Below are 132,971 nucleotides of genomic sequence, written 5' to 3'. Positions count from 1 at the left end.
TGGAGACTCACTGATTTCAGCAGAGTTTAATTATAATTAATGGGGAATTCAGAGAAGGGGTGGAGGACACACACACACACACAGAAAGAGAATATTGTGTTGGGGGCGGGTGGGCTGCCAAGCCAGAAAAACAAGAGTCGATTAGCATTTCTAATTATAACTGTTGCACCCAGCAACATCAGCCCTGTCAAGCAGTCAGAGACAGCTGATGGCATTGTGTACGGCCAGCTGTGAATTAGATGCTGGAAGTATGGATGATCTGCCTCAAACACTTAAAGGATGAACAGAAAATAACATTACAATAGGGGTCTGTCGTCTACTGAGCAAAGCGGGGGGTGCTGGGAATCCCAGGTTGGGCGATGGGTCCAAACCTGCGGCCATGTGGGGCCCCCAGCTCCCACCTCACTAGTCAGAAGGGGAATTCCTGAATGTGATGTTTCCTCTTTAATGCTAACAGGGGGCAGTGCGAGCTGCTTCATGCTGATTGAGTTCTTGGGGGTTCAGGGCGTTATCCCCTTTTTCAAAGACCTGCCTGAGTTCATCACAACTAGCCCCCTTCTTGGTTGATAAAGGTAATGGCACACATATGAGAGACTTCTATACGGCATTTGACTTGGTAACACACAACATTTTGATGCAGAAACTAGAATGATACAACAGCAACATGGCACACACTAAATGGACTGAAAAATGTCTAACGGAATGTAATTGTAACTGGGGAATCTCCATGAAGGGAATATGTTTCTAGCGGGGCCCCGCTGGGATTGGTTCTTTCTTGGCCCTATGCTACTTAACATTTCTATCAATGATCTGGAAGTAAACATGAAATCATCACTGATCAAATTTGGAGATGACACAAAGATTGGAGGAGGGTTAAATAATGAAGAGAACTGGTCACTGATACATAGCTTGGTAAGCTGGGTTGCAAGCAAAAATATACCTTTTAATAAGACCAAATGTAAATGTATACATCTAGGAACAAAGGATGTCAGCCATACTTAGAGGATGGGGGACTCTACCCTGGGAAGCAGCGACTCTGAAAAACCTTGCGGGTCTTGGTGGATAATCAGCTGAACATGAGATTCCAGTGCAATGCTGTGGTGTAAAGGGTTAATATGATCCTTAGATGTATGAACAGGGCAATACTGAAGAGGAGTGGGGTTATATTTTGTATTTGGCACTAGTGCGACTGCTACTGGAATATTGTGTCCAGCGCATGAGTCCACAAATCAAGATGGATGTTGAAAAATTGGAGCGGGTTCAGAGATGAAGCATGAGAGAACAATTAAAGGGTTGGAAAACGTGTTTCATTGTGATAGATTCAAGGAGCTCAATCTATTTATCTTAACAAAGAGAAGATTAAGGGTTGGCTTGATCACAGTCTATAAGTACCTACACAGGGAACAGGAATTTGGTAATAAATGACTCTTCAATCTAGCAAATTGAGGTATAACAAGAGCCAATGGTTGGAAGAAGCTAAACAGATTCAGACATTTTTAACAGGGAGGGTGGTTAACCATTGGAATAATTTACAAAGGGCTGTGATGGATTCTCCATCTTTGGACATTTTGAAATCAAGAGTGGATGTTTTTCTACAAGAAACACACTAGTTCACATGGGAATTCAAGGAAGTCCCATTGTCTGTGCTATACAGGGTGTCAGGTAAGATGGTTGCAGTGGTCCCTTCTGGTTTTATAATCCATGAATCTATCAGCCTGCTACATCCGCGGGTAACAGGGCAGGCTCTTTCAGCTGAGGCTGTAGAATGCTGTTAGAACCAGACGTCCAAGGTTCAATCCCTGCTGATGATAACCTACCCAAGGGCGCAGTGTTACAAGTGGTGGCTCCAAACTCCCTGGGGACCACCGTCCTGATGCTGAACTTAGTGCAGATGCCTAGCTGGCATAGCTCACTGCAGCCCAGAACTCCTGAGCTCAAGTGATCCACCAGCCTCCTGCTAGAACAGGTAGGGGCAGATGGGGAGAAGGCTTCTAAATCTTGGGCTTTACAACAAAGGGGGTAGCTGACTGGCTTGGTAGAGGGCCCTGGATTAGCTTGACCCAGCCTGGAAACCTTGACCTGAGGGTTCCAGGTAGCTGGAGTTCTTACACTGTTTGACCACATGCAGTAAGCACTGTGCCAGCTGCCTCCCCTCCCCTCGAATAACAGGGGAGAGAGTGGGTGGGTGGAAGAGAAAGACTCATTTTCAGCTCCGCATTTCGTGGCGCTGGCTCATCTCAGGCTCTTTGCAGTAGCTTAGTGTGGATTTAAATCTCTTTTTAAATGCGTGTCTGTGAGCGAGAGATTGAGATCCCGCGTGGAAGGGAATAAGAACTGACATACCAGACTAGCTCACTGGCAAACCCAGTGACGGGAGTTTACTTGGCGGAATATCCTTGCTTTTGGGATTTCTGTCCATGGACCACTCAGTCCTAGGACTCTCTACTGAGGCTGCCAGCTGGCCCTGATGGGTTCTGGGACCTGTCCTGTTAGGAAATGAATGTAGAGAAACACCTTGCTAGGCAGAAGCTCCACCGTCAGAAACCTCGGGCATTTGAGAGGCGACAGAAACACTGGGTTTCAGAATAATAACGTCTAACCCTTATACAGAGCTGTAGAGCTCAGTGCACTGGCAAAGGAAGGAAGCATCCTCCGCCCCCGTTTTATAGACAGGCTCAGACAGAGGAAGTGGATTACCCAAAGTCACCCAGTGGGGGGTCAGGAATAGAACCCAAACTCTCCTAAGTCTTAGGTCTGTGTCCTATCCACTAGAGCACACTGCCTCAGATACCGGATCATGGTTTAATCTGGATGCCTCCTAAGAGTGGGCAAGTGCTCAGTGACACGTCATCGATTTCCAGTCAGAATGACTGGGCTGTCAACAGGAGCGGCGCCAGGGTTTTTGCCGCCCTAGGCGGCAGCGCTCCTCTGAGCATTCGGCAGCAGGGGGTCCTTCTGCTCCACGGCTTCGGGACACTTCGGCAGCGGGTCCCAGAGCGAGTGAAGGACCCGCCGCTGAATTTCCGCCAAAGACCCGGAGCGGAAGGACCCCCCGCTGCCGAATTGCCGCCGAGGACGGCAAAATGCCGCCCCCCAAATCCTGCCACCCTAGACGACCGCCTAGGGTCGCCTAGTGGAAGCACCAGCCTTGGCTGTCACCAACGGGAACTGTTTGGTCTCATGCAAAGCCAACATCCACCTTCCTGCCTTCTCGTCTGGTCTGATGAGCCCTGAAGACTGGGGCAGCTCAGGGGGATTTTTCAGAGAGACAGTCAGCAGGGCCGGTTTACTGCAGGGAGCTGGGAAAGCAAAACTTCCTCTTTTCAAATCAAGCAGAAAGATCTGATCTGTGTGAGAGGTGTGGCCTTGTCATCCCTCCCAGAGCCCTGCTGGCTGGGCCACATGCCTTTGACAAGATCAAATTGGTAGCTAAATGTGATGAGGGCAAGTCTCTGCACAAGGAGTCAGTCAATTACCAATCCCAGGGGATCCAACCCGCCCTAATATTGCATAGCAATGATCTAACGATTCCTCTTCAGGACCCTGCCTCGCCTCTGTCATTTGCAGAACAGCTCCCAAGAGATGGCAGCTGGGAGCGAACGCATATGTTCTGCAATGTGACTGAATCATTTTAAATGCAGCGTGCAAGAGGGACACACGCCTCCTGGTGAGCTCATCTCCTTATTCATGTGTGTGAGAGTCTACACGCGTGTGGCTGTGAGTTGGTGTGCGAGAGTGTCTGTGTCTCCGTGCGGTAGTGTGTGTCTGGGTGTTCATGACCGTGTGCGTGTCCTTTGGAAGTCCCCGTCCCCTGCTTCGCTAGCCACTCCCATTGCCTGGCTGTTCTCTGAGTGGATCCCTCGGGCAGTGAGAGCTGTTCCTTTCCCCTCCCCCCCAGGGGCTGATCCTGTAGTGGTTCGAGCACCCTCAAGTTCCCGAAACTCATCCCTGCATGTGCAGGAGGCAATCAGCACCTTGCAGGATTGGGTCCCTAATCTTTCTTGTAACCGATTGCAGGCCTGATCCTGAGAGGTGCTGAACACCTGCCCCGAGATCCTGTAGGATAGGACCCGAGAAAGCAGGGAGGCTGCTGTGCTGCTCTCCATTTTTGCATGAACTGTTTCCATGGGGATGACAGGAGAGGCTGGGGTCCGGATTCTGCTTGTATTTCCACCAGACTCACCCCCCGGGATGTTAATTTACACCAGCGCAACTCAGAGCAGACTCTGACTCCTCGTGTTTCCTGTAGCGCTAGCAGCATAATCAGTCCCACTAGGGAGAATTCAAACAATCCCATTTAATTCTACTTGACGCTCTGTCTCGGATTCCTTTCCCTTTGCTGTGTCTGGAAGGGAGAGCTGCCATCCTTCCACCCTGGAGGTTTCCCTCCCTGGGACACCTGGCGTCAGCAGCACCCGAGAGCTACCCACCTGCTTTTCACATCCACTCTGTGCAGATAAAATCCCTGAGGCCGGAATCTGGAATGATGCTGGGTGGTGAGCGAGTGCGGGATGGGAAGGCAGAATGGTCTCCAGCGATGTGCCAGTTCCCTCCACCAAGCAGCTACCGGAGAAGGTACCATCGGTCTTGTGGTAGGACAATGTGGCCCGAATGTAGTCACCCTGATAGGTAGGCTGCCATGGCAGCAGTGTGCCGGGGCAGGGCCCACACACAAAGGCTGTTGGTAGACACGATCCAGGCACTCAGCACTTGGAGAGATTTTGCTCAGAATTACAGGTGCAAAGAGGAGAGGGAAGGAGGCCTTGTTATGAAGGGGCTGGGGTGACTCTGGGGAGTCTGTGTGACCTTGGGCAAGTCACCTAACCACTCAGTGCCTCCGTTTCCCTTCTGGGGATAATAATACTCCCTTTCTCCCACCTTTAAGCTCTTCAGGGACAGGGATTGGCTCTTACTTTGTGTTTGTACAGTGCCGAGCACAATGGAGCCTACTGTCCATGAGGGCCTCTCGGTGCTACTGTAATACAAACAGTAGGGGTGACTGGCACTTGGGCAGGGCTTGGTACCCCCTGGGGACAATCATCACTATCCGCATTTGGTGGTGGCTAATAATGGGGCATCACCAGGGAAAATCAAGCACATGCCCCATTGTCTGTCCATCCATCCATCCCAGGAACCAGAGGCACAAAAGGACAACGAGGGTGTTGCTGTCGGTCCTCTCACTCCATACAGGATCGCTCCTTGCACTTCATCCATTCTACTCCTAAATGACCCAAGGGCAGAGCCATCACGTCCCTTCAGAGACTCCACCACAGTCTAGCGTCATAGGCTGCAAGGCCATATCCACCCAGCCTGACCTGCCTAACACAGGCCATGAATTGTACCCAGTCTAATAAAGCTTGCAGACAGGAATGGCTTCCTGATATTCAGGATTTGTTCATTCCTCTCTGCCCCCCCCCCACTACTAGTAAAGATGCCACTCCCATATCCTGGGTCTAGACAACCTAGTACACCTTCCTCTGAAGCATCTGGTCCTGGACATTGTCAGAGACAGGAGATCAGACCCAAAGACTAAGCTTGATAAGTTTATGGCAGGGATGGTATGATGGGATAGCCTAATTTTGGCAATTAATTCATCATTGATTATTAGCAGGTAAATATGCCTGTGACAGGGTCAGTAGCTCACCGCTGCGGCACCTCCTCCTGGTCGTCTCGGGGAATTAGTTTTAGCCAGAAGAGCGTCCTCTTTAGGTGGTGTCCCGCCTGTCGTCTCGCCTTCGTTGGGTGCGCGGGTTCGCGCTGCTCTCCACGTACGGCATCCGCTTCCGGAGCACTGCCCTTCAACAGTGTTCCCTGGTCCATTCACACCCCCTTCCGGGGGGGGTGGTTAAACAACAGCCCCACCCCTCGAGTCCGATCCTCAGAGTCCAGGACCCGGTGTGGTTCTGACCGGCCGCTCCCTGGGGCCCGTGGCTGTGCGTGGGACAGCACAGCAAACAAAGGGGGAAAAAAGGGCGGGGGGGACTCAGGCCCGCCCACTACTCTGAGTCCCGGTCCAGAGGCCCTCGGGTGACAGTCTCACTGTCTTCCTTCTCCTTCCTCCTCTGATTATCCCTCTGGACCGCTTCCCCAACAGCCCTTCGCTACGCTAGGCCTCCTCCTCCCAGGCCTGCCGCCTAGCAGGCTATGAAGTAGGGCCTTCTCCCACTCTCTCAGGCAGGCCTGCACTGCGCTGTCCGTGGTGTTGGCCTCCCAGCTCTGGAGACAGACCTTCCCCTCTGAAGGCCTGGGACAGACTGACTGTTCCCGCTCTGGGCAGTCTTTTATATGGCTGAGGCGGGCCCTGATTGGCCGGCCCCAATCTGCCTTCTGATTGGCCCTCTGTAAGCCCTTCCCTGATTGGTTGGGCAGCTGCGCAGGCGCCTAGGCCTGCTGCAGCCCACCCTCTCTGAGTGTGGGGTAATCGCCCCACCACAATGCCCAATGGCCGGTGATGGGATGTTAGATGGGGTGGGATCTGAGTTACTACAGAGAATTCTTTCCTGGGTGTCTGGCTGGTGAGTCTTGCGCACATGCTCAGGGTTTAACTGATCGCTATATTTGGGGTCAGGAAGGAATTTTCCTCCAGGGCAGATTGGCAGAGTCCCTGGAGGTTTTTCGCCTTCCTCTGCAGCGTGGGGCACGGGTCACTTGCTGGAGGATTCTCTGCACTTTGAGGTCTTTAAACCATGATTTGAGGACTTCAATAACTCAGACATAGGTTAGGGGTTTGTTACAGGAGTGGGTGGGTGAGATTCTGTGGCCTGCGTTGTGCAGGAGGTCAGACTAGACGATCATAATGGTCCCTTCTGACCTTAAAGTCTATGAGTCTATGAGACATTGGTCTGATGTGTTATCACAATTGTGTCTACCACATCTGTTTGGAAGGGAAATCGCCTGGCACACTGGTAAATGTTTTACCAAATGATGGAGGGGTTGGAAGTGTCATTCATAAATAAGGGCTATTTATTATTCGGAGATGCTTATTACACTATTCTAAGGATTATATATTATACTATTTGCATGTATGTGTCAGAAAGAGACAGATATCTGAGTGCTGCCACTTGAGAACTTCTGGAGATGTAATTGGAATGCATGAGGTCTCAACAGCACTTCAAAACAAAATAACATATTCCTATCCTACTCTGATTATACACAGAAACGTTCCCATGGCTCTACATTTATTGAGAGGACACTTTGGGTGTTTTTAGAAGAGAATGTATTGATTCAATGCAAGGACACACATCCAGTAAGAGTGAAACGGTTGCCAAAGATGCACCATGGCTGAGAAGTGATCACAGGACTGTGGCGCTCTAGGAAGCCGATTTATTGGAGATTATCAGGGCTTTTGTGATCTAAATTACTGGAGAGAAGCTGAAACAAGTTAATCAAAGGGCTTTAGTGGTAGATTTCTCTGAGGCCCATATGGCCAGAGTAGTGTGGGCCATATAGGCCACAGAGAAAAGTTTCTCCATTGGAAACAAGGGGCAAAAATCCTGGCTCCATTTGAAGTCCACGGCACAATTCCTATGATCTCAACGGAGCCGGGATGGCACCTAAGGCCTTTAATGAATTTTTTTATATTTTTTATATTTTTTTAACCAGATTTCCTGCCACCCCACCCCATCCTACCTCTTCTCTCCTTCGTTTGCCTGGCCTCTCTGGGTCTGACAGTCTAACAGAGATGAGGTGTTTTAATGAGCTCTTTCTAGAGCTGGTCAAAAACTTTCCATTGAAACTCTTGGATGGGGAATGGCTTTTTTGACGTTTCATGAAAAATGTCCATTTCTGTTGAAAAATTTGGGTATCTTGTAAACAAGAAATGCCAAAGCCCGAAAAGAAATTTATGAATATTTTTGACAAAAACAACGTTATTTTTGTTCAAAATTTCCATGGGGAACTATATAATTTCCCAACCAGCCACTAATCCTTTGTTGGATTTCAGCTCTTCCTGGAACAAAAGGATAATCTAAAAAATCCCCACACCCCTGATGGGAAGGCAGAGAGTCAGAGCAATGCAGTTTGGGCACCAAGGCCTTTTTGTGTAGGTTGATCTGAATGCAAGAGCCATAGGGCCTGATTCTGATCTCACTCCAGTTTTACACTGGTGTAACTCCAATTACTTCAGTGGAGTTACTCCAGATTTACCCTGGCGTAAGGATCTGATCTTACTCCCATTAATTTCAGTGGTGCAGGATCAGATCCTTAGAACAGAATCGGCAGTCCTGATTTACGCCAGTGTTCAGTGTCAGATACTCTGTGTGCGCACAGGATGTAAATACATGTAGCTAGATATCAGAATCAGACAGAGATGCAGAGAGATTCCTCTACCCATGCTCAGTATGGGTATAATCACACCTGCAGAATTTTTATTACTCTCATTATTGGATTAATTAATCATTCAGTGATAACAGATCTTTAAGCATGTCAACAATCAATACTAATCACTTAATTACTTGGCAGGATGCTGCTGTAGAAGATCTGCTAATGCCTAATTAGATGCTCCGGACAGTCCACCCCTGAATATTACACAGCCTCTATGGGAATCTGTGGCATTTCAACCCCCTCTGAGACCTTCTCACAAATGTGTCATTTCTCATCTTGCTCCTTATTCCGCCAGGCCTCCACACATGGTACGATTGTGCCTATCTGAATGGAGCTGTGCCCCAGCTCTTGGGCTTTTAAAATGCATAAATCTCCAGCAGAAGAATGACAATTAATAGCGAGCACAGGGCGTAGGAGCGAAAGATCAAGAGCCGTACATCCGCCAGGGCTATGTCAGCGAAAGCAGGGTGCTGCCGGAGTCAAAGGCAGAGCCATATACTAGCGCTGGATGCTTTATTAGGTAGCATGGGCTCCATTACACAAAGTGGCCAGGGTGGTGGTTTTTTGCAAGTAGGTCAAATAGGTCACCTGTCAATAAAATACAAAACAAGGATCGCTGCATAATCTTATTAGAAGGACTCTGGCTGTAGAGAGCCGGGGTGGAGGTGGGACCGGCAGGGGGAGAGGGCGTGGGAAAGAGGAATATTATGCTTACCATTTGTGATACAAAAGCCTCAAAAGAACATATATATCTATATCTATACACACACACACGTATAATGGCATGGAGACTGCTTCATGGATCTCCAAGCCAATGAGGATCAGGCAAGTGTGAAAATAATGATCCGAAGAGTCAAAGCAAAATAATGAATTATTGCTTAGTAACACGGCTGGTTCCTGCCTTTATGACCCTAGTCTATGATGAGGAAGAGCGGGTGAACAGGGGGAGTGGGAGAACCATGCCATGTTCTGTTATGAAATGAAATGCTAGGTGGATGAGAGGACAGAGTGCGTGCGTGTGTGTGTGTGTGTGTGTGTGTGTGTGTACACGTGTGAGTGAGCGAACACACCACGGATCCCTCTTATTCCAAACAGATGTTTCCCTACAACTAAAATGGCAATCGGCACATTGCAATGTGCTGGGCCCGTTTGGGATTTTCATTCTATTTCACTCAGAGGATCTTGTCTGTACACCAAATCTGGATCTAAATAACTTTCCTTATACTGGTAGCAACTGCTGTGTGTTCATGCACACATGTCCTCCTGGGGGAGTTCTCCGGACTTCCATCGATACAAATTAATCTGGCTTGCAACGAAAGCAACCCTGTACTAGTGGGAGTTAAACTGGTTTAGTAGCAGCTGCAATGCATCCCATTTCCAATTTAACTAAACTTGTGCAAGTAGGTGCAGGGCTGCCCAGGGCTGCCAAGTGGGGCAATTTGCCCCAGGCCCCGGGCCCCACAGGGGCCCCCATGAGAATATAGTATTCTATAGATTTGCAACTTTTTTTATGGAAGGGCCCCCCGAAATTGCTTTGCCCCAGGCCCCCTGAATCCTCTGGGTGGCCCTGAGTAGGTGTCCAACTGCTGTCCAACACTGCCCTGCGGAATTGGCCTGTCTGGTCACCTTTCTTTACTCCGCTGCTCCTGGAGCATCTGGTCCAGATCAGATGTCAATCACCTGTTTTAATTGCTCTGGCAAATGCATGGATCCCATTAAGCTAGGCATACGCTCGGCTGTGTTCCAGGTTTCTGAGGGCCTCCTGAAGCAAAACACTTGAGTCTCAGCAGTGAGGGTAAGTGAACTACAGAGCCTTGGCACCCACTGTGCACTGACTAAACTCTTAAAAGTCCTGTCCTCCGTGAACTTGCAGTAAAACCTGGGATGGATTCTCTAACGGTGGTTCCAAAGTCCTGAAGAGGAATCATGATGTTGCCAGGGCATTACAGGCTTGACTCAAAACCCTGCATCTAAACATCCCTGAAATATGGGATTGTCTGAACTCTGAATCCAGGAGCCAATCCCCTTTTTGCAGTTGCCTCCTTATCTTTATAATGCTTTGAACTGAAAATCCAGAGCTGAACTCCCATGAATGTTGAAGTGTTTAGAATCTGAGTCCAGCCTTGGACTTATGGACTATAGCAGCATTTGTAGTGATGCAGGCGAAGGGACTGATCCTGCAAGGTGCTGAATACCTCCTGAGTGAGGCTGAGTGCTCTCAACTCTCACTGTAGTCAATAGGTGAATCATAGATTTTAAGACTAGAAGGGCCCATTACGATCGTCTAGTCTAACCTCTTCTAGCTCAGTACCTCCAGGGTCAGGTCCTAAAATAAGGGTGGGAAAGTCTTGTGCTTAAGGATATAATAATCTGATTGGCAGATGTGCTTTTTGGGGTGGGGGAGAATGGTGGAGTGCTGGTTTCCTCCGAAACATGAGAGGCTGGAAGCAGATCACTGAGTGTAATGAGCGCACGAACTGATCCGGTATGACGTCCTATTTTCCCAGACTGCAAGTGACATTGGCAACGTGCTTTTCAAACATGCATTCACTCACCGGGCTGACTTTAGATAAACAAGACTACTGGCCCAGTGGAATATGTTTACATCCCACTGTGGTGGTCTATGCCAGAGGTCTCCCAGCTGATCTCTTTTTGTGTTAAGAGATACACCTGTTGCCTGGGACATTTGACACTTTCCCTACTTGTACTAGGGGTTTCTGTACATGTCCCTCACAACCTTCTTTTTGCCTTCTATGTTTTCCATGAAAATGGTTTCTTAAAAGAAAGTTCAAGGGACTTATCTGTTTTCCTGGGCCAATTAAAACTAAAAATAAGATGGGCAACTTCATCAGACCATAGAAAACTGAGTAAATTAGACCTCCAGACATCGTAGTTGGGTGTTAATCCAGTCTTGTTATGAAAGGGATGCTGTTAACTAGTAGGTTAAAACTCCAAGGGCAGATGTAATAAAATCTTTCTAGGGGGTTTCATATGAATAGAATATTTTTTTATATTAAAAGCAAAATTAAATAAACAGGGTGTTTTATTTATTTGTTAATTTAAGCACATCCCTAGAGGGTTATGAACTTAAACAACAGCAGCTTTGTGCTAATAGATAAGAACCAGAAAGAAAAACTGAATAGAAACCAATGGGAAACTAAAGTGAAAGTGACCACATTCTGGTTTCAAAGTCCACTTTGAGTGAAGTGCAAAAGTAAACAAATAGCTCACACAGTGAAAAGGGAAGTAGATTCAAACCAAACCAAACCAACGACAAATCTATCTGTGCAGGTTTAATAATCTAAAGTGCTGTTAATAACACAGGCAAGCAATTATTTTAAAAATATGAGTTTTAACTTTTATGTGTGACCTTACCCGTGTCATTTCCCCTCTCTGTGCTGCTGGTTTTCTTCCTTGTCTATTTCTATTGCAAACTCCTTGGGGCAGGAACTGTCTTTTTCTATCCGTTCGTACCAGGCCTACCACAATGGGGCCTCTATGTAATACAAATAACAATAATTAATATTGTTATCAGTGTACTGTTAAATTAATAAGATGAAAGAAAGAAACTTGGAATTTGTTTTCTCACTACAGGGAAGGAATTTTCTCCTAGGTCAGATTGGCAGAGACCCTGGATTTTTGTTGTTGTTTTGCTTCTTCTGCTGCGTGTGACACAGGTCACTTGCTGATTTGAACTGGTGTAAATGGTGTAAATGGTGGATCCTCTGCAACTTGAAGTCTTTAGCTCAAGATTTGAGGACTTCAGTAACTCAGCCAGAGGCTATGGGCCTATTACAGGAGGGGTGGGCGAGGTGCTGTGGCCTGGTGTGCAGGTTGGACTGGGTGATCATGATGGTCCCGTCTGGCTATGAGAATAGCTCTGTGGAGTTTCTATTATAAGCCTCACCTACTGGAACATAAAACAAAAGGGAAATGTGTAGCACTGGGAACGCTCTCACAGGTTAGTTACTGTAAACAGGTCAGGGCGCTTTTGTGCGCGTGTGTAAATTATTGGTCAGAAAAAACAGTGTCTTTATTGAAATGCTTTTGTCAGCTAAACACATTATTTCCAGTTGAACATCTTGCAGGAAAAGGATACATTTTCTGGGCATACTCTCTGAAGTTGAATGAGACTTCAGATGAGGTATTCAGACATTATAATGATAAGGGCCATATAGGTACCTACAATAGATAGATAGATAGATAGATAGATAGATAGATGGGGTGGACGGGGATAGATAGATAGACAGATAGATAGATAGCTCGAGGTTTATTAGAAGGGACAGGTATGCAACAAGATTTTTGTCACCCCCACCGCAATCTTGCAATGGGACCTGCTCGTGTGGGCTCCGCGTGGGCCAGGGCTAGCAGATGTAGTTGCAAGATGAGAGCCCCGGGGGGTAATTTCATGGGCTAAAGTCCTTGCATTTTATCTGGCAGCAAAGAGCCAGGCGCACTTTGGGGACACTCTGCAAATAAATGGTCTCCTGCACTGAAATGAGAGGGGGGAATCTCATTCAGCAACCAGTGCCTCTATCTAGGGGCCAGAGCAGCCTTGTTCGCTGAGGGCCTTTAATGGGGTCTGGAAACCCTCAAGAGGGCTGCTGGATTGAAAAGAAACTGGGGACCTGTCTCTCTATTTCCCCGCCTGCGGTGCACGACGGGGCCCCCCAGATCTCACCAGGGTTCATCTCCCCCAAAGGGCTCCCCCCAAACACTGACTCAAGCACCAGCGGGCGGGGGGCGATGGAGGCTGGGGGGGGGGGCGCTCAGCGCAGCAGGGGATGGGGGGGAGGAGTGGAAAGCAACCCCCCCTCCCCTTCCCTATCGGCCGTCAGAAAGCCTCCCTTCGCCTTCCCCTTTAATTCGGGCTCTGCGCTGCGCTAGGAGCCAGACGGCATCGCGGCTGCAGCTCCCGCCGCTCGCCCCGCAGCCGCGGGAGGAGGTGTCCGCCCGGCGCCGGGGTCCCCATGCACCGGCCCGGGGAAGGCGCCTGGGGGGTCCCCGGGGCCCGGGCAGGCGTGGGGCTGAGCGGGGCCGGAGCGAGCTGGGCTTGATCCCGTGCAGCCTCCGGGCCGGGGGGATGCCCCAGCCGCGGGGAGAGCGGCTGCCCTCGCCCCCCGCTGCCCGCGCCCCCGTGCCCGATGCAGCCGCCGAGCAGCCGGGCTCGGTAGCCAGCCCGCCCCCGGGGGGGAGCAGAGCCGCGGACCCCGCCGCGCCCGAGGATTGTCTTGGCGGCGGGGGCTGAGCTGCGCGCCCGGGAGGGGGCTTGCTCCCCCGGCACCCCGCTCCCGCCCCCGGGGCTGCAGCCGGACCCCCCGGCGCCGGAGCGGACTCGATTCCCCGTGCGGCTCGGCCAGCCCCAGCTGGGGCGGCGGGGGAGCCCGCAGCATGCGGCGGCTCCGGAGACTGGTGCATCTGGTGCTCTTCTGCCCGCTCTCCAAGGGCTTGCAGGTGAGGACCGGGGTGGGGATGGGGGTGGTGAGGGGGCGGCTGCCCTGGTGGGGGTACATCCTGCGTCGCCGGAGGCTGGAGGTCGGGGGGGGGAGGGGGCGCTGCCTTTGATCCCAAGTTGGAAATAAATAGATACCTACAAAGTTAATTCCATGTCCGGCCTCTCGGATTGATCCTGAACAACCGAGTGCAATTTGGAGAAAGAAATTAAAAAAAAAAAGGAGGGGGGGTGGATTTAACCCCCTCCTCCCCCATCATTCCCTAAGGGATTCGCATGAGGGGGAAACTTACAGATGGTTAATTTCACCGCACCTTTGCTTTTCTATTGTCAGGGTCCTTGTAGGTCAGGGTGCTGGAGACATAGAGAGAGATGAAAATTGTGGCCGTTTAGTTTTATGTGCATATGACAGATGGATGGACGGGAAGAGTCCAACAAAACCATTCCCTGGGACCAAACGCATTTTCTTCTCCTGCAGAATGCTGGTTTCCTATACCAAACATTAGCCCTGTGAACTGTGAGTCATGGTGGTGGCTTCTTTTTCCATTTCCCCGGAGGATTTTTTATTTTATTTTAATTTGATAAGAGTGACCGGTTCCCTGTAGTTGCTGGACAGGGTCAGTGTGGATGCCACATTTGTAAATCTGTTTCTGACCCTGCTATGAATGAAATCGCAGGTGTGCATGTGATGAAAAAAGCAAATAGATGGATATTCAGCTTCAGCGCCACTGTATTTAGGGTTTGAGCCAAAGCTCATTGAAATCAGCAGGAGTCTTTCCATTGACTCCAAGGGGCATTGGATCAAGCCCTTAATCCACTGGTTTGCAGTGAGATATTTCAACCACTAATGCTCCCCCCCCCACTCTCTAGCTTGATTTTGAAAAGTGATCCTGGATTATTCTACATGGAGTAAATATGGACCAGCACGGCACACCAATTGCATAACGGGAAGTTTAACTGTGAACCTCCTGTTGGGAAGAACCCACATTGCCTCTACATAGCATGAAAGAGCCAGTTAATCAATCAGTCCTTACATAAATAATGGACCGAGCCAATGCAGCAATGTACCAGTCTAGAACGATTACTTTTTTTCTCTGGCATGCCGACCTAACTGGATTCAAAGTCTGGTTCATAGAAGTAGGACTAGGAATGATTATCTCCCAGGAGGTCTTTGGAGTGGCAGGGAATAGAACCTAGCAACAGAACCTGAGGTTCTTACTTAAGGCAAAACTCCCAGGGAATTTCAAGGAAAACGAGCAGGATTTGGGGCTCACTGATTTTTTTTTTTTTTTTTGGGTGGGGGCAGATCTGACTCTGGAGAGCAGAAGTTCCTCATCCATGAATGTTCTGCCAGAAAAAGTCACACTGAAGCCACAAGCCAGCAATGATGCTTGTCTTTTCAGGTGGCCATTAGAGCTGAAGGAACAATCTCAGCTGCTCTTACATGTTTGATTAGATGGAAAATGGGCTAATGTGAGGAGGAGATTTCCTATGATCCATTAGGGCTAGTGCTGGGGGAGAAATGGAAAGAATGGCAGAGGAAATGAGAGGAGAATGGCAAGGGGAAAAAAAAGAGAGAGAAATCCAGCAAACCCCAAAAGGTCCAGGGAGCAGTTAAAGAGCAAAGTTCTCAGCTATGGCAGATCTGTTCCTGCAGAATGATGTATTTCCTACTGCCCTCTCTGACTGGCGTGACCACAGTCCTGGCAGCAGAGATCTAATTTGCAGTCCTAGCTCGGCCCTGTGCCAAAGCATGTGGGACAGTCACAATGAGATGGGGACCGCTGCCCAGGAAGGAGCTGAGCTGAAAGCATTCTGGTAGCTCCTTTTAGTCCTGATCTCAGAGGTGAAGGGCCTCTGAGCTGGCCAAGCTCTCTGCGTTCCTTATAATGCTCAATCATGGCATTGACATGGGCAGTGGGGGTGCTGCTGTCCATGAGGAGCAGCGTGGGCTTTACACGCAGGACTTGAAATCAGTCCCTGGCATGGAAAATGGAGTGTCAAACAGCGAGCCCCCACCGACGCGGAACAGAAACAGCCGAGCATGTTAGCCATCCATTTTGGCATCTCTTTACTGCGCTCTGTTCCTCTTGTGCCAACTGTGCAGCTCTGGCAACACTTAGCAGCCTTTTGCACTTGCATTAGGATTAGTGCCGTAGTTCTTTTTCCGAGTACTCGCTGTGTTAACCCTGCAAGGCAAGGTCAGGAGACCAGCCGAGCTGTTTAAGGACCAAATCCAGCTCGACTTCTTTGCATAAGAAGTCTCACTGAAGCCATAAAGGCTTGATTCTCTGTGCTGTGCACCTTGTGTCATCATTTATACTTGGGCAAAGTGAGGGCCAGGCCTCAACCTATCTGCAAGTATCCCCCATCTATCTATCTATCTATCAATCTATCTATCTCCATACACTCCCATATATCTATCTATCTCCATACACACCCTTCTCTCTCTCTCTCTCTCTCTTCACAACCCTCTATCAAGCCCTGTAAATGTAAACTGCAGTGGTGCTGATTTGCACCAGCTGAGGATTTGGCCCAGGGAGGGCAAAGTGGGGAGTAAAATGCCAGCACCAGCGTGAGTGTCGGATTCTGATTTGATAGCATTTCACGCTCCCTTTGCCCAGGTGCACATGCTGCCGTAAGGTGCCAGGCAGTGGAGAATCCGCCTCTGGGTGTCTGTGTGAAATCAGTGCATTTGGCAGCTGATATGTGCACATTTGATTTTGATCTGCTTCATCAAATTACGAAATCAGAAATGCGATGCCGACAGAAAGGAACTTGATATTCATTGGCTAGAGAACCTCGGTCGGTGAGAGCCTGGTGTGCGCTGAGAATGGTCCTGAACCCAGTGTGTTTGTGAGGCTGTATTTTGCTTTTTAAAAAATTTGCCTGTTATACAGTTTACTCCTTTAATCTAAGAGTCGTGGGAAATCTGATTGACAAGCCCTGAGTTTCTCTCTCTGTTAGCAAGGCCTGGCAGTTGGCAGTAGTAAAGAATCACAGAAAGCCTTTTTCCTCCAACACTGAACTCCATTAGAATAAGGGGAAAACCAGCATTATCCCTAAAGCTACTCTCTGTGTCTCCAGGCTTCAATGGGGAGCTTTTGCTGAGAACCCAGGGCCCATCTTGTCTAGCTTCCTGCAACCGATTTAAAGAAACAGTACACATATACAGGCCATGGGGCAAATTGTTTTGAAGAGAGCCAGAATGACATGGGTGATGAAACCGAGGTTACTCTGGAAGGAGGCGGGTTCGAAAGGCACTGATGCTCTCTGTAGTGAAATAACAGTCAAGCTGCTAGTAAAGCCCAGCGGAGAAGAGAACGGATGTTGCGCATTTTTGCCCCAGTCCCACATCTATCCCGAAAGAGCATCGCCAGAGGGGCGGCTAGGTAGGCATGAGCATGGCTGGCAGGGCATGGAGAGCTGTGGCAAAAGAAAGGAGACAGAGCAGGCTTTGAGCGCTCTGTCTGTTTCGCCTTTGAGGTTAACTCCCGCCAAGTATCTGTGGCACTTCAAACGGGAGGCACTGAAGACCCCTGCTGGCCAGCTGACAGCTTGTTATTCAGCCTACCCACTGTGCCCTGGCCAAAGGAAGGGCAGACGCTAGCTGCTGATGAGATGTAGTTGAACTTAACGAGAGGGTCCGGTGTTACGGTAAAACCCCGTCCGATATTGAGAATAGATTTTTGTGAACTATACATGAAACATACCCCGAATGTATCCGTCCTCCCTGGGATGAAAACTGCCTGCAGAGGGAGCCAGTGGGAGCAGGAAATCTGTCACGCGTTCTCAGGGTTTCAGAGGGGATTGGAACACACCTGTCTGCAGTTCTCTTGTCCTCCCAGCCCCACTCCCTCCCTTTCGTCTGTTCATTCACCTGCAGCGCACTGTGAGCTCCTGGGGCAGGGAAGTGTCTTTGCGTTAGTTGGTAGGGGGCCCTGATCCCTGCCTTTAGGGGTTACCTAATAATTAGTCAAGGAAAGTGACCTTTTAAACACCAGTACAAATTCCTTCTGATTTCCCGGAAAGTGGCCCATAGTTTGCCGAAAACTAAATACCTACAAACAAGCGAACAAACAGATCCCTTCTGGGGCCTAATTCTGTTCTGATTTACACCATAGGAACCTAGAATCACTCAGGGTTTTTCGCTTGGTGGGTGGAGTTACTCATAAAACCAGAAAAAATTAAACCCGAAGGGCCAGATTCTCAGCTGGTGTAAACTGGCAGAATTCAGGGGAGTTATGCTGATTTATGCAAAGTGAAGATCCAGCTCTAAATAACTCTAGACAAATGGGTCCTGTTATTATTTATAGAGAGGGGCCAGTCGCATTGTGGCTGATGCGGTACAAACAGCTCTGGGGTAAATCCAGAGTAACGCCGAGATTTTTAGCTCAGTGGATTTATTCTGGATCCCACTGGTTTAACTGAGAGCAGAAGTAACCCTGACGTTGGAAACTCTAATACCGATCGTCTCAGCTCTGACGTGCACCACTTGGAGGAGGATTTCCTCTTGCAATTCACTGGGAAGGCAAAAAAGTGAAATAAAAGGAGCAGGAGACCATGGCACTGGGAGCTGCAATAGAGATGTCTGTCTTCTAGGACCATGCTAGGAAGGTCAGGGGTCTGATTTCCCTTCATTTCATGTGAAATACACGGGCACTCTGCATCACTCAGGGCAAGAGTGGGTTGCTTACACCTGGTCAGTTATTCAATGGCTTGGAAAAAACTAACTCAGCGGATGAAGGCTGGACTATGCCACTCATAGCAGCTCAAGATGGAAAAGGCCCATTCGATTATCTAGTCCATCCCTACAGTGTAGCTTGGAATACATTGTCTAGGCAAGTTTTACATATCTTAAGAAATGGCATTTCCAATACCCACCTTGGGAGAGCACATAGTTGACTGGACCATCATTGGGCTGATGGTTGAGCTGTTAGGATATGTAACTTCCTTTGAAAACGGAGATAGGATAACATGAGTGCAGCCTCTCATCTCTTCAGGTATCATCTAATATCTCTCTCTCTCTAATCACTTGCCCCAGTATAACACATACTATTCTCCTGTAACTGGCTTGCACGGATTTATGAACCTATGTGTGTGATGCACTGACATTAAACCAGGGCTTCATCCGAACTGCCAGATCCAAACACCTTCAGAGTTTGGGGTGCTCAGAATCTAGATCCAACATGTTGCTGCCCAGGCCCATCCAGAGTTGACTCTCTGGAGGTTGGATCCCAGCCCTGGCAGCTTGTCCCAGCAAACCTCTTTGACAGGCTCACCCAAGGAGGTGGGTTATTTAAAAAGAATAAAATGGCCAATTGGGCCAAAGGCAATTGGTATTTGGATCAAATTCATCAAGGGGGGAAAAGCCACTAGTGTTGTCTTCTGGAATAATTGGCTGGCTTGCTCCACAGATGGAGACCAGGTGTAAAATAAAGAACCCTAACATTTTAGGGACCTGTCCTGTAGTTCTTGGGTGAGGCTCCCAAGCACCTCAGTGGGAATGTTGAGCTTGTAGTGGTGTGGCAAACTCTGGCAATTTTATTGCGAGTCTCAGGATATTTGGTGTTTTTTTTCTTAAAGCCCCAGCTGCTGGAATCATGTGAATACATCAGAATCAAGGCTTAAACCCCAGAAGGCAAATATTATTTTTTAAAATCTCATGATTTTTTTGTGGTGGGGTGGCGGCTGACTCATGATTTGTGAACACCTGGGGTTGTCCATACTGCTGGAGCTAGCTTCTACCTGCTGAACCAGCTCTCTCTTCTTGGCCACACAGGAGTTTCTGGCCTTGCTGCTTGGGCCAATGCAATAGAGCCACTTTGTTCCTTCTAAGCTATCAATGTGAAGGCACCCGGTGAAGCTTTGTGACCATCAGAGATAATCCAAAGACACTGACTCATGAAGATTCCTCCATCAGTTTTCCTGGGCCAGTTTGAAATCAGTACACTGACACCTACAGTCAGACAAATAACCAGACTAACTGGGACAATATAAATGTTCAGGTGTTCCAAAGGACTCCGATACCATGTGGCTTTACAAATGTTTGGGCCTAAGTGTGCTGCCCTTAATTGAGCAAAATTCCTATTGAAGCCTCCTGCTCATGAAATGCATTGGCCCAGTGTGTTTTTGTCCACCTCTAGTGGCTGAATCATGTAAAAGGAATATGAGTCTGTTACTGATTTCAAGCTTGCGGACCCAGGTCACGCTTGTAGCGTGAGATGTCCTGGATTCAGTGCTGTAGGTGACCCAAGCAGGGCATCATTACATTCAGATACCAAGAACTGGAATAGAAAAGAATAGGAGTACCTTGCTTACTGATCTGATTTCTATACTAAACACCCAGTCTCACTTGACAGACCCATATCAGGCCCCCCTCTAGATCCAATAGAAGCCACCTTGGGGGCAGTATTAAACTGCCAGGAGAAAGCCCCAGTTGCTGATTATATGTGTGTCCCTTTATTGAGTACAGCTGTTTTTAGATCTTAAGTGCAACTTAGTCAAATAGGAAGAGCCACAAATCTCTTATATTTGACAACTGCTCGTGGTAATTAGAGTCCCCCTTTTTACAGACATTAATTTGTGGTGAATGTTTTTGATGGTGAAATAAGGCTTGCTAACCTAGGGCTTTGTGGGCTGATTCACACCTTGGTACAGTATTTGCAATTAGCACACACTGTGTCAAGATGTCTGCTCAAACCTAGACGCTTTCACACTTATCTGCAAATTAGTTCAGAAACAGTGATTCAGATTGAACTGAAATAACTCAAGCCCGTCGAGCGGAAATGCAAGAACGGGAGTTTGGTGCCCTTGATTTCCGACAGCAGGTCAGAAAACCAGATGCGTTCGTGCAGCTAGATCAAGGAGGTGCTACAGCCCCAATATTTAGCATTCAGAAGTGGCTTTGGCAAACGTAATGGGTCAAATCCTCAGCCGGTGTGGAGTGGTGTAAATCCATTGGGTCCATTCAGATCTGGCCTTACATGAATGCAAACAGTTGCCAATTTTGGTTAGTTATTTCACTGGAAACTGTGGGTCAGATTCAACCCGATGTGACTCTCTGATTACCTGGATCAGTGTGTTTATAATCTTTGCTGGAGACCCAAATACAACATCCCTGAGTGGGCACGGATAAACCAATGAGAGCGACATTGATTGGTTGATAAAACATGTTTGCCGAACTCTCTAAGGCTCAGCTGGAAACGCGCTAATGAAATAATAAACTGAACAATTAACAAAGTGACCCCCAGTGTCAGTGGAAGTTCTCACTGACATTTCTGCACCACTTCCTAAAACCGTGCTGGCCCCTCCAGCTCATCCCCTCCAGGAAAAGCCAGCAGAAATGGGGGGCATTGAAACACACATTGAAGGTCAATAAACTTGGCCTCTCAGACCAGTATGGGGTGTGAGTCCACAGCTGGTGACCTCTAAGTGAAGATACCCTACTTCTAGCCCGTGGGTGTCTGATTCAAAGCCCACTGAAATCAATAGAAAGATGCCTATTAACGTCAATGGCCTTTGGATCTGGTCCTAAAAATGGGAACTCTCTGTTTGAGTGATTTGACTGATCACAGCTGTTGAGACAGAACATGAGGCGAGAGGGCGTTTCTGTGGTAGCCATGATCCCAACCATAAAGTGCTTTATAGGTCAAAACTAGTGCCAGAAATTGCATCTAGAAACAAAGTCTCCTGTGAAGAGCTCTGCCAATAAGGGACTTATCCAAAGTCCACTGAAGCCAATGGGAAGACTCCCATGGTCATTGGCTCAGGTCCTAAGTTTGCAGCTGCTATTCTGCACTAGTTGAAGTTTCAAAGTGATCTCCAGATGCAGCCTCAGGAAGAGTGCAATGCAGGAATCCAGTCTAGAGCCAACCAAGGACTGGCTTACTGGGGCAAGGTTCCTCCCCAGGAAAGGTTGCAACCTCCTCATCACATGCAGATGAAATGAAGCAGTTGGCTGCTACATCTACTTAACTGTTTAAGAGGCACGGGGGATCCACCAGGACTCCTGGATCCCATTACAAAAGTCAGGCAGGGCAGCCAAATGATATCAGACAGCGGCGTTGCACTTGCTGGCCCCGGGGCAGAGAGGGAGAAATTACCATCTTAATGCCAGGAACAAATCAGCCTCTGAACCTCGGCATCGTTTGCATGGAATATTGTTGATGCCTTTGACAGACCATTCATTATTCATTGTTCCTGTGAACTCTCCAGAATGAAAACCCAGAGGTAAGAACCTGACAGTCATCATCATCATCCCGTTCCCATTATGTCTCTGGTGTTTAGGGCAGCGACGAAGCTCCTCCATCCCTGTCTGTTTCTGGCAAGTCTTCAGTGGTTCCCCAGCTGTGCCCCAGGTTTTTCAGCTCGGCTTCCAAAGCTCCTCACCATGTTGTTTTCGGGCGTCCTCGTTTTCACTTGCCTTCAGGTGTCCATCTTATTGCTACTCTGGTGATGGAATCCGTGTCCGTCCGAAGCACATGGCCCGAGGCTGTTGTTAATCTTCCTGATCCCGTCCATCTGCTCTCGCTGACACCGAGGATGTGTAAGCTGAAGCGTCTCATCTCTGCTGAGATGTCCATGTGTTCCAAACGCCATGTTTAGTTTTTGTCTTGATGGTGAGCACTTCAGTCTTCATGCCAGTGGCTTCCTCTTGGCTTTCACCGCTGCCAGTCCTACGGGTTGTTGACTCCTGCGGGCCATCACACACAATAACAGTCGATTTCTCCGCTGCTGTTTCCGTAACATATTTTATTTTTTACGGGACAGGGTTGGTAGCCCTGTGCCTAACCCCCAACCTGGAGGACCAGGGTGTCTGTTTTGTCCGGCCTCTCCTCCACAGACCAATCCAGCCTGGTTGAACCTGCCCGGAGCAAAAAGCCCCCGCCGACACAGACTCTGGGGATCATTAGAGCATGCAAGCTGTCCCACCACGCCAAGGCACGGACACCAGAGGACAGATCCTGACAGTGCTTGGGGTTTTTGTTCCATGTACACGAGGTGTCCTGAAGGAGCATCAGGCGATGCCTCCGGCTGTATATGGCAGCATAGAACCATTTTATCCCAGGGCCCCTTGCCAAGGGGACAGTGGCAGTGTTAGAGAGTTTATGGATGACTGGAATCCCTGCCCTGGGATTATATTGTAGCTAGGAAATGTAGTTTTTTAAACAAGCCCTTGGAACAGTTTCATAAGAGGGTCAGCGCCTCCAGTGCTGCAAACCAACCCAATGCATTGAGCTACACCGGTGTACAGCGACCGAGCCCAGCGTGTGCCGGGAGATAGGCGCTTGCACTGTGAGCTCTCACAAGCAAGGCAGCGCTGGAGCGGCTCTGTGCAGGGGAGATGGAGCTCAAAGAGAGCCCCAGGGGCTGCACATGATCACAGGGGTGATTTCCCCCCCCCTCAGCTGGCACTGAACCAAAACACCGGCATGGTGTTAGGGACTTGAAGGCGGGGAAAGGGCTCTGTAGACCTGGAGTAGACCCCTGCCCCTCATTTCTCACAGAACAGAAAATATTTGCTTTGGGAAGGGCTGATGTTTCTTGCATCGCAGTGACACAGCTGCATCACCTTGGGGCACAGCGACATCACCCCAAACCTAGGAGTCAGCTGGCATGTGGTTTCGCCTCCCGGGTTTCAGGACATGTGGTTACCCATCTCCATCGTCCTGAAGAGTCTGGCCAACGTCTCGGATCCTCCCAGCATAATCTTCCTTTTCTTTAATTTGCAAATGACCTACTCACAGCCATAGTTACGTGAGAGATTGGGGTGTGTAGAGAAATCCAAATAAAGGTTAGAAAAAGGGTTACCGAGAACAGAAGTCTGAAGTTCCTGCTGGTGCTCAGACTGTTCCGTGTGGAAATGTAATCACGTGAGTGTGCCTCCCGAACACACGCAGACACAGCACTCGGATCTCCCCGGCCCAGGTCCTCCAAGATATATAGCTGCCCGTGAGGATCTGGGTCGCAGTCACTCCCTTACACACGCACACTCTCTCTCACACACACACACACACTCACTCCCCCAATGGGTATGTTCCCAGATACACATGTGAATACATATGCCCATGGCCACACACACAGCTCACATGTGTCTACCATTAGGATATTTCCCCTGATAGTCAATGCATGTCTACAGCCTGTTCGGTGACCTTCTCCTCTCGCCTCCACATGTAATAAGCTTTTTCGACGGCAATTCCCCTCCTTAGGGGCTGACAAAAGCCCCATTTCAGCTTAATTGGGGCTATAATCCGTGAAAAAAATGATCAGGGTTGGGCAGAAACCAGCTAGACTCCTCTGATCTCAGCCTGAGGCTTTTGACACTCCCTCCAGCTGGGCTTTTGTGCAGCAGGGCAGCACGGGTGTGTCTACACTGCATTTAAGCCTGGGTCTGTGGGACCCGGGCTAGTGGACTCAGTGTTTCCAAGCCCAGGCCTGAGCATCCGCACTGCATTGTAAACCTGGGTTTACAATTGCTGGACCCGTGGTCTCTCACCTGGGCTAATGGGTCCATGCTGCCCTACGCAGACCCTCTGACTTGGATCTGCGGCTTGAGCTGCATCCGCACTGCAAAATGACAGGGCTTGGACTCAAGTCTCAGTGGGACTCGGGCTCAGATCCCCCATGCCAGGTGGGTCCTAGGACCTGGGTCCTGAGTAGCTGACTCGAGTCAGACTGATTTGTGTGTGGACAGAAGGGCGGGGTTGGTCTCAAACCTGAGCCTGGGTCTACAGTGCAGTGTAGACATACACAATGGGACTGAGAGGAGGGTAATTGCTTCTTCCCCTAGGAAGGACGGTGCAGGAGCAGAACTTGCTGTGGGTGACTCTGATGTGATTTGCTTTGTACCTGCCAGTAATTCTGGGAGTGAAAAACAGCCCAGTTATAAATGCACCTAACTGCTCCACTCAGCGTGCTTTAAATTCAAGACGGCTGCAGGAGCAGGGAAGGGGAGTGACTCCTGCACTTTCCTCCTGCTCCTTCCCTCCATGCCCAGAGGCCACTGGGGCCAGATCCCCAGCTGGGGAAAATTGGTGTTAATCGGCAGTGCTCCACTGACTTCAATGGCCAAGTTCCACCGGCCACGGTCTGAACCAATTGGCCTATGGAGGATCCTCATTGTACGATATGTCCCCTATGGGGACCGCCGCCAAAACCTTAATACTGCTGCTCCCTGCAGAGACTCACCCATGGCCATCTGCTTATTTTACCTGATCCTTAGAGGAAGGAGAGCAATGCTCCTCCCATGGGGCCCAAATCCTCTTCTCTGTACTTGCCTCCTTTTTGTTATTTGCATTGTAGTAGTGCCCAAAGAAGGCCCTGATCCGGGATCACTGCCCCCACTGTGCTAGGAGCTGTACAAACATACACTACTACAATGCAAATAACAAAAATGACACAGGACTGTCCCTGCCCCAGAGAGTTCACACTCAAAGCTCAGCAAGGCAACAGGTGAATACAACAGCCGGGGTTAGGAGGACGGACAACGTAACGGTGAAATCACCACTTGGAGTGTAATAAGTCACAGTATACCCCCTGCCTAGCCCTTTTCAAGCGTTAACTTTTATATTCCTTGTATGTAATGTTGGCATTTTCCTGTTGTTTTTTCCAGAGTCGTCTCCCTGGCATCAAAGTGAAATATCTTTTCCTTGCCTGGCTGGGCATCTTCGTGGGCAGCTGGGTGGTGTACATGCATTACTCATCCTATTCCGAACTGTGCAGAGGTCACGTCTGCCAGATGATAATCGTGAGTGCGGGCGACTTTCACTTGCTCCTGCTGCTTTGCCTCAGATCTGTGTGTTTTTCAGAGCCCTCGGGAAGGGGACCAGGGGACTTGGGACGTTGGGAGGTAGTGTCATCAGAGCAGGGGACTGGACTCGGAAGTCCTGGCTACATTTCACCGAGGGAAGCGATCACTGTGATTGTTTGGATGTCACTTTTAACACCTTTTGAGAGTTCTTGAGGATGAAAGGGGCCATAGAGAGGAGAGGGCTGAGAATCTCATAGGGGAGACGCTTTCCTGAGAGATTTCTGGTGCTTCGGCTTCCAGGCAATGGAGGGGAAACAACCTGTTCCATGATGTTTTCACATTTCAGAAGTGAAGAAACAGCCCAGCTAAAGATCCAGGCACTCACATACTGTGGAGAGGCTCAGAGCCTCATGAACATTTCATAGCTGGTGTGTGCTTCTATAATGGACAGAACCAAGTCCCAGGACAAGAAGCCCACCAAATTCAGGGATGTTGGCCTCCCTTCCCATTCTTTGCTCTGGTCTCAGTTCCCACAATGGGTTGATCCTGCCCCCTAGGGACAGAACAACACTAGGGCTGGCCAGAAAACAAGAATTCCTTTTCACGAAACGTTTCGAGATTTAGTCATTTGTTGTCATTCTGTGTCGGAGATTATTTGTATGGAAAACCAGAGAGAAAGAGTCCCAGGCAGAGCAGAGACTTGTCCCCAGGTCTGAGAAACATTAACATCAAACCCAAGCTGCTTCCGTGACAGGTTTTGGTTCTGACAAATTGGCATTTTCCAGCAAAAAAAAAAAAAGGTTCCTCAGAAAATTCCCGACCATCCCCAAGCTTTGGAGAAGTGTGGACACAACTCCAGCCCCAGCTTTGTGGCTTGGCCTCATCTCTTATCTTAGCATTGCAGGACTGAGATGAGGTTTGGTTTGAGTTCTTATAAGGGGCCAGGAGTCGGGGGAGGTTTTTGTTTTCTCCCCGATGGAAGAGAGCAGACGACTGTAGCCAAATGATGCTGGCGGGCTTTTTGGCATGGACCTGGTTCCTTCCCTTTGTGGGGAGATGATCTACTGTGCTTGGGAACATATCTAGGGAGCTCTACGGCCTTTATCCCCCTAATATCTGAGTACCTCCTACTGAATGAGCCGGCTGCTGGGGGATCTGAGACTGGAACGCGTCTGTGTGGGCAGAGCTGGCGCAAGGCGAACAATGTGGAAAACGTTTCCTGATGAATGCATGGCGTGAATGTGTGGCAAGGGCCTTGTGTGCAGCGGGGGTTGTCAGAATGAGTTCAGTCTCACACGGGGCCGTGTGGCGTCTCAACCCCTTGCATGCCCATAGGGGCAGGGTAAAGTAGGGCCAGGAATGGGTGCGTCTGAGGAGCTGACCTGTGCTTGGCTGCCAGGCTCATCATTCTAAGCAGACATGTAGCCAGACTCTCCCCTCTCAGGCCCCACTCCTGGTACTCGGCTGGAGTAGCCTGGAGAGGAAAGATGTCCTTGCAAGGAAGGCCCCGTGCCGGGACTCAAGACAGAGTCACAGATGCGTACGACTGGAAGGGACCCCAGGCAGGACATCTGGCTTCAAATCACAGCTTTGCTCCAGACTCCTTCTGTGAGACCTTGGGCCAGTCACCTCGCCTTGGTGCCAGTTCCCCCTCGGTACCATGGGGAGAATCTCTTTTTGGGGACTGTCTCAAACTCTGTGTTTATGGAGCTCTGATTGGGGGATTGCTGGTAACACAAATAACTAAGCACATGAACCGATGTGGTAGGGTCCTTGCTCTGCAGTGCACTCGCCCCTGCTCACTCCTTCTCACCTTGCGCCAATATGCCCAGTGCCCTGAAGGCATCCTGGGCAGCTCTTCCCCTCCCCAGCAGATGTGCTGAGCAAGCAGCCCCGCAAAGCGCCGCTACATGATTGCACAGGGTGATGGCTGGAAAGCTGCCTCGGACCATCACGGTGCTTCTTACGAGGCTCCTTGGGCTTTATGAATAGACGTCTAATTAGAGTGAACCCCCCTTTGGTTGTCCCAGACACTCGCCCAGTGCTTCCCGTCTGTGACCTCCCAGTGCCAGAAACCTCCGACCTGCAAAGAAGCCCACTTAGTATTCACCCGATAGCTGTAATTAGTGGGGAATCAAAGATCCTGTATGCCACAGTTAACATACACAAGAGTTTTCAGCGGGGTAATGAGGCGTAGATGCCGGAGAATTTTCTGCTTCTCTGGCTCACTTCTTACTGCCTTCCTAACCCCATTAACACTTGTTGGGTTCTGCTTCGTCTCCGCTCACCTCTGCTCTCACCCAGCCTTCCGCAATGGAAATAACACCGGCCCCCGAGTCGGCTTTAGTGGGCGCCCCTGGAGTCCCAGAACGGGGGCAGGGCCCCTTCAGTTCACATCTCCTTTAAAAAATGAGTCCATGTCTACCCTTCTCACAGTACTGTTGCCAGGACAAGGCCCTGACCCTGCACAAAGCTGGTCTTCGGGGCTTGAGACCAGGCCCCTGACTTCATCTAGCAGGAATGAGACAAAAACAGCCCCTTACCCCTGCACTCAGCAATGGTATCAGCAACCGCAGCAGCACCCTGTCCCCCCGGCATGTGGGGAAGAGCAGGCACAACACGGGAGAAGGCGACGGCCTCAAGGAGTGAAAGGAAGGTGCAAATGTTGCCGCCTTGTGAAGTGGCATCACTCCACGGTCGCTCTCTGCCCTGCCTCCCTCCTCCAAAGCCCCCTCCCTAAAACCCAGCCCTGCCAATGTGGCCACTTGCCAAGACAGCCTCCTGATCTCCAACCCATCTATTTCCCGGAGATCCACCCACTGAAGCATCATCCAGGGTGTGGAGGTGCTGTTGATCCTGGGGAAGGTAGCAGCTTCCTCCCACTCTACAACATTTTCCCTCCTGTGTGTGCTAGGACACTGTCCGCTCTCTTGCTGGAGAAGGGTCCTCTGACAGTGTGCTCTTGTTGCCAAGAAGGCTAACGGCATTTTGGGCTGTATAAGTAGGGGCATTGCCAGCAGATCGAGGAACATGATCGTTCCCCTTTATTCGACATCTAGAATACTGTGTCCAGTTTTGGGCCCCACCCTACAAGAAGGATGTGGAAAAATTGGAAAGAGTCCAGCGGAGGGCAACAAAAATGATTAGGGGTCTGGAGCACATGAATTATGAGGAGAGGCTGCGGGAACTGGGATTGTTTAGTCTCCAGAAGAGAAGAATGAGGGGGTATTTGATAGCAGCCTTCAACTACCTGAAGGGGGGTTCCAAAGAGGATGGAGCTCGGCTGTTCTCAGCGGTGGCAGATGACAGAACAAGGATCAATGGTCTCAAGTTGCAGTGGGGGAGGTCCAGGTTGGATATTGGGGAAACACTATTTCACTAGGAGGGTGGTGGAGCACTGGAATGCGTTACCCAGGGAGGTGGTGGAGTCTCCTTCCTTGGAGGTTTTTAAGGCCCGGCTTGACAAAGCCCTGGCTGGAATGATTTAGTTGGGAATTGGTCCTGCTTTGAGCAGGGGGTTGGACTAGATGACCTCCTGAGGTCCCTTCCAACCCTGAGATTCTATGATTCTATGATTCTATGACACTAGAGGATGTGAGCCGATGGCCAGATATGAGAGACCCAGCTGGGCAGATGGGACAGCCAGCGTGTAGAGCTGTGCTAACACGTCTAGACAGTACCATCGGCTGCAGGGTGGGATCTGGGTACCCAATGCACAAGCATCTACTGTTGAGCTGCAGGAATAAGGCCAAGATTTGCAAAAGCAACTAGTGACTTTGGGTGCCTCAGTCATCAACTTCAGATGCCTCAAAGGGGCCTAACATTCAGAAGAGTTGAACTGTAACACCCTCAAATCAGACCGCTTCCAAGTGTCTCAGGTTGGGCCTGCTCTAGCCAGGATCACTAGTCACTTTGGAAAATTCTGTCCTAAGTCTTTCATCTGGGAGTGGGAGAAGGATGGGGGCAGAGACTAGAGGGAGAGCCATAGCTGAATGCCTTGAGCCAGTGTATTATACCAGCATGCCTGGTGAGCTGAATTTTCCAGCCTGATGCTGATTTGGTTTGGGGTGAATACACATCCCACGAGCAATGATCACAGCTGTCTGAATGGCTATTTGTGGAGGGGCCGAGCAAGCGACCCCACCTTGAGATTCCTGTGCCATGTGTTGACACAACATCCACATGCTTTGAGGGCTGGATTGCAGCATGAAGCTATGGTGACGTCGTACAGAAACATCCTGGGGGTCCCATTGCAGCCTGTTGTTGTGTTGGGAGAAGTTTGTCCTGCTGTGCAAACCTCCCAAACTGACAAGACGGCTAGAAAGGCAAATGGGTGGGAGAGGGATTTTTTGAGGTGTGTGTGTGTGTGTGGGGGGTCATGCCCCCAAAATGCAGGGATGTCCTGTGCCAATGCAAAATGCACACGGAGATGGACAGGTAGCCGTCGCTCAGGGTCATAGGATGGAGTCCAGTGTCTTCCTGTTATACAAATCCTAGTCTGGCAAAGAAAATCCTTCTGGGCCTGATCCTGAGAGCCGCTGAGCACCCAGAACTCCCCCCGATGCAATGCTCTCAGTATCTCTCCGGCTCAGACCCTGCAGGACAGATCTCTTTGCTCTAGGATTAATGGTATTTTGCACAATAATAAAAAGAGCTAGTGTGTGTCAACAGGCATGGATGCTTGTATATATAGGCGTGCACGTGCTTGTGTGTGTACGTGCCTGCTTGTGAACATCTGCGCATGCACGTTTGAGTGCGTATGCCTGTTGGCGTGAGCGTGGTTGTGTCTGTGCGGCCTTGTGCACGTGTGAGGGTTTGTTTGTGTGTGTGTGTGTGTTCACTCCATTTAAATTCCCTGAAATGTATTTCCTGGCTGGAGCTGTGGGTTTCATTGAGACAGATTAACTCTCCCCCCAACCCCACTAACCAGCCCTAAACGACTCCTGCAAATGGCCGTGGTAACATTGTTATGTTCTAATCCGATAATAGGAAGGAAGAAAGCAGCGGTGGGGGAGGGAGGATGTTAGTGCAATTGAAAAATGCTTCATCTGGCGTGCAGGCTGAGCTGTCTAATTGAACCAGCCAGCTCTGGGAAGCTGTTAAAACCCAAAGGGATGGCGGATGGGGGGAGCTACGAGAAAGACAATATTGAATAAACGATGCAACGCTGTCCATCAATTTTATCGTTAACTCTCTGTCATCTCCCTTTGGGGTTCTAAATAGCTCCTAACAAGTTATTCGTTAAGGATGTAAATTCTGCTGTCAAGATTAGAATGAAATAGCGGCATGTTCATCTCCTTTTTAATTCTTATTTTAAAGCCATGAAGGGTCTTTTCCACTGCAGACCAGGAAGGCCTCGGCCTGGTCCTGTCACCCACAGGGAGATGAGCCGCACGGGCCCACAGGTGAGGAGGAGGCAGGAGTCACTTCCACCTGCAGAGGTGCCATGAGCATTCCAGAGCTGGGGCAAATCTGGAGGAATCTCTGCCCCAGAGCTTCAGAACTGCCCATGGGGCTGGGGCCGGGAAATGTAACAATCACCAGAGCTTCTCTGAGCAGAGCGTGGACCTGGAACGGGGCTGGAACTATAAGGCACTACATCGTCCGCAAAGCTCTGAAGTCAGATCAGTTCACCCGATGTGGGGGTCTGGCCCTGTACCACTTGTTGGGTTGAGGGGAGCCTTGGGATGATGAGAAAGAAAGGTGGTAGGGGTTCAGGTACCGCAGTGATAAGCGGTGTATGTTTGTGTGTCCAGGCCCGTCCCTCTACTGCTCTCCCACGGGGGGCTGGGGAAACCCGTGCATTTCCAGGCCTGAGGTCCCTTTGGAGCCTGAGTTTCCTTTGGAGGAGGTAGGCGTCTGAAGCCTACTCCAGCTGACCCATTTGAGCCTGTCTTAATCTCCTGCTGTTAATCCTGACCCTGCAGCTAGGACTGGGGAAGCATGTGGTAGCTCCTGTGTAGAACTCAGAGGAGAGAGAGGGACTGGGAGCGGCAGGGGGGCACGGGGGAGCGGCGGGGGGGGCACGGCGGGGGAGCCCTGTGCATAGTAACTGATGACTGCGGAAACTCGATGCCTTGTGAACTGACCCCGGTCCTCTGGGTGCTCACACGGGGCCCTTTGTTCAAGGCAATCGTCGCTCGCTGGATACCCGGCTCCGTCTCGGCTCCTTTGGACTCGGTCACCTCTCCCTGAACCCCAAACCTCTCCCTTGTAACATGAGGAGAGAATCGGCCCTTGTGTGAGCCCACCAAGGTGCCAGGTATGCTCCCTGCCCCTCCGGGCCCGTGCCAGGGCTGGCTCTGTGCTGCCAGCCCTGCGGTCACAGGGATCCCCCTCCTCCATGGCTTGGATGAAAGGTTAGTGCACAATGCCCAGACAGCACGGTGCTGTGTGTGAGCAGCGCCACTCCACTGGGCAGCTCGGCAGGGACAAGCAGGTATTAAAGTGGAAGCAGCTGTCACTGGACCAGCCATGGGAAGTGGCCTGGGGAGCACACCCCACAGCTGCCCGCCCACATCTGATACCTGGGCCCCCGCCCCACACCTGGCTGGTTCTCGGAAACCTGAGATGTGACTTTCATAGTCCTGCCTGGGCCTTAACTCTCTTTCTTCTTCAGACTGCACGTTCCCTTTGTTATTGGAGGGTTGCTCACAGGTCCTGGGTTGCACATGTGAGTTTGTTATCGCAGGGTTGTGCATTGTCCTAGGTTGCACATGTGCGTTTGTTGTTTGGGTGGCTCATGAGTCCTGGAGCTGAGTATCCTGGAAACATAGGAATTGCCTGAGCAGAGCAAACCCTTGGTCCACCTAGACTGGTATCATGACTTGAAAAGTGGCCAGTGACAGGATGCTTCAGTGCTGGACGTTTCACATGGGGGCAGTTTCTTCCTGACCTCAAGCAATTAGGAGTCAGCCTATACCCTGAAGCATGAGAGTGTACTGGCTTGTTTTTGCAGCATCTTGTAAATAGTTGCAGGTGTGGATCACGCTTACAGACGAAAAGAACATTTCAGCTTCTACTGTGGGGAAAAAACTATACAAAGAATTACACAGACTTTGCAAACAGAGAGAAAAAGATGAAAATAGATCAGATTTGAGGCCAGGCAACTTCAAACCTCTCTCTTTCAGTTGGATATAAGATTCCGCATCAGCATCTTTTCTAGACTGCAGTGTAGTGCTGTTGTGTGCTGTTAAAAAACTGCCATACTCCAACCCAGAAGTGGCCGCATTTCAGTGGGGGATGAAGTGACTCCCCATATAGTTTACCTATCACTTTGGAATGAAATGCAAGATATTCATATTGGGCCAATACTCAGTCCTTACTTAGACAAGCCTTCCATTATGTTCAGTGGGAGTTTTGCCTGAACAAGAGCTAGATAGCATTTTGGCCTATTGTTACTTATTCCAGGGGTCACCCCCGACTGACTATCCAATCTAACGTTTACATCAGATCTGCCTTCAGCGGTGATTAATTCTTGTAATTGGAATGAAGTGGGGAGGAGAGGCTTTACTGCGAATGCTGCTGGAGTCGGCTCTGACAGCAGCTCTGATGAATGAAATCTGTGTTGTGATCTAATTAATAAAAGACAAGGGAAAATGATAGCATCGGTTTGGAACAGCTTTTGTTCTAGATGGGGTAATCCCCTACTAATAATTATATCTAGCCCTTATATAGCACTTTTCATCAGTCAATCTCAAAGCACTTTACAAAAGGAGAGATGTATCATTAGTCCCATTTTACACCTGGGGAAACTGAGGCACGGGGTGGGAAAGTGACTTGCCTAGAGGCCCATGGCAAAGCCAGGAATAGAACCCAAGTCTCCTGAATCCCAATCCTGTGCTCTGCCCACTAGGCCTTATGATTTCAGTGGAGTTACTCCTGATTTATAGGGTTGTTACTGAGGTCACAATCTGAACCGTTCCTTCTGTGCTGTTATTAACTGGTGCACAGGCCTGGTGCTCACCCTCTGCCCAGAGGTGAATCCCTCCCTGACCCCTCACTGAGCTGGAAGACTTGACCAAGGGGACTGAGTCACCCGCACAGTGGGTGACGGAGGCTGGTTTCACGCTGAAGGCTTCACACAGCAGGTAGCGAGTAGGTGGGTGCAGATACCTGTATGTTGCTCTCCAGCTTGGGTGCACAGCCGGCTCATGCTGCATAGATACATACCTCCACTGCCTTCCATGGCAACTCGCCACGCCTGGCCAGGAATTCACCCAGCCAGGGGATGGGTAAGGCCCTCGCAAAATGGAAGGAAAGTCTCGAGAGAGCACTCTCTCTCTCTCTCTCGTTCCCCACTTACCGAGACAGGCTTTTTAATCAGCCCCGATTATTGAAAGGACGTACTATGTTTTGTTAATGGATCAGGGACAGGAGAGAGGGAGAGAAATCCAAAGCTTTTAGCGTGTCGGGGCCAAAATTTACCATCGGGAGCTGGGGATGGGAGCGGCCTCTACTGAACAGTACTTAAGGCCCCGATTTATTGGCTGTTAAATGAGGCGTGACCTGCCTCCGTCTGATTGAGTAGTTGCTCTAGGGGCAGCAAAGGGGGTAACTGCACGGCAAGGTGCTGGGTGACAGGAGGAGGGAGGGCACTGGAAAACATGCAGCAGCCAGCCGGCTGGGGATGTAGAGATTAGCAGGAAACCAAGAGCAAGGAGAGCCCAGGGCTTGTTTGCCTTTCTGTCCTGATACGGTCCCAAAAAGTGGTGATCTGCGGGGTGGTAGCGTGGAGCGATGGGTGATCGGAGCCGAACATCTCTATTAGGATGTATTAATGGTTTGTATTATGGTAACGCCCAGTGGCCCCCGCTAAAATTGTGGCCCATTGTGCCAGGCACTGTGCAAACGCCCAGGAGGAGACAGTCCCTGCCCCATAGAGTTTAGACCCTAAATAGACAGGGTGTGAGGAAGGCCGGATGATTCTTAGAACTTTTGTGGATTTTCACGTCCTGTGAGGATTTTTGAGATTTTTAAAAAAATGTTCCTGGCCCAAATTGGGACAAAAAGTCAAAAATCTCTAAAACTTTCATGACCTGAAAATCCTTCACTTACTGCTGATCGTTGGATGATGGTGCAGAGAACTGTGCAGTGACCTGGAGAGACTGGAACCAATTGGATGGGCTCGGAAGAGGCTGTAACCGATTGCAGCACTAAATAGAGGAGAGGAGAGGTGCTGAAACGTGACCTGTGGCAGTTCAGTAGCAGAGAGGCTTATAAGTCAGTCCACAGTGAGGTGGGGCAGCGAGTTCTAGGCTGGGGACTGTGATCAGCACAAGGGATGAGGACTTAGGAGCCTGGATGCTTCTTTGAACCTTCTCTAGCTGTGGAGTGTGCAGGGTTTGGCTGCAAAGCTCACAAGGGCAGAGTTCCTGCTGCCAGGGGGCTGGGAGTCCAGAGAGCGCTGGCCTGCTTGTGGAGATGTTTGGTGTTTCCTTTGCAGCCGTGCCGAGGGAGCCACAGGGGGAGGCAAAGTGGGGAAAAGCTACTGGCATGGCTTCCAACCATGAAGGCAGGGCCCAGTCTGGGACACAGATTCAGGTCCTAGGCTCATAGAAATGCCGGGCTGGAAGGGACTGGAGAGGTCATCGAGTCCAGCCCCCTGCGCTGAGGAAGGGCCAAGTCTCCATCCCTGACAAGGGTTTGTCCAACCTGTTCCTAAAAACCTCCGATGACGGGGATTCCACAACCTCCCTCGGAAGCCAGTTCCCGAGCTGAACTGCTCTGACAGTTGCAAAGCTTTCCCTAATATCTAACCCAGTGGTTCTCAAACTATTGCACGGGTGACGCCTTTCACGTCGCAAGCCTCCGAGTCGATCCCTCTTATAAATTAAAAACACTTTTTTGTATATTTAACCCCATTATAAATGCTGGAGGCAAAGCGGGGTTTGGGGTGGAGGCTGACCGCTCACGACCCCCCCCCCCCCGCCATGTAATAACCTCGCGACCCCCTGAGGGGTCCCGATCCCCAGTCTGAGAACTCCTGATCTAACCTAAATCTCCCTGGCTGAAGATTAAGCCCATTGCTTCCTATCCTACCTCCAGTGGACGTGGGGAACAATCCATCACTCTCCTCTTTATAACATATTTGAAGACTGTTCTCAGGTCCTTGCTCCGTCTTCTTTTCTCAAGACCAGACATGCCCAGTTTGATCGGTGCGTTGGCCCCTCTCCCCAGGCAGGTGTCCCAGGTGCTGGCAGAAAGAGCCAGGGGGGCTGAGGTGGAATGTCCGTGGCGCACGAGGGTGGTTCTGAACCCAGCACACACTTGGCAAGGGCACCTGAGAAGGTGGGTGTATCTGGTGGGGACACGTAAGGAGACACCCACTGGTTAGCCAGAGACTGTGAGGCTGGGATGAGTGAGCCCCATTGACTTCAATGGGACTGGCTGGTATCCTGCTGTAGGAGACTATGGACTGGTGATTACAGCTTAGTGACTGGACAGGCGGTGACCAAGGTAAGGGGTAGGGGTGGGGGGTGTCTATGGAGTGAGAGCTTTATGAAAGGACAGCAGAGCCCTCACTCCCTCTGCACTTAGCTCTGCCTGGGCACTGCCAGGGGTTGAGATGTGGTGGCAGGGACATGGGTCAATGTGCCAGCTTCAGCTCCGTTTTCTTTCCTGCTTCCCCTGCCATGGCAGACCCCACTTCCTCCTCCTTGATCCTAGTCTCATGCTGGCTGGCTCGGTCTCCAAGGAGATCCCTGCCTCCCTCTCTGAACTGCTGAGAGGCAGAGGATTACAAAGCAGAGGGTGCTCCCTGACAGCTGCCAGTTAATGGGCTTCTGAGCATTTCCCTGTATGCAGCATGGGTTTTGCCGTGACACACTCCTGTGAATCCACCGTCTGCGCCCCCTCCCTGCCCGCCACACACACCCTGGACTTGCTCACCTCACTCTCTGTCTCTCTTCACACCCCAGATCTGGAGTCAAATCCCACTTGGGTGTACACAAAGGGTTCATTTCAGTAAGTCCCAGCTCTCCCGGCACCAGCACCAGTCACTTGGGTCCAGTGTTTAAAGAAGGAGATTGGGAGTCAGGCTTCCTGGGTTCCATCAGCACCTCTGCCACTCTCCCAAGATCCCCCAGTGAGTAACTCACATCATCGCTCGGTGCCTCAGTTTCCCATCTGTAAAACTGTTCTCCCAGGGGAGTTATGAGGGTTAATTAATCCATGTTTGCAAAGTGCTTGTGGATGCTATTGTTATTGTTATGGTGAAAGGTGCTAATGGGATCTTGGATGCTGGACAATCACAGAGCTCAAGGTGAATGGGTACACTTAACCTTTCTCCTTTGTGTCCAAGAGGAGGAGCAATTGGGACTCTTGTAGTAAAACCAGCTGCAGACAAAGGGTGCGGTGAATGCCTCAAAGGCACCCGGAAAGGCAAGCCAGTGAGGAGCAAGAGGGTTTTCCAAATAGCCAACACAAGGGCTGGGTGCTCTACAGTGCTGTTTGTGTGTAGGGGAAGAGCAGTGAGCAATAGACAGAGGTGTAGAGTGACCCAGGAAGGTGACAGAGGCTGAGAGACCAGGGCTGGCATGTCTGGTTTGGGAGGAGAGCTGGTTGGAGCATTTTTGACAAAATTAAATGTCATCACAGTATGGTGCTTAGACGAAGCTGAAACATTTTGTGGAGATCTGTCGATTTCGACAGAGTTTTCACAGTGATGGTTTTTGTGGTCCAGGGCTCTCTGGTCACCTCTGATCAGAGAGAGAGAGAGAGAGAGACCCGAATCAAAAACCTGAGAGTTTTGATTCCAAAATATCTGTTTTGGCACAGTCCAATTGGTGAAAATGTTCTGAAGGTTTTTGGTCTCGTTCCAATGCAGAACAAAAACCAATATCGAAATCTCGAAAGTTGGCACGGAATGGGATTGTCGTCCTCCAGCCAGCTCTGCTGGGGATCTCAGCAAAAGCCTGTGGGCTCTGTCTCCCTACTACTGGTCAGAGATACACGACCGGGTGTCTATTTCTGTGAATAAACAGACTGCACCAGAATATACCCGACTCAGATCAACGATTTCTCACCCAGGCAGAACAACCCTGCAAGGCTCTGGATTACGCTGTTCCGCTCAGCCTATGGGGCCACCTTATTAGAACTTGTTTAGATAGAGAGACCCCAACGGAGATCAGAAGCCATGGGGCTAGGTGCTGCATGGACATGTAGTGAGAGAGAGTCCCTGCCCCGCAGAGCTTATAGTCTAAGCAGACAATGCAGGATTATTACCCCATGTCACAGAGGGGGAACTGCGGCCTAGAAAAATGAAGTGGCTTGCCCTAGGTCATACAGGGCATCTGGGGCGGTACCGAGAACTGAACCCGGGTCTCCGGAGTCTCAGGTCAGTGCCTGAACCCGATGGCAGACCCTGTGCTAAAAGGCGCTAGAGAATAGGCTTCGAACAGAGGGAGGCATGATGCAGACACGAAGAGGCAGCTCCTTCTGGGAAAGCATCTCCAGGTGCCTGGAAAACAGCAGCTCAGCTCCCTGAATTTATCGTTCCATCTCCCCTCGCGCTCTGCCTACCTGTCTCCAGCTGCCAGCTCTAGTAATCTCTCTGTGACACATCAGCAAGCCTACGCGTCTGTACCCTTGTTCCTGGCTTCTCCCTCTGTCTCATTACAGCTGCATTAATATTACAGCACCCGAGTTGTAGGCTGTCGCTGGCGTTTTCTCTGGCGATCAGCCAGGGGCGAAGGCTTGTGTACCGGTTCGGGTCATGCTGCAGTCGGAAGCTAGGGAATGCTTTCACTTGAGATTTGCCACGTCTTAGATGTAAATTAATAGCACGAGCAGCAAGATCAGAGCAGGGAGACCATAGCCGCGGTCCCGGGAGCATTGTAGTGCCGTTGAAGCGTATTAGAGTGATGGGTTTATATGCAGGGTGACACGCATGGCGGACACCGAGCAGCTAGTGGGACGTGGGAGGAAAGGGTTGCCGGAGGCTATCGCAATGGCAGGCGGATCTCAAGAGCAGGGATGTTGAAGAGGTTTGCAGCTCTCAGCAGCGAATTGAGCCTGTGCTAAAGGGGGCGTGAGCGCACCACAAAACCTCCCCCTGCTCTCGTCCAACGAGGATGGAGGATGGGAAGTCAGCTTCGCCCTTTGGGTTTGGGCCACGGTTGAACGGCACCGGGGCTATTCGAGTAACACGAATCAGCCCCCTGCTACCGCGGTGCTTCAATCTCACCTCGTTTGTCCGCTGGTGTTTTTATCTGCCTGTCTAGTCCCTCTATCCACCCATCTAGAATTGTAATGCCACGTCCATCAGTGTGGCCTCTGGGCACCTTACAAAGAGATCACTCCCTCTCTCAGCTCCTCTCTCTTGGGCTTTCCTAGGCGCAATCTTATAATGCTTCAGTTTGAGTCCAACTCCCCAAGCCAGCGAGCCTGGAATGTGGATTTCAGCAATGAGGGGCCAGACTGTGAACCCCCTTACTCCCACTGGTGAGTGGCTACAACCGTGCATTGTCCCGGAGAGGGGAAGGAGTTCACAGCCTGGCCCCTTAGCTTGTTACATCGGTTGAATAATAGTGTTCATTGTTAGTAATGCAGTAGCACATAGGAGCTCCAGTCACAGCCCAAGGCCTCATTGCGCTAGGGGCTGTACAAACACAGAACGAGAAGACAATCCCTGCTCCAAAGAGCTGACAATCTAAGTATGAGGCAAGAGACAATAGATGGATACAGGCAGATCCCCTGGGGAGCACAAGGAATCAATAAGACAGCTGTGGTCTGAGCACCCCAGCTGGCTAACTGCTCTCAAGCGTTTTGCATCCTGGCAAAGGGGAGCTGAGACATTAAAATATTCAGGTTTGAAAGCTGGACCCCAAGAACGCCTCGTAACTCCTAATTCCCCTCCCTGTTAACTGCCTAGGACTTGGCATTGTCACATGGGGAGGTCACAAGATGAGCGAGTTGAGTTTGTCCTGGCCGGAGGATGGCAAAGCAATTTAATGAGGTGTCAGCAGAGAGGAGGCTAGGCCAGGCAGACAGCGGCAAATTAACGTCAAAGTCAGGCCATGGAAATGAAGTTACAATGTCAAGGCAATGACAAAGCGATTCCTGTGTCAGGGGAGATCACGGTGCAGTAGCAGAACGGCAGCAAAATGATTTCAGTCCATGCCTGCCGAGGGAAACCAGGGCCTCTTAGTGAGAGCTGCATAATAAAGAGAAGTGGGGGAAAGCCGTGGCTTCTGGAACTAGCACTCAGCGGTACAGAGGCCCAAACAAAAGCCATGAAACACCGAGAGGTTGTGTTAATGTAACGTTACGCGATTGACCTGAATTGCTGAGTGACCTGTGTTAGGCAGGGGGTCAGGCTGCAGGATCACAAGGGGCCTTGCTGGCCTTAAAATCGATGAGTCGAGAGGAGCAATGAAGTGCCCCAGAAAGGCTGCCAGCCGGAGCTCAACCTGGTGCCAAGGCTTCGTAGTACACAAGCTGCCCTGCCAGAGGAACAGATGCAGCGTGTGTGGCCATTCTGGGGAGATCCTGAACAGATCAGTAGATCTCTGGCAAGGGCGTGCCCTGCAGGCCCCTCTGTGAGAGGGTCTTGTGCATTGCTGGGGCTAGGCCGACATGGCTGGGCTGAGGTGTTAACGAAGAAGCTCCGGATTGCATTTCCTTTCTCCCCCACCTGGGTTCCAAGGAACCCTTCCGGGAGATTGGCTTATCCCTTTCTCCTTTATGGCACGGCTCCACTTCTCTGGCAAGGCAATTCCTAGCCATTAGCAGACAGCTTCGCTGTCTCTACAACTGCCCTTAATGAGATTTTAACAGCAGCCCTTGATCGCCCTCAGTGAGGAACTACTGAGTTAATTGTGTCAGGCAGTGGGCGCCTGATCACTAATCCTGCGGTAATAATGGGAAGGGAAGATCAGGAGGTCAGAAGCACTAGGCCATTAAGGATGCGTTAAGGTGGAGTCGTCGCTGTTCTGTCCCCCAAGCACACATTGCCCATGAGAGGGACCTGGATGCATACACAGGCCCTTATAAAGAAGTGCAAGAGAGAAGGGCAACAAAAATGATCGGGGTAGGGAACAGCTTCCATATGAGGAGAGATTAAAAAGACTGGGGCTGTTCAGTTTAGAAAAGAGACCACTGAGGGGAGATACGATAGAGGTTTATAAAACCATGACTGGCGTGGAGAAAGTGAATAAGGAAGTGTCATTTACTCCTTCCCATAACACAAGAACCGGGGGTCCCCCAATGAAATTAATAGGCCGCAGGTTTAAAACAAACACAAGGAAGTACTACTTCATACAACGCACCATCAACCTGTGGAACTCATTGCCAGGGGATGTGGTTAAGGTGAAAAATATAACTGGGTTCAAACAAGAATGAGATACGTTCATAGAGGATAGGTCCATCCACAGCTGTTAGCCAGGATGTCAGGGAGGCAACCCCATGCTCCGGGTGTCCCTAACTCACAGTCAGTTCCTTTCTTATGGCCTCTTCCTCCTTCGTCATTTTTTTTCCAACATAAAGAACATTGTCTAGAAGTTAGAACCTGGACTCAGGAGTCAGGAATCCTGGATGCTGTTCCTAGCTTTGGAAGGGAGTGTTGGCCTGTGGTTAAAGCAGCTGACTGAGGGTCAGGACTCCTGGGTTCTCATCCACTGAGTCATCACTTCACTTTGCTGTCGCAAATGGATTTAAAAACACCTTGTCCCCCCCACCCCCGTTGCTGTGAGGTTTAGCTGACTGACACCCTCAGACCAAGTGCCCCACAGATTCATTATTTTAACGGGTTTTTCCTCTTGGCATGTACATTCTCCTGTTTGTTCCCAGTACTCCCCTTTTGCTAGGATTTTCTAGGGTGCCAGCGTGAGAAGACAGGGGCCCTTCCTCACCAGCTGGCAGGGGGAAAGCGCATGTGATGCCCGCTCAGAGGTCAGAGAGGTTGCTGCTGCGGTACATGTTGACACCTGTTCTCTGTACCTTGCACTCGTCTCTGCCGGCAGCTTGCGTCCAAGAACTGCCACTCGTGCCGAGCTCCTCCGCTCACCCCCAATGTGGCAGCAGTCGGGAAAGCTGTGATCCCACCCCATTGGCGCTAAGATCTCTCCCCTCTCAGCTCCATCGCTAATAACGGCTCCCTTGGTAGGGAGCCTTTTCATTTGCAGGCGCGCTGTGCTCACTTCGGATTTCAGCACGACCGCGCCTGCCTTGTTTTGACACATTAATTGATTCTACTTGGTGAGACGTCACCGAATCAACCCCGCTCCTAACGAGCCCGCTTGATGAGGGAACATATAACGACGGTATTGCTGGAAATTGCTGCCGGGATAGCTAGGGCTGGCCTCGGAAGTGCACATATTGTTACATGGAATAGCTACGGGGTGATGAAATGCTTGGTGCTCCATGGGTCTGCTGCTGTCGCGTCACCAGCACCGTTTGAGAGTCCACCCGCATGGCCGGCCAAGCTCACTGCTGGTCTGGCATACGTTTCCCACTAAAGTGTGTGTGTGTGGGGGTGGGGGAGCATTGGGGGGGAGATGGGTGCAGGTGGGTGGGTTGCAGTCCCTAGACTTTCAACCTGGAGCCAGCTGTTCACAACAAAACACGCATCACTCTGGTAATCCCAGCACATAGGGTGAGAAATGATTGGATGATGGTCTCTGGCCTGTGCTCTGCAAGAGGTCAGAGGAGATGATCGCGTTGGCTTCAAAAATCTATTCTTCCCCGTCTCCCCCCAAGCGTTATTTATTTATTTCGTTGCTTGTATGACAGTAGTGGCCAAAGTCCCCAACTGCTCTTGGGGGCCCCATTATGCCAGATGCTGAACAGGCACATAATGAAAGACAGTCCCTGCCCAAAACTTGCAGTCTACATAGACATGACAGACCAACAAAGATTCTCTAGATCATTCATTTTTCATACCTCTGTCATGTTCCCTCCTATTCACTCCCCCCGAGCCAAACTAAACACAATCTTTTCAGGCTCTCCCTGGACGTCTCTCCTAGCCTCTAATCATTTCCACCTGCTGTCTCTGAACCCCCGGCTAGTTCTGCTGTAGCTTTGTGACCAGATTGGGTGACCAGAATGAAGCACGGGATTCCAGTGGAGGACATACCATTCGTCGATTTTGGGCCAGGAGGGACCAATACGATCATCTAATCTGACCTCCTGTGTAGCACCGGCCATGGAATTTCACCCAGTAATTCCTGCTTCAAGCCCATAACTTCTAGATGAACTAGATCATCTCCTTTGGAAAGACATCTAATCTGGATTTAGAGACATCAAGTGACAGCAAATCCCTGACATCCCTAGTAAATTGTTCCAATTGTCAGTTCCCCTCACTGTAAACAAACAAACAAAAAAACCAACGTGTGCTTTGTCTGTCCTGAATTTACCTAGCTTCAGCTTCCAGCCATCCGATCTTGTTATGCCTTTGCCAGCTAGATTAAAGAGCCTTCTGTTAGCAGAAGCTGTTTCCCCGTTTAGTTGCTGATAGACAGTGATCAAGTCACTTCTTCGTCTTATCTTTGATAAAACTAAGTAGGTTGATCTTCCTAAACCTCTCACGGTAAGGCAGGTTTGCCAGATCTCAGATTATTCTAGTAGCTCTTTTCTGAGCCCCTTCCAATTTTTCTACCTCTTTTTGGAGTGTGGACACCAGAACCGAACATAGTATCTAATGATGGCGTCACTGATACCATGTACAGAGGTAATCCCAGCTCCCTTCTCTTGCTATTCCCCTTCTTATCCATCCAAGAATTGCCTTAGCCCTCTGGGAGCTCATGGACAACTGGCTTCTACCCAGGTCCCCAAATCCTCGTCAGAGCTGGGCTACAGTCCCTCATCCTGTAAGCGGGATGCACGTTCTCCATCTCTAGATTGATTTATAGAGGTGGCCCAAACCCTGCAGCTGAGTACTCCAAGCAGTGGAGGTGCTTGAAATCTAGGCCCGATGGGTTGAGAGACACATCGCAACCTCAGAACGTGACTCCTTAGGCAGCAGGATCTTTGGGGCAGAGAGGAGTGTGTGTGAAATCTCCTGGGCAGAGCCTGGGGCATGATGGACACTACTGGAACACAAATCATTGTGCCCTGGAGCGCAGGCTGCCAGCCTTGGTAAGGGCACCTTTCCCTGCCGTGCGCTGAGCTGGCAGTGGGCAATGGCTGGGCTGGGTTTCTGCTGACCCTGCTTTACCCCATCTATTTCTCACTGGCAGCCCGGATTTCAGGCTCTGTCTGCTTCCTTGGGTTCCGTTGTCGGCTCTAACAGATTCTGCTGGGGCAGGTCGTGGGTGGGAGCAGTGCAGGAGTCCGCCATCTGGCCATGCTGAGCTCGCAGCTGCAGGCACCAAGCCCTCCTGAGCTGAGGGTTCGTTCGTCGGCTGGGGGAGCTGGTCCAGCCCCACTGGGGAAGTGTTGGACTGGGGTACACAGGCCACGTGCTGTTGGGAGCAGCCTCCCTGCCCGGCTGAGACAGCAGCTCGCCTGGCTCTTTGCTTTCCCTTAGCTTCCTTTTTCAGAGGCTTATTCCCAGGCCTGAATCCCCAAGGCACCGAGAGCTCAGGGGGGAATTGGTGGGCGTTGCAGGTGCATCAGGCTGCGTGTCACTGGGGAAGGCCAAACAGCCAGGGCGAGCACAGTGCTGACGTCTGCACAGGCCTTCACAGCACAATCCCTTGCTGCCAGATTGCACAGGTGCAAGCTCCGAATGGTCCCTCCTGGGGGGAAGAGCTGTTGGGGGAGGAGGGAGAGTCAATGTCATCTGGGGATGCTGGAAAAATCCATTTGTTTTCCTAACTCAAAGTCCAAGTCACTGCAGGGCCCAAACTTCTTAATTGGCAACAGCTGCTACAAATCCAGCCTCTGAGTGGACTTCAGGGGTGAGTTCTCAGGGGATGCTTGCTCAGGCAGGCAGCATCTACATTGCCTCAGGAGAGGAGAACTGAGCAGCTCCTTGAATTGACTCATTTGTATCAAAGCATCAGTTAGCTTGGGGATCAGATGGTCCCTCGGCTGCATGGGCAGGTGCACAGCCCTGCTGGGGAGGGGCAGGAACGGGGTCCTTTGAGGACAGAATAGGACACATGGATTTAGGAGGGAAGGCACCTTATCTTGCAAGGTCGGGACAGTGATTCAATTGGCCAGGCTGGTGTAAAGGACCTCCCCCTTCCCCCTTAAAATGCTTTTTCAGTTTATATGTGGCCCCTAATCACTATTGATTTGAATCCAGCCCCCCCTTCCCCAGCAGCTCTACCAGCCATCGTAGCAAACACAGAACGAATACACACGGCAAGACCCTTTCTCTCCCTGATTCAGGTTCATCCCAGCTAGCCCCTATCCCCAGCAGCTGCCCCTTCCTCCGTCAAACCTCAGAGGTGTTTCATCTACGCAGCAACCTGGCATGCCTTGCATTATCACGCCCCCAGGCTTCCCTAGACTCTCCCCCCACTGCTAGCTACACAACAGCTTGAGCAAAGGAGACTTTTTTTAAAAAACAACTTTCCTCTATCAAGAAATCCCCCCACAAGGGCCCTAGCGCTGCAGTGACTAGGAGACTTGCTACCTACCTAAGGGCAGCCCAGCCCTCAGACAGGCCCTTTCAAAGGCTTGGCCACCTTCCCCTCCCGCTCTCCAATCAGTCAGGCTCAGTGATGGCAGGTGTAGCCCATCTCCCACTCAGAGCTTTGTCTACACAGAGTTGTGTCTGAGTAAAAGGTCCTGATTTACTCCACGGGTGGCCACTCTGATTCTGGAATAAGGAGGGCCTTGTTCCGGTTTAGCTTAACCCAGCAGGTCAATCGAGAATAACTCCACCTGTAACCAGTCCCTCAGACTCACAAGTCCCTGCGTGTGACCACCTCCCAAGGCTGGGCTTTATAGTGTCGCTGGTTTACTGACCCGCCCTAGCTTTGCAAGGTAGGGACTCTCAGCTCTGCTCCAGGGCCTGGCAGTTTCCCCTGAACTCTCTAGCTAGCTGGCTGTCTCTTTGTGAAGTGGGGTGCTTCTCCCCACCCCACCCCTCTTTAGCTACATGAGAGGGGAGTTCAGGTGCTTCCCCATCTGGTTCTCCTGTGGTGCTGCTGTTTGATCCAGCCGGTAACCCTCTTCTATCACCACCATAGCGAGCAGAGGGCCCTCTTCATATAAATGGGGTGATGGTGGCTCATCCTGCAAGGTGCTGAGCATTCCTGGGAGATGCCAAGTGCCCTCAAGGGGACCAAAGGGTCCTCTGCCCCTGGCAGGATGAAGCCCTAAGTCAGGGTCAATGTGACCATCTCAAATTGCAATCCACTAAAAGCAAACCACGGTGGCCTGTTTTCCCTCCCCTAGCCCCGGCCTTGTAGGTGAGACTTGAGATTGCAGTGGCACTGGCTGGAGGGAATGTGTGATCCTGTGCTAAAGGGGGAGGAATCTCTCATGACAGATGCTCCCATTACCATAGGCTGGGCCAGGGCCGGCTCCAGGCACCGGCCGGCTCCAGGCACCAGCCTGGCAAGCAGGTGCTTGGGGCGGCCGCTCCGGAGGGGGGCGGCACGTCCAGGTATTCGGCGGCAATTCGGCGGACGGTCCCTCACTCCCGCTGGGAGCAAAGGACCTCCCGCCGAATTGCCGCCGCAGATCGCTATCGCGGCTTTTTTTTTTTTTTTTTTTTTGGCTGCTTGGGACGGCCAAAACCCTGGAGCCGGCCCTGGGCTGGGCCATGCCTTAGCACCAATTTCACCTGGAGAGGGGCTCAGACCAACTCCCCGCAGCTCCAGTAGCCCTGACCACATCACAGCACAGCCGAGCTCCTTGCCCTTTGTGGCTGGTCTTTAGCGCCATAACAGGCCGAACGGGACCCCCAGCATCCCTGAACGCTGGGAGAGTTGGATCCCAATCCAGTTTGTGACTCATCCCAATCTCCAGAGTAGTGAGATTTGAGCTGGAGCATCCTGTTTGCACTTACTCAGAGACCTGGGCCAAGAGTAGGGGGAGGGATAGCTCAGTGGTTTGAGCATTGGCCTGCTAAACCCAGGGTTATGAGCTCAATCCTTGAGGGGGCATTTAGGGATCTGGGGCAAAAATCTGTCTGGGGATTGGTCCTGCTTTGAGCAGGGGGTTGGACTAGATGACCTCCTGAGGTCCTTCCCAACCCTGATATTCTATGATTCTAGTGACGTGAAACAACCCGAGTGAGGGAAGCAATGCAGTGACCGCACAGCCCATCTCCCCCCAGTGAGAGCGGCAGGTCATTTAGTGCTGTGCTGCCTGCCAGTCCGGCCTAATTAAGGCACCGCTCATTGTGTCAGATGGAGACTGCCACGATGGAACGAGTGATTACCAAGTATTGATCCACCCCCTGCCTGTGGGGACTAATTTGTTTATTGATGCCTGCTGCATGATTACGGCAGGCCTGAGCCTGGGACAGGGTGGGTTTCTTTCAGAACAGAGTGGCCAATGCAGCCATTTGGGTAGGCAGATGTGCAGCACACCTCCCTCGGTGGCGGAATTTGCTCCATTCCCAAGCAGTGGGCTCACCCTTGTCAGCTGCAGCAGCCGTCTTGCTTCTGATGATGGCCGTTTGATAGTGTCCAGGAAGAGGCTGGACATGTGGTGTAGGCAACAGGTCAGATCAACCCGGCAGGAAAGGCAACAGCTCCAGCTGCACTGCACTGCATGATCTGCTTTTGAAATAAAGCCAAATGTAGATGGCACGTGGAAAAATTAGGCCCAGCTCAGTTGAAGTGATAGGAGCCACTTTGACCTTAGCCGTGACTCTTTACGGTAAAAATTCTTGGGCAAGATTTGTAGAAGTGACTGGCGAGTCTGGGCACTGCCCTTTGTGGGGACCCCACCTGAGCCCCAAAGAGGCTTGACTTTTAGAAAGTGGCTGAGCACCTGCCCCCTGAAAATCACGACTCGTCTCGTTGGCTCAGTTTGGGCATGCAACAATCACTAACCACGCCTGAAAATGTTGGCCCTTCGGATTGACATAGCGCCTCTGGGATTTCACAGCTCTTTGCAAACATGAATGGGTTAAGCCTCATCCACTCAGATGCAGTCTTTCAGTATCATTAGCCCCAAGTTACAGGTGGGGAAACTGAGGCCCGGAGCACCTCCACGTATCTGAATCCCCCAGACAAGTTTTGTGTTTTTACAATCGCCCTTTCCTAGTTTGTAAGGTTTTCTTTCCTGACCCCGTTACTGGCTGAAAGCCCCCACCCGCGCAGAGGAAACTGTGAAACTGACTATAAACAAAATACTGTTGAATGCACAAAGTAAACAAACAGAAAAACAGAGCAAGTATATATTTCCCTCTAATCTGCATGTATGGTCATTTTAGCTGGTCAACTTCTACCAATAGATTAAAATGTAATTTCAGACAACTGTGCGTGTTTTTTTTAAATTGACAGTGTCCCTTTGACCCGATTGTATAAAACCTATTTAAAACATATCTAACAATATAAAACTAGTCCGTATAGCTACTGAACTATTAGCTAGTCTAAGTTCTGAATCATTTACTGTAGCGTTATAGTAAATAGCAGTTAATTAACATCACTTTAGTTTTATGTACAAAGTACAATATCTGTTAGCTAGTTACACCTGAATCCATGATTTAAAAAAAAATAGATTTTTTTTTACCAATGGGGGGTGGGGGAGGGACGGGAGAATTGGAAATAACCCCCCCCCCCCCAAAAAAAGGCCATGATACTCTTCCAAGGACAAGTTCCAGCCCCGGAGACACCAAAACGCCTCTCCACTCCCAGGAGACGCTGCAGCTTTCAAAATATGAACATGTGTGTGGTGCTGTGCTCCTTGCACTTGGCACTACTGCCCCCTTTGAGCTCTTGGGCGTTGGCTTCCCCCTTTAGTGGGGTTACCCCAGGAACGGGCTTGTGAAAGCTAAAAGACTGCAGCTATAACGAGGACACAACGTTCAAGTTCCATGCACTCTTTATGAGAGCAAATAGGATTCCAGATGCCTGACGAGCATCTCGCTGTACTCAGAGGAAGATGCAAATCTCAAAACATAAACTAATGAGGTGCTAGACTGTGGAAAGAAGTAAACTGTGCTGAGCCTTCAGCTGGTTTTCTAAGCATGAGGATTCATTTCGAGTCCAATGGCCCTGGACTGGCTGTTTAACTCCCACGGAGGAAAGCATAGATCTCTTAGTCAAGAGTGGCTGAACTTGACATCAATCTCAGAGGCTAACCTGGAGAGAAGATTGGCAGCAGTTCATAACGTATAGTTAAAGCATTTAGCTACTACAGGCTCTTCTGTGTTTATTTGCACATGGGTCACAGAGTTGGGAACTGAACTGAACCCAGCTGCCTCTTATAATTAATTTTTGGTTTTGTTTTTTTTTAGTAACTCAAGCTGTTCTAGCTCCGTATTTAAAAGCCTTAGCAGCAAGCATTGAAGTTAACACCCTGTGAAAATGGTGGTGGGTAGGCTGGACAGCTGCCGGTTTCATCCTGCATGACTCGGCCAACAGGTTTACATGGAGCAGGACAGCGAGTAGAGAGTGGCCGTTAGTTCCTTTGAATTGGCTGTTTGCGTTCTGCATTAAGGTTAAATCTGTCTGACCCGTCTTTCGTTCATTGCCCTTGGCAGTCCTGCTCTGCCTCTGATCCTGCAAATGAGTTGGCTAACCTCTCTCTCCCTCTCCCCAGTGCGATCAGTACAAGAAGGGGATCATTTCTGGTTCAACGTGCAAAGACCTGTGTGAGGAGCACACCCTGGTGTTCCAGCAGTGTCTTTCCTCATCCCCCACTCAGCAGGTAGGTGGGCTGTCTGAGCTCTGGGAACTTAGCTTGGTGGGTAAATGAGTCTCTTCCCACAGGGGGAGTAGGCTACTGGTGCCCCTTTAAGATAGCCATGTGCCATGCACACCCCTACTCCTCAGAGCCTGGTTTGCACCATTGTTGTCACAACTGTCTTTTGCTTGGGAGGTCTGGGCTGAGCTTCTTAGAGACCTCAGTGGATGCTGCTTCCGTCTCCTGGAGCTGCAGGCCAGCCTGTGCTGCTAAACAACCTCACCCATTCCCTGGCCCGTCTCCTACAGTCACAGCAGGGAGGGGAAAAAAAAAAACATTTAGGCCCTGATCCAAAGTCCGTGGAAGTTCCTGGGAGCCTTTCTATGGACTTTGGATCAGGCCCTTGGAGAGGAGCAGGTCAACCAGCTTTGCCTGGCCTCGGGTGGGGGTGGCATTGACAAGAAATAATCGCTGTACAGAAGCCGTGAGAAGAGTGCTTACCTGAACTCACTGGAGTTGGCATCCAAGATCCCCCTTAAATAAAATGGAGACTTGGTGCAATGCTGGGTTACCATGGCAGTTCTAGGGGGCTGCTTTTCAACCGCTCCCTTCATAGGTGGGTGAACACGCTCCTCAGACCACCTCCACTGTGGTTACCCCCCATGTGCCTCCACACTGGCTGCGTCAGTGGAAAGGCCAAGGACCGAGTGGGCCACCCAGAACCCTTCTCTTCCTTGCCTGAGCGACGTTGGCACAGCAGCGTAGGCGAAGCTTACACCGCCACTGCCCATGTGGTGCCTGTGATGCAGATAGAGGGCTGCATGGCTGCAAACCCACCCTCTTACTGTTACCAATACGAAACTAACTGGAATTGGTGGAAGGAATCTCACTGATATCATCCACTGGGCTCTCCTGGGAACCCTGCAAGAACCCACCAAATAATTATTTGCATTTGCTTTCAGCCAGTCAATCTTCCCATGGTCACTTACCTCTGCTTTGGTCCAGGTGTACAGGGGGCGCTGGATGGAGAAAGAAGTGATCATTAAATGTGGTATTGAAGATGCTTTAAAGGCCGACAGCAAGCCCGATTCAGTGCCCAGGAGGGACCTGGTTCTCTTTGACAAGCCTACAAGAGGGACATCCATGGACGAATTCAGAGAGATGCTCCTGAACTTCCTAAAAGTCAGTGTCGCTGAGGCTCCCAAGCTCTCACATTGCATTTTTCCGGACAGGGTATTATCACCTCTGTTTGGAAGGCCTTGGGACCAGCAATAGTGCTTGCCAGTGGGGAGAAGCCTAAGCTAAATGCATTCTTCTATCCTCTGTAATCCTTGAAAAGATCCAGTCCTGTCTGAAGGACTCTGATCCCCACTGTTTGTTGTAGAGTGAGGCTTCGTGTGATATGTCATATTCAAGATAATCCCCAGAGCAGATACCGTAGGAACCACTAGATAAGGATATATATCGAACAAAACCACTGTGTTAGTTGCGAGGGTACATTTCAGTCTCATTTTGGAATTCTAGTTGCAAGACCAACCCTTACAATCAGTCAGAAAGGGACTCAGGCTGCTCCCTCCCATTGATTTCAACGGAAGTTAGGAGCCTAAATATATTTAAGGATCTGAGTCAAAGGCCCTTTTTGGCTCTTCTCTCAGCATTGCCAATACAGAGCCCTGGGCAATGTCCCATGCGCGTTTATATAGAAGTTAAGAGGACTCTATTAGTGGTTTTAATGCGACGCTACTGGGGCATCATTCTATTTTGAATTTATATAGAGGTTCTAAGCACTTATAAGTCTTTGTCTTTAAAATACCCTGTTGGAATTTGAATTTAGCTTTCTTGAACAGTTTCATTGAAAAAGTGTTCATTTTTCCCATTTTCAAAAATGATTTTTTAAAATGCTGAATTAAAATGCACCCCACACCCACACTGATCAAAAAAAATTATAAAAAAAAACCCCAAAATAAAAACTTTTACGTGCAACTTTTACTTTTTTTCTGACCACCTCTACTCATGACTTTTAAAGCAGCCCAGTGCCCTTTTGCTAGGGAGGAGTTTATAATCCCAATAACCCAGCCAGATTCCAATTCAGATCCCATTCTATTTGGGGAAGATAGAAAGGTGGTGTCTACTTGACTGAGGTATTCATTGCATCCGAGCCTAGAACTGCTGGGTAGCACTGCTGGGTGCTGCTAAGCACTTGCTACTTTTCACGCTGGTGTGGATGAAACAATAAAACCATATCTAGAGCCCTAAAGGCCATGTTATTTGATTACACTTTAAGTCATCCTGTTAGGAATACTCAAATCACTTCAGTTGGTAATTCCCTCCAAGTGAGGCGGGGATAAAACCTGCATTACGGGAAGAGAAATTAGTGATCTTATGTGATACGCCTGAAATGAAGTTTTCTGGCCTCTTAAAGCTGACAAGCACTGGCTTCCTTTTAACTCCTTTTCTAAGCTATCATCTTTAAAAAGGTATAAAAAAGGAATTTTCTTAAAGGAAGACTGCACGGATTAATTAGAACACCACAGACTGCTGCCGTACTTTCTGCAGAAGAGAGTCCCAAAATGTTCAGAAACATGTTAGGAACACTTGCCCCTGCTTTCATCCCAACGTGCTAGTATCTCTCTCCCGCTACAACTGCATATTTGCAAATATTTAGTCTAGCTGCACCTCCTGATAGCAAGTAGGCACCACAGACTGCTGCCGTACTTTCTGCAGAAGAGAGTCCCAAAATGTTCAGAAACATGTTAGGAACACTTGCCCCTGCTTTCATCCCAACGTGCTAGTATCTCTCTCCCGCTACAACTGCATATTTGCAAATATTTAGTCTAGCTGCACCTCCTGATAGCAAGTAGGTTAAAATGCAAAAGTAGGAGCTTGCAAGCACAGACTTTCAAAGCCATGGGGAAATAAATGATGTTCTGTTTTAATGTGAGTCTCTACTGTTCCTGTGCAATCTAGCAATAATGTTTGAACCTAAATCAGGGTGTTAAGAGGACATCCTCTTATTTTGACTTTAGATGTATTTACTCTTTTGTAATTAGAATATAGATTCAATTGCAATAGATTTCCTGTGAAGGAGGGGTTGGTTGCTCTGATCCCAGATTGGCTGCAACTCCAAGGGTAGTGGGCAGGCACAAAGGTGTGTCCAGAGCATGCTGCACTCTGCCTATCTCCTTGAGGGCTTTTCCCACATTAGAGCAGCTCTCAGCAGCAAAAGCACTAGGAGAATCTGAAGGGCTGTAACCAGCTGGCTACAGCAGAGCGCGCGTCTCAGGGTTGTTCTAGCACTTTCACCTCACTCAGAAAGTAGCACCCTACTACTTTGCCCTGAATTAATGTACACAATGGGTAAAATTTAAAGAGCTGATGTGATTTCTTATTGATTTGCAGGCTAACCTAGGAGATCAGACATCACTTGCAGCCTTGGTGAACCAAATCATCACCATGGCAGATGTGAACAGAGATGGAAAAGTATCTCTGGCAGAGGCCAAATCCATCTGGGCTCTACTTCATCTAAACGAATTCCTGCTCATGCTCTCCTTGCATGAGAAAGAGCACACCTCCAAATTGCTGGGGCATTGCGGGGACCTGTATGTCACAGAGAAGATCCCTCACAACTCCCTCTACGGTACTAATGTCCCTCACTTCTTCCAGCCATTGCTGCCTTCAGCAATCCATCGGATTATTCACCAGTGGTTTGCTCCAGCCTGGCCCAGGAGAGCAAAAATTGCCATCGGCCTTCTGGAGTTTGTGGAGGAGATATTCCATGGGACGTACGGGAACTTCTACATCTGTGAAACTAGCTTTAAGAACGTGGGCTACAACGACAAGTATGACTTCAAAATGGTCAACCTGAGGAAGGTGGCAACAGAGATGACAATCAGAGGTTTCCTCAAGGGACGTCACTGTGAGCAGAACGTGGACTGCACCTACGGGAAGGACTGCATGGCGACTTGTGACAAACTCATGAAGCAGTGCAAGGGTGACATGGTCCAGCCCAACCTCGCAAAAGTCTGTGGGCTACTGCAGGATTACTTGCTGTACGGAGCTCCGTCTGACTTGAAAGAAGAGCTACAGAAGCAGCTACGAACTTGTATGACCCTTAGTGGCCTGGCTAGCCAGATGGAAGTGCACCACTCACTTGTGTTGAATAATCTCAAGACCTTGCTTTGGAAGAAGATTTCAAATACCAAATATTCCTAACAGGGCAGCCGTGATGGTGGGCTATAGTGTTGGTATCCAGTTAAGGATAGAAGGTCATGCCTCTTCGTTCAGCCAGAGGAAATGCACCAGAAACAGGTAGTTCACATGGCTGCAGCCCTTTTTCCTTCATGAATTCCCCCCTCAGTAAAGCATCAATGACCCATGCCACTCAGCAAAATCATCAACAGCGTGCTTTAGGTCTGTAAAGAACAAGATGCAAAGTAGAAATACCAAGAGCCTGGGTGAATAGTTCTGGGGGAAGAAGATAAGAGGAACCAGAGTCGCGCTGCACCTCTTTCCTGCTAATCAAGGAACAATCAGAGAATGAATCATCATGCTGTAATTGTCATATCTTATTTTGATGAACACCTCTGATGTAAATAAATAGCTTTTGTGGGAGTAGCACTGGTACATCAATGGCAACCAGCCTTTTAAATACCAACATCCTGGTGATTCTTAAAAGGGTAGATTATCCCAGCCTGGAGTCTGCACAATTTATTTTAATGTCGGAATTTGATACTGTAAAATTCAGACAGTGTAGGAAGCCGATAGACAAGCTCACCCACCCACACTTTGATTCTGGTTGTTACACACCTTCCTGAACTGCCTGACCACATAGTAGGTAGGTTCTGGCAAATTCTAGGTTTCGTGTAAACAGTTGCTACGCTTGCGAGAAGGCGCATTACCTGGTGGACCGCACCATTACCCATTTACATTATTAAACAATGTATGAAAATGATTACAGTTAAAGGAAAACACTGATGGCTATAACATAAGGATAAAACAGACCTATACAAATACAGAAAGTCCCCAGGCAGACACAAACCAAATTAACATAGTGGCATATATGCTACATGGTATACTGTATTCCCCATATCAAGAGAAAAGACAGTGCTCAGACACCAGTTCAGGTCCAAATCCACCCCTTGGTTTAATTGGCACTTTTAAAATTGACAGTATTGAACTGGAAAGGTAAAAGGCTAATCCCCCATTAATCCACTGCTCTTCCCCTGCACCCAAATAAAAATAAAGGAATTTCAGACAATTTTTCAGTAAGCAACAAAAACAAATCTCATTTGGCTGTCTGAACACTACCTGCTATTGAAGTATTGACCCTTTGTTTCCATTTGTATTTACTTATAATAATCCTTTAGCATTCAAGATGCTCTGAACACATGGATTGAGCGGGGTGTTTAGTTTATGTAAACTATTGTTGGTTCTCCATTCCCTGCACGATTTTATCCATTCTGCTAGACTGCATGCTGGTGATCCGACAGTAGCTTCGTGAAGTTAAGCACATCTGAAGTACAATCACTAGAAAAAAAAATTCTGTCCCACGGGATATATGGCCTCTGAAAGCAATCTTTAATGTCATAGCTGTAAAGTTATGAGCCCTTTGGAGTGGAGATATCAGTCCCTTCTATTAGTTCTAGAAGATCATCATCACCACTCAACTGTTATTTATGGGGAAAATGTTTTAGTGGCAACAAATGCTTTAAATCTAGCTTGCAGCCAGTCTAACTTGCTTTCCCAGAGCCAGGCCAGCTTTGCACCACAGTAATTCAGACACCAGAAGGCTAAGCATCTTTTGTGGGGGGTATTTTGTTTGTTTGGGGTTTCAGATTAATTGTGTTATGTCCATAGAAGTTACTCTGACTTGTTAAATACTATAAAACTACAGTGGGTAGAAAAAAAGGAAAAGAAAGGAGCCTAGAAATGCAAAGGCAAGGCCAGCAATCCGAACGTGATGCATGCTATTGCATTAAAAGGACACTCGGCTGAAGAGTTTTTAAGGATTCTGCCTAGTTAAGTGCCAGATTTTCCATCTTTTGCCAGTTGAATCAGAAGTAAATTTAAATAATTTTTTGAATGCAATTTAAAAATAAAATAATTGGAATGGTTCAAATGGATATTACTTATGGTACTGTGAATACATCAATATAATTCACTTTAGACAATTGGGTAGGCCCCTTTTCTCTTTAGACTGACACTTAAATGATGCCCCCACCCCAAGGCAGGAAGAAAGTCAGTTTAAACTAGTCTCTTTATGGTTTCACTATCCATTTGCTAATCTGAAAATGCCTGGTAAATACATGCATATAGCATTATCAGGAACACTAAGAGAAGCAATGTGAAGATCAGAATAGCTATTTATTCTTTATTGGCACCTTGGCTAAACAGGTTACTGAGAACATTTAGAGTTGCAAAGAATATATTTACATCACCGCATATTATATTCACATTCACTGTCTGTAGTGCTTGCAGTGACTTTGAGGCAGTGCATGGTAGAGCCTCAAGATATATCTAGCAAACTTCAAGTGCAAAGACCCCAAATGGTTTCTTTTGCTGCTGCCAGGTTTGTTAGAAAACACAAACCTACAGGCATCATCTGCAAACAAAGTGCCCCAGCATATTAGATAAATGCCGTCCTCATATAGTGCTAGACATTGCAATACTTCCGTAGCCCAGGAAGGTACATCATACTGCTCCTCAAGCATGTCTGGTTTGACACCTCTGATTGTGGCTCTGAGGGGAAAGAGAGAAGCTGATCAGTCGCTGCATTTAAGACCTTGCTGATCACTGTGGTACAGCATCTGAGTACTTTTCACATTTAAAATGAACATACGTCTCTGTTCTGATTGGCAACAAGATGATCTTGTCCCTGTAGCCAATGAACCAAGGATGTTGAACCGAGTCAGTTATGACTCAAGGACTATTCAGAGAATTTCATTTCTCAAAGAAAAACAGCTCCATAAATGAAACCCAGTTTTCCAGGAAAGTCATTACAACGGCTAAATGAATTCGAAAGACGCTTACATTTTAACCACTCCGTGCCCAAGAACAGTGGTAGGTGGACGTTACTAAGAAACAGAGCAATATGGACTCTCGGTGGGTAAAATTTATCCCAGCACTGAAGGCCTGGCAGGAGGCCCTATGCAACCTGTGAACCCCAGTGAATCCCTTTGACAATGCATTTAAGTCATGAATATGGCTCTGTGCATGCACCGAGCTGAATTTCATTCCAGTAAAGAATACTCAGGGCCCATTTAACGAAGAGGACACAGGGTTAAGAAGCCGTTCATGACCTCGGCCTGGCCCCCATTAAGCCCCCACTTCGGACTAAGGTACGCAAATTCAGCTACGTTAATAACGTAGCTGAATTCAAAGTACCTTAGTCCGAACTTACCGCGGGTCCAGACACGGCAGGGAGGCTCCCCCGTCGATGCCGCGTACTCCTCTCGCCGAGCTGGAGTACCGGCGTCGACGGCGAGCACTTCCGGGATCGATCCCAGAACATCGATTGCCTGCCGCCGGACCCTCCGGTAAGTGTAGACGTACCCCTCGTGATTTGTCCACAGCAAGAGATTCCATTTTTGCATAGGGTTACTGGGCGACACTGAACCATCAGCTTCAGGATATGGGTCACTCAGGAAAAAGGTTAAAGACCTAATCATTTGAGTTTAGCAAGCCATAGGGCTTTTTTCCAATCCTTTCTTGCTGCGGGGGTCTTCTGCCTCCCTCAGAGTCCTCTGCCAGTTCCCATGTTCCCCCCAATCACCACTGTAAAGCCAACTTGTAGTCACCTTCCTTCCAAGTGCAGAGGAACGAAGCATCAATAGCCAATCTCAATGAGCAGATGCTACTGGTGAGCAATGCAAGGCTCTTTCTCTGCCTCCCACCTCAAAACTAAAATGTGTGCTAACCTCACAGCAGGTCCAAGCCCGTATCAGTCACAGCCAAAACTAAACTGCATGATTACATCAGCAAGTAGGCTTGAGATTGAGAATCCATGTTAGTGTCATTTCTATGTGGAGGTGCTGCAAGAGGGATGTACAGGGAGGATCAATAACAGAAGGACATCAGAGGCTAAATTAAGCAGTCCGGCACCTGCTCCAACTCTCACTTTCTTTAACTTACACCTTCCTACGGCTGCTCAGTATGGAGATGCAGCTATTTAGACACCCTTATGAAGTCTAGCTTGGATTTTGGCTCTTGGTATTCAAACTGGGTCTCCAATAGCAACAGAGCATTACCCAAGATGCCACTGAGCTGCACCAAAGGAAGGATTTTTTTCCCCAAAACCATTTGCAATCAAGGATTTACCATTCTCAGCTGCACTCCAACAGATTGGATCCCGCCTTCGTTATTGACCAAGATTTTATTACTTGGCTATTATGCAAATTACTTCATCTCCTTTGGCAACTAATTTCACTAATATTATCGAGTTGTAGTAGTTTCTGGGCATATTGAGTAATAAGACTTGATACAAGAACCCATCTCAGATAATAACACCATTGCCACAAGCTGCAGGTAAAAGCCCATGGCTGCTGATAAGCGAACCTGATGCAGAAACCAAATTATAGCAATATTTATGAAGAGATTATTGCCATATGTAGTAAGTATGAATTCTAAGACAACCCTAGAAGAAAAAGTAAAGGCAGCATAAGCTAAACTGGGTCTCAAGTCATGTTTTATGTTTAATTTAGAATATGCACATTTTTAACCTCTCTTAATACACGTGCTTCTTGACTGTTTACTAAGTTCCTCATTACATCAGTAATATTTCAACTCTTCCAAGTTTTTTTTAAAATCCTCCAAGTTTGTCTCTTATAGCTTTTCCATCATATTCCTGTTTTCATGAGTTCAAGATGTTGGTGGGGGTACATGAATTTAAAAAAACAACAAAAAAACAAAACAAAACAAAAACCTTGAAGTGAAATCATATGACAGTTCCACAAACTATTGTTTGTTCCGTATTAACACTTGTGTCAAGACTGGAACTTTCATTCTCTCAAACTCAGACCCTCAAAGGCCTGCCACCACATGGCTATGGTGATTTTACAACTGCAACCCTCACACTGCTGGAGTGCTTAAATCAAAACGTGTTGAAATCCTAACCTACTACCTATTTGCAGTGTCTCATGATGCTAATCACATCTGCAGGAAATTACATATAAATACCTGATAAAGTAACATTGAACTCAACTGAGGCTTCCATGCTCGCCTGTTTAATCCTTAGGAAGGTTGGTATTTTCCTCACTGCCAGCTAGAGAGCACATAGTGGAACACAGGATTTAGTTTCTCTTGAACTCATTTAGCTGTGTCCAGGCTTAGAACAGTGACTTCCATAAGGTATTGTATGCAATATCTAGCCAGTGAGCAATAGCCTAATCTCTTAATTTCTTTATATTCTTTGGATTGAGTCAGACCATTACTTAATTGTGTAGTTAGTCCAAAAAAAGCCATTATCTTAAATTTTGCTCAACATCTCAGACTGTAATTATGCAGATCTCTTCCCCCCCCCCCTTTTTTTTAATTATCTTGATTCTTAATTGGCTACCATTTTACTACTGACCTTCTGGCACAGCTTTCAATATGCTATGCTATAACTCCACCCCCTCAATCTCTCCTCACACGGGGTATGCATGGTTAGATAGATGGGAGTCTCAAAAGCGCTTTATTTTTCCCAATATTTACATCTTGAATATTTGTGATTTAAATGCAACATATGCAATGGTAAAGACTTGGTTCTAGATTCTGATGTATGAGTCAATGTGAACAATGGTTTTTCTTTCAAAACATGTCTTACTTTAAAAGGTTGGTATTTTCAATGGCTGAAAGTCAGAACCATGGATGAGTCCCCCAGAAAGGTGTAGTCCATATTTGGATTGCTGTCTGCCTTTGGGAAGAGAATTATTAACTAGCACTATTAACATGTTGGGAAATCCACTTCAACCTTATTAACATTCGTTTAAGAAGCCACTGCTATCGTGCAGTGCCTTTTCTCAATTAAATGGCTCATTTTGCAGCCACAAGCTATTCACTTGGTTAATGGTACCTTTGGCCCCTCTAATGCCCACTTAATGAGGACATTATCCAGCATTCACCACTGCCAAATTTTGTCAAGCTATTTGTCAAAGCCTTCAGGAGTTTTAGAATGCTCAGTCTGGCCATAGCCTTCCTCTTCAGTCACCTTACAACACCAATACAGTGGAGGGCTATCTCCACTATACCCCCGAGATGGCATAGGTGTTGCACAATTATTACAACATGTTTATATCTTTGCTCCCTAACAGCTCATTAGCTTGGAGGTCAAGCTTCTTTGCAGATGCATTAACATATAAACTCAGTAGAAAACTTACAAGCCATGTTGCACCTTTAAAGAAAAGTTCTGTTTTTTTTTTTAAATCAGATCAAAGCATTTCATCTTTGGATGCACTCTTAAGTTTATTCCTCTCTTATAAAAGGACTTCACTGAATTTCTGCACAGAGTTTGGATTGGATATTGAAAGCGTATTCTTTTAGCTGATCTATTCCTTTAATATATCTGAATTAACGTCTGTTTTATTACAAACTTGTGACATACGATGAATGCTTTTGCAGTGTTTGAAAGGATTTTGCAAACAGACGTGTGGAAACATACAATCAGCGTTAAAGTTCTTTAGCAAATGTGTTTACTGGATTTAGCATAATTTTGTTGTTGAGACATTTGAGAGAAATGCTGTGCTTTAATAACTTTGTATTACAAGTTAATTGCTATATTAATGCATTAAGACCAATTTAATTTGAAACCAAACAGTCCTTAAACATGCGGATTACTTTAAAAGGTAAGTGATTTTCATTTGTTGAAATGGTTGTTTAAAAAACCTTAACACAAACCCAATTTCTACAGAAAAGTCTGATGCAAAGAAAACAGACAGCCTCCTCATTCTTCCTCCCCAAATTAATAAATTGTTTAGCCACTGTAAATGTCTGCATCCATTCTTTAAGGATATAGACTCAAAGTGGCCAATGCTTCCTGTCTGCCTCCTTCTGGCATAAAGACAACACTGCAGTCGTAGTTATGTCTCCACGGGGCAGTAACTGATTAGCAGGCAACGGTAAAAGGAAAATTTAAAAACGTAGCCTTGCCAAGTGAAGTAGCAAACATCTACTTTATCTATCTGAATTTAAGAGGCTAATATGTCTTCACAATGCTAACACACTAGTGATGGACCTGCCCTGTGCCACAGGGCTAAGCAGTGTTAACACACAAACATCTGAAACAATTTGGTTTCAAAGGTAGTTGCTGTTATCAGTAATTATGATGAAAGTTATGTAGTTCTGCTTGTGTGCACATGAATTTTATAGTGCTTACAAATATTAAAATGTACGTATAAAACAAAATATGAGAGCTCTAACAGACTATCAGTTTCCTACATTAGCCAGGAAAAAAGTTCCAGCCCAAACCCAGTGGACAATGATGTATGACCATGATTGTTCTAAATTAAATAACGCATACATTATAGGACTGCCTTCCATGGTCACTGGGCTTTTCTTTAAGGCTTAAAAAACAAAGATGGACACAATGTAGGAAAAAATAATTGCTCAAAATTAACGGTAGATGGTCTGGGAGCTTAGATCCAAAATGACTGTTGTAGAAATATAAGGTACAAATTGAAATGTACTCAAAGTTTTTAATTCCATGAAAATAGTTTACAGGTTGAATTTAAAAATCCCCATCAGCCTAAGTAACCTAAACATATGCATAAGCACAGTGCTTCAGAGAACCAGAAAGTGAAACTACCAATCTAATTTCATTGTCCAATCTAAATTGGGGACAGTAAAAGAGGGGAGGGAGAATCAGCAAAAATTATGGAAGGTAAATTACATTTTAAGCCCTTCTTTCATTTTCAAGCATCTTACAGTTTATTAGTGACATAGATACGGACATTTTCTTTTATAAATATGCTTTTTTTAAAACAACCTGACCATGATGTCCCTTAAACATCAGTTTTTATGCTCCAACTCACTGGCACCAGCAGTTGTGGTAACTGATGTCATGCCTGGAATACTAGATTCCAGTGCGAAGGATGCCATAATACGTACCTTCAACAGCATTTATGTTATACCATTTCAAAGGAAATCAGTGCTGTCCTCCTCAAGAGCAACTGTGAATAGGAGACAGAATATCAAATATTTGCAAAGCATTTTAAAATACTTCTCAGTTCTCCCTATTTTAAAATTATGCATTCAAATGGAAAACCCATTGAACTGTTTTTTTATTTCCATGCAGGCACTGCATGAACTCAGTAATGTTCCTACAATTCAGACATCCTTTGCTTACCTCCGTTGTTGGATACTGTGTAACCTTATACATTCAACTATGCTGCATGCCAACAAAACAGCCACAAATATTTCTACTTCAATTGATAAATAATGAAAGAGCAAAGAGATGAATTCTGGTTAAGAAGTGTGCCTAGTCTCACAAACACAGAACTGAAGCTAATGGATTAACATTTTAAATAGAAGCATTACTTACGGCTTGTCTACATGGGAAATTAAGCAGCAAAACTACAGCTGTATAATTAGACTGCTATAGGTATACTGGGAGAACTCTTCATGTGGCATTAGATAAACTGGAAAGTCACTCTCTCATTCCAGATTCTTAGCATTTACATGATGCTTTTTGTCTTCAAAGTGCATTAAAAGTATAACCCTCAAAAAAACTTCATGAGGGGTATTAAAATGTTATCTCCAATTTAGAGATAGCAGAACTGACATCAAGCGGCAATCTCCCCAAGGCCACAGAAGACCATTTGAAAGGCAAGCATAGGACTGAGGAGTTCCTTAGAATAGAACAGTCACTTCTACTTGTCCTTGCATACAAGGATGTAGGGCCTTTTCCTGATGCAGCTAAAATTAGTGTGCTTTTAACTGCCTTTCAAAGGACATTTGCGCCATCTTTCACCAATCCTCTGGAGAAAGCAGGTATACTTGGAAACAATGTCAGGCTGCTAATCATTCTGAGTGCTCACAGGTTTCAGAGCACTGAGCGTAGACACAGCCTCTTCCTCTCTGCCACCTAATGACACACACATGGCATGACAGCCACATGTGTAATGCCTCTAGGGGCATGGGACTATTAACACACAGGATGCTGAAGAGAAGTAGCGATTCTTTCACAATAAAAACAAAGCAGCAACAAAAAAGAAATCTCAGCCATGAGACTGAAATCGACACATAATTGCCCCTCTATCCACTTACTGTTGTGCAAAACACAGGGGGCTTTAGAAAATTCAAAACTGCTGCTGAATTTCATAAGCAGCTCCTCTGAGACAGCTCTCATCTCCCGCCCACCATCTCTCAGCAATCTAAAGCAATGCAAATACCTGCCATGTTGCAGCTTATATCTACATTTGATTGCAGAGCTGTACATCAAGGACTTAGCTAACTACTTCCAAATTCTGGTCTAGACAACACATGCTAACAGGCTAGTGTAGACAAGGCTGTGTGTTTAACATGTCAGTTTAACATGTGTTAAAGGCACACAGTCTTGTCTACACTCCAGGCTGTCAGCATGGTTAGCAAACACATTCTAATTCCTGGTCTGGACAAGAGTTTAGCTGATGGTCTCTGGTATATGGGAAGTACTAGTTAGAATATACACTGTCTCCATGCTCACCTCACATCTAGGATGCAGACTTCTTGGACCATGGGATCTTTTGATTCTTCTGCCCAAAAAGACAAAACACATTGTACAGCAATTATAATCATTCTAAAACTTGACATGGAAAGGAATTAGAATTCAAGAGAGATGGAAAGGATTGGATGTTTGGATCTAGGATATTTCAGAGAAGCAGAGTTTGGATTCAGGCTCACCTCTGCAAACAATGTTCTTGAACAAATGGAGGGGGGAAATAATGTGCTAGATGGGCATTTATTTCCATTAAAAGATCCCAGTCTGCAGAGTGAAATATCAGGGCAGTTCCACCTATAATTTTAAAGATCGCCAAATACTGAATAAATTGCAGTTCACGGAAACACCAGGTCACAACGGTACATGAACAAGGTTAGAGGTCCCCACTCTTGCTGATCAAAACAGTGAATTTTCACAAAAGACCTTGTTCATCCTCTTTACACTACTTTAGAACCAACATCATCAGGGGATACCAAATGATTGAAGGGGACTGGTACTGGTGGAATACAATACTCATCAATTCTAGGCTCGGATTCAAATTCAGCTCCAACTGGTGGTACTGTAACTAAAAATGGTTAGCCGCTAAACAGCTATCTGCTGGTCATGCACAATAGGTTAGTTGGTGTCAGTCCAATGTAGGACAAGTGTCACATTGCAAAAGGCATCACCACAATTTGCCCCAATGGAATGGGTAGAGAGACCAATTACCTCCTTGCCCAGAGGTGAACACACTGGGACAGCGCAAAGAAACTGTTCCTGCTCCTGCAATACCTGCACTTGAAAGAAAACTTCTATCTCCACAACTCAGAATCCAGCACCTTTCACTGACTACTACATTTATATTAAACACCGTAAAGAAAACAAACAAAATGTCAGGCTGCTAATCATTCTGAGTGCTCATGATTTCAGAGCACTGAGCGTAGACACAGCCTCTTCCTCTCTGCCACCTGATGACACAAACATGGCACAGCAACCATATCTGCAACGCCTTTAGGGGCATGTAGGGAACCTGCATGAAATGACACTCACCTCAGCTCTAGGAAAAACCCTCCTGCGTTTGCAGTATTCACATTTGCCCCCCTGTAAAAAGAGCAAAAAGAAAAACAGAAAATAACTAGAGCAGTTATTATACCATTTAGACATGCACTTCAGATGCCCACTATTTGGGTATCAGTGTGTGGCTGAGAGCAGTTTGGAAGACTAAGCACTACACCCAAACTGAATATAACCATTTTTTTACCTTATGAGGATAAAACACGTACATCTTCTTTGCAATTAATTTTACTTTCCACCAGTCCCACAGCAAGAGCAGAGTGATTTTTTACAAGGTCTCCCTTGATGGACCTGACCGCAGAATTTGATTAGAAGGAGATTATGGAGAAACTAATCAAGTGGCTAGAGCTGTAGACTAGGAGTCAGGACTTCTGGGATCTATTCTCAGTAGTGCCACCAATTTGTTATATGACCATAGGTAAATCATATTCTCTCCATTACTCAGTTTCCCAACTGTGAAATGGGTAAAGGAATATTTACGGAGTGGATCGTATAATTTCAAAAGATAAACCCAGACAATGCTCCACAAACTTTCTAGTAGTGCTTTCCCACTGTAGTACAAGGTATTCTTTGATCAATGAAGTTCAAAACAGGAGAAGTCTGAGACTTCTAGGGCACATTTATCCAGTTTCTCATGTGCCGCCAATAAAGCAAGTCTATTTTATAAATGATGTCAGGCTATTAATCATTCTGAGTGCTCATGGGTTTCAGAGCACAGAGTGCAGACATCGCCCCTCGCTCTCTGCCACCCAATGAACAAAGATGACACACGGTAGCCACATTGTACATCCCGGGGCAGGGACCTATCTAATGTCAAAAGATGCATACATAAATGGCAAATCGCAAGGATTTCATTACATTGGGGAAGATTCTGATGCACAGTCAATAAAACGGAAACATTCCAGGACATCAATAAAGCCTTATAACAACCTCTTTACACCCCCATTTGTTCATGCACTGTTGTGCGCATATATAACACCTCATACTGCTCTCTCTCAAGGGAATTTCCCCCAAATCTAGTTACAGTGTGAAATTTTAGGATACATACATTTTTAAGGCCAGAAGGGACTATTAGATCGCCTAATCTAACTTCCTGCATAACACTGCCAAAGAACATCATACAATAATTTCTACATCAAACCCATATGTGCTTAGAGTGGAATAATGTCACTGATTCTCAAGTAGATGCACAACTCTTTATATCCTAATTGCTAAGTGAGGGTGCTCAATGTCTTCCACTGTACGAGTCATGTTTTAATACAGAGATGGTCTCATGGACAGGCCCCTTCCCATTTGTAATCATGCAGCATATCTCTGGGACCTACAGGAAAAGTAACATTAGGAAAACATTTCATGTATTTTCCATATAATTTAGCAGCTGCAAATAATGAGTAGCAGCTAACACAAGCTCTCTGCTAGCCAGCACGATGTGTTTCATAGACCACCATACTTAGATAACTTTGTACTAGGCCTAAATTCACTCACCCTGTGTCTCATTTTCAGGATCAAGCCTCCTTTCATGCCACAATCTCTTTATATATTTTCGCTAAACAGGAAAAAGAAAATCAGAAAAAAAGGTACTGAGTATCAAACAGCTGCCTCACACACAAGCCTCTAAATTTTATTCTTTCCTCACCCAAGAATTCCCTGGCCTGAAAGCCCATCTCAATTTACCTTAGTCCCCAAAAATCTTCTCCCCACTTTAATTTCTAATATTCACTTTCACCCCTCGTCCCAACCTTCCTTTAAAACCTTGGGAATAAAAGCACAGAAGGATTGGCAGCTCACTTGTGTCTGGATGCATGACATATTACACAAGGAAGAGAGGGCGTAATCAAATACATATTTCCAAGGAAAAGAGCTTTAGAGAGTTTTGAAAACAACAATTTCCCCTCTTTAACAATTCAAGATGCATGGCCAGATTACTTTAAACATTTTATCTGCAGGAAAAGCAGGGTCTGATTTTGAGAAAAGCTGAGCACTGCCAACTCCCATGAAGTCAGTAGAAGTTGGGCAGTGGTCAGCACCTCTGAAAATCAAAGCCATAAGTAGCGCCCTACCAAATTAACGGTCCACTTTGGTCAATTTCATGGTCGTAAGATTTTAAAAGTCATAAATTTCATAGTTTCAGCTATTTAAATCTGAAATGTCAGTGTTATAATTGTAGGGATCCTGACCCAAAAAGGAGCTGTGTGTGGATGGACGTGTTGCAAGGTTATTGTAAGGGTATGTGCGTGTGGCGGTGCTGCTACCCTTACTTCTGCACTACTGCTGGCAGCGACGCTGACTTCAGAGCTGGGCAGCCGGAGAGCAGCAACCGCAGGCTGGGAGCCCAGCTCTGAATGCAGAATCGCCACGCCACCAGCAGCAGCGCAGCAGGATGGTACAGTAAGGTATTGCCACCCTTATTTCTGCGCTGCTGCCCGCAGAGCTGGCCCTCAGCCAGCCGCCACCACTTTCTGGCCGCCCTGCTCCGAAGGCAGCAGCTCCCGGCCTGCAGCTGCCGCTCTCCGGGCACCCGGCTCTGAAGTCGGCACAGATGGAAGGGGGGCAAATAACCGTGTGACCACACCCAACTCCCTTTTGGGGCAGGACCCCCCAATCTGAGAGACGCTGGTCTCCCCCATGAAATCTGTATAATACAGGGCAAAACCACACACACATGTCCCACAGGGAGACCAGATTTCATGGGCTGATACATTTTTCATGGCTGTGAAGTTGGTAGGGCCCCCGCGTCTCAGGCCCCCCCCCAAGCGGGGCAGGTGGGGGCGGGGCTCGGGGGGGCGTGTCTATAGTGCAGGCTGGGGGGAGGGGATCTTGGAACCTCGGGAAGACCCCCCCCCCAAAGATACACGGGGGGGGGGGGCGAATACGGGCCTGGTGGGGGGGCAGCCGGGCCCAGCCCCGCGGGTGACCGTTGAGCGGCTCCAGGAGGGCAGGTCCGAGGCAGGGCCCGGCTGGGGTGCGGGGTGGCGAGGGCGGGGCCCGGCCGCCCCTCACTTACCGCCGCTCTGCAGCCAGCCGAGAAAAAGGGGCCCGTGGGCCCGCGCCTCCCGCTTATATAGAGCTGCCCGACGGGAGCCCTAGAGGGACAAAACACCGTGTCCTCCGCGGCCCGCAGCTGCCTCGTGGTCGCAGACACACTCCCCCTGCTGGACAGGAGCGTGAAGTGCAGCGAGTCGGCTTCAGGGGCCCAGGGAGGGGTCAGCCTGGGGAGGAGAGGGATGGGGGGAGGAAGCAGAGAAGGGAGGAGGAGAATCAGCAGAGGGGGGGGGGGGGCGCAATATGGCCAACTTCTAGCATTCAAAAGGCATGAGCCTAGCTCTGTTCAACAGCTAAATACATTCAAAATAGCGTGTTTTTTTATTGCTCCTCCTGGTGTCTGAGCCTCAGCCTATACAGCTCCCATTTCCCAGCTATGCAGGCTAGACACACAGGTTTCCTTTAAAAAAAAAAAAACCTACAATGGCGAGTCTCTCAATGAATCCCATGACTCCAGGAGATGGAGCTTTAAGAGAAACACCAACTATCTCAAGAGCTGGCAACACGGGAAAGGGGTCTGTAAAGGCAGGGGACGAAAGGAAGGGAAATGGGGAGATCAGCCTTGGGGAGGAACGAGAAGTGGGTGGGGTAAGGCTGGGTTAGAGACCCATTCCTGTCCAGGAAGTGATTTTACCCTTGGAATATCTCATTGTGCATGCATATGAGGAGACAGCTACAATGAGGCTGATGGACTGAAAGCAAACGGGAAGCTAGCCTGGTGAGCTTGAGTAAGACCTGTGCACCATTTCCATATTCAAGGTGTGCACATACATAGGACCATATAGGTAACAGCGATTACTAAACACACTTTCCTCTTGAAATGAACGGGGAGGCTGGTTTAAAAAGCAATGGTACATGGACAAGCACAATTTGATTAGTGGTCTCTAAGTCAAACACAGATCTTACCACTGGTGTTAAAAGAAACTGATTGTTTCAAATGCTAAGCTGAGAACCCCGTCTTTTCATAATATAGGCTGCACTTCAGCAAAGCACCTAATCATGTGAGTCGTTCAATGGGAAATCAATGTTAAGCTAAAAAGTTAAGCATAAGCATAAGAGCTTTGGTGAACTGGGGCCTTATTCAATTTCAGCACCCATATTTTCCTTCCACATAAAGCAATAGTTATAACATAAAAAACAAAACATAAAAGCTTTTAATGGAATGCTCTAATCTTTAAAAATATCACACTGTTGTCTGGATAATGCTTTAATTATTGTTGTTACAAGCAACACTTACAATCATTGTGATGGGAAGAGACTGGAGAAAAAAATATTTCCCCTCTTAGTTTAGTTTGAGTATGAGTAGGGTGACTAGACAGAAAGTGTGAGAAATCAGGACATGGGGTTGGGGGTAATAGGAGCCTATATAAGAAAAAGTCCCAAATATCGGGACTCTCCCTATAAAATCGGGACATCTGGTCACCCTAAGTATGAGTATATAAAATGCTGCCAAATATAGCGTCATTTCCCCTTTACAGCCAATTCCCTCTAGTGTTTGCTCTTTCAGCAACAGAAAAACAAAACACTCAAAAAGGAGTGAAAGTGTGATGACTGGAGGGTAGTTAGTGTAACGCCTATTTTTAAAAAAGGGGCCAGAGGCAATTCTGGCAAGTACAAACCGGTAAGCCTAACTTCTGTACCAGGCAAATGGATTGAAACTATAGTAAAGAACAAAATGATCAGACACATAGATCAATACGATATGAGGGGGAAAAGTCAACATAGTTTTTGTAAAGTTGAAACCAGGCCTCACCAATCTATTAGAATTCTTCGAGGGAGTCAACGCGCATGTGGACATGGGTGATCCAGTTGACATAGTGTTTTTGGACTTTCAGAAAATCTTTGACAACTAAGCAGTCAAGGAATAAGAGGGAAGGTCCTCTCATGGATCAGTAACTGGCTAAACATTAGGAAACAAAGGTAGGAACAAGTGGTCAGTTTTCACAATGGAGGGAGGTAAATAGCAGGGTCCCCCCAAGGATCTGTACTGGGGGCTATGATAGTCAACATATTCATAAATGATCTGGAAAAGTAGGTGAACAGGTGGCAAAATTACAGCCAATACAAAATTACTCAAGAGAAGTTAAGTCCAAACCTGACTGCAAAGAGTAAAGTGATTTCACTAAACTGGGTCACTGGGCAACAAAACGGCAGATGAAAATTCAATGTTGATAAGTGCAAAGTAATGCAAAATGGAAAAAATAACCCAAACTGTACAAAACGATGGGGTTTAAATTAGCGGTTCCCACTCAAGAAAGAGATCTCAGAGTCATCGTGGACAGTTCCCTGAAAGTATCTGCTCAATGTGCAGCAGCGGTCAAAAAAAGCTAACAACATTATGTACCATTAGGAAAAGGATAGATAATATAGAATAGAAAATATCATAATGCCACCATATAAATCCAGGGTATGCCCATACCTTGAATATGGATATGTCTGGGGGCGGGGAGGGGATAATGATAGAGATCTATAAAATCATGAATGGTGTGGAGAAAGTGAACAAGGAAGTATTTATCCTTTCCCATAACACAAGAACCGGTGGGGTGGCGGGGGGAGGGGGAAGTGAGTTTCACCCAATGAAATTAATAGGCAGCAGCTTCAAAATTAACATAACGAAGTATTTCTTCACACAACACACAGTCGACCTGTGGAACTCATTGCCAGGGGATTTTGTGAAGGCCAAAAATGTAAGTGGGTTCAAAAAAGAATTAGATAAATTCATGGAGGATAGATTTATCAATGGCACTTAGCCAAAATGGTTCAGGGTGTAACCCCATGCTCTGTGTGTTCCTAAAACCTCCAACTGCCAGAAGCTAGGACTGGACAATGGGATGGATCACTCAATAATTGCCCAGTTCTGTTCATTCCCTCTGAAGCATCTGGCACTGGCCACTGTCAGAAACAGGATACTAGGCTAGATGGACCATTGGTCTGACTCAGTATGGCCATTCTTATGATTTTCAAGTTACAAAAATGGGCCTGGGTCACTCAGGGGCTAGTGTAGAACCTGAAACTACTTAACTAGTTTTTTAAACTCACCAGATTTCAAGCTGATAGGGACACTTGAAAGAGTAGGGATTTTACCAGCCATATTTTAGGATCATATGATGCAATTTATACTCAGCCTATGACCTAACACTAGGGTGACCAGACGTCCCGATAAAATCGGGACCGTCCCGATATTTAGGTATTTGTCCCGCGTCCCGATTGATCTTCGGTCGGGACGCAGCACTCTGCTTTTTTTTTTTTTTTCTCTGCCGGCAGCACTCAGCTGTTCTCGGCTTTTTTTTTTTTTTTCTTCTCCTCTGACTGCCGGTGTAGCCCCACAAAGGAGCACTTTGTGGGGCTACACCGGCAGCACTCAGCTGTTCTCTGTTGGTTCCCCCCTCCCCCCCGCTCCTAAAAACCAGAGGCTGAAGGTATGCATACCTAAGGAAGGGTAAGCATAATCTCCTCTGACTGCCCGCAGCCCTGGGCTGTTCTCAGCTCCCGCCCCCGACTGCCGGCAGCACTGGGTCACAGTAGGGAATTGGGAGAGGGAGCTGTTTGTGTCCTTACACCGGCAGCACTCGGTTTTTTGGTTTTTTTTGCTCCGCCAGTGACCCCCCCTCCCCCCCCTTGTGTCCCGATATTTTCTTCCTGTCATCTGGTCACCCTACCTAACACCTGACTCAGACTTGGCACTGATTAGGCTGTAAGACACCTTTTCTCTCCCCCAACCAATGACATTCAGTCAGTTTATATTTTTGTAAGGGATTTCTCAGCTTTCATTTAATAAAACACACTTGCATGTGCAAAAGAAGGAATATTTTATTTTTTCTTAGGGAGAAGAGAAGTGGGAGGAGAGGGGATGGGAACTTTAACAGTTAAATTCAGATCACAGTAAGTTTAAGGAGGGAGGGGGAGGGAAATCACAAGACAGATGCTTTACACATTCCTCCTTGAAAAAGAGGCAAATACAAGCAAACCAAACTGGATATCCCTATCGTATTTAGCCTTGCACAGTTCTAGTTGCTCTGGATGAAATTCCTTTTGGGGGGGGGGGGAAGTGGCTCCCACAGGTGACTGATATTCATTGACAAATCCACTCACCTTTTTTTGTTTTGTTTGGCAAGTTAAGAATCACAGATGAGCCCAGATGACAGCAGAGCGGGGGCTGCCATCACCATGGGATGTCCTCCTCAGGAGTAGGCCAGGGGACTACTTTCTCCTAGGACCCAATCCAATTCTCATTGAAGTTCATGTTAATATTTCCACTGCCTTCAATGGGAGCTGGATCAGACCTGTACAGAGCTAGGAATGCTGGCTCCCACCCCATCCCCTCCTCCCTCCCTCCCAAGCCCTATGCATGTTGCCGGCAAGTCAAAGACGCCTGGTAGGTAACCTGCTGAGTACTGAACGCCATCGTGGTATGGATGAGCTAGCAGATTTTGCACTGGGGCTAGTAAGAGCACGAGGCTGATCTAACTGCTGTCAGCTTTGTTTTGCAGTCCATACAAAACCTCCATCTGCTTCCTTTTGTTCTTTGCCCGGGTAATGGTCGTCTTAAAGAGCTTGCAATACAGCTCCACCGCCAGGGGGCTGTCGTCGTTCCCAGGGATGGGGTACGTGATGATGGAGGGGTTGCAGTTAGTGTCCACCACTCCCACAGTGGGGATGTTCATCTTGGCGGCATCCCGAATGGCCACGTGCGGCTCGAAGACGTTGTTCAGGGTGCTGATGAAGATGAGGAGGTCGGGCAGGCGAATCCCGCTCCCGTACTGGACATGGGCATTGGTCAGCAGGCCCCCCTGCCAGTAGCGGGTGTGGGCGTACTCCCCGCAGTCCTTGGCCGTGACCTCCACCAGGTGGCCGAACTGACGGTTGCGGTTGATGAAGAGGATGATCCCTTTGCGGTAGGCGACATGGGCTGTGAAGTTCAGAGCCAGCTGGAGGTGTTTCATCGTCTGATCCAAGTCTATAATGTCCTGATCAAGGCGGCAGCCAAAGATATATGGCTCCATAAACCTGGGGAAGGAGAATGAGACATAAAGAACTCGGAACATTTTTATTTTTTGACTGACATTTCCAAATGCTCCCTGCCCCTATAGAAACTCTCCTACACTGGGGCATCAGCCAGCCTCTAACCAATGGGAGTCAAGGAGAAAATTTGCCAGGGGGCAGGTTATTCCATAATTGCCTTCTTGCACCTTCTTCTGACGGATCTGCTGCTCGCCGCTGTCAGAGACAGGCCACGGGGCTAGACGGACCTTGGGTCTGATCCTGTCTGGCAATTCCTGTGTTCCATTTAAGGGAAAGGGCAGTTAAGGCCCTGATCAACCAATCAGATCCCTGCACCACGCCCCGATAGACAGGGGCTTGCCCAGGTGGATCTGGTTTTAAACCAAGCCACCGGTCACTCAGCTCATTACACTGGACTCCCAGAATATCAGCAATACGAAGAAATCTTTGGATGCCTAAAACCTTTTGCTTCCAATGCTGCATGCCCGTGTGACAGCAAATAACCTTCTCTGTGCTAGGACAGTCAAACACAGACTTCTTGCCAAAGTCATTAGGAAGGAGCCACCTTGCAAGCACTTTACAGGGCAAATAATCCTACCCTTCTTTTAACTAAAGACCGGATCCAAAGGTGATGGAAATACACTCATTGACTCAATGGGTATTGGCTCAACCCCAAGGCTCCACATCAAAGTTGTGTAACTTACCTGTGACGGCAACCCTTTTTATGCCCCAAGTGCACTCTGGCATCAAAGAGCTCTTTCAGGGAGAAGAGCTCCTTCACGTTGAAGAAGTCCGGGTGTCTGAGGGGCTCGGTTATAAGCTTGTCATTAATAACTGAAAGAAGGACAAAAAAAAGAGGTTTGAGCTCTGCCCCCAGTTTGTGCAGCACAAAGGTTCGGTTGTGGTGTGAAAAGAAGAGCGTCGTTTAGTCCTGGATTGCCAATAACAGCACAATGTTTGGGCGTGTATATGGCGGTTAATGCATTTATACAATCCCTTCCATCCAAGTATCTTAGAGCTTTACACTTCAAGACTCATATTATTTCTCTCTTCTTACATACAGGGAACCAGATATACAGAGAAGTTAAGTGACTTCCCCAAGGTCACACTGGAAGGCTGTGGCAGAGCCAGGAGTCCTGACTCTCAATCCCAGACTTTAGCCACACAATCTTCCTTCCTCTCCTAGGTGCGTGATCAGATAGGTTAGAGGGGAATCTAATGTACTGAAAATCACATGCATGGACAATCTGAAAATTAAAGTAGCCAACAGAGTTTAGAAGAGATGCTCATTAATTTAGTGATACATTATCTTCTGGCTTAAAGCAAACCTGGTGGCTATCAGAGAGGGATGGTTGGCTTAACTCAACTTGCTTTGGATAGTAGAAGCCAAATAGCCTGGTTGCTTTCACTCTCCTAAAGTAGGTGGGGTCAGGACTCTTACCAGCGGGGTCCACCTGCTGATTCACTTCCGGGGCAAGAAGAGTTCCAAAAAGTCGACTGTTGAGCTGTGAGATATTGGGAGCAGCTTTCCCCAGGGACCCCAGGCAGCGAAACCTTGGTACCCCTGACAATGGAGAGAAGGAAGAAATTAAACAAAAGCCTTAAACAGATGGGTAGTAAAATAAAGACACCAATCAGAATACGTTGTAGCACCCACAAACACTAAGGCTTCCCAAGTCCTTGAAACACAGGTTAATATTAGACCCACTTCCCAGAGGCGCAAACCGTGGAGAAGTGGCTTGCGCAGGGCCTCTCAGTGTTAGAGCCTAGTTTCCTAAGAAAGATCTAAGAACTTTCTCTCCTCCAACTGGGCTTTGGGAAGTATGAAGTGTGCACACCAGATGGCAGGGAACATGGGGCAGGCTCTGCATAAGGGATATTGGGACCTCATAACAAGTCAAACAGCCCCCCCTTCCTCTAGCAAAGCCTGGAGCAGACACCCTGGCAGGGGAGAGGGTAGGCAGCAGGGAGCATAGGCTTAGGAGCTCTGCTAGGGAGAAGAAGGGGGAAGCTGCTACAAAACCAGCGGCTCGGGAAGTTGGTTGCTTGATTTCGGTAACAACCACAGGGGCTGTTTCCCGGGGACCTAGACTCCAGCAGCATAACCCCGCAAGAGGCAAGGGAGTTCTTAAAGCCCCAGCTCCTGGAATCAGGAGATGGCAGGAGATGCTCAGCTCACATTTAAAGGCAAGTGTCTAGCTTCTGTCACCCACAGGGCCGCCCAGAGGATTCAGGGGGCCTGGGGCAAAGCAATTTCGGGGGCCCCTTCCATAAAAAAAGAGTTGCAATACTATAGAATACTATATTCTCAGGGGGTCCTTGCGGGGCCTGGGGCAAATTGCCCCATTTGCCCCCCCTCCCTGGGCAGCCCTAGTCACCCACGTGCACCCTCAAGGCTCAGACCCCAGAGAGCAAAGGACCAGGCTCCATTTTTTAAAAAAACGACCTCCGGATGTTTAAGCCACTGGGGATGTTTACATGCTGGACCTGCCCCAGCCTGAGACCCACCAGGGAAAAGCCTGGCATAGCCACGGCCCAGGGCAGCAGAGAGGCACCTTGCCCAGCTCGCCTGGGCTCGGACCCGCGGCTCCAGCCCCCCTGCAGCCCGAGTCTTGGCACGCCGGGGAAGCCCCGTCTCCCCGCCTCACCCGCCTGCAGCAGCCTGGCAGCGGCCATCTCCGGAGCGGAGCGGAGCAGGCCCGGGCACGGAAGGGCAGCTTAGCCTGCTGCACCGGCCCTTTCCGCTTCCTCCAGCCGCAGCTCCGCCTGCCGCTGCCCTGCCTCCGGGTCCTCCCCTGCCGGCCTGCGGCGAGCCCGAGCTGCCCGCCCTGCCGCGGGCTAGGCTGCGGGGCTGGGGCCGGTGTAACGACCCAGACCCCGCAGGGAGCCTGTAAATGCCCCTTCAAAGGCAGACGCGGCAAAAACCTGCCCTCACCGAGCAGGTGTTGGCTGGATCCCTAGCCGGGGCCGACTGGGTTTCTCCAGGGACCCGCCCAGCTGTGAAGCGCTAGAAACAACCATCGGTGCTGGAACTTGGGGGGCTGCAGCACCCCCTGGGTTGAAGCACTTTCCCACACTGTATATGCAGGGTTTACAGTTTGGCACAAGGGCTCCCAGCACCCCCCCGTAAATATTGTTTCAGCCCCCCTGGAAGCAGCAGGGTTTATTGGTGAGCAAATGTCTGGTCCTCAGATCAACCCCCTTTTTAGAAATGATCAGTATTGATAGTTTGGACTGCGGTAGCCCTTAAAAGCCCCAGTCACAGATTAGGATCCCATTGCGCAAGGCGCTGTGCAAACAGAACAAAAACATAGAAGGTCAATTCTTTGCAGCAGGGACTAAGTATGGGATAAAAGACATCAGGTGCAGACAGAAGGGGAATGCCAGGAAACAATGAGACAATATGGGTCAGCAAATGCACCTTCAGGTCTTCACTTCAGCAGGGTTCTCTCTGGTACATATACAGATAGAAAAGGAGGCATGCAAAATACTCTCAGGAAAACCTCTGAACTAGGGGGACTGAAAGTAACAGAACTAAGGGCTTGCTCTTGCAACCACTGCAGGGCTTAGTAGGAGCTAACACTTCCACAGCCCTCAAGGGACTACTCCCAGTGGTGTGCATGGAAAGTGTTCCTAAGCTGGACCCTTGTCTAAGAAACAGTACTGTGCCTTTAAGGGCCTCTCTCTTTGTTGCCAAGTTACCGCCTGTCTCCTAGCAACGTAGTTTGTTACTTAAGCACCCTGTTTCTGGTGGGCCTGGTCAATTTCCTGCCTCTTTGTCCAGCTTGGACCAGAGTCCCAAAAAGGTCTTAGCTCAAAATGTCCCAGGAGCATCTGCCGGAAGCATTCACCACTTGTAACAAAGCGGCAGAGGAGGGTCGGTCCCAGAGAACCAGTGATTACTACAGAGTTAATGACGATTTGCCAGCCAGGTTCAACCACCCAGGATGGTTTCGGGGCTACAGGTGAGGAAGCTGATACAACTTGTGTGATGAGCAAAAGCAGCATGCTGAGAGAGAGGGAGGGGTTCATGGTGCACCCAGAGGTTGCCACACTTTGCAATAATGACCTGAGATCCTGTGAAGTCATCATGACCTCTGCAAGATTGTGAAAATGATATCCATTTTAAAGCCCGAAGGGCCTCTGGGATGTGTCCCATTACCTACAGCCAGATTAGCCATCATGGCCAGAGGTCCCAAGCGCGCTTTGCTCCATCTTCATTCAAGCCCCAGCTCTCCAGAGTCAAGCATGCATAGAATTGTCCTTGTTCTTAAATTCCTCCAGGATCTTTGTCTTGCTGTTTCCTTAGCAGACATTTCCTCTCTGCCCCATCAGTCTCACTGCTGGTGACAAGAGGACATGCAAGGTGGATTCATAGTACCAGGAGACAGGTACGTCTACAGTATGAAATTTTGAAATTATTCTATTCAAATTTTCAGATAGTATCAGAAGACAGGCGGTGCACCGTCTGCTAGCAGTATGGTGTCTGCCGTAGCTTTCATGGAGGGAGAAGCGAGTTTCGACACACACCCAGAAACACCCGCGAGAATGTTTTTGCCCCATCATGCACTGGGAGCTTAACCCAGAATTCCAATGGGCGGCAGGGACTGCGGGAACTGTGGACCGCTCCAGCATTCGATGCTAGCCTCAGTACTGTGGACACACTCCACCAAATTCACGCGCTTTAGTGGGGACACACAAGACCGAATGTATAAAATCGCTTCCGAAAATTAAAATAATTTCATACTGTAGACGTACCCTTAGAAATGCCTTCTCATCTCTCCCCACCTTATCCATTCCTCATCTCATCCCAAAAAGCATCTTTTCCTTTGTCTGCACTTCTTAATGTCCATTTGTTACTATAATTTAGCTCCATGAACTGTACTATTTAGCTCTATAGAGTGTTGTGGGATACAGTTTGTATGAAAGAAACCATACCAAGTAAAATTACATTCTATTGTGTAGAACGAATGAGCCCCATCCAATGTACAGGACCACCAACCAGATCTATGGAAGCAAAGCGCCTACTGTACATGAAATGCCAGTAAGTATATGCAGCACAAGGCTAATTACAGTGTGTATCAATCTTACCTTTTAAGTGAACTCTAGTTACCTATTGAGGAATAAGTTATTTGCTTTATCTGTAGGAGTACTTTAAAAAAATACTCAGCTACGCTTTTTGCTTTGTTCCTTTAAAAAAATGTCAATTCACTTTGGGGTAATTCATTACATTCCTTACAGGAGTATCTATGGTTTGCAGTATTTTAAAATGCATATATTATCCTGCAGGCACTGTTTACTCACCCTCCTCTGCCCAGATATCGCCTGTTCTTGGCATGAGCAAACTGGGTAGGGAAACAGTACGTGTGTGGCACAGCCAACCAGAATACAGGCACAGAATACTGAAAAGTAGTCAAGGGAAATTGGCAAGGGGGAATTCTGATGTTCAAAATTTATTTTACCCTTATATCTTTTGTTAAATATAAGGGTTTTTGATGGCGGCCAGCAGCAGTTCAAATTTAGGTCTCCTGTATAAGACCCAATAGGCGAATTTTTCAATTGCTATTCAAATTTGCATTTCATGTTGCCACTCCAGCAACTTACAAAGGAAGGAAAAATACAGTAATATAATTCATGAAAAACTGAGGGGCACCATAGTTCTATTTTCATATTGTAGGTCTCAGCAGATCTTTGAAATCAGAAGGTGGGATTTTCAGAAGCCTCTAAATGACTTTCAGTGAGACACGTGCTCTCATGTCACTTAGGGGCTTTTGAAAAATCCCACCCAGAAGCTTTGGTATCTCCAAGCTGTGAATTTTACAGTACAGGAGGGTTAGAAAGAAAAGACGCAGTAATTTAAAAGGGGGCAGATGTACTGATCTAGAATCTCTTTGGAAACACACTGGAGTAGAGCAGTGATTTTTTTAATTGGACACCATATATTCCCCTCCTAAATAAACAAAAAGAGTTAGTCTCTGGCAACTTGTGGCTGAAGTCTGATGCCAAAGAGAACAAGGTGTTTACTCACAAACACCCCCACAAACAATTATACTACTACTACTACTACTACGTAAAAAAAAAAAAAAAATCAGAAAAGCCGAGGTGGAACAGAGGGATTGCCAAAGTGAAAAAATAAACTATAACCAAAACCACACACAGGGAAATGTGTGATGATCAATGCCTGAAGCTTCAGAAGGTGGCTCTAGCTCTTCTCCCCACTCACACATAGTATACCTTTCTGCGATAGAAGAATTAATACACTATGTAAGAATTTCAGTTTTTGAATTTAGCTGAAGTTGGTGTAACATCTCTGGCCTGCTCCACGGGTGTGCTGCAGAAACCAGCACCCTTGCAGCAAAATTTAGGACAAGTTTCCTAGACTACAAAGCCCTTGATTAAAAATATGCAAACAATGGGTGGACGTGTAGGTTTTTTTTCCTGACCATGGCTGGTGTTTGGTTCATGCTTTGAAGCATGAAGATTTAGAGCCCTTGTAATTATACCCTAGCTCTTGTAAAACACAGAGATGCTATTCATATGGGTATCTAAAATATTTCCTCTTGCTTTTCTCCCCCACAGACCTCCTTTAACATTACCTCACATGCATTTTCGAAACATCTTGGAAAGTGTGGCATGTATAGGAATAACGGGCTCAACACCTACATGGAGAAAAGTGTCGTGACTGGCATAGATAACCTTATCACCTTCTACGACAGACTCAACTTTCACCCCAGTTACAATGGCAGTGGGCCATCCCACTGTGAATAATGTTTCAGCCATAGTGTCTGCAGTATGACACCTGTTCTTCAGTTTACTGTCTACTGCCAGGTTAAAAAAAACAACAAGCAAACAATAGCATTGACATTTCCTTAGGATTTCTGCTTCTCTCCTAAATCAGCTCCTAAGACTCTCTTTGAAAGCATGACTGGTGCACTCCTGATGTTAAATACACTTCCGTCTGCCACATTAGCTTGCAGGATGATTCACCACAACAAACACAGGCTTCTGTTACAATAATGCTACATGCCATTAAAGCATCATTAAGCTGCAATGGGAATCTTGTATTATAATGTCTGACTTTAGGTTACCTTGCTGAAGGAGAGCCTAGATCCAATGTTAGCATGACGTAGTAGAAAAGGTCATGAAAACAGAATAAAATGAGTAAATGAGCAAGGATGAAAACTCTGTCATTGAGAGAGTAATAAGAGCAAAATGTTGCTTTAGAGCAGGTGTGTTAATAAAGAAAAAAAATCCGGAAAAATGTTTGTTGTTTTCTTAAAATGCCTGTGAACATAAGTGAATTTAATGCTTGTTAAACATAAATGGATGGCTCCACTCTACAGTACAGCACAGGCAGCCAGCACGCACACTTTCCCATGCCACGCTGCCCTGCCAGTGTGCCTCAGGAATGCCCAGCAAACACCACTGCCGGGTATGTCAGAGAAGTTCTACGGCCCACTCCTATCTTGGGTCTCTGCTAAGATTGCCAAGTAAGGGCTACACTTATTCATAGATTCCAGGGTTAGAAGGGACCATTGTGATCATCTAGTCTGACTTCCTGTAGAACAGGCCACAGAACTTCCTCAAAACAATTCCTAGAGCAGATCTTTTAGCAAAACATCCAATCTTGATTTAAATCCACCAGGGCCTTGGTAAATTGCTCCAATGGTTAATTACCTTCACTGTTAGAAATTTACACCTTATTTCCTGTCTGAATTTGTCTAGTTTCAACTTCCAGTGAGCCATCTTTCTCTGTACGCTGAAGAGCCTATTATCTGCATTTGTTCCCAATGAAGGTACTTATAGACTGTGATCACATCACCCCTTAATCCTCTCTCTGCTAAGATAAATAAATTGAGCTTTCTCAGTCTATCACTATACAACATATTTTTTAACCCTTTAGTCATTCTCATGGCTCTTCTCTCTCCAATTTGTCAACATCCAAGACTTACTGACAATCAACATTAAAGGTCCAAGGTGCTCGTTGGCCAGCTCTTTCAAAACTCTTGGATGCAAGTAATCGGAACCTACTGATTTATAAACGTCAAACTTTAGTAGCTGCTGGTTAACATACTTAGTTACTGCTGGAGTAGAGATATATCATCATCTTCTGATATGAATAATCATCAGTTTTTTTCCTAAAATATAACAGACATATTTATTGAACACAATCTGTACCAGTTACAATGGTGACTTCTGTGACATAGACTCTTGTCTACTGCAAGAAACAGTAGTTTAAATGGTACCAATAACTTGAGCTGATACCGCTTAGAAGAATAGAAGTACATAAACTGGACGTAAAATAATTCCTACAGTAGCAGATTAACAAAAATGTTCCAACACATTAACCTTAAAAGTCAAATCTTGTCCTGTTAAACTATGTTTTTCCCACTGCAGGGGAAAAAAAATTACCTTGCTTGAGGACATTTCCTATGAGGATTTGACAAAGCAACTACAAAATTAAGAGTTTTAAGGTGGAATTGTATTCATAAAGCTGAGAAAAGATGTCATCAGGAAAATTTGTTTGAGAGAGACTGTCAAGTAGCTAAACCCTCAAATTTAGGTTTGGAGATACAAAAATTTTAAAGAAATTTCATTGTAAACAGTTTCAATAGCTTCTGTCTAGAAAACACAAACATGTTTCACCATGGAACTGGAAAAAATCACTACAGGATTTCAAGAATAAACTTTTATTAGAAAAAAAGACATCCATTAACACACATTTATTATGGTTAAATGATGTTCAGGTAGAAATCCTTGCTGAACCCCTTCCAGTCAACATATAGTTACTTATAATTAAGTGGTAGTTCAAAGTTAACATAGCTTACAACAAAGATCTACATATACTTAATAGGCTTTTCTTCAATCACAAGTGATCCTTTCAACTCTTGTACCACATGGTACTAAAGGATGAATGAATTTTTGAATCTTTGTTTCTATGTTGTTTAGAATCTGACCAGGATATCTCAAGATCCATGTTTTCCCAAAGATATTAACCCTTTAAATAGTATTGTTAACTGATTTGTTGTAGAACATTTGTTATTCCTTCCTGTCTCAAGACTGTAATTTCTTAATGAATTATTCAAACAAGGGCAATGAATCCTAGAGAAATATTTTCTAAAGTTTTATTGCAACAAATGCAGTTATACAACCAATGAAACGGTGTCATTTTATATAACTCACACTCCATTGCAGTTCTAACTGTGCAATGTATTTTCCACTTATAGTTCTCAAGAACCGTAAGTTTGTGGAGGAGACACTATCCTAGTTTAACAGTGCAACACACTGGTAATATATAATTAAAAGCTATGAAAAATTTCCAGCAGCTGGCTGAAAATAATATTTGGTATAATAGATATTACCTGTGTCCAGGTAATACTGCAACCTATATTTTTCATAACATTTTCTTAAGAAAACTTCACTCTGACATGGATCATTTTTATACTGTCTTATAAAACCAAATGGCTCAAGCATGACAGGGCGAAGTTTTCAAAAATACAAGCAAGGCAAGGTTACTTTACTAGTTAACAAGATCAATAATGAAACTGAATAGTAAGTCTAATAAAAGGCATGAACACAGAATAAACAAATACAAATATATGGTGCCTGGTCTAAAACCTATTGTAGTTCCCAAAGACTTTTGGAGGAGGCCCATGGTGTAGTTCCACTATTACACCACACAATATTTGGTGATCTCAAATACAGAAATACCGAGCAGAATTCTGCCTTCATTTATAACCTGTCAATGGGGTTGAACAAGTATAATAAAGCAAGGGCTGAAATTCACCCAAAGGGTTTATATTTTCAATATCTATCACATGGCTTCCAAAGAAAAAACAAAGTAATTTAGAAAAAAAAATCAGCCCTCTGCTTTCTCATTTACCACTTCTCTTCTAGGACTTCAGGGCATGTCTTCATTTCCTCCATTGTTTCCAATTCTTTGCCTGAAATACGAAGTCAACACAGTGCAGAATAAATAAGAAACAGTGCAGGCAATTTTACACAATTTTACTATTCTGTCCACTTTTTCTACCGATGAGATTAGTTTACAGAGAGGACTGCCTCTTTTTAAAAAACTACTCACATTTACCTGCCCATATCTCTCAACCACATACTTTCTCCACCATTTTTAAAATCTCACCTAAAAAAATAAATCTTTTCTCTTATGCCTAAACCTCTTCTCTGGTTTTGGTATTTGAGCTGAATGCTTCACTTTGTTACATATGGTTTATCTCACAATCTTCCACAACAGGCTGCCTTGCATAATTTAAACAACAAGGAGTCTGGTGTAGGGTTACCATATGTAACAAATAAAAAAAGAGGACCCTCCACGGGCCCTGGCCCCGCCCATTTCCCACCCTGCCCCAACTCCGCCAGGTCCCCACCCCAACCCCGCCCTAACTCTGCCCCCTCCTCCCTCCCACTCCCAGCCACGCGGAAAGGGCTGCCCGAGCGCTACTGGCTTCACGGTTTGCCGGGCAGCCCACAGACCCTGTGCCCCCAGCCGGCGCTTCCCCAGCGCAGCTGGAGCCCGGGAGGGGAAGCGCCCAGCCGGGGGCGCAGGGTCTGGAGTCTGCCCAACAAACCGTGAAGCCGGCAGCGCTCGGGCTTCGGGCAGCCCCCATGCCTCTGGATCCTGCGCCCCCGGCCGGGCACTTCCCCTCCTGGGCTCCGGCGGCGCAGGGTCCGGAGGCATGGGGGCTGCCCGAAGCCCGTAGCGCTCGGCTCTTAAACAGAGCCGAAGAGTCAGGGGAGGAGCAGAGCCGCCGTGGCCGGAGGCTCTGCTCCTCCCCTGACTCTTCGGCTCTGTTTAAGAGCCGAGCTGCCCGAGCGCTACCGGCTTCGGGCAGCCCCCGTGCCTCCGGACCCTGCGCCGCCGGCTGGGCACTTCTCCTCCCCGGCTCCAGCTGCCTCTGTTCCTCCCCTCTCAGACTTCGGCTCTGTTTAAGAGCTAAGCTGCCCGAGCCAGCGCTACCGGCTTCGGGCAGCCCCCCTTGCCTCCGGACCCCAGCCGCCGGAGCAGAGCAGCTGGAGCCGTGGAGAAGTGCCCGGCTGGTGGCTCGGGGTCCGGAGGCAAGGGGGGCTGCCCGAAGCTGGTAGCGCTGGCTCGGGCAGCTTGGCTCTTAAACAGAGCCGAAGTCTGAGAGGGGAGGACTCGCAGAGCAGCCACGGGAGGGGAAGTGCCCGGACGGTATTTTTCCCAGACATGTTCGGCTTTTTGGCAATTCCCCCCCGGACGGGTGTTTGATTGCCGAAAAGCCGGACATGTCCGGGAAAAACCGGACGTATGGTAACCCTAGTCTGGAGGCACTCCTGGTAGCTATGCATCCGAAGAAGTGAGGTTTTTAGCCCACGAAAGCTTATGCCCAAATAAATCTGTTAGTCTTTAAGGTGCCACCAGACTCCTTGTTGTTTTTGTAGATACAGACTAACACGGCTACCCCCCCGATACTTGCGTAATTTAACTTTGTAGCACATTTGGGGATACAGTTTGTATTAAAGATGCTATGCAAAATAAAGTCATATTGCACAGAATTGTATTTGTGTATCGTTATAAAGAGCTGGAACACACCCCCACACCACTTTTAGATGAAATAATACAAGTTGCACAACTAAACTCATCCCTCCTTTTAGGAAACAAAGTGATTATTCCATCATTTTTAGAATCAAACATCACCATGACCTGGGTATTTGGATAATATTCATGCTAACTGGTAAAACTTCTAACTGTTGTGGGAAAAGCCTTGAAGAGCTGTTTTAAACAGCAGATGAGCTACAAAATTGCCTGCAGAAAGCCTACTAGCTGGTCTAAAACTACGGGTGGTGTCATAGTGAAGTGCAGTACATACATTATTTTGTTATTTCCATTGCTTTTCAACCCTGAGAAACAAGTCAGGCTTCTTTTCTTTCTTTCTTTCTTTTTTTTTTTTTTTGCCTTCAAACATGCAGCACACTTTCTGAAAGCACCAAAAAACAAATAACCCCCACCATTCCTAGATTAAACATACCAACATGATTTAGGGGGGGAAAGTCTTTCCATAGGGGTATGAAGAAAATTGCCCATACTAAAAGAGAGTGTTAGGACATTTGATTTTTTTTCTAGGTATTTACACAGGTTTTAGTCTAAAAAATTTACACTGTATTTGAGTATTTATCACAGGGATGCTGTTGATATGCTTAGTCCTAAGCTAAGATGTTGATGTCAGATGTTGTAAATTTACATTTTCTCTAAGTGTGACTAATCCAGAATTTACTAGTATAACATTTTTTCAGCCTCCGGAAACACTTGTTCCAAACATTTTAAGACAACCCTTCATTCCCTCTCCACCCCCACCAGACAAATATTACAAATCTCTTTGCCTAGTTATTTTTAATGAGCCCATCAGTGTTGTATCAGAGTCTGAAATATAGTGAACACTTAACCTTTACCAGTTTTAGATGAATGGAGTACTGGTGAAAAGTGCTGTATTGACAGTTTGGGGACTGTAATCCTCTGTTTAGTAGCAGAGCAGGTAAAGAATAGACAGTGCAGGCATACACATGTACTTTCTTCCTGACCTGGAGAAACCTCTATGGTCCCATCTAATTCTTGACCTCTCTACTGAGACTGCCAAGAAAGGTGCTAATTAATGCCATTTGAAGTGGTGGCTTTATTAATGGGGACATCTGTACACTGGGACTAGGACTGAGACTTGTCAAATTCATTGCACACAGGTCACCAGGCCGTTGTTAGATACAAGCAACTTAAAATCACAGCTGACCTAGAGGTGAAAGCCTCCATTATCTTATTACAAATCCTCCAGATTATCCAGTCCACATACAATGTATATCATGGTCAACGCAGGACTTCTGCATTTAGGATGCATGTATGAACAATGGTTATCTCTCCTTGCATCTGCATGCTGCATAAATGCTTCAGTGTAGTCTGCTCTTAAAATTGTGCATTAAGTAAGGTAAAGAGGAGGCTTTTCTACAACGATGGCCTGGTCCATTCTAACCAGAAAAAGGCCCCTACAGATGATTCCTGCTAGGATCAATTTATATGGAGCATTAAGTATAAGATAAAGTATATCTAGTAAGCTCCAGAGAAGATCCATGGCAACGAATAGGCCCTCAATATGTTTAAATATTTTAAACTTTGGGACACCAAGGATTAAAAAATGAGGCACTCAAAAAAAAAAAAAAAAAAGAATCTACCTGGAATTCTCTCCTTCCATTCTGGATTTTTAAAGTAAGATTTTTACATAGCTGTGTTGGAGATAAAGTTATATAAGGTTGTATTGTCAATCCAGGATCAATAGAGGTTCTTAAAGGACTGGAAAATAACAAAAAAAAAATATATGCATCAGTAGGCAAAGTGGAACAGATCTGCATTATAATCACTTCTGCTTTAGGCATCTCTCTCTCTCTCTCTATATATATATATATATTTTTTAAATTGCTTAAAACCTACATTAGCAGAATTTATGCACAGAGTTAAAAATCACAAATAATTACATTTTAAAATAAGACAGTGGATGATTTTAAAGTAAGTCATTTTCTTCTTTACTTACCTGCTAATATCTGAGTTTGTCTACTGCAGAGGAAATACGGAACAGTAAAAGGATAACACCAACCTCTAAAGGAAGTTTGGAGTCACTGTAACTACAGGACAGGCACTGCAGGGGGCATGCCAGTGCACCTTCAACCGTCACCTGGAGGTGTCACAGGTAGGATCAAGAGGGTTAGTCTAGCTCCATACCTTTTCAATCATTGGCTTCTTTGATGAGTGCCAATAAAGCATTCCTCAGTACAAAGAAAGCAGAAGCTCAAACCATTTTGGCATTGTGCCTAAGACGACATTGCCTTGTACGAAGGGGTCAGGCAGATCTCTTTTGTGATCCCAAAGCAGGTTCTGGATGAAGCTTACATCCACATAAATTCAGAGAGTCACTGACTCAGTTAATGTAATGCTGCTATTCCTTAACTGGGCAGCCTTTATTCTATTAGTTTAATATTGATTGTTTATTGTTCCAAGGACTCAGGCTTTATTTGCTTGACTTAGCGAATGGTTGATGAGAATGGTGTCCAGAATGACGCTGTTGCAAACACAGCATGGGAAGAAGCCTGACAACAGCCTGCGTATGGCTGTGGTGCCAACACTGAAGGTGATGTGTAGTGTTTCGAATAAAGTGCCCTGTGGACAGTTTGCTTCTCTGACTAGTGAGCAATTCTAAGGGGATGAAGTTTGAAAAGTTCAGGAGAAGCATCAAAGCAATCTAGGGAGGTATCCGTAAGGCACACATTATGACAAACATCAGGGAAGACTGGTTGGGTCACATACCAAAATGCAACCTCAGGCCACAATAGACAAGCTTCTGCCATGTGCAGAATATCTTTAATCCCCAACCACCCTCCTCCCAATATAGTCTCAAACCCCAGCCATCCACACCCCAGTGTAAGCAGGAAACCATTCGCTGCCTCCTCTCCCAGTGCAGGCAGACAACCACCCACACTGCCTCCAATCCTCAGCACTGGTCCTGGGTGCTGTAAAGAGTGTATACTGGTCCTGGATACTGGAGAAGTGGTGCTGGGTAAGAGTGAGTGCTGATCCTGGAAGGTGGGGGTTAGTGGTGCCGAAGTACCTTAGTGAAGTCTCTACAAATGCTTTCCATCTCCAATCCCACTATCTCCTGCTGACCTCTGCCTACCTCCCAAGGGAGCAAATATAATGCTCCTGCAAAGCAGTCTTCAGAAGCTGCTACGGCAAACTGAGGAAAGATCCCACTCCTTGACCACAAGCTTAGGGGAAGAAAGGTGTCGACTATTACTTCCCTTGCAGGGCTGGAGCATCTGGCAACCCAGCTCTCAGTGCAATTGGGAGCCATTCTAGATTGACAGACCCCTTTTTTCACATCACTCATGAAATTCTACAAACTACATTCTAGTCACACTTCTTCTTATAGCTTCGTAGGTTCTCCTCTGGCTCTCTTTATTGTTACTAGGAATATCTACATAGAACCCAGATCTTTTAAAATCTGTTCCTGCTTCTTCTTCCCACTGGAAACCAGACTCCTGGTGTCATAGCCACAGAATTATGATTTCAGATAAGATGTTTACAGATGTGGGAGGAGACAATAAGCAGCAGGAGCAGATGAATGTTTAGGGCCTCTGATCTTGCTCCCAGTTAAGTCAATGGGAGTTTTGCCATGGTCTTCAAGGGAAGCAGGAGTAAATCTTTTTTTTTTAATCCAGCTGACCCTAGTCACAAAAACTGCTGGCAGCAGTTCTTGACAACTTTGTATTTAAAAAAAAAATGGGCAGGGAAAGAAAGATTTCATTTTGAATCAGTCTTTCGACTCAGGATGTTGATACAAACCACTTGAAATCTTGCTGGTTTCATGGTTCATGATCAGAACCCAATTTATTAAATGTTATAAACTTATGAATTCACACCATTTCTTATATACAAATCAAGTTTTTCAATTTTTAAAAAAGTGCTCTTTAAAAATTAGATTAGTTTAAAGCACAAGTTACAAGGAACTGCATCTTAACTGAAAGTGAATTAGTACATCAAGAAAGGTTTCAACCACATGCACATCAATTGGGGCATGAGACACTTTTTAAATCTTAATGTTGGTTTACTGAAATTTTAATTGAGGAAACACTCAGCCTAGTTTATACAGACAGGGTATATAATGCTTCCATCATTAAAAACAATTACAGCTTAATCTTATTAAAGCAATATATTTGGAAAACTGCTATTTTAAAATACTAGCTTGCATCCCAATTTCAAACTAAAGACCCCAATCCTGCAATCAGATTCAGGCAGGCAGAACCTTATGCCTGTGCAGACTGATTGCAGGTTTGGGGGCTTAGAATAAAACTTTTTTTCCAGATGTACTATTACTAAATTAAAATTTGCAGTGACCTGATGTAAATATTTAATCTAAAAATCAAACGTGGTCAGGCAATAAGATGCCAGACAACCACTATTAAAATATTTTTAAGTGTAACTGCACAACAGTATAAAGCACACAAAAGATGTCTAGACATAAAAGTCATTGTTTATTTTTTTATAACAACATTACTAGTACTACACTATTCTATGCCATAGCCTGTCAATTCTCTGCAAGATCAGAGCACATAGGGGGATGAAATGCAATACTGGATGCATTCTTGACGGCTTTTGCTCTATTCTGGGAAATTAAGGCCAGCCTCAGGCAGGCTGTTGAAATAAGAAATAGATGAGTGGTAGATAGAGATTTGGAAGAGGTTAGCCATTTAAAAAGACCAGATTATTACAGAAATGCCAAATCAAACCGCTGATATAAAAGATACAGACTGACTTGAAGGGCTTCACTACACACAAACTGAAACTGAAATAACTTTAAATCAGTTTTAATTCACATATTTTAGTTATTTCAGTGCAAGTCTCTGTGTGGGGATGCTCTTATTCCAACATCAGTGTCCCATTTAAAAAAACAACCTGATTTTTACTCTGGATGGAATGGGGGTGTGAGGGGTGAATGGAGTAGGGACACTGAAAATACCCTAGGATCTCACTCAAACAAAATATTTGCCAGTCAAAGCTTTTAAGGAAGTGTTTACTGTAGCAAGCCTAAGTTTGCTCTATTGCACAAAACAGTAGAAAGGGATCAAATTTTTGCAGAGATGCATTTTATAAAAACCACTGTTAAAAACTAGACACAAGACACTCCAATGCAACATAAAGTTAATTTTGAAGGCCAAAACTCGTCATGTAATTGTAGGGCATCAAAATGAGATTAAAGAATGCCTATGGAATTATTTTGGCCTTGAATACTTCAGCAGCATGTAGATCTAGTGCAATCCACTGAAATAATGTTGTTTGAATGAACATATAGAAGCAAAAAGCCGCTTCACTTTACTGAACTGCAATTGTGCTTTGAAGCATCTGCTTACAGGAGGTTATCTGAATGTTCGGCAGATAAAAAGGACTCAGCAGTCCCAGAGTTGAAGCAGGAAGCCCTTAAAAGACTGCTCCACACCATGTTCCTGAACTTGCAATTGAATCTATAGGGACAGACCCCTGCATCTGCATGGAGCTCCATTTACTTCAGTGGCCCTGTGTTAGTTACAGTAGTCCAGCAGAGCAGGTCTAATTTCAAGATGGGGACTCAAGTGGAAAATGGCTACATGAGGATGTTCTAAAATAGTTCCAATTCCATGAAATGTCAGAGAATGTGCTTCAATATCTGTAATATTCCTAATCAGCTGCTGTTGTTTTCTAAGATCTCTTAGCAACTGGCCAATACATTGTGGACACAAATGGGTTCACTTTCAATATATGTATGTTTTGATGCACCATATAATTTAAAGCATAATTAGCCATGCTGTCTTCTTATCTATGACAATTACATGTTAAATACAGCATCCTGTAGTAATGCATGCCCTAAAAATCATTATAAAAATATTTTCTTAAAGCACTTTAAATAATTTACAAAATTCTACAAAAAAAATTAAACATTTATCCATGATACACCTGTTAAATAGGATTTTTCACATTAGTGTACACATGATATATATCAGTATCTTCCATCTTTTTCCGTTTACTCTCACGTTTTATCGAGATATTTACAATGATAGGTATTTTCTAAAGACTGAATATTGTTATAAAAAAAGTACTTACAAATCTGACACCTCGCTTTTCATCAGGGAACTTGTGCATTCCTCTACAGCTAGGTCACTAAATTCTGCTGAACTTCTGTCTAAAGTTTCCTGAACATGGTCCTCTTTACAATCAGCTTCCCTACTTTGCTGGGCTAACATTTTCCCTTCCAAACTAGAGTTGGGTACATTAATTTCTTCCTGCCTGCTGTTGTCTTGCTGGCTCTCTCCTTCCTCTTCCTTAGTGTACGTGTTTTGGCTCTCAAAAATAAATGTTCCTACGCTAACTCTGTCACCATTTACTGCTGCCATGATGGGTTCCTGCAATTGGGGATCTGGATTGGAATCTGAGCTGCAATACATCTGTTTGTCTCCCAAAGTGTTATCCTTTCTGTAATCATCTGCTTCAGTCTTACCATGCAAAGGAGCAGCCTCCAGTTTTTCACAGGTTTCTGCTATACGGAGACTTGTCTCCTCTATTATGAGGCTCTGAGTAAAATTTGCTTCTTTTATTCCTGTCTTTCCCTCTCCACCAAGGTCCCCATTTTGCACCAAGGCTCCACTTTTCTGTTCAAGTGCACAAACATTCGAGAGAGCTACCTCAGTCCTTAATGTGCTGCTATGGGGAAGTGAAAGTTCTACATTTTGCCTTTTGTTTAAAAGCACAGATTTCTTTCTATCGCGAGCATACTTTAGACCAGCTATAAATTTGCTTGAAATTTTTAACTGAAAGGTGCTATTTCTTTTGGAATTAGACTTAGCATTAAAGTATTTTTGCAATGTACACCCATCACCTTTGCTGTGTGTAGATGAAAGGCTTTTCTGCTTAGGCTCTATAGTACTCTTTTTACTTAATGAATTTCCTTTTACAGACAAAGCACCAGCAGCTAAACCTTTAGTCCATACTGTCCCTTGCTCAGCCTTCAACTCTAGAGTAGTATGGAGGTACACGTTCTCTGCGTAGGATGCACTTTTCCCACCATCATGCATTATTGCACTTTCTCCTACAGTTCTCCGAGAGCTTTTCAATTCATCTGTTTGATGAGATCCCTTTTCAGTTTTTTTACTCTGACCTGATAACATGTTAGTCTCATTTTCGATTAGCTGATGCTTTGCTTTTCCTTTATTTGCACGTGGTTTGGTAACTCTCAATGAGTCAGCAGTTAAGTTATCCCTCCGTATTTCCATACTGCTTGCAGAGTCTTTAGCCTTTTCTGCCAAAAATTTCCTAATTTCTTGTTCGATGCTGTCGTCGCTATCCACAGAGCTGCTGTCATCTGTTGCTGAAGTAGCAGTTAAAGAACATCTTTTATTTTTCGCTGCCTCCAGGTTATTCTCGTTGCAAACTGGTTTAGGTTTACATTCTTTTTTAAACTGCAACGCAAACGGTAAGTCCTTTATGCTTTCTGTTCTTCCCTTTGAGAGCCTGCCATTTACATTGTTCTGGGGGCTTCTAACTGTATTTTCCTTAGTATCTTTACGTGATTTTGAGAGGCAGCTTTTTAGCAGAATAGAACTTTTGCATTTCCAGTCCTTTTGCTGGAGGCTACTGAGTTCATCCAAAAGCTGGGTTTCAGTGTCACCAAATCTGACTTTCTTCTTGCATTGGATTTTTTGGTCTTTGGACTTTTTCTTTAGTTTCCTCTTGGACCTTAAGAGGTCTTTGATAGCGCTATCAAGATCTTCATCGCTGTCCAGAGAACTGCTCTTGTCATCTGTACCATCTCTCTCTTGAGCCTGGACTGTATTTTTTATCAGTTCTCTTGTGTTACTCTGAACCTGCATCAAGCTGTTTGCGAAGTCTAAAGCTACGTGCTTGTCAACAAGCCCAGTAAATTCTGTAGAGATCTGCTGCTGACTTGTTTCTTTGTTACCAGACCTTCCAGCTTCACAAGCTTTTCTATGACAGCTCAGGCCACTCCCATCTTGCAAAACTGGCATTTTGGCGCTATTACCATAATCCGCATGGGTACACCCCATCTCCATCCCTTCTGTTTTATTGTCTATGCTCTGTTTTGCTACTTTGCTTTCTCCTTTAAGTCTCCTTTTACGACTCAACGATAAATTCAGTGTTTTGGGGAGGGAAGGTTCAATGCCACCAGTTACACTGTTACGCTCAGAAGACAAAGGCCTCTGCACAGAGTGGGACAAATTATCAGGTTTTGTTACAAGCCTTTCTGACTGTGCCTTGAGAGCCAAAAAAGCCCTGATTTCTTGCTCTATGCTATCATCGCTATCCACAGGGCTGCTGTCACTTTCACAGTGGGAGGAAGGCATGCTTTGGGGATAGAAGAAAGGGTTTGCTGCAAATGATTTGTCCTCACTTCCCATTTGGGGTGGCATGATTGTTTTGGAAATGTCAAGGATGGCTTCCGCACACATCAGTTCTGCAGATGTGTCTGCCCTGCAAGAAGCCTGCAACGTGAGCTCGCATTTGGCAATTTTGTTTACTGGAGATGCACAACTTCTGGCTTTTTTCAACGGCTTAAACAGTTTGTTAAATTCATTGCCAGTGCCTTTAAATTGTGTAGATTTTGTACTCATCTCTCTCCTTTTGCTGCTTAAGGATTTTTTATGGTCTTCTGCCGATGCACATTTTGTTGAGCTAATTGTTAGGCTTGCCGAAATGTCTGCCACACCTTTTTGCAAGTCTGTTGTAGGGTTTGCCTCTTTCTTGATTTTCTCCAGCTGATAAAGCTGAATGGCTTCTTCGATACCATCATCGCTACTTGAATCAGATAAGTGTGTGCTTTCAATTATTTGTTCCCCTTCGGTTTTGCAGAAATTTCTCTTGCTTTCACCTTCTTTATTTTGCTCAACAACCCAGGGTTGGCTAGTAGCAGTCATTTTAAAATGTGCCTGGTTTCCTCTACTGAAGTCACTAGGCTCTTCACTGATTTTAGACTTCAAACATTTAGATTGTACATTGGTCTTCCTTAGTTTGGGCTGGTGCCTTAAGAGGAGTGCTTTGCATCCTTGCTTTAAAGTACTGCGATTTGCTTTGTTAGCTGATTCTTTGTTACATTTAAACATAGATTTCACTTGAGTTTCTCTCTGTTCTAGGTTTTTATCCTCCACAATTACACACTTATTAGTTTCTTGCTGTTTCTTTTCATTCAAGAACTGTACAATTTCAGCATGTATGCTCTGTTCAAAAGAGTCATCACTACTGATGCTCAGAGGTGAAGCAGCCCGTAGCTTTTCACAAATTCCCACGTGGTCAGTCACCATTTCAGCTTTAAATTTCATAGGGAGTAGATTTCTAGTCACCTTGTTCTGTGAGAGTTCCCTTTTGACCCTCTTGTCTCCATCTGTTCTATCTGAACACTCTGCATTGCTTGGCAACGGCTGGATATTCTTGCTTTTCTTTTTCAAGTACTCTTGAATGGCTTCCTCTATGTCTCGATCAACAGAATCGTCACTATCCGACTCCAACAGGAGGGTCCCAAACTCTGAACTGTCTTCCACTTCTGTGCCATCAGAATCAGCAGGGCAACCTCGCTTGGAATATTTAGTGTGCTGTTGTGTAGATGTAAGTCTGTTACCCCTTTTTTCTCCCTTTCGTTTTTTCTGTGTAATACAGTCATAATCATTGTTCATACCCAGGGAAGACTCTTGACTTTGCAGGTTGTTTATGATCATCTGAACTTTTGCACTTACAGATGCTCTAGTAACATCCTCTTCAGATTCAGAGAAGCAAACAGGGTACCTACAGCTCCTTGATTGTCCAAAGGACTCCCATTTTGTCTGCAGAGCTATCAAAGGAGAGGCATTCATAAGAAACATTCTAGCAGGCAATGAAGAAGTCCGCAAAAGAACTGTTTTTCAGGTTGGTCTCTCGTCCATCCTAAGAGAAAAGAAAAAAACACTTTAACACCATTTTAAAAGCAGCCCGGGTCATTGTTCAAATCCCACCAGTCTAGGCAGAGTCAGCCCGATCTGCCTTACATGATTTCCCATCCTGCAAAGTCCAACGGAGCTAATGCTTTTGCTGCTCCTTCATCCTTTGGCTCCCTGCCACAATGTTCTGGTATAAAACATTCTCACTCAAGCCTTTGGCTCTAAATATCGATTCTTGATTCCCCCCCCTCCGGTGATAATTAGTTTTAGAGCATTGCTCTTGTTGTATAATTTAATTTTTAAGGGTATTGATTAAGAATGTTCTTCCATTTGGTTGGTGCCCAGAGCAATCTGACACATGCCATTATAAATTCTCTCTATAGTCAAGCAAAAAAAAAAAAAAAAAAAGTTAAGGGTTTACCCCTAGTATGCACATTCTAATAAAATACAAGTATCTTTGACCTTTCAAGTGTCAAGCAATGTGGTGTAATTTACAGTATACTTCATAAAAAACCCCAAAAGCTTTCAAGCACTGGTGGTAAGTTAAACAATCATGTTATGAGAGAAATGAATTAAGAGTGAGAGAGAATCAGAACACTGGGCTGGTTACCCCTGAGTAATGCATTCAATACGTTTAAGTTTTCGGCTCTGTATACATCACTATTTTTTCCCTATTAACCTCTTTCTTTCCAGAATAGCGGATGTCTTCATTATCTGAACATGGGATTGTTGGCATACTGAAAAATCACAGCTATCCACAGGGGATTGGGTTTAACTTTTGTGTCATGTTATCCACCCATAATGTCAGTGGGCCACTGCCAATCATTTAATAGCGGCTGCCGGAACTTAATTGCACACCACTAAATTAAAGCAATAGACTACCTATAATAACCACATTCATCATCTTTATGCACAAAGGATCCCAAAGTAATTTACACAGTGTATACACAGCTATCAAGTCACTGAGTCTTGAAATGCAGCCACTTCTAAGGAGTTACGTAGCAGCTATTTAATGTTAGACAGTAATGTACCACAGTAATTTAAGACAGCAAGTGAGGGATACTGCACCCAAATACAAGCACAGACATTTTAGGAGGTAGAATTTAGTTATCCAAGTGGAGTTTGGCCAGGACATTAAAGTTAGCATCCTGACTCTTGCTGGTTGGGCGTAGACCTGAAGAGGACACAGCTCTCTTCAGAGCTGTGCCACTGACTTGCCACACAACCTTCAGCAACTTGCTGTAAATGGACACAGTGATTAGCAACCTACCTCAGCAAAAGGATTTGAGAACAGCAGCTGAAGAGTCTGATCACTGCAAAGTAGATGGCCCACAAACAGTGCCACGGTACCTTCAGTGCCCAAGAATGGCCAGTCACACTGAGTTTCGCCTTCCTGAAGGAGATGCCCTTATCAGGAGACATCAAAGCACTGGTCTTCCTCAGCCCCACCTCACACTGGCCTCTGCCTATCCCCCCCGCCCCCCCCCCCAGGGACCCCAACCCAGAAACACTCCTAACCAGCCCTTGGCTTCTCTGCTCAAACATCACCACCTCCACCCTCCTGGGCTGCAACCTCCAATCCCTTCCAGACACACTCTAGGCTGCCATCCCTAGGGACCCCTGCCCCCAGCCCAGCCTCAGGGATCCCAGCCTGTCACCCGCAGGGAGCCCTCGACCCCCAGCCCTGCACACCCCAGGGATGCCACCTCCAGGGACCCCAGCCCGTCACGCCAGATACCCTGCCTTGTCACTCCCTGTGATCTCAGCATGTCCCCGCCAGAGAGCCCCCCTCCCTGGTTCCCAGCCTGTGACCCCCTCAGCGAGCCCCCCATATCCTAGCCCTGTACCCCCGTGGACCCCGCTCCCGGGATCCCAGCCCGTCACCCCCAGGGAGCCTTCGACCCCCGCCCTGCACACCCCAGGGCCCCCACCCCATCACCCCAAGGCCCCTGCCTTGTCCCCGCCAGAGAGCCCCCCCCGTACCCCCAAGGACCCCGCTCTGCGATCCCAGCCCCTCCCGCCAGGAGCCCGGGCCTTAACCGTCCCCGAGACCCCGGCCCCGCAACCGCCCTTGGCCTCGCCCCGCCGCCCAGAGCGGAGGCTGCCCCGGGCCTGGCCCCTCGGCTCCGCCTGGCAACGGCTCCCGCCGCCCTGGGCCTGGCGGCTCCGCTGCCCGGCCGGGGCCTCGGCGCCTCCCCGCCGCGCTGGCCGCTCACCTGCCGCCGGGCCCCGGGGTGGGGGCGCTGGGGGAGCCGGTCGCGGCGTGGGCCCCGGGGCGCGGCTCCCGCCTGCTCCGGCCGCTGCCCGCCGAGCTGGTGCAGGGGCGGGCGCCGGGCGGCGCTTCCTCCCCTGCCCCCGGGGAGCGGGGGGCATGCGCCGCAGGGCTCCGCCGGGGAGGCGGCGGCCTGGCCCCGGCCGGAGCGGGGGGTCGGGACCGGGCTGCCCGGGGGCGCATCGCAGCCTGGGGTGGGGACGGGGGTACAGGCTGGGGGCAGCGCAGGCAGGCGGGTGCATGGCCCCAACCCGGCCAGCTCTGCCCCCGCGGAGCGTGCACGGGAGCCGGGGGTGCAGATGGCGAATTGCTGGGGGGTCCCTGAGCTACACGAGGCTAAGGGGCCATGGGGGTGAAACCGGCTCCGTCTCTTTAATCTCTGCCCCCCATCATCGGGTCCGAAACCTCCCGGCCCCCTCTGTGCCTTAGACCAGCAAAGACTGCGGCATCCTTTGTTCGGGCACTGGGGAGCCGATTTTCAAAAGAGCTCAGTTCCCGTTTAGCTACCTACAGATTTTCAGAATCTGGCCCCATAGTTGGGTACCGAAAGGGGAGGGGAGTCCCCTGGAAAACCTGCGCCTCCCCCTCCGGTGGGTGGTGTGAGCCCTTCTGAAAAATCCCCTCTCCGAGTCCAAGAGCCTGAAGTGAAGTGAAGTGAAGTCTCCCTCGGCTGCAGGACTTAATGCGTCTTTTCTATGGCTAACCGGATTCTCTGCATCTTGCCCCAGCAATGGGCCCCGAGGTTCCCTGCACCTTGCTGCTACCTGGCTCCGTCACTGCAGGTGTCCCATGTTGGGGATGTTAGCAGGTCTCCTCTAGGCGCGCTGCTTCAGGAGGGCAGCACCCGAAGTTGCAGTGATTGTATTAACACCAGCACTTCAGTTGTGGGGTTAATCTTTGGACAGTTACAGGTCCCTAGATGCTGCTCGTGTCCATAGAAACAAATGGCCGCTCAGAAAAGTAAACTTTTTTTTAAGAGTTAACATGAGTTCAACCTGGTTAACGCATTTGGGGCCTGATCCAAAGCCCATGGAAGTTAGCAGGCGTCTTTCTACTGACACTTCAGTAGGTATTAGATTGGGACTTGGTGAAGTCATGAGTATCAGTCTTTACACACATCTGTATAGCTCAAGCAGTAAGCGGCTCAGGCTTGATCTAAAGATCCCATGTTCAAAATTTGCAAGTGACCCCTTCAGTAGTGTCTTTATGTAGGCAAATAATCATCATACAGTGCTTGTTTTAAGTTCTTCCATTTTCCCAGCCATGTCTGTCTCTCCCTGCACTTAACAAAGACCTTTAGCTCAAGCTATACTTCCCATCTAGCTCTGTGGCTATCTCTGAGTCTTCTCCACACCATCTGCCATCTCCTATTTAACTCACTGAAACACCCGGACAGAAATACCACTCCTTCTAGTAACAGACAGCTCACGAAGAGGACTATTGGTTCCTTTTTCTTAGCCGTGAAAGCAAACTATTGTTGCAGTGACGGTGCTGTTTCAGGATTATATTTATAGCCCTTTTTACTCTGTTCATTTTAGGTCCTGCATTGTTATGCAGGCCTAGAAAAGGGCAAAGGGACAATCAGTCTGAAGAAGATTAGAGGTGGAGGTGTGCAAAGGAATCAACAAAAGCTAAACTGTAGTTTGCACTCTGCATTAGAGAGAGAAGGAAATAATGGAATCTTCCTTGAACAAATAGGTAACATTTTCTATGTAAATGTACATAACATTTTTAAAGACTGGAAAGAGTTAAATCCTAAAATGTCTTTCAACACCAGGTGAAAATGAAATAGAGAAAATATGCTTTAGAGCAAAAAATACTTTAAACTATATATAATGGATATTTTGCAATAAAATTACAAAAAAAAGACACTCCGCCAACCTGCAAATACTTACACAGGTGAATAGTCCCAGGCTACTGCCATGTTTAAAGATAAGCACACACATAAGTCTTTACAAGATTGGGGCCTAGAGTCACCTGTGTGGAACTCATCTCAAGATCAGGGCCTAAAGTCCCAATCTTGCAAATACTGATGCACATATATAACTTTACTCACCTGAGTTGTCCAACAGGACTACTCACCCATTTTAAATGTGCAAGATTGGGCCCACACAGTGCAGTGCATTTATACACGGATGCTATTACCAAGACCAGGAAAAATGTAGCATACAAAGATAACAAAAAACAATTCGCGCTAATGGACCCTTGGGAGTGTAATATAAACCCCTTGGTCAAGGGGAAAAAAATCCTTAAAACCAAACAACCCCAAAACTCAAAGAGAGAGTCTGCTCCCTATACTTGCTCCTGTCTGCAGCAAGCCCTGGTGTAGGAGGCATGTTGAGGGTGAAACCAGGGAGTCGGAAGAGACCGGGCATAGCACATACTGTTATAGCCATTCTGACTCGTGCCACAAGCAGCACTGAGGAGGAGAAAGCAACAGTTATGCTGGGAGCTGTTTTTGCCGCAGGAGAAACTTTGAATCAGGAGGGTTCAAAGGTGGCTTAAAGCTTCCCCCTGGGTTGGCTCAGCAAAGAATTTGGCTTTAGTTTCTAATTGCTGCATCTAGAAACCTCTATGAACAAAGGAATAGGGAGATATATCCTCAGGATTAATGACAAGGCAATTCTAGAGCGTTCGTTGCTGTTCAGATACTATACCATGGAACAGCAGATGTAACACTTTTCAGAAGAGAGCAAGAACTTCCGTTAAGTCCCTGATCCAATACGACTTCAGTACAGCCACTCACATACTTACAGTTATGGACATGCTTAAGAGCTTTGCTCATTGGGGCCTTAATGATCAAAAAGCCCAGAAGACAATTTCAATGTTCATGTAAAGAATATTAAAGTCACCCTCAGTTTGTAAATCACAGAAATGTAAGGTTGGAAGAGACCTTGAGAGCTCCTCTCCCCACCCCCCAAGTGCAGTGGCAGGACCAATATACCTAGGCTGTCACTGACAGGCGTTTGCCTAACTTGTTCTTAAAGACACCCAATGTTGGGGTTCCACAACCTCCCTTGGTAACCTATTCCAGTACTTAATTATCCTTACAGATAGAAAGATTGCCTTATATCTAACCTAAATCTCCCTTGCTGCAAATTAAGCCCATTACTTCTGATCCTACATTCAGTGGACATGGAGAACAATTGATCACTGCCCTCTTTATAACCTCCCTTAACATATTTGAAGACTATCAGGTCCCTCCTCAGTCTTCTTTTGCCAAGACTAAACGTGCCCCATTTTTTAAACCTTTCCTCATAGGCGAAGTTTTATATAAATGTTATCATTTTGGTTACTCTCCCCTGGACTCTCTCTAAATTGTCCACATCTTTCCCAAACTGGACACAATAGTCCAGTTGAGGCCTTACCAGTGCTGAGTAGAGCAGGATAGTTATCTCCTGTGTCTCACCTATGATGCTCCTGTTAATAATATCTCCAAATGTATGTCAGTTCTCTTTAGTTTCCCACAGATGAAAGGGCCAACATGCCACCTTGATTTATTTTCCAATAAACTTAATTTCACAGAGCATAAATATTTGTTTCAGAGTAGCAGCCGTGTTAGTCTGTATCCGCAAAAAGAACAGGAGTACTTGTGGCACCTTAGAGACTAACAAATTTATTAGAGCATAAGCTTTCGTGGACTACAGCCCAGAAGTCACCTCCTACAAGACAGGCCCAACAAAGAAAATAACAGAACACCACTAGCTGTCACCTTCAGCCCCCAACTAAAACCTCTCCAGCGCATCATCAGAGATCTACAACCTATCCTGAAAGATGATCCTTTACTCTCACAGATCTTGGGAGACAGACCTGTCCTCGCTTACAGACAACCCCCCAACCTAAAACAAATACTCACCAGCAACCACACATCACTGAACAAAACCACTGACCCAGGAACCTATCCTTGTAACAAAACCCGATGCCAACTCTGTCCACATATCTGTTCAAGTGACATCATCATAGGACCTAATCACATCAGCCATACCATCAGGGGCTCGTTCACCTGCACATCTACCAATGTGATATATGCCATCATGTGCCAGCAATGCCCCTCTGCCATGTACATTGGCCAAACCGGACAGTCTCTGCGCAAAAGAATTAATGGACACAAATCTGACATCAGGAATCATAATACTCAAAAACCAGTGGGAGAACACTTTAACCTGTCTGGTCATTCAATGACAGACCTGCGGGTGGCTATATTACAACAGAAAAACTTCAAAAACAGACTCCAACGAGAGACTGCTGAGCTGGAATTGATATGCAAACTAGACACAATCAACAAAGGATTGAATAAGGACTGGGAATGGCTGAGCCATTACAAACATTGAATCTATCTCCCCTTGTAAGTATTCTCACACTTCTTATCAAACTGTCTGTACTGGGCTATCTTGATTATCACTTCAAAAGTTTTTTTTTTCTCCTAATTAATTGGCCTCTCAGAGTTGGTAAGACAACTCCCACCTGTTTATGCTCTCTGTATGTGTGTATATATATCTCCTCAATATATGTTCCATTCTATATGCATCCGAAGAAGTGGGCTGTAGTCCACGAAAGCTTATGCTCTAATAAATTTGTTAGTCTCTAAGGTGCTATAAATATTTGTATGATGGTTCACAACAATTAGCATTCACTACACATTCATCTGATGAAACATGCAATATTTGGTATGCCTATTACCAAAACCACACAGAGAAGATCTACCGTGAATGCAGGAAATGCTGCAAATTTTACAGACACCCCACCCTCCCTCAAGTACATGTCAATGAGAAAAAAATCTAAAATTTTCAATCACAATCTTAAAACGGAGTGACATCTAGTGGCTGTGCCATCAATCTGCTGCACAACACTAGCCTGACACAATGGCCCTGATTCTCCGCTGTTCCACCTTTTGTACACCAGCGTTACTCCATTAACTTCAGGAGAGTTGCTGTTGATTTACACGAACGTAAATGAGGTCAGAATCAGACCCTACTCCTCTTAATAATGATATCACCCATTCATTTTCTCTAACCTTTTTTATTCAAATATTACAAAGCATGCTATGCATTTTGGATAGCAATTGCATGACCACAACTGAATTGCTGCCACCTCGGGATGGAACATGTCAGCTGTCTGACAGCATATTGCAATGACACAATAGAGTTTAGGCTAGAAAGTATAACTGAAATTGGAGGGGAGGTTTAGCTAGTTACGATATAACAGAAGAATTTGGTCTTGCAAAAAGTGCCATTGGAACTTTAATGACCACTGGTCCAATTTGCTATTGCCCTGCACCTTGTTTAGTCTTTGCACTGTTCAAATGTTGGTGTAAAATGCTCCAGTTGTGATCTAGTAGCATTAGCACACCCCTTTGCACTCACTTTGCAGCATGCAAATGTCTAAACTGGGTGTGGGCAGAGGAGCACTGGAACCCATGTGAGGACAAGACATTGGTTCTCTATTTCGCCCAAAAGAGGGTACTTCCAGAGAACAGGGATATTATTTCAATACCGATTCAGAGAGAAGCATGCCATTTCCTGGGAAACAAACTCCACTTCCTGACGTTTCCTTAGACATCCCCAACTAACTATTGACCTGCTTTGTTTGCAAAATCTGATGAGATGCCAACTCCGGCTGGCATGTATGGTTACAGCCTCCCATATTAACTTCCTCCTACCCTACGGTAGCTGAAACAGGGGAAATAAAACTCGCTGACTGTTCAGTGTTTCTTTTGGCATATATAATGTGCTTTTAAAGTCAGAGATTGCTTGGCTGAACAAGCTTTCTAAAAGGCACCTTCTACAAAACCCCACCCCACCCATACAAAGCTTCTAATAAGCTTCCCTCATCCCTAACCGCCGAGACTGTAGCTCAGTGGTGACTAAGGAATGCTCTCTGCATGACACGTCCTTCCCTCCAAAGCCACGCGAGAAAGGAGGAAGGATTCAATGTTTGTGCACCCCGTTGGAAACGTGCCAGTTCAGTTTGCACATACACACACTTTTTAAGATAAACACCTAAATGATTGCAGCACTGTTGTTGTACACACGCCTTTCCTTGGGAGCTGCATAGAAATTGCTTGTTGACCGTCAGCACTCTGCAGTTACCCAGAGCTAGAAAGCTGAGGCAGGATTTTACCACTGCTGGGTGAGTTGTCACATTGCACGTCCCTTGACTTGAGAGACCCACCAAGCCACTTCCTGAGGTCCCCTTAAGGGTCATTTGTCTTTCTGATCAATAACGTATGTGAAAATGAAGCCAGTGGTCTCAGCCCAGTTCCCTCGGGGACACATGACAAAACTGATTAGCACTAATTGGCCCCCTTTTTAAAATTACCAGAATGAAAATGTCAGTGTTTTCAAAATGGAACATTCTCCTGACCGCAGGATCTGACTACTTCGTTTGCAGCTCATTGCAGGGGGCTCTCCTTCTGTGTGGTGACGCATTAGATGCTAAAGCTGCTTCTGTGTATGGATTGTCCAGGGTTGAGCCTGGAGCATTGGAAATGGCTTTTTTTTTTCCCAGACAAAAAAGGACAACGCTGAAAAGACACGAAAAAAGAATTACCTGGCAGTTTCTCCTGATGTTAGGTAACCTGTGGCTCCATGTCCAATTATATTTCTCATAGTGACCCTTGTTAAAACACCACACACTTCTACCATGCTCCTGTTTCATTCAGAACATTAGGGGTTCCTAAACTGTGCAATGCACAAGCATATAGCTGTGTCTAGAGCAGTGTGAAACCTGGCAATCTCGGTCTGTGGGGTTTGCGTGAATTATTTTTTCCTTGGTCCTGGTAGGTTTACATTCTCTGAGTTTCACTTTGAATTTCAGGTTCAAACAAACCTTAAAAAAGTGAAATCCAGCCCAGGTCATTGAGTTTGGGGGTGGAAACGATATAAAATTATATGGTTTTGTATGGTTCCAAGTGGAAACTATAACTGACCTCTGGGTTTACTCAGAACTTGGGGCTGCAGGCTTGCATGGCTGTCAACCAAGATTCATGAGACACAGCAAACCTCGCAGCAAAACTGGTGCAAGTTTTGACTTTATGGTGAAACCCAGAAGGGATGTTCCCCCTAGTTTTGTTGCAAAACTTGTGTGTGGCTCTAACTTGCTTCCCACTAATGTGGGAAGCACAACCCACTGCTCTGAATGCCAGGGGACATCAACCGGCAACAAACAAAGAACTGCATCAATTCTCCAGGATTGTTATAAACACTGTAATTTTGTGGGTTGAAGTGACAAGGAATGGCCCCCAAATAATGCCCACTTGCACCTTCTCATTTTGAAACATTGTTAAATCCCTTCCACACGGTTATACTCAGCAGAGTAGATGGAGAACGATCAGATCAGGGAGTAATATCACTGATTGCAAAGTTAAGTTGTTATTTAAGTCATAAAATAATGGGGGGAGGGATAGCTCAGTGGTTTGAGCATTGGCCTGCTAAGCCCAGGGTTGTGAGTTTAATGCTTGAGGGGGCCACTTAGAATTCTGGAGCAAAATCAGTACTTGGTCCTGCTAGTGAAGGCAGGGGGCTGGACTCAATGACCTTTCAGGGTCCCTTCCAGTTCTAGGAGATAGGTATATCTCCATATATATTTAACGGATGTCAAAGGGACACATCTGGGCCTCAAGATCATAAGAGACAGATCTCATTTTCTAAAGAGTGAATTCACTGGTGAAAGCTGCCAGCCAACAACCTTGGAAACTGAAGGTCTCCATTTATTTGCAGGAGAGAGACAGCAGGAGCAGAGGTAGTGTGAGCTTCTATCCCAGAGTGCCTCAGTGCTGACCTGGAAGGCCCACCTGTAGGAGGAGAAGGGGAATGGCAGGCAGGTCCTCAGCTGGTGAAATCAGCATAGCTTCACTGACTTTCCACTCTTAGTCATCACGGCTCAATTCATCCTTGGCACCTTTGCTGCGACTGCAGTAGAGGGGTCAATCAATGTAAATGGCCCTTACATACCACTTAAAATAAAATAGAGGCCCATGGTACTTACTAAATATATCCACAGGAAAATTATTACTTTTAATGCTTCAGGATCCAATCTTATGACTTGCTGAACAGCCTCAGTTCTCATTACCACCAATGGGGGCTGAAAGTATTCAGCACCTCCCAAGATTGGGCCCAGAATTTGTATGGGGCAGAGTCAGGTATTGTTTTCAGACTTCCCTATATTGGGGCTAGCAGCCTGCACACCCGGAATTAGAGTAAAACCTAGGAATAGAATTTAACGCCGAAAGATTTGGTTGCGACCTCTTTTGTTTCTGGTTATCATTATAGACAAGTCTTATATTTTGACCTATCTATAGAAATCAGTAGAGAATAAGTCTCCATTACATGCTATAAATAGGTTAAAAAAAAACTATCAGAAGGTTTTTTTTTTCTTTCTTTCCTTCCATATACATACATATATAAATAATCCTGTTATAAATTCTGCTGGTGGTTTAAAAAACGCAGAAAGTATCTAATTTTATGTAGATTATTAGAGTAATTTCCACAGATATCTCTTAAATTTCTGTGGACTCCTCCTGGTTTCATCTCTAATAAATGCTATACGTTTTTTTCCCCCATAACTGAATAGCCGGCCAATTTCTATTTTTGTTACACTATTGGATGTGACCATTAGGTGTCAGACTTTTATCACCATAGACAATATCTGGTTTCTGAAATTTCCCATAGAGCCGCAGACAGCATGAAAAGTCATCTCAAGATATCATCTTCCAGTCCTATTAGTAGCAATGTGAGCGGATAGCAAGAGTAATATGACATGTCTACAGTACAGGATACACTCTAAATGGACAGAGGTTTTTTTCCCCCCCACAGGGACATTTGGATTCCATCTGCTAAAAAGAAGCTCCAAGAGGTGATGGTGCTTAATCAGCCACCAAACCATGACCTTGTGCCAGCCATTGGTACCTTCTTTATGGGCTCCATTTGTGCTCCTGTTAATGCCCACTTCAGACTCTGCCCTGGGACAACTTCCATTTCATGGACCTTGGTTTACAGATTGGGATGTAGGTGGAGGCTCCGGAGTGTGGATCAGAGATTTCTGCCCTTTTACTGCATGTACTTTACAGGATTCATTTATATTTTACATCTCAGGCCACATCTTTAAGTTTACTGCAGCACCTTAGCATTGCACAGAAAAGGACTGTAAAGGCAGCGCAACTATCATCCTGAGAATTTCTCCAGGATAAGGGGAATTTCTGGGATGTGCAGAGCTGATGAATCTGTTCTATGCCTGGCATAAAGGGGGCAAGGCCACAGCGCCATTGCACTCTGGCCATTCCTGGCTGCTGGGGCCCTAAAGAGCCGGGTGAGACTGTAGAGGCTGCTCTGAGTTACTCTTGGGTCCGAACTGGCTCCCACCCAACCCCAGGGTCGGGGAGCTGCAAAAGTGGCACAAATCACCTTTGTTCCAACTCCCTTCTGTGCAGCGCACAGCTCGGCTAGCTCAGAGGACGCATCTCACTGATCATAGCTTTAAAAATCTCTCTTCAAAAATACATCATCTGTAAAAGGCAATTTATATAGTTGGTTATAGAAAACATTTTTGTGTATCTGGTGACACGGCACTTTGAGCCCGTTGGGCCAAACACACCTGGCGTAAGGAGGAGTCACTCCCTTTCAGGGCACTACTCACATGAGGAAGGATGACTTGTGTAGCTGGAGAGCTGGGCTTGCAAAATGCCATGCATACTACAGTGCTGCATACATCATACTTTGGTAGCCTATGCGACCCGCCACCTACAAGTTATTTAGTGAAAAAAAAAAAGGATCCGTAAATAAGACAAAAGCTTTACTTTGAATGGAATCAAGACAGATGCATGCCAAACTCAAGCAACGGTGTGATATTATTATTGCAACCCTTGTCCTTTCTCCCCCTCTTTTTGTTTGTTACTTTGACTTGTTGTGTCACTTCTAACATGAGCGTGTCAAACAGGGACCGTGCCTTCTGATTGGTTCTGTAGAGCGCCTGTCACAACCTGGCAGCTGTACAAAAAATACAAAATAACAACATAGTAGGGTCCTGACTTTTTCAGTATTGTACAATTTTATTGGGCTCTCATCCCACCTTCATCAAAGAGGCTGAGTACTCACAAGCTCTGTTCAGAATGGCCAGCCAATCAAAACAAAGAACACCAAAGACGGGAGGCCAGGGCCGTGTCAGTTTAACGACTGTCATGCGCCTCTGAAAGCATATCTGTTTTATGTGTCATAGAAGCTCGGGACCACTGCAGCACACCGAGGGATTCATTCGTGGACTTCAAGCCAATATCTTTTTTTTTTTTTTAAAGTGAATCATTTGTCCCATCGTGCTGGAGAATTTCCCACAGTGATGCTTTGATTCCAGCCCCGAGCTGGAATATAAACACAGAGCATTAGGATGATTAATCGGTGAAGTCGATTAAAAAGAGGGCTGTGAGCTTCAACATGGACGGTTTAAAGGGTGAGATCAAAGAAGCACAATGGGAAATATACCTTTACCGCTACATGAAGGAAAAACATAATGAAACTGAGATGATGCCACGTATTTCAAAAGGGAATAGCTCTGCTTTGACTTTTCACTAGGATCACTGAAAGCTTTTCAGTGGAATTGGGTGGAAAGAAAATGCATGCTAGCCTCAAACGACCAAGCTTTCCTCATTCTGGTTTTTCTGACTGTGTTACTGCCAAGTCCCAACCCAGTTTTGGACCAACAGCTTGTTAGCTGCCATTATAATGTCTCGCCTATATAGAGTGTCTATCTTGTCCCCATGCTTCATGGACACAAGAATCACTTTAGCCACCTATGAGATGGTACTCAGCGGCTGGATGTCAGTGCAGGCCTCCCTGCAGGAGAAGTGCTGGAAAGGAGACTGAAATTCCAAGAGAATTTTAGGGAGGCAGAATTGGGCCAGCACATGCATGGTTAACAAATACCCCATGTCTTATGAAAAGCAGCTTGGGGTCAGCACATTGATCTTACATCTCACCTGAGAGCTGACCCCCAGTGCTCCACTGGGACATTGAGTCAATGCTGACTCAGAGGGAAAAGGTTCCCCTACTGTTATATGTGTGTGTACAGCACCTTGCACAACTGGGCATCGATCGTGGCCTTTAGGTGCCACTGCAATACAAATAATAAATAGTAATTTGTAATTTTGGGGCCAGATCCACTGTTAGTGTAAAAGGGCAGAACTTCCTCTCTGCTGGGTGGGTGCTTGCCCACCCACCTCTTCCCGCTTCTGCACCACCCTCACCCCATTCCACCCCCTTCCCTGTCTCCTCCCCTGAGCACGCTGTGTCCCTGTTCCTCCCCCCTGGAAAGTGCCACCAAACAGCTGTTAGGTGTTGGGAACTGCTTGTGGGGGGAAAGAGGAGCAGGGACATGGCACATTGGAGGGAGGAGAAGGAGGTGAAGGGGGGGGAGCTTGGCTGCAATTTTTCCCTGTGGGTGCTCCAACCCCAGAGCACCCACAGGGTCAGTGCCTCATAGAATATCAGGGTTGGAAGGGACCTCAGGAGGTCATCTAGTCCAACCCCCTGCTCAGAGCAGGACCAACCCCCAGACAGATTTTTGCCCCAGATCCCTAAATGGCCCCCTCAAGGATTGAACTCACAATCCTGGGTTTAGCAGGCCAATGCTCAAACCACTGAGCTATCCCTCCCTCCCGCTTGCCTCCTTACCTGAATATCGGGACAAATGGCGTGCCGATCGTACATTGATCTGGACGCGGGACAAAGGGTTAAATATCGGGACAGTCCCGATTTTATCGGGACATCTGGTCACCCTAGCAGTGGCACAGCATTTCCTAGCACCATGCTGGGCATCAATTCTGCGCAGACTCAGAGAGAAGAGCACCCTACTGTACCCGGCTGAACTTCTAGAAGGAGACATTTTATTTTTATCCCTTATTTTGGATCCACATGCATTTTACTGCCAGGGCCCTGGTGTATCTCCACTGGTGACAATTTTTGACCAAGGACAATATCTGATTTATCATCCCATCCTTTTATTAGCTGGCAAGGGCTGGAGAAATATTGATTGTAAAAGGGCACTAGAAATACGTTATGTGAGAAGGGTTTATCAGAGCCTTCTGGAGCATAAAGCAGGTCTATTCCTGTCCTTCCTGTAAACATGAAGAAAAACAAGTTGATATTTAGAGAGATGTTTCCTCTGGGCAGGGATTGTAACTGATGTCATCGGGTGCTTAACACGCAGCCCATTTGAAATTATCACCCATTCAGTGTTTGATTCCTTGGCTGCTAGCCAAAGCCTTTAGCTAATTATCTGCTCTAATCTATTTTTCTGCATTTCTATAGCCCCCTGCATTGTGGTGCCGAGGCACCAGTCACAGGCATGAATGCTGAATGTAGTGTGGTGTGTGTGTGTGTGTTGGGGGGGTTATTATTAACTAATTGTATTAACGGTAGCAACTAGAATCTCCCAACCAAGATTGTGTCTCCAGGTGCTGTACAAAGGCATAGTGAGACACAGTCCCTGCCCCCAAAGAGCCTACAGTTCAAATAGAAAAGATGAACAAAGGGTGGGAGATTGTTATTCCCATTTTACAGATGGGGAACCGAGGCAGAAAGAGACTTGTCTAAGGTCACACAGGGATTCTGGGGGCAGAGTCACATATAGGAGCCTAATTCTCCACTCCATTAACCAGTCTGACTCCATGACTTCAGTGGAATTACACCAGCATGACCCAGGAGAGTCAAGCCCATAGCTCTATTTAGCTCTACTTACTGACTGATGGAAGTTTCTCTAGTCTAGCTCTGCCGATGTATTTTATCTCTGAGTTTCACGCTTCCTCACTATTCCACTCCTGGGCCTGCACTGAGCAGAGACTAGCTGAGCTGAGCAGAGTATGATTGTTTGGTGCTTTTTGTAAGAGAAGCCAGTTTCTGGAGATGAAAGGCCAGTCTATTAAGCCACCTGGGCAGTTTAAGCAGTCTACCATTGACAATGCATTTCAGAAATTATTTGCCTGAGGAAGCATGAAATTTAGTTCATATAACAAAGTAGCTGCTGAATGCTAGTCACTAAAGGCCCAGCTTTGTTCAGTTATGTGGCATTGGTCAGATTGGACTATGTGGATCAAAGAGACAAAAGTTTCCTTACCGTTTACTTGGTGTCTTTCACATTTTGCTAGGTCCCCCTGGGCAGAGATGTTCCATGGGAAAATTCAGCTGAGAACTTTGGCCATATTTAATGGCACTTCTCCTTTCCTGGTCATCACACAGTTAGAATCACCCGCAGAGGAATAAGCTCAGTGTGGAAGGCAAAGAGGGGAACCAGGCCCAGTTCCTTCTGTTACCCTGCTTCAGGTCAGCTGAGCAAATTGCGATGAGCGTGGGAAGGAAAGGCATGAGCAGCTTGGATAGACCACAGGGAAGGAACCTGCTGTAAGGAGCTAGAGGGAGGAAGCTGGATGGCAGCAAACGAGGGAGAATTAAAATCTGACATGCACTTGCACGTGGCTTTGTGTGTATCATCATCTCTCCTTGTGGCAGAGATAATGTGGAGGGCTAGATTCTGCCACACTACATGCCTGCTTAAGGGAGTAAGAGTGCCCATTACACCTGTGCATAGGCCACCTAGACATTGCATCAAGACAGACAGGAGTAAATAGAGTTACTGACTAGCTTACTCCCTCCCTGGAGCATGTAGGTGGGGAATGGATGCACCCTTCTTGATTCACTGTCTGGTGCAGTTTTGTTGATGTGAGTGGGATTGTAGCTTGCTGCAGATATAAGCGCTCTGCTGATTGATACCAGCTGTAGATCAGGCCTTGTGTTGCTTTCTGTCTTATCGTTTATTTTTTTCTGCCTTCCTGTCGACGTGGCGCCAGTTCGGTTTGGTTCCAGGCCGCCCCTCGCTACAGCGACAGGGAAGAGTTTGCAGGAAGCAGAAACCTGACACTCGTTCAGTGCCGAAAGCTCCAGGAGTGGCTTTATCGCCCTGCAGAAAGAGACGCTGGGAGCGAGGAGAGAAGAGATGCTGCTGTTAGATGGCGGGAGGTTTCTTTTTAATTACCACTTCACATTTCCACCAGGGTAATTTATATGAATGTCATTGGCACATCTGTTGAGAGGCAGAAGTAATACAGGTCCAGCTGAGTAATAAAATAGCTTTCAGGGCTGTTTTATTTCAAGCACAGGAGGCTGTGTGGTCAGCTCTACTGCATAATAGATGCATCTTTTCCCCAGACAGCAGAATTTCTGCTGCTCCCATGACCCTATTCTTTAGAGCAGGGTGGAGCTTGTGCTGCTCAGACATACAAAGACTAGTCAGGACTTTAGTCTAAGGCCACACTGGACAGGTGCATATTAATGAAAGACGTTCGGTTCCTGCTTCCTTAGCCCTGTCGAGCTGGTGCTTCAGTAACTATGGGCCAGATTCTGCACTTGCTTACAGCCCAGGGAAGTCATAAGTAACTCATGAGGCGTAAGTTAGCACAGAATTTGGTCACAGGAGCCAAGTTGTCACAGGGAAGGAAAAATATATATAAGAAATGTCTTCTAAAAGCCTCTAACAATGGCCCAAAATAGCCTTTCTATACCTAGAAATGTCATGAGTTCCCAGGCCAGGATGGATGGGCTAGTGAAAGGGGCATAGAATGGGACTCAGGAGACGTAGGTTCAGTTCACAGCTCAGCCACACACTTCCAGTGTGACCTCGGGCAAGTCACCCTATCTACACCGTGCCTCAGTTTCCCCTCTGTAAAATGGGATAAGAGTCCCCTACTTTGCAGCAGTGTTGTGAGTCTTTTAGCGATTGTGAGGCGCTCAGATACTATAGTGATAGGGCCCATACAAGCACCTATATAGATAAGTTTAGAGGCTAACATCTCCAGATCTGCCAGGACTAGGAGCCAGCGGTGTGTGTCCATGTGAGACTCAGCTCTTTCCACTGGTACACAGTTCTCCTTTCCGGCACTAAGAGGATACGAGGTTTCTGACCTCAAACCTGTCACTGGTCCAAGCCTGGGGCTGTGACGTTTTTGGGGAAGAAAATTCCACATTTACAGGAAGAAAAGGAAACGTTTTTGTGGGTGGCAGCTCTCTGGAACATTCTTAGAGTTTTGGAATGATAGCGCGAGGCATGGTGGAGATGGGTCAGCGTGAACGTCATTCCTGTGCAGAGAGCTAGCACAAGGCTATGTGTTGCTAGTCCTCAAGATACGACGTAAGGGGAATTATGTGTTACGTAGGCCTCGTCCTCACTCTATGGACAGGAGTGAATTTCACCCTGAGCGAGCGCATGGCAAGTCAGCCAAAGGTACATGATAAATACACTTTATTACTTAGCTCCACAAATTACTGCATGAATGTTGTCTTCATATGTCCGGGTCTATGTCCATACTTGTGTTTTTTGGGATCTTTTCCCTCAGGACGTTGCCAGGACAACCAATGCTATTTAGGAACCCATTCCTTCCCTCAGATACACAGCTCACAGGTTTCCTCCCAATGAAACCAGCAGGGACTGACTCCTTCGCCGGAGAACCGATGCTTTAAGGGAGTCTTCAGAAGCCAGTTAAAAAGGCAACATCTTCATTTGAAAAGACTGGAGCAAAACTCTCGGTTAATTTAACTTCTCTTCTGGAAGGCAGGAATACCAGTGATGAATGAGATTTCATCAGGACACACAGCTCATGCCATTACATTTCTAAAGTACATTACTGTGCAGGCACTCATTTTTCCACGTTTGTTTAGTTCAGCTCTGACAGCTTTTAGATAAAAAAAAATCTTGCAAGGAATCTCTTGCCTACAGTTGTGGCCTCTATGTGCAGGACCGTGTGTGTGTGTGTGTGTATGAACGTGTGTGCGCTTGTATACACGTGTGTGTGCATAAGTGTGCACCTGTCCCAGCCTCACCTGTGATGGATCAGCTTACCTCACCCCCTGCCCCAGTTGAGATGGATCAGCTTGGAATCAGGTGGCTATAAAAGCTAGCAAGGAGCCCAGCTGGGGAGAGAGCTGCCAGGAGCCCGTAAGGGGAGAGCTACAGGAAGCAAACTTGCTTCTGGGTCAGGCCCTGGAGCAGAGTCTGATCGTCAGGCAGGTGGCCCATAGAGTGGAAACCTGTAGGAATAGCTGGACCCCAGTTGAGGGGGAAGGGACAAGCAATGTGCTTCATTGGGCTTATGTTGAAGAAACAAAGATGAAGCCTTGAGAAGAGGGTTGAACCAGGTGTTATTCTGCCCTGGGCTGAGAGAACAGGCCAGCATCCTACAGCTCCTAATTCTGCCTTTCTCTAGTTATCTTCCTTTGCATGGCCCTATCCCCTCTCCAATATTCTCAACTTTGTCCTCCTGTTCGTCACCTCTGTTCCTTCTGTCACCTGGCCCACTACGCATGACACGTCCTCTCTGGGCTCATCCACAAAAGCCCAACTCCGTCCATATCTCAGTCCCTCAGAAAGACCCACTTCTGGTGTGTCGCTTACAGTAAATCAAGTTGACTTATTTATAGACTTATTTATAGCCCTTTCCCCCTCCTCACCTCTGTCTACTTGGCTGCCTGTCTTTGGAGCATAAGCTCCTTAGGACAGAGCCCATCCTTCCTGGAAAGTGCCTCACATACAGTGCATGACATTGTACTTGTCTATAAGAGATGTTTTTTATGTGCTTTACCATCCTTCCATGCCTTTAAATATGGGCCTGATCCTGTACAAAATTGAGCACGTCCTACAAGGTACTGAGGGAAGTGCTATGGGAAGTGCTCAGAGCTTCACAGGTTCTTACATTAGCATCAGTTCTTAATGAGAGATAACCAAATTTCTGCCTTGTCTGGATGAGACAGTCCCGCTTGTCTCAGTTGCTCAAGATTCTGCTCCACAGATCCTCAGTGTTCAGCCAAGAGCAGACACTGCACTATGTGGAACTGATGTGACAAAAATCTGTCTCGTGCTATTTCTGGCATATCTGTCCTCGGCACAGCATGTCCTGGCAGCATGAGCCCAAGCGAGGCACTGGCAACCTGGCTAGCAGTAAAAATGGAACTGAATCAAAGAAATAGTCAATGGGCCAGATCCTCAGTGGAGCGACACAAGTCGACACCAGCTGAGGATTGGCCCAATAGCTTCGGGGCTGCTCTGTTTTGCCAGCTGTATAAATGGGTTGCTGGAGGAGTGAAGGTTCCATCACACTTTGTCATGAGGAACCCCAGTCACTTGTCACCTACCGTCTCATCTCAGGCCTAGGAGGAGATTTCTCTTTGCCAAATTTGGGTGGGAAGGCGGGGGGAGGGGGGGAAGGTGGTTTCATGAGTCGCAACCCAGTTCCCAATGAATGAGCATCCACATCATTCAAAATACAGCCGTCATTGGTCTCAACTGGCATCCTCGCTGGAAGACCTGAGGCTGAGCTTCTAGATTTGGTCCCTCCAGGGTAGGATGGTGGCTTATTGGCAGGAGGCAGCATGAGGGATGGGCACAAGGTGCATAGATACTATGGTGATGAGGGAGTATAGGAGCCTGTAGAAAATAGAGGGGTCCTTGATCCTGTTAGCCTGGAAGATCCAATTCAGCTATGAGACAGAGACCTGGATTCTACAGTCCCTTAGGCCTCATTAGCAGAGACTTTATTACTGGTGACGCCATCAAAAGCAGCAATAAATCAGCTGGATTTTCCAACTCCAGGCAAAATGAGCCACACAGACAGTTAGGAAAAGTCATTTATTGACTCATGAGCTGAACATACTTGATCTGGAGCCACTGAGAGGAAACAAAAGATGAAACCCAAATTCCCAAGAAATTTTCTCACTGCAGTCCCTCTTTCTTAGATTAAAAAAATATAGAAGCTTAATGATTTGTGTGAAACAATCAGAGACATTCCAGTGAAAAGGAAGCTTTTCCTCCTTTTATGATATCTTGGAAAATATTAGAACTTGCACTGAAATAAATGTCATGGGTGCATTTCAGAATGCACCACGTGTTCCTATGCAGATTGAATCCAGAGTAGATTTTTCTTTTACTGATTGTATTAGCCCCCAGAGTCCTCAGTCCAGACCAGAGCCCCATTGTGTGAGTTGCTGGACTAACACATACACTGTGAGTGACATAGTCCCTGCCTCAAAGAGTTGATTGCTTCTCATTTTTCACTCAGTCCGAGTCTCTGATGTGAGTTCGGTTTACTGCAAGATGCAAATGAATTCTTATTGAAAGGTCACGGCATTTTTGTTGGGCCGCTTATTACTGTGCACTCGTTCAGCAGTGTTCTGGCTATTAGAGGCCCGATGCACCTCTTGCTTCTCTGGCGTAAATCAGGAGATCTCCACTGAAGTCAATACAGTCACGCTGGTGTAAGTGAGAAGAGAATGAGTCATCTTAGCCATTGTAATATAAGAGTTTATGAAGCTATAGCTGTCAGTCGTCCAGTGTTCCTAACTAATTTAGGTACTTATATGGCCTTGATTACCATAATATCTGGGCCCCTCACAATATTTAATATATTTATCTTCACAACACCCTGGGAGGCAGGGCAGTTCAATTATCCCCATGGTACAGATGGGGAAATGAGGGGCAGAGAGACTAAGTAATTTGCCCACTGTTACAAAGGATCAATATAGAATAGAACCTACACTTCTTCCAGTCTTTCTGTCTCTTCTATAAAGCTGGTCAAAATTTACACCAGAAACAATCATTGTACGGAGGATATAGAAAGTTATTTACACTACAGGAATCAACCAGTATTTAAAGTTTCCTGCGTGCATAACTTTATTCGTATCCTCATGGAGAACACTCAGGAGATCTAGGTCCAATTCCTAGTTCTGGAATTGGTTTGTTGGGTGACTGTGGCAAATCTCATCATAAGAATGGTCATACTGGGTCAGAGCAAAGATCCAGCTAGCCCAGTATCCTGTCTTCTGACAGTGGCCAATGCCAGGTGCCCCAGAGGGAATGAACAGAACAGGTTATCATCAAGTGATCCATCCCATTGCCCGTTCCCAGCTTCTGGCAAACAGAGGCTAGGGACACCATCCCTGCTCTGTGCCTCAGTTTTTCCATCTGTACAATGGGGAGAATCATCTGTCTCTGACTCATGGGGCTCAAGCTGCAGGGCTAAAATTGCATTGTAAACCTTGGGGCTGGAACCTGGGCTCTGTGACCCTCCCCCCGCATGGAGCCTCAGAGCCAAGGCTCCAGCCCAAGTCAGAACATCTACAATTTTATAGGCCTACAGCCTGAGCCCTGCAAGCCCAAATCAGCCAACCCAGGCCAGCTTTTACTGCAGTATAGATGTACCTTAAGGTGGTGCCGTAATCAAAATAAAATGAGGATGACGATGCAGGAAACAGAACAGGATCCAGATTGTTCCCTCTCCCATAGCTGCACTGATTCTGCAGAACAAACAGCAGCAAACGTTTGGCTGGGCTCTCGGTGCCCAATTCTGAGCCAGGAACTTCCTTTTGAAAAATCTCGCCCTTCGTTAATAAAGTCAGCAGAACGGGCTCAAAGAGGCACAGGATGCAAATAGGATGGAAGGGAAAGTGCCTGTTTGTATACACACTTTCTGGAGCATAACCACACTTCACTAATTCTACCTGGTCTCTATAGATGGCACTCCTGCCCCACTATCTGTCATCCTCATGGTAGAAACCCGCAGAGAAGCTGAGATAAGAGAAGCTAGCTAATGAACTTTAATGCATGCTGGCAAAGGGACAAGGGATGAGCTGTGCATCAGATTTTCCCTTCTGACAGATTACTGCTTCATTTGTAAGAGGAGAAGTTCTCATTAAGTACATTTTTGACATTTTGTTGCGGGGAAAAAAAATAAGTGTTGCCAAGTGCACCGGATCCGATGCTGAGTTTAATCTTAGGTTTGAGTGTTGTTTTTTTCGCTCTGGCACACTAGCTGCTGCACAGAATTATGCTGTTCTGAACACAATTGCTGCTGGGTGGGAGGAACGGTTTTAAAAAAAACACATGAAAAAACACAGTGTTTTGGGGGGAGAGAAATGATGACTTTATGTTCAAATGTTGCTCAGATTTCTGTGCTTTCAGGACATGGTTTGAATTAAGTCTATTTTAAAGATGAATTCAAAGACACTAACATTATTATTTATTATTTGTATTGTGGTAGCATCTAGAAGCCACAGTCAGAGACCATGACCCAATTGTGCAAGGTGCTGAACAACAACAAAAAATACGCTGGGTCCTAAAACATCCTCACAGTCTAATTGCCCTCCTTTGAGATCTTCAGATGAAAAGTACTAAAATGCTCTACAAAGAGGTGTTAACTAGGTCCCACAAGATTCCTGAAGCAGGCTGTCTTGTGTGTATGCATTATGATACCTGGTAACATTTTTACTAGCTAAGTCGCCTAAGTCCTACTGACTTTCATTGGGAGTTTGGCCAGTGAAAGTCAATGGGCCTTAGGGTACTTAGTCACTTAGGTATTTTGAAAATTTTACCTGCAGTTTTACACGATCACCTGCTAGAGTTTCCATAGACCCTCTGCCTCATTCAGTGCACAGGTGCTGGGGGGAGACGAGGGCTAGAATTACAGGTGCACAGGCATTTCCTAACTTTCCATGTTTGGTTTTGCAACCTAAACAACGTCCTTTTAATGTGAGAGACAAGGTGGGGGAGGGAATATCTTTTATTGGACCAACTTCTGTTGGCGAAACAGACAAGCTTTCGAGATATACAGAGCTCTTCTTCAGCTCTGGAAATGTATTTATTTATTCTGCATGTATATTAATACTGCAAGGAGCCAGGACTTTCTAGAGCCCCAAGCCATGGCTCCGTCAATCCTTTCCTTAGGACAAAGGAATCTGCAGTGTGAGTCTGTCTTATCTGAATATCAGCTTTACCTTTATTAGAGTGAGTCTGCATTAACTCACTTGGGAGACAGCAGATGCTCCTTTTCCCATCCTCACAGAGGAGGTACAGAAGAGCTTCTGCTAGGGTCTGGGGAATGCAAGTATTTCAGCCCCTCTGTCCATGGAAGGCACTATTTCTCTGTGCTAGAGCAATCCAGCCTTTATTAGTAATCAGCACTTCGCCTCTGTCTAACTTAGATACTTATCTGGCTCATGTCCCTTTATGTATTTATCCTCACAACACTCCCGTGAGGTAGGGCAGTGCTGTTATCCCCATTATACAGACCCAGGCACAGAGAGACTAAGTGACTCACCCAAGGTCACCCAAGAAGACTGTAGCAGAGAAGGGAGCTGAACCAAGTGTCAGGCTGGCACCCTCAGCCTGGACCATCCTTCCTCTCCAGTCAGCTGTATTGCAGCCAGCTTGGTTCCTGCTTTAAGGATGACGCATGTGGCACAGCCTGTGACCGAATGGCAGCGTCTCCCCAGTGGAAGAGTGGAGTTGGAATGTTCCCCTAACCTGCACGAATGTCACTGCTATGGGTCTCTCTTCACGTCTGTTCTTGATTAACACTTAACAAAGTCTGTTCATCTCCAGACTGACCCCTTCCTTCCCCGTTTACAGAGGACATCAGCCCTTTCACAGGGGAATCCGAGCCCTCACAATCTGCTGCTGTTGGGTTCACTGGAAAAACAAAGGAAACAATGAAAGATAAAAACAGAAGCACGGCTGGACTATCCCCCAGCGCCCCACTCCATCAGCCATCAGGGCTGAGAGCAGGGCTCATTTCCAAGTTTAGTATTCTGAGTTATCAGGCTCAGTTTATGAGCCATTCTAATTATTATGACAGACCAGGGAGTAATTTTAGTGTTAATTATGCAAATATGCCTTGATGGGAATCTCCAGAGTTAGTTTATTCCTCCCCTCCCCCCACATCCCAATCTGCATCTTAAAAATAACATCTGCCTTGGTAATCTAATGCTGCTTGTTGCTGATCACACCTGGAAGCCAGAGGCAGATGGTTGTCCCATCCTGGTTTCTTTGCACTAAGACTCTGGCTCTACCAAGGTGGCCTCTCTGGTGAGGGTCATTTTATTTTGCTTGGGCTTAATAAAGACAATACAACCAAATAAACACCTTGCACCTGCTTTCAACTCAAACCAAAGAGGGCAGAGGTTCCTATCACTCACTTGCTCACACTTAATCACAGTCACATGTTTGCAAAAATCAGGAACAGGCACCGGCAAGGTAATGCACGGAGCCTCTGCAGATCTTCCTAGATTTTGAGGCAAGAAAGAACCACAATGATCTTTTATATAGATTGTAAGCTGGGCAAGGAACCAACCTTGTGTTCTGAGTTTGTACAGCACCTAGCCCAGGGGTTCTCAAACTGGGGGTCAGGAACCCTCAGGGGGTCGGGAGGTTATTAATGGGGGCGGAGCACAAGCTGTCAACCTCCACCCCAAACCCCGCTTTGCCTCCAGCTTTTATAATGATGTTAAATATATGAAAAGGGTTTTTAATGTATAAGTGGGGGTCGCACTCAGAGGCCTGTGATGTGAAAGAGGTCACCAGTACAAAAGTTTGAGAACCACTGTGATGGGGACCTGGCCCGTAACCAGAACTCCTAGGCACTACAGTAATACCAATAATTAATGATTGTATACGATCATTTCATTTGACTTCCAATGTAACTCAGTCCAGCAGAGTCATATGGAAAGGGTGTCCTGAAGCCAAGCTGGACTATCCGGTGGAGTAGTGGAAAGCTCTCCCATGCCACAAGAGGGAAGGTAATTTGCGATACTGCAGAAGGATGAGCATGGACAACAACTACTACTCACATAGACAGCAGCTTTCATGAAGACTCTGCAGCTAGAGCGGAACCTGTTCCAAGCAACCATTCACAGGACTGACCAAAACTAAAAGAGAGGGCGTCATCTAATAATCATGGAGCAGAACTGTACTTATTGCTTTTAGGAACGATCTCTTAAAACAAAAGTTCATTCAGTGAGGATGGCCGTTATGCAGGATTCAACATATTCCATTAATTAAACCTCATAATGACAGCTGGTCGGGAATTTTGCGACAGAATGGTTTTTTTAATCAGAAAACGCTGATCTATCTAAACCAAAACTTTCTGCAGGAAAGGGTCTGTTCCAACTGATTTTTTTAACTTAATTTTTTTTTTGGTAAAAATGTTTCAACATTTTTGAAAGAAAAAACTCCAGTTTTCCAATTCAAAATGACTTTCTGTTTCAAAATTTAAGCTAGTTATAGTAAAACAATTAAAACAATAAAATAAAATATGGCCAAAATTGAAACAAAATATTTCAAAATTGCCAAAAACAAAATATTTTGATTGACCAGAACCAGTTTTCTTTTTTGTGTGTGGATCTTTGTGAAAATTTTCGAGATTTCAACTTTTCATCCCAATTCAAGACAGGAAAATATTTCAAAATTGGAACTCTTTTCATGGGTTTGGAAAACTGTTTCCCACCAAGTTCTACTCATAACACCCCCTAGGAGGCTAGCTTGGTGAAGTAAATATCCTTATATGAATTTTAGAGACGGATAAATTGAGGCCTTAAGGAGGTGTAAGTGTCTTGACCTAGCTCACACGGCGAGTCAGTGGCAGAGACAGAAACATAACCCAGGAATCCTGACTTTCAGGTGCTTGCTCTAAACACAAGACCACCTTCCAGCTGCTGTGTAGCCTATGCTTTCAGATCAGTAAACAAGCCAACAGGTTGACTATGTCATTCACAAGAGGATTGTTACATTTGGCAAGAGGGTTTGTGAAATTTACAAATAAAGACCAAGTAATGGCCAATCCCTAAAACCTGATTACATTTTTGGTCAAACATTTCAATTGAGAACAAGGCAGTGGTTCAGTTTATTATCATTACTGGACATGCTAAAGGGGATTGGGGTCCTTTGTAAAAAATAAAGGAAAGGTGAAAAACAAATCAGACTGGAAAACAGGCATGGATGTTTCCAATTCAGGCCAAACGACTCGAAGGAGTTACTATCCAAGGGCTGTTCGGGGGCCTACATGAAAAGAGCTGGTTCTTTCAGTCCAGTTCCTAGTGGACCAGTTTCCAGAAAAGCAAAACTACCATCCTGACGGATACTCTACTGCAGTGCTCATAGCGGGCCAGGAAGTGAACAGATGTGGGAACATGGATCCCTCTAGGGATGGATTGAAGCACATTGGCAAGCCAGGAAGCTTGCCCTGGTGCCATCCACTCTGTCCCTGGTCCATGCCTAGAGAGAGGATTTCAGTTTCCAGCACTGACTAAGTGGCTCCCGTCCCTTCGCTGGTTAGAAAGAAGGAAAGACCCTGATTTTACTAGGAGAGATTCAGCTTCCAACACCGAGCAGATGTCCAGGAGCAGGAGAGAGCACCAAACCACAAGGCCACTTTCTCAGATCAAATCCATCACTGCCAAATCTACAAAGACAGAGGGATGTAGAGAACATTACAGAACCGTCCCAAATTGCATCATTTCACTGTACACAGGCAAACCTGGAAGCAGGTTTGCAATGCACTGCCCAAGGGGACCCCTGTGCCATCTGGTTTGAGAGATACTGGTGTCTGCAGATAATTATTGTCTGATCACAATCTGCTAAGAAAGGAAACCATGGGTAAGGCATAAGTGCAGTATAACTCGTTGGTCCACTTTCCTATTTGCTGCATGGTACTAACAATATTTGATTATAATGCTTTGCATTTACATCCTCTCTTTGATTTCCCTAAGCCAGATGCACCTCTGTGCCCAGCCAAAGCCCCCCGAAGTCATATATATCTGTGTTGACGTATATATATATATATATATAAATTATTTGTATTATCGTAGTACCTGTGACAAGGGTTCTTACTGTGTTCAGTACTGTCCCTGCCCCAAACGGCTCATCCCTGTGCCTTCTGTCCTTTCGTCTGTCTTTAGATTGTGAGCAGAGCTGGTTAAACATTTTTCAAGCAAACATTTTGGGGGGGCTGAAAAATGGCCCCTTTCCAATTGTTTTTTTCCCCAAAATACATCATGCCTTTTTTCGTCTCGTTCCCTCCCCGCCCCCCCCACCCCCCCGGCCCGGATTTGTAAGTGAAAAAAAAGAATGAGAACATTATCAAAATAATTACAGAAAAATTTCAGTTAGCAAAGCCCCAATTTATATAGCATTACATTTCAGGAAGCATTTTGATAATAAAAAAAGTTGAAAAAATGTGACAAATGGGTCCATTTTCCCCCTTCAAAATGGAAATCACTTCACATATTTTTGCAAAAAGAGATATCTTTATTTTATTTCCCTACCTCCTCTAACTGTGGGTTTCTCAGGGGCGAGGACTATGCTTTCCCTCCCTAGCACATTGTAGGTGCTACCAGAAAAATAAATAAATAAGTACCATTTAAAAAGACAAGATCTCTCTCTCCTGTATTAATTGACTTTACAGCTTGGATGCATCCCACCTCCTGTGAAAACACAGCCATAAATCACCCGCCCATTGTCACTTCCTACGGAACAAATGCAATGAGTCTGTCCCAGCCTTTCCAGTGGGCTTTGAACATGGCACTCCTTCTTCTGGGTCCCTTGCTGAAGGAGCACTTTTGAATTGATGCATGAAATGTACTTGGAAACAAGGTTGTGTGCCTCATCTCACTATTATAGCAATGAGCGCTCTTATCCACTCACGGCTCTAAGGGCACCGTCCGGCTCACCTCAAAGCTGGAGAAAAGGCTAACTGATCGTTGTCACCACAGCCAAGGCCTGAATTCAACATCTGGAATTTTAACGACCCAGCCAAACCCTTCTTCAGTCCTTAAAACCAAAAATATGCTGGGATAAGCCATGGAGAAGCAAACTGTTCTGTCACCAAAAGTGCTCTTTTAGGTGCAGAGAGAGAGAGAGAAGCAAATTTTTACCCTTTTATGGCTGCAAATGTGCCAGTCTTCTGCAACTACATGGCAGGGAGTCGGGACACATCTAAGCAGCCATGCCTGTCACTATCTGGTACTCAGATTTTGTGCAATAACGTGGACAAGTACTTAGATCCTTGTGTCCACAAAATTCAGCTGGGCTTCAGCCCAACTGAAAATATGCTCCCCACCCCCAACATCCCACACATTTTAATGCAAGTTATTAAAAACTGGTCTCTCTTTTGTGCTTGCAAGTTTGGAACTCTGATAATTCTGCAAAAAGAACAGGAGTACTTGTGGCACCTGTAATAACGAATATTACACCTCAAATAACGAATTTATTTGAGCATAAGCTTTCGTGGGCTACAGCCCACTTCACCAATGCCTCTGATGCAGTGGGCTGTAGCCCACAAAAGCTTATGCTCAAATAAATTAGTCTCTAAGGTGCCACAAGTACTCCTGTTCTTTTTGCGGATACAGACTAACACGGCTGCTACTCTGAAACCTGATAATTCTGGCTGCACTTGGAGTTCACTTGGAACTTCTATGCAACTGATTTGTAGGTGTGATCAGGTACATCTCTACCCCGATATAACACGACCTGATATAACACGAATTCAGATATAACACAGTAAAGCAGCGCTCTGGGGGGGGGGGGGGGGCTGTGCGCTCCGGCAAATCAAAGCAAGTTCGATATAACGCGGTTTCACCTATAACGCGGTAAGATTTTTCGGCTCCCGAGGACAGCGTTATATCTGGGTAGAGGTGTACTAAGACCCAAAAGATCTTGGATTGGAGGTTTTTTTTTTTTATTGACTTACGTGGACTTTGGATCAAGCCATATGTTAGATTGTTTCATTGATCAGAACACAAATGGTTCATGTGAGGCTATTTTCAGATTTATAATTCAGGTTTATAATTCTATATTTCAGAGTAGAACACCTGTCTCAGTGAAGTTGATCAAATCTTCCCCTATTGTGCATCACATGTTCTTGACTGGAGAAATGAAGTTACAAATCGTTGTCCAGAATGACAAATTCAGAGTCTGAGGTGCTGCTGACGGGGTCTTTCGAGAGAAAGAATTTAAAATGGAGTGAAAGTGTGGTCACTTTTTAACAATCATTCCTAACATCTTGTTCTAGTGCGAGTATCCTCTCTAAGGCCTTGTCTACACTACGAGAGTAGTTCGATTTTACTTGCATCGAATTTTTGTAATCGATATTGCAAAGTCGAACGTGTGTGTCCACACTAAGGACAGTAATTCGACTTTGTGCGTCCACACTAACGGTGATAGCGTCGACATTCGAAGCGGTGCACTGTGGTCAGCTATCCCACAGTTCCCGCAGTCCCCTCTGCCCATTGGAATTCTGGGTGTAGCCGGCAATGCCTTCTGGGTAACAAAATGAGTCGAGGGTGCTTTTGGGAAACTGTCGTCATCCGTCCATCACTCCCGCCCTCCCTCCCTGAAAGCGCCGGCGGGAAAACAGTTCGCGCGCTTTTCCAGTCATTGACAGCGCGGACGCCACTGTACTCCGAGCATGGAGCCCGCTGCGACCATCGCTGCAGTTGTGGCCGCTCTCAACGTCTCGCAGCTTATCATAAAGGTTTCCCTGAGGCAGATGCAGAAAAGTCAGGCAAGGAGGCTACGGCACCGCGGTGATGTCCTGAAGTCTGAGAGTAGCACAGACCTGTCAGAAAGCAGGCGACCCAGCGCCGAGGACATCACAGTGGCAATGGGTCATGTTGATGCCGTGGAACGGCGATTCTGGGCACGGGAGACAAGCACTGAGTGGTGGGACCGCATAGTGCTGCAGGTCTGGGATGAATCCCAGTGGCTGCGAAACTTTCGCATGCGGAAGGGAACTTTCCTGGAACTTTGTGAGTTGCTGTCCCCTGCCCTGAAGCGCAGTGACACCCGGTTGCGAGCTGCACTGAGTGTACAGAAGCGAGTGGCCATAGCCCTGTGGAAGCTTGCAACGCCAGACAGCTACCGGTCAGTCGCGAACCAGTTTGGGGTGGGCAAATCTACCGTGGGGGTTGTTGTGATGCAAGTAGCGAAGGCAATCGTTGATGTACTGCTGCCAAAGGTAGTGACCCTGGGAAACGTGGAGGCGATCATAGATGGCTTCGCAGCGATGGGATTCCCAAACTGCGGTGGGGCCATAGATGGAACTCACATCCCTATCCTGGCACCGGACCACCAGGCCACCCAGTACATTAACCGAAAGGGATACTTTTCCATGGTGCTGCAAGCACTGGTGGACCACAGGGGACGTTTTACCAACATCTACGTGGGATGGCCGGGCAAGGTTCATGACGCTCGTGTTTTCAGGAACTCTGGTCTGTTTAGACGGCTGCAACAAGGTATTTACTTCCCGGACCACAAAATAACTGTTGGGGATGTGGAGATGCCTATAGTCATCCTCGGGGACCCAGCCTACCCGCTAATGCCCTGGCTCATGAAGCCCTATACTGGCGCCCTGGACACTGAAAAAGAACTCTTCAACTACCGGCTGAGCAAGTGCAGAATGGTGGTGGAGTGTGCTTTTGGCCGTCTCAAGGGGAGATGGAGAAGCTTACTGACTCGCTGTGATCTCAGCGAAACCAATATCCCCATTGTTATAGCAGCTTGCTGTGTGCTCCACAATCTCTGTGAGAGCAAGGGGGAGACCTTTATGGCGGGGTGGGAGGTTGAGGAAAATAGCCTGGCTGGTGATTACTCACAGCCAGACAGCCGGGCGATTAGAAGAGACCAGCGGGAAGCGCTGTGCATCCGGGAGGCTTTGAAAGCAAAGTTCCTGAGTGAGCAGGGTAACCTGTGATTTTATAGTTTGTGTACTGAGAAGCTAAACCTGCCCCCGTTTCTTTACCCAGGTAATGTTGACTATCCTATCCAGTTACATACCCCCTTCACCCCCCCTCCAACACACGTGTCGAAATAAAAATAGTTCTACTTTGTTAAAGCACACCGTTTTCTTTAATACTGTTTTAGCGGGAATTTTTTAAAACTGGGACGCAGACTGTGGTGCGGGGCGGGTCTAGTGTTGTGATGCGAATGCAGCTTCTAAACTCAAGGATTGACAGGCTCCGCTGCGGTGGGATGCTTGTTTCAACGGAGCCTGTCACCCCTCCTGATCGGGACTGTGTGTATGGGAGGTCTATTTGACTTTGTGGCAGGGGGAGGACGGTTACAGATCCCATGCTGTGTGGCTCTGTGATCCTGTCTAAGGACCGGCGCTTAAGATCTGTAACTGCCCTCCCCCGCCACAAAGTCACAGAGCAACCCACCCCCCCCAACATTACATCAAAACAACCTCCCAGACTAACCGGGGCAACTAGTCACTGCATCACTGCACTGTGTATGTGCCCTGCTGCTGTGCCTGCCCCCGACTATGTACCCTGCCAAAGGAGACTGTCCTGTCCAATTACCAACCCCCTTTCCCCTCCTCCTCCAAAAGAACATGATTGAAACAGTAGTTAACAGAAACGAATTTTTTATTATCAACTACACATGGCATTGGGAGGTGAAACTTGGACGTGGGCTTGTGTCAGGCGGGAAGGAAAGAACTTTTCAAATTTTTGGAAATGAGAGCCTTCTGCTACTAGGGCTCTCTGCAGGGGTGGAGTGAGAGTTAGCAGGGACTCTGCCGCCTCTCCTTCTTTGCACTTTGGGTGAGGTGGGTATGGGACTTGGTGGCGGGGGAGGGCGGTTAGAGATGGACTGCAGCGGGGCTCTGTCCTCCTGCCTCCGTTCCTGCAGAACATCCACAAGGCGCCGGAGCGTGTCCGTTTGCTCCCTCAGTAGTCCAAGCAGCGTTTGAGTCGCCTGCTGGTCTTCCTGCCGCCACCTCTCCTCCCGATCCATGTTGGCTTGGTGCATTCGGGTCAAGTTCTCCCGCCACTGGGTCTGCTGTGCTGCCTGGGCTTGGGAAGAGGCCATAAGCTCAGAGAACATGTCCTCCCGTGTCCTCTTCTTCCTACGCCTAATCCGCGCTAGCCTCTGGGAGTGTGATTCCAGGCTAGGTTGTGAGACAGTCGCAGACGGGGCTGTGGAAATGGGAAAAAGGGAGTGAATTCCTCTGAAAGATAAATGTAGTTGTGAACAAAGAACATAGTCTTTCTCTGTGAACAAGACCATGCACAGCACCTTTCACATGCGCACTCAGCACAAGGTCGAATTCTCGGCCTTCGCATTCTGTGCCTGGGGTCTTGAACAGCACATTTGAGAAGCGAGGCAGCACAACGGAATTTCTGTTGCAGGCAGACATGGTAAGCCGTACACTTGTGGCAGTTTAAAACTTTTATATTACCACTGGCCTCATTTCACATTTAAATCAATGTCAGTCCCTGCTGCCAGCAATCCGGCAAGCGGGAACTCTGCCCCTGTCCCACCCCCTCGCGGCTGTCCCCGGGAATGATCCCTTTCGGCTGCCCCTCTCCCGCCTCCACCGCGTGGCTGCAAACCAGCGGTGACAGTTCTGTAAAGGAACGGGAAAGCAGTCCCAACACTAACATTCCCCTACCTAATTAAAAGCAGGTCACCATGGCCGACATCACCCTGATGAGGATCTCCGAGAGCGACAAAGAGAGAATGCTCCGGGAAAGCCTCCAAAGACCAGGGCCGTATGCCGCCCTGCTGTGCAGAGCAATGATCCCCGAGTACCTGATAATCTCGTGGCGCGGCAACGTGTCGTACTTCGGAGGACCCAATAAGGCCGCTCTCCCCAAGAACCTCATGCAACGGCTTTCAAGTTACCTCCAGGAGAGCTTCATCGAGATGTCCCAGGAGGATTACTGCTCTATCCCCGCACATATAGACCGCATTTTACTGTAGCTGCAGTAGCAGGGAATACACAGTAGAGCGGCTTGTGCAGGACAATCACTGAAAACCGGACATTGCTAGATTTCTTTTCAAAACTTGCACTGCCCCTTACTAAACCGTTAAGCGCCTAGGGCACACTAATCATGAACAACCCATTCTTTTAATTGTTAATATTCCTGTTTTGTTAAAAATAAATGTTTAGATGTTTACAACACTTACTGGCTGATCCTTCACCAGATTCTGTGTCCGGGGTAATGGCTGGGGACGCTTCGTAGGGGATCTCTGTAAGGGTGATGAAGAGATCCTGGCTGTCGGGGAAATCAGCGTTGTGAGAGCTGCCAACTGCCTCGCCCTCCTCATCTCCTTCCTCATCTTCCCCGTCCCCTAACATGTCTGAGGAACCGGCCGTGGACAGTATCCCATCCTCAGAGTCCACGGTCACTGGTGGGGTAGTGGTGGCGGCAGCACCGAGGATGGAATGCAGTGCCTCGTAGAAACGGGATGTCTGGGGATGGGATCCGGAGCGTCCGTTTGCCTCTTTGGTCTTCTGGTAGCCTTGTCTCAGCTCCTTGATTTTCACGCGGCACTGCGTTGCATCCCGGCTGTATCCTCTCTCTGCCATGTCTTTAGAGATCTTCTCGTAGATCTTTGCATTCCTTCTTTTGGATCGCAGCTCGGAAAGCACGGACTCATCGCCCCACACAGCGATGAGATCCAAGACTTCACGATCAGTCCATGCTGGGGCTCTCTTTCTATTCCCAGACTGCACGGCCATCACTGCTGGAGAGCTCTGCATCGTTGCCAGTGCTGCTGTGCTCGCCACGATGTCCAGACAGGAAATGAGATTCAAACTGGCCAGACAGGAAAAGGAATTCAAATTCAAATTTTCCCGGGGCTTTTCCTGTGTGGCTGGTCAGAGCATCCGAGCTCGCACTGCTGTCCAGAGCGTCAACAGAGTGGTGCACTGTGGGATAGCTCCCGGAGCTATTAGCGTCGATTTCCATCCACACCTAGCCTAATTCGACATGGCCATGTCGAATTTAGCGCTACTCCCCTCGTCGGGGAGGAGTACAGAAGTCGAATTAAAGAGACCTCTATGTCGAACTAAATAGCATCGCAGTGTGGACGGGTGCAGGGTTAATTCGATTTAACGGCGCTAACTTCGACATAAACGCCTAGTGTAGACCAGGCCTAAGACAAGATTGCCAGCATCTGACGACTACACTCAAACTATTTGACCATCTAAAATCGAGCAGTAAGTGGCATTCACGGTAGACAGAAGGAGTAAAAGCTGTAACGGGACTGATAAAAGGAAGCTGTTTGCACTTACCAAGAGAAATGTAGAGACTAATAAAGCAAAGCCATATCTGTTGCACAGGAAGACAGCTTAAGAGAGACAAGAAAAGGCTTTAGGGTTTATCTAGTGAAAAGAGAGAGATGGCTCTCTCCACATGGAGAAAGGTTTCCAGCAGATGGTACACAGGTACACAGGGCTTGATGGGATAGTAGGGGAAGTTATTCTGAAAGACTGCAGTGACATTCAAAGCACAGATCTGCCAAACGATGTCTAGGAGAAATGGAGGGAACACACTGTAATGCTGTATACATTGGTGCTGAGATAGATCTGATGCCACATTTCACAGTAGAGTCATCAAACAGTGCTGAAGCTGGTTTATCAGGCTCACATCTTCTTTAAACAGGAGGACTTAGTTTAGGGCCTCATAATCAGAGGTATTGAGCACCTGCATTTCTTATTGACTTCATCTGGAGTTGCGGGCACTCACTCTCTGAAAACCAGCCCTTCAGGGACTGTGCCCAGTCTAATGGGAGTCTCTTGCTTAGCAGCGGAATGATCTGTAACCTGGGGCTTTTCTGCTCTTCCCCTCTTCTCTGGAGTTTCATTTACACTGTATCTGTCAGTTGTGCTAAGACACTCCAAAAGCATCTCGAGGCCGGGAAGCTCCCATGGAACCATGTGGATCCCCAGGGAATTCCAGACAGTGTGGAGACCCAGGGCATCTTCCAAGCAGCGTCCACATGGTGTTGATGATATCATCCTTTTGCCTCCAAAAGGCAGGTTGAACAGACTGTGAATACAGCTCAGTGCTCAGGTCATCTCTGCCTGGCAAATCTAACCAGAGGCAGGGGATGGACAAGAGAGCACGAGTGGATGCAGACAAAATCTATGGGGCCAGCATGGGTTTTGCGAAGATTAGCACGGTGAGCCGTACATTTTCAGCCTAGCTGTGAAGAGTTCTCGCTCTTCTCCGAGATGCACCAACTTCAGGATGTTGTGAACAATCAAGATGCTCTACCTGAACCAGATTTCCCCTCCTTGCATCTTCCGCCTGAGGATCTCAAAGCATGTCACGAGCATTTCTGAATTAAGTCTCACGACTTGAGCTGTGCTGAGGGTGGCAGTTCCATTTTGAGATTTCAAAAGCTGGCACTGTTCCAAACTGGAGTAAAACCCAAAATTTTGAAATTCTCGGTGATGGAAAACTCGATATTTTTTCCTTCTCAGGTCAACTGAAATGTTTTGTTTCAATTTTGACTTTTAAAACGTTGTATTATATAAAATACAATTTAAAAAGATTTGGAACAAAAAGTCGTGTAAAAAAACAAAACAGCAACAAAACCTGGAATTTTTCATTCCAAGAGCATTGAGCTGGGATGTTTCCACATTGTTGGAATTTTTTCCTCCTGATTTTCTTCCAAATAAAAAATTCTGGCAAAATCCACCCAATTTTGCGAGGTGTTTTGATGTCAATGGAGTTCATATTCAGATGGAACATGGCTCTGCTGAAATTTCTCTGACCAGCTCTGCATACAACAGCTCCACTGAAGCAGAGAAGTGTTAGCCCATTTCACAGATGCGGAAAGGGAGACACAGAGAGATGAAGTGTCTTGCTGACGGCCACCTGGGAACTCTGTACAGCCAAAATTAGAATTCAGTTTTCCTGGCCATCATCTTGGGGGGCTTAAACATGAATGTTTCCTTTCTGTAGGAACAGATACAGATCCAAGAATGTCTGCATGATCTTCCCTTTTTTGTTTTTTACTTATCTGTTGCCTGATTTTCAGAACTACTGATCTGTAGCTCTCTGTGACTTCAATTGGAGCTGTGGACATACAGTGCTTCAGAAACCCAGGCCTTTAAACACAGTGTGTTTCCCAACCTATAACGTGCCATCTCCCAACCGCACACAGGGGCTGTGAGGCTGATTTTGCCAGGGTTTTGCTGAAAAGCTGCAAAGCATTATAATGAATTCGAGAGCAGGATGAATCCACAGCTGCTTTCAGTATCCTATGAAGAGTGTTTCTGTGGGAGTTAAAAGTTCTCCTTTCAGGACAAAAACAAGGAATGCAGCCCATGTCAGACTTTAATATTATTTATTTTCCTAATTCATTCATTGCTTTGATCGTCAGTTTGTCATTGCAATTTGCCCACCCCTGTAATCTGACCACAGAACCGACCCACCACCAAGGCCGGCGCTTCCATTTAGGTGACCTCGGCGGTCGCCTAGGGCACCAGGATTTGGGGGAGCGGCATTTTGCCGCCCTTGGTGGCAATTCAGCGGCGGGGGGTCCTTCCGCGCTCCGGGTCTTCGGCAGCAATTCTGCGGCGGGTCCTTCACTCGCTCCGGGATCCGCCGCCGAAGTGCCCCGAAGACCGGGAGCGCGGAAGGACCCCAGCCTAGGGCGCCAAAAACCCTGGCGCCACTCCTGCTCACCACAACAACCCTCCCTTTCAGTTTTGTGTCATTTTCTGTTAATTATCAGTCATTTCATTAACTTCTCTTGCATCACAATTAGGGCTTTCCATGGCAACAGCAGCCATGTTAATTAATTTCACACAACCACACACACAGACGTGGGGCCTGTTTTTGGGGTGTTAGCAGAAACAACGGCATTGCTGGCTCTAACTTGCCTTAGTTAGGCCTTGCATTGTTCAAGCAGGAACCCCTCAGCACTTTCCCTCATGTGATAGTCATACAGCAAAGCTCTGATCCTACATTTTGAAGAAACCTCATCCCACCCCTCACTCGCCCAGTATCTAGCACCTCATTTCCAGATTTCACAGCCAGCGATACAGGAGAGGCCTTCTCCCATTCAGATCAGTGGGAATAATGTCATTGACTTCAACAGGGGTAAGATCAGTCCCCACACATCTGTCTTTGAGCCTGTATGGAACAGAAATAAACAAAGCTAATGCAGCAATGCACCATCATGGGCCATCCATGGAGATTCAAGCCACAACCTTCAGCTCAAGAGCAAAGCCTCCACCACTTGAGTTAGGGGAGTGGCTCCAACAGTGGGTAGCAGTAGTAAATTCTTCTCCTCTATGGAGGCAGTGTGGCCTACTGGACAGAGCGCTAGACTGGGATTGAGGAGATCTGGCTTCTATTCCAGGCTCTGCCACAGGCCTGCTAGATGATCTTGGACAAGTCACTTCACCACTCTGTGCCTCAGTTTCCCCATCTGTAAAAATGGGGATAATGTTACTAACCTCATCTGTAAAGCACTTTGAGACCTACTGAAGAAAACTGCCAGATAACAGCTAGGCATTATTATTATATTGGAGCAGTCAACACAGTGGGTCACGTACCACTCACTGAAGCAGTCGGTCACCCTGAGATATGGGGGACATGAACATGAGAGCGGGTGGAGCAGTAGCTCTGTCTTCTCCCAGTCATGTATTAGGGTCATTCATTACTGATTAGATCTGGTCCGGAAGGAGGGGGCAAGGGTGGGGGAAGTGTGCAAAATTTCCCACATACTCTATTTATTATGCGCCATCAAGGCACTGGCCACACCCACTGGCAATGCACAGGAGAAGACACCAGTGGCACTTGCAAGCTAAACACTGGGCCAGCTCAGGGCACTGTTCAAGAGCCCGAGCGGGGCTGCGGGTGTAGAGTGAACTTTTAAACGTGGGGCGACGGCTCTTGCTGATCTGGCTGAAGGCCTGTGGGCCTTGTGGGAGCAGTGACTTTCCAGGAATGTGTCGACTCACCCCGTCTGGGAGGTGTAGGGAGCAGCGTGGGGGTGGCGGGGGAGGAGCCGGGGGAGTTGATGAGAGCGGTTTCATTAGTATGGTGAAGGGATGAGAGCAGAGATGCAGGGTGAGGTGAGCAGGGGAACGGTTCGCGCGGAGCCTTGGAGGGGATGTTGCAGTGAGGCTGTTTCCTCCTCCCTCCGCCCTTTATATGTGACCTCGGTGACCAGGTCCAACAGGCCCCAGCGGGACCAACCCTGTCTGCCCTCTAACACAGTCCCCCCGTTAGTTGGTTTCACTCCGCATTGTCTCTGGATGATGCCTCCCTCGGGCTCCTCTCTTTCTCTCTCCCCTCCTGCTGCTTTCACTCTCTCCTCTTCCTTCCGCCCCCTCCTCTCCTCCTGCTGCGCTCCCCTCTCTCCGCCTGCTCTGCCTCTCTCCTCCTCCCCACCCACTCTGCACCTTCGCCAGGCAGCCTGCGCAGGAGCTGTCAGGTCCCCTGAGCCGAGCCCTCCCGCAGAGCGCGGGAATGTTAGTATCCCTGCGGAGATGAGGGGGGTCTGTCTGGAAAGCACGCAGGAGAGGGAATGGAGCGCAGCAGGCCTGGGTGGCACAGTCTGGGCAGGCCAGGGAGCTGAAGAAATGTCCCAGGGCATGCGCACCAGTGACAACAGCTCTTCTCAGAGGGACGGAGAGGCCTGTTTTTTTGGAGATGCAATGCCGGGCTCTCATTTACACAAAGGCTCCTTCACGCCGCTCTAGCAATGCAACTCCTATGGGAAGACTCCTTTGACGCTACCAGGGCGGCATGCAGGGACCTCAGCAGCCCGACGCATCAGAGCTTTGCTTCCCCTGGACACCCTCCCCGCAAAGCTGGCTGACGGTGGTCGCATCTCCCTAGCGCACCAGCCTCAGATCTGCTCCCTGAGCCTTTTGCCTCTGACCAGCACAGTATCAAGGACTGGGCTGAACCTTTATATACGGCTTGTTATGCTGCTGACATGACTTTCCATTGCTACCTGGAACCCTCACTGGAGTCCTGACGGAGAAGAGGGGCTCTCCACACCTGCAATTATTGCCTTGGGCCACCAGAGGCCGCCGTCGATCCACAGAGCAGAAGGATAGCATTGTTTAAAGCAGGCAGCCAACTTATTTCTCTGTATTATTTGTGGTGGCTCTGCAAATCCTTTTGGGATCACGTGTTTAAACTGCAGGCCGTGAAAGGACATGGGCGAGGGTCTCTGCCGAGGGGTCAGCCCTAGGGTGTCTGCCAGTGCTTAATTTGTAATGAAAGAGATGCCAGGGCTCAAATAATCTTTTTACTTCCATAACTGATGCAGCAAGCCCAGAGGTGCCGGGGCGAGGAACTGCCAAGCCCAGAGGTGCCGGGGCTAGGAACTGCCGAGCCCAGCGGTGCCGGGGCTAGGAACTGCCAAGCCCAGAGGTGCCGGGGCTAGGAACTGCCGAGCCCAGAGGTGCCAGGGCTAGGAACTGCCCGGCCCAGAGGTGCCGGGGCTAGGAACTGCCAAGCCCAGAGGTGCCGGGGCAAGGAACTGCCAAGCCCAGAGGTGCCGGGGCTAGGAACTGCCAAGCCCAGAGGTGCCGGGGCAAGGAACTGCCAAGCCCAGAGGTGCCGGGGCTAGGAACTGCCAAGCCCAGAGGTGCCGGGGCTAGGAACTGCCAGGCCCAGAGGTG

General features: G+C 47.1%; 5 protein-coding genes, 1 long non-coding RNA gene and 4 other non-coding genes across 16 annotated transcripts; 2 read left to right on the top strand and 8 right to left on the bottom strand.

Moving 5' to 3' along the window:
- Positions 1-13,569: 13,569 nt before the first annotated feature.
- Positions 13,570-55,341, top strand: DIPK1B (divergent protein kinase domain 1B). 2 transcript variants are annotated; one of them, XM_005299513.4, is made up of 5 exons: positions 13,570-13,776; positions 25,389-25,523; positions 49,140-49,247; positions 50,229-50,405; positions 52,623-55,341. In XM_005299513.4, the coding sequence occupies exons 1-5, from the start codon at positions 13,714-13,716 to the stop codon at positions 53,433-53,435; spliced, it is 1,296 nt and encodes a 431-aa protein (XP_005299570.1). In that variant the 5' UTR covers positions 13,570-13,713; the 3' UTR covers positions 53,436-55,341. The 2 variants fall into 2 exon arrangements, with proteins under 2 accessions (XP_005299570.1, XP_005299571.1); XM_005299514.5 differs by lacking the exon at positions 13,570-13,776 and adding an exon at positions 22,377-22,395.
- Positions 55,342-55,567: 226 nt separating this feature from the next.
- Positions 55,568-67,097, bottom strand: LOC101944123 (uncharacterized). The gene is made up of 6 exons (XR_508913.4): positions 66,953-67,097; positions 65,434-65,494; positions 63,925-63,975; positions 62,881-62,929; positions 61,305-61,366; positions 55,568-55,961 (listed from the first exon to the last, which is right to left on the bottom strand). It is a non-coding gene; the product is annotated as an uncharacterized LOC101944123 (long non-coding RNA).
- LOC112059732 (small nucleolar RNA SNORA17) lies at positions 60,167-60,297 on the bottom strand. Its single transcript, XR_002889000.1, has one exon. It is a non-coding gene; the product is annotated as a small nucleolar RNA SNORA17 (small nucleolar RNA).
- LOC112059734 (small nucleolar RNA SNORA17) lies at positions 62,201-62,334 on the bottom strand. The gene has a single exon (XR_002889002.1). It is a non-coding gene; the product is annotated as a small nucleolar RNA SNORA17 (small nucleolar RNA).
- LOC112059735 (small nucleolar RNA SNORA17) lies at positions 63,764-63,896 on the bottom strand. Its single transcript, XR_002889003.2, has one exon. It is a non-coding gene; the product is annotated as a small nucleolar RNA SNORA17 (small nucleolar RNA).
- On the bottom strand, positions 64,618-64,748 carry LOC112059731 (small nucleolar RNA SNORA17). The gene has a single exon (XR_002888999.1). It is a non-coding gene; the product is annotated as a small nucleolar RNA SNORA17 (small nucleolar RNA).
- A 3,685-nt stretch (positions 67,098-70,782) lies between the features above and the next one.
- MRPS2 (mitochondrial ribosomal protein S2) lies at positions 70,783-74,812 on the bottom strand. Its single transcript, XM_065572524.1, has 4 exons — positions 74,640-74,812; positions 73,433-73,555; positions 72,696-72,825; positions 70,783-71,997 (listed from the first exon to the last, which is right to left on the bottom strand). Exons 1-4 carry the CDS (start codon positions 74,665-74,667, stop codon positions 71,454-71,456), a joined length of 825 nt encoding a protein of 274 aa, XP_065428596.1. The 5' UTR covers positions 74,668-74,812; the 3' UTR covers positions 70,783-71,453.
- Positions 74,813-75,038: 226 nt separating this feature from the next.
- On the top strand, positions 75,039-79,252 carry PIERCE1 (piercer of microtubule wall 1). Its single transcript, XM_005293219.5, has 3 exons — positions 75,039-75,956; positions 76,957-77,035; positions 78,571-79,252. The coding sequence occupies exons 1-3, from the start codon at positions 75,811-75,813 to the stop codon at positions 78,757-78,759; spliced, it is 414 nt and encodes a 137-aa protein (XP_005293276.1). The 5' UTR covers positions 75,039-75,810; the 3' UTR covers positions 78,760-79,252.
- A 1,413-nt stretch (positions 79,253-80,665) lies between these two features.
- PPP1R26 (protein phosphatase 1 regulatory subunit 26) lies at positions 80,666-96,610 on the bottom strand. Of its 6 annotated transcripts, none has more exons than XM_042854331.2 (5): positions 96,243-96,610; positions 94,730-94,852; positions 89,642-93,466; positions 85,189-85,306; positions 80,666-81,935 (listed from the first exon to the last, which is right to left on the bottom strand). In XM_042854331.2, exons 3-5 carry the CDS (start codon positions 93,403-93,405, stop codon positions 81,906-81,908), a joined length of 3,912 nt encoding a protein of 1,303 aa, XP_042710265.2. In that variant the 5' UTR covers positions 93,406-93,466; positions 94,730-94,852; positions 96,243-96,610; the 3' UTR covers positions 80,666-81,905. The 6 variants fall into 6 exon arrangements, with proteins under 6 accessions (XP_042710265.2, XP_042710266.2, XP_065428592.1 ...); XM_042854332.2 differs by having other exon boundaries at positions 96,496-96,520; XM_065572520.1 differs by lacking the exon at positions 96,243-96,610 and adding an exon at positions 95,676-95,872 and having other exon boundaries at positions 94,730-94,866.
- A 28,324-nt stretch (positions 96,611-124,934) lies between these two features.
- LOC135976472 (uncharacterized) lies at positions 124,935-127,472 on the bottom strand. The gene is made up of 2 exons (XM_065572197.1): positions 126,497-127,472; positions 124,935-125,502 (listed from the first exon to the last, which is right to left on the bottom strand). Exons 1-2 carry the CDS (start codon positions 127,071-127,073, stop codon positions 125,027-125,029), a joined length of 1,053 nt encoding a protein of 350 aa, XP_065428269.1. The 5' UTR covers positions 127,074-127,472; the 3' UTR covers positions 124,935-125,026.
- Positions 127,473-132,971: the final 5,499 nt, after the last annotated feature.

The sequence above is a fragment of the Chrysemys picta genome, chromosome 18 (genome assembly GCF_011386835.1).
Source record: "Chrysemys picta bellii isolate R12L10 chromosome 18, ASM1138683v2, whole genome shotgun sequence".
Taxonomy (NCBI): Eukaryota; Metazoa; Chordata; order Testudines; family Emydidae; genus Chrysemys; species Chrysemys picta.
This window is presented reverse-complemented; position numbering and strand designations above follow the sequence as displayed.

Bases quoted from the DNA above. Each gene is read 5' to 3' on its own strand.
- DIPK1B (XM_005299513.4), top strand. From the start codon at position 13,714: ATGCGGCGGCTCCGGAGACTGGTGCATCTGGTGCTCTTCTGCCCGCTC. The intron at 25,524-49,139 runs GTGAGTGCGGGC...CCCTCTCCCCAG, and splicing joins ACGTCTGCCAGATGATAATC to TGCGATCAGTACAAGAAGGG. The intron at 49,248-50,228 runs GTAGGTGGGCTG...GCTTTGGTCCAG, and splicing joins CCTCATCCCCCACTCAGCAG to GTGTACAGGGGGCGCTGGAT.
- MRPS2 (XM_065572524.1), bottom strand. From the start codon at position 74,667: ATGGCCGCTGCCAGGCTGCTGCAGGCGG. The intron at 73,556-74,639 runs GTGAGGCGGGGA...CTCCATTGTCAG, and splicing joins TGCCAGGCTGCTGCAGGCGG to GGGTACCAAGGTTTCGCTGC. The intron at 72,826-73,432 runs GTAAGAGTCCTG...TCCTTCTTTCAG, and splicing joins TCAGCAGGTGGACCCCGCTG to TTATTAATGACAAGCTTATA.
- PIERCE1 (XM_005293219.5), top strand. From the start codon at position 75,811: ATGTCCCAGGAGCATCTGCCGGAAGCATTCACCACTTGTAACAAAGCG. The intron at 75,957-76,956 runs GTGAGGAAGCTG...TCTATTGTGTAG, and splicing joins GGATGGTTTCGGGGCTACAG to AACGAATGAGCCCCATCCAA. The intron at 77,036-78,570 runs GTAAGTATATGC...TCTCCCCCACAG, and splicing joins CTACTGTACATGAAATGCCA to ACCTCCTTTAACATTACCTC.
- PPP1R26 (XM_042854331.2), bottom strand. From the start codon at position 93,405: ATGTTTCTTATGAATGCCTCTCCTTTGATAGCTCTGCAGACAAAATGG. The intron at 85,307-89,641 runs GTAAGTACTTTT...GTTATTTTCCAG, and splicing joins AAAAGCGAGGTGTCAGATTT to TCCTTTAAGAACCTCTATTG. The intron at 81,936-85,188 runs GTAGATTCTTTT...TTCGTATTTCAG, and splicing joins ATGGAAGGAGAGAATTCCAG to GCAAAGAATTGGAAACAATG.
- LOC135976472 (XM_065572197.1), bottom strand. From the start codon at position 127,073: ATGCAGAGCTCTCCAGCAGTGATGGCCGTGCAGTCTGGGAATAGAAAG. The intron at 125,503-126,496 runs GTAAGTGTTGTA...CCATTTCCACAG, and splicing joins ATCTGGTGAAGGATCAGCCA to CCCCGTCTGCGACTGTCTCA.